Source organism: Anomaloglossus baeobatrachus, chromosome 1 (genome assembly GCF_048569485.1).
Source record: "Anomaloglossus baeobatrachus isolate aAnoBae1 chromosome 1, aAnoBae1.hap1, whole genome shotgun sequence".
NCBI lineage: Eukaryota > Metazoa > Chordata > Amphibia > Anura > Aromobatidae > Anomaloglossus > Anomaloglossus baeobatrachus.
The window spans coordinates 588,365,314-588,509,492 of record NC_134353.1 but is presented as its reverse complement, the minus strand read 5'-3'; the positions used below and the strand labels follow the sequence as shown (position 1 = coordinate 588,509,492).

Sequence of the window (144,179 nt, the reverse complement as noted above, 5' to 3'; positions counted from 1 at the left end):
TGCAGGCCCTACCTCAGTCAGTGTTTCACCCACACTCTACAGCTCCGGAATGTCATGCTCTTCAGCCTCCTCCTCCTCCTGCGCATCCTCATCCACTGTGCCCTCCACACCAGTCACAAGCTGGAAGCACTGCAGCACTGCCTCGGCGAAGCGGCAACAGGCTGTGCTGAAGCTAATCTGCATAGGTGACAAACCCCACAATGCAGAAGAGCTGTGGACAGCTCTGAAACAGCAGGCAGATCACTGGCTCACACCTCTGAACCTAAAGCCAGGAAAGGTCGTGTGTGACAATGGCCGGAACCTGGTGGCGGCTTTGAGGCGAGGCCAGCTGACACATGTTCCATGCGTGGCCCATGTGCTCAACCTCGTGGTTCAGCGTTTTATAAAGTGATACCCAGAGCTGTCTGATCTGCTGGTAAAAGTTCGCCGCCTGTCTGCACATTTTCGAAAGTCACCTACTGCTTCAGCCGGCCTTGCCGGCTTTCAGCGCCGTTTGCATCTTCCGGCTCACAGACTGGTGTGTGATGTCCCCACGCGTTGGAATTCAACTCTGCACATGTTGGTCAGGATATGTGAGCAGAAGAGGGCAGTTGTTGAGTACCTGCATCACCTAAGCCGTCGGGAAATGGGTCAAACTCCACACATAACACCTGAGGAGTGGAGATGGATGTCAGACCTATGTACCATCCTCCAAAACTTTGAGGACTCCACCAAGATGGTGAGTGGTGATGACGCCATTATTAGCGTCACCATACCGCTACTCTGCCTTCTAAAACGGTCTCTGCTGAAAAACAAACATGATGCATTGCAGGCGGAGCGCGATGAGTTGCAGCAAGAAACAGTAGTGGGTGTGGGTGATAACACACAGCCCAGCCTCGTCTCATCACAACGTGCAGTGGAGGACTATGACGAGGAGGAGGATGAAGACATGGAGCAACTCTCCGGCCAAATTGAGGATATGACATGCACACCAGTCATATCCTCGGTTCAGCGTGGCTGGCCAGAGGACAGGGTAGATGAGGAGGAGGAGGAGGAGGAGGAGGAGGAGGACAGCATGTTCAGTCATCTTGTTGGTCAGGCTACTGAAGTCCTGGCTGTTAAGAGTCTGGCGCACATGGCTGACTTTATGGTAAGCTGCCTGTCTCGTGACCCTCGCGTTAAGAACATCTTGGCCGACAATCATTACTGGTTGGTAACACTGTTAGACCCACGCTACAAGGAGAACTTTTTGTCTCTTATTCCCGTGGAGGAGAGGTCAACCAAAATGCAGCAGTTCCGGAAGGCCATACTCACGGAAGTAGGCAAAGCATTCCCCTCACAAAACGCTAGCGGCATAGGTCAGGAATCAGTGGACAACCGAGGCGTACAGCCGAGAGAGGCACAAGTCCAATCCGCCAGAGGTAGGGGAACAGTCTTTAAGATGTGGGACAGTTTTCTCAGCCCCTCACGTACCACAGCCCCTGAGGTGCGGGGTAGTGCAACAAGAAATCCTAAGTTTGCCCAGATGCTGAAGGAGTACCTTGCAGATCGAACAACTGTACTCCGACATTCCTCTGTGCCTTACGATTATTGGGTATCCAACCTGGACACGTGGCATGAATTGGCTCTCTACGCCTTGGAAGTCCTGGCCTGCCCTGCTGCTAGCGTTTTGTCAGAGCGTGTTTTTAGTGCCGCAGGTGGAATCATTACAGATAAACGCACCCGCCTGTCAACTGAAAATGCTGACAGGCTGACTCTGATCAAGATGAACAAGGGTTGGATTGGGACAGACTTCACCACACCACCAGCAAATGAGAGCGGAATTTAAAGTTTGCCATGTACCTCCACTCACCCATGGGTACACACTTCTGGACTTTGGATAATCGCTGGACTGCTCCTCCTTCTCCTCATGCGCCACCATGATGATGACCGTTACAAATTGCAATACTTAGGCCTTTGTTTCAGGTATACCCCCAGTGGTAAATTTTTTCGCCCATTCTTTGCAGAATGGACATTACAACGACAGGAGACCCGCTTCTTTGCAATGGGAACAATGTTTTGAGGCCCTCATGCACGTCTCTACCCAGGGACAACGTGGAGCCTCCCAATTTTTGGCTGCCCTGCCTAAGGGCTATACTATAATACACCCACTTCCTTAAAATGGACACTTAATGTTTTGAGGCCCTCATGCACGTCTCTATCCAGGGACAATGTGGAGCCTCCCAATTTTTGGCTGCCCTGGCAAAGGGCTATACTGAAATAGACCCACTTCCTTACAATGGGCACTTCAGGTTTACAGGCCCTCATGCACGTCTCTATCCAGGGACAATGTGGAGCCTCCCAATTTTTGGCTGCCCTGGCAAAGGGCTATACTGAAATAGACCCACTTCCTTACAATGGGCACTTCAGGTTTACAGGCCCTCATGCACGTCTCTATCCAGGGACAATGTGGAGCCTCCCAATTTTTGGCTGCCCTGGCAAAGGGCTATACTGAAATAGACCCACTTCCTTACAATGGGCACTTCAGGTTTACAGGCCATCATGCACGTCTCTATCCAGGGACAATGTGGAGCCTCCCAATTTTTGGCTGCCCTGGCAAAGGGCTATACTGAAATAGACCCACTTCCTTACAATGGGCACTTCAGGTTTACAGGCCATCATGCACGTCTCTATCCAGGGACAATGTGGAGCCTCCCAATTTTTGGCTGCCCTGGCAAAGGGCTATACTGAAATAGACCCACTTCCTTACAATGGGCACTTCAGGTTTACAGGCCATTATGCACGTCTCTATCCAGGGACAATGTGGAGCCTCCCAATTTTTGGCTGCCCTGGCAAAGGGCTATACTGAAATAGACCCACTTCCTTACAATGGGCACTTCAGGTTTACAGGCCATCATGCACGTCTCTATCCAGGGACAATGTGGAGCCTCCCAATTTTTGGCTGCCCTGGCAAAGGGCTATACTGAAATAGACCCACTTCCTTACAATGGGCACTTCAGGTTTACAGGCCATCATGCACGTCTCTATCCAGGGACAATGTGGAGCCTCCCAATTTTTGGCTGCCCTGGCAAAGTGCTATACTGAAATAGACCCACTTCCTTACAATGGGCACTTCAGGTTTACAGGCCATCATGCACGTCTCTATCCAGGGACAATGTGGAGCCTCCCAATTTTTGGCTGCCCTGGCAAAGGGCTATACTGAAATAGACCCACTTCATTACAATGGGCACTTCAGGTTTACAGGCCCTCATGCACGTCTCTATCCAGGGACAATGTGGAGCCTCCCAATTTTTGGCTGCCCTGGCAAAGGGCTATACTGAAATAGACCCACTTCCTTACAATGGGCACTTCAGGTTTACAGGCCATCATGCACGTCTCTATCCAGGGACAATGTGGAGCCTCCCAATTTTTGGCTGCCCTGGCAAAGGGCTATACTGAAATAGACCCACTTCCTTACAATGGGCACTTCAGGTTTACAGGCCATCATGCACATCTCTATCCAGGGACAATGTGGAGCCTCCCAATTTTTGGCTGCCCTGGCAAAGGGCTATACTGAAATAGACCCACTTCCTTACAATGGGCACTTCAGGTTTACAGGCCCTCATGCACATCTGTATGCAGGGGCATTGGTGAACCTCACAATTTTGGACTGCCCTGGCAAAGGAAAATACTACAAAGACTCACTTCCTCAAAATGGGCACATTAGACTCAAGAGGCCTTCATGTACGTCTCTTCTCAGGGACATCGGAGTGCCACACAATGTTTTCACGTAAAATCTTTCATGTATTAATCTCAAAAAGTAACATACACCAGCTCTATCTCACTATTGGGTATGTGCCCTTAACATTTCCGCCATGAAAAATCATTTTGGGGTCATTTTGGAAGGTTTTCTGGTGAGTCCGTAAAAATGGCGTAAAACGCGGACAAAATTGTTCACAGCTGTGACTTTTCAGTGATAAATGCCTCAAGGGGTCTTCCCCATGCTGTTGCCATGTCATTTGAGCACTCTTCTGAGACTTTTGTGCCATTTTTAGGGTTTCTCCATGCTGCCGGGGGGTCATTTCACAAAAATACTCGGGTCTCCCATAGGATAACATTGGGCTCGTTGCTCGGCCCGAGTACACGAGTATCTTGGGAGGCTCGGCCCGAGCTTCGAGCACCCGAGCTTTTTAGTACTCGCTCATCACTAATCCTATTGGTTCGAGTTCGGTTCGTCGAACGTTCGCCGAACTGAACTCGAACGAGACCTCCGTTCGACGAACCGAACTCGAGCCAAACCGCGGCTGGTTCGCTCATCTCTAATCAACACCCTATATATGGTGTGCTTAATTATTAGGCAACTTCCTTTCCTTTGGCAAAATGGGTCAGAAGAGAGATTTGACGGGCTCTGAAAAGTCCCAAATTGTGAGATGTCTTGCAGAGGGATGCAGCAGTCTTGAAATTGGCAAACATTTGAAGCGTGATTACCGAACAATCAAGCGTTTCATGGCAAAAAACCAACAGGGTCGCAAGAAGCGTGTTGGGTAAAAAAGGCACAAAATACCTGCCCATGAATTGAGGAAAATCAAGCGTGAAGTTGCCAAGATGCCATTTGCCACCAGTTTGGCATATTTCAGAGCTGCAACGTTACTAGAGTATCAAAATTTCAAAGGTTTTATGCACTAATGAACTGAGAGTGACTCTTGATGGGCCAGAAGGATGGGCCAGAGGCTGGATCAGTAAAGGGCAGAGAGCTCCACTCCGACTCAGACGCCAGCAAGGTGGAGGTGGGGTACTGGTATGGGCTGGTATCATCAAAGATGAACTTGTGGGACCTTTTCAGGTTGAGGATGGAGTGAAGCTCAACTCTCAGACCTACTGCCAATTTCTGGAAGACAACTTCTTCAAGCAGTGGTACAGGAAGAAGTCGGTGTCGTTCAAGAAAAACATGATTTTCATGCAGGACAATGCACCATCACATGCATCCAACTACTCCACATTGTGGCTGGCCAGTAAAGGTTTAAAAGATGAAAAAATAATGACATGGCCCCCTTGTTCACCTGATCTGAACCCCATAGAGAACCTGTGGTGCCTCATAAAATGTGAGACCTACAGGGAGGGAAAACAGTACACCTCTCAGAAAAGTGTCTGGTAGGCTGTGGTGGCTGCTGCACGCAATGTTGATCATAAACAGATCAAGCAACAGACAGAATCTATGGATTGTAGGCTATTGAGTGTTATCATAAAGAAAGGTGGCTATTTTGGTCACTAATTTTTTGGATTTTGTTTTTGCATGTCAGAAATGTTTATTTGTAAATTTTGTGCAGTTATATTGGTTTATCTGGTGAAAATAAACAAGTGAGATGGGAATATATTTGTTTTTTATTAAGTTGCCCAATAATTCTGCACAGTAATAGATACCTGCACAAACAGCTATCCTCCCAAGATAGCCAAATCTAAAAAAACACCATTTCAACTTCCAAAAATATTAAGCTTTGATCTTTATGAGACTTTTGGCTTGATTGAGAACATAGTTGTTGATCAATAATAAAAAAATCCTCTAAAATACAACTTGCCTAATAATTCTGCACACGGTGTATATATATATATATATATATATATATATATATATATATATACATATACAGTTAGGTCCAGAAATATTTGGACAGTGACACAAGTTTTGTTATTTTAGCTGTTTACAAAAACATGTTCAGAAATACAATTATATATATAATATGGGCTGAAAGTGCACACTCCCAGCTGCAATATGAGAGTTTTCACATACAAATCGGAGAAAGGGTTTAGGAATCATAGCTCTGTAATGCATAGCCTCCTCTTTTTAAAGGGACCAAAAGTAATTGGACAAGGGACTCTAAGGGCTGCAATTAACTCTGAAGGCGTCTCCCTCGTTAACCTGTAATCAATGAAGTAGTTAAAAGGTCTGGGGTTGATTACAGGTGTGTGGTTTTGCATTTGGAAGCTGTTGCTGTGACCAGACAACATGCGGTCTAAGGAACTCTCAATTGAGGTGAAGCAGAATATCCTGAGGCTGAAAAAAAAGAAAAAATCCATCAGAGAGATAGCAGACATGCTTGGAGTAGCAAAATCAACAGTCGGGTACATTCTGAGAAAAAAGGAATTGACTGTGAGCTTGGGAATTCAAAAAGGCCTGGGCGTCCACGGATGACAACAGTGTTGGATGATCGCCGCATACTTTCTTTGGTGAAGAAGAACCCGTTCACAACATCAACTGAAGTCCAGAACACTCTCAGTGAAGTAGGTGTATCTGTCTCTAAGTCAAAAGTAAAGAGAAGACTCTATGAAAGTAAATACAAAGGGTTCACATCTAGATGCAAACCATTCATCAATTTCAAAAATAGACAGGCCAGAGTTTAATTTGCTGAAAAACACCTCATGAAGCCAGCTCAGTTCTGGAAAAGTATTCTATGGACAGATGAGACAAAGATCAACCTGTACCAGAATGATGGGAAGAAAAAAGTTTGGAGAAGAAAGGGAACGGCACATGATCCAAGGCACACCACATCCTCTGTAAAACATGGTGGAGGCAACGTGATGGCATGGGCATGCATGGCTTTCAATGGCACTGGGTCACTTGTGTTTATTGATGACATAACAGCAGACAAGAGTAGCCGGATGAATTCTGAAGTGTACCGGGATATACTTTCAGCCCAGATTAAGCCAAATGCCGCAAAGTTGATCGGATGGCGCTTCATAGTACAGATGGACAATGACCCCAAGCATACAGCCAAAGCTACCCAGGAGTTCATGAGTGCAAAAAAGTGGAACATTCTGCAATGGCCAAGTCAATCACCAGATCTTAACCCAATTGAGCATGCATTTCACTTGCTCAAATCCAGACTTAAGACGGAAAGACCCACAAACAAGCAAGACCTGAAGGCTGCGGCTGTAAAGGCCTGGCAAAGCATTAAGAAGGCGGAAACCCAGCGTTTGGTGATGTCCATGGGTTCCAGACTTAAGGCAGTGATTGCCTCCAATGGATTCGCAACAAAATATTGAAAATAAAAATATTTTGCTTGGGTTTGGTTTATTTGTCCAATTACTTTTGACCTCCTAAAATGTGGAGTGTTTGTAAAGAAATGTGTACAATTCCTACAATTTCTATCAGATATTTTTGTTCAAACCTTCAAATTAAACATTACAATCTGCACTTGAATTCTGTTGTAGAGGTTTCATTTCAAATCCAATGTGGTGGCATGCAGAGCCCAACTCGCGAAAATTGTGTCACTGTCCAAATATTTCTGGACCTAACTGTATATATATAAAATGTACACAATATATAGTTGTACAAAAATGAATAAACATTTTTAAAAAAATGACGTACTGCTCAGCGGTATTTTTGATTCTCAGTACAGATAAAGTGGACGGCTATAGACTGCCACCCCCATCTGACTGGCTTTACCTTGGCTGGCAATCAAAATACAGGAATGATAAATAATTAAGTAATTAAAAACAATGCATGGGCTCCCGCTGCATTTTGATTGCCAGTCAGGTAAAACTAGGCAGCTGGGGGTTTGGATTCTCAGCAGCCAGCAGCCAACCCTGAAAATGGTGCATTGTTTCTTGGCACCATTTCCAGGCGCATTACCCAGCTCGTCCAGCGGCCATGGTGGCGGTGGCATGCTGGGTAACAAAGGAGTTAATATCAGCTTTGTATTTTCAGATGGTACTAAATTCAAAATGTATGGTGTCAAGCCAAATTAGACATGGCCACCATGAATTTCTAATAAAAAAGTAAAAAAACACAACACATAGATTTTTTTTTACTAGAAATAAAACAAAAAAAACATTTAGCGACTCCATCTTTATTATAAAAAAAACCTCCTTAGTCCAACATAGTCCACAGGTAGAGCAATTTCAGCACTGCTTCATCACTTTGTACAAAGCAAGAAGCAGGCTGACAGTGAGGGGACGATTCAGTTAACAGGACCTTCTATGACGTCATAGCCATGTGACCAGTCTGTAAGCCAATGTCTGTACAACATTCACACCAGACTGGTCACATGGCTATGATGTCATGGAAGGTCCTTATAACCCGGGGGCACAGCAATGATTGGATTTGGAAAGAGAAGCAGCCAGGAGACAGTCTGCAGGATGCGTCGCGGGACCTGTAAGTATAATGACAATGTTTATTATTAACTATATTCTTTATTTTATAGCCCCCCCACCCCACCATCCCGTAACTGTAAAGCCCGAGTTCGATGATCATACGCAAGTTTGCGTTATCTTGATCTCAATTTTTACAAAATGATCAGGTGAGGCTCCCAATCCCGACCATTGGGGTGAACGCCCATCACTAGTCTCAACCTTTAACAGTGGAGGTGGATGTGTCAGAAGTGTGGATTGGAGTTGTATTGTCTCAAGGTCTGTCTCTTAGTAAACTGTGTCCTTGCGCCTTATTTTCTAAGAAATTATATTCGGCGGAATGTAATTATGATATTGCTAACAGGGAACCACAGTCAGCATTTGCGGTATGGTGGCACTTTGCGGAGGGATCTATTCATCCAGTTACAGTAATTATGGATAATAAAAACCTTCTTTACCTTGAGTCGGTTAAGCGTCCTACACCAAGACAAGCTTGGTTTAATTTTTCTATTACCTATTGCCCTGGTTCTAAAAACATTAAAGCCAATGCTTTGGCCAGGAGTTTTCGATGGGGGAACCATGTGAGAAACCTGTCCCGATCCGATCCTTCAGAATAGAGTGGTGGTGTCGATGCTCAGCAATGATGTGGAATCTGAGATTCCGGTGACCAAGTTTTTTCTTCCCCTGAATCTTCATCTTAACGTTCTAGGAGCGCATTATGATTCTGCTCAGGGTGGTCACCCTTGGGTGAAAGATTCTCTGGATCTCATATTGCGTCACTTTTGGTGGCCCAGAATCCGGAGGGACGTGGTATCTTAAGTGTATGTGTGATGCCCTGGCAAAACCAGGTATTCACAGTTAGGCCCCTGCATAACACCTTCCCTCATTGGGAAACACACAGCCAACCTAGAAACCCTAGTCACCCCCCCTTCGGGAAAGATAGACACACCAGTGGGCGTGACCAGGCGGTCGGGACACACCCACCAAGAGGTCCAGACAGCCCGGGGTGGGAAAACAGTCAGAAAGTGTCTGAACTTCAGTTTGGAGAGGAGTGTGGGCTGGAGCTAGGGGTTGCTCCAGCGGTGAAGTCCAAGTTGAACGGTACCAGGTTAGGAGCCCTGGTGCCACTGGCTAGGAGGCAGACGGTGGTCTCCGTCAGCAGGAGATGGGAAGACGGCTCAGTGGAACCGAGCTGGACTGGGACAGGGTTGTAGCCCACCCGTATCGACACGGGGAACGGACCCGGAAACTATAGCACAAAGGGGGGTACTCGGACCCTGAAGCCAGGACCAGAACCAACTGGAGCTGGTTAATTAACTGATTGAGGCCAGGACTAGAGGTCCTGTCCCACCCAAAGTCCCTCATAGAAGACAACAGCCCACCGATTAGGGTTAAGAGGTCACTGCCAGGGCCATAGATCCCACAGGCCAGCATTTGCGGGCACGGCTCTTTAGGCCACATCCAGCCGGGAGTGGACTCCTAGGTTTCACAATAGGAAATTCCATCTTACATACAGCGGTGCAGCAAAAGGATAGAGACCACCAGCCGAGTGGGGGACCCGAACGCAACCGGCCGCGGCACCGGCCACCATCACCTTAGTTTACCAGAGACGTGTGTGTTTTTCTAACTGTGAGTAAACCAGCACCCTCTGTGGTCGCCATCCCCTGCACACGCCAACCGGGTCCTGGGGCCACCATCCCTGCCCATGGAGGGGTTAACAACTTGCTGCACGACATCTCCCCCGGGTGCCCCGTAACAGCAGCGGTGGTGTCCCACCTCACCACACAATGTGGGTGGCATCACGAACTTAATACGGCCCAGCCCGTACATATACGTCCCCCCATTTATTCGGCGTGTCCACGAGACCCCGGGTCCGGAGACCCTCGAGCCACCACCCCTGAAGGCTCGGATCCGAGCAGCGCCGGGAGCTGGCACGGGGGCGGCACATATGCATGTGACACTTGTGCACGCTCAAAGGCATCTTACGTTCGTCCCTCAGGAAGTCTTCAGCCTTTGAGTGTTCCTAGTCAACCTCGGAAAGACATTTCCATGGACTTTATTATGGATTTATATTCCTCTGCTGGTAATACGGTCATTTTTACACTGGTGGATAGATTTTCTAAAATGACACGTGCTTTATCTTCATTACTTAATGGTAAGACTTTAGCCCAGGTGTTTGTATGTGAGATTGTCAGACTCCATGGAGTCCATTCTAATATTGTTTCCGATAAAGGAGCTCAGTTTATTGCCACTTTTTGGAGGTCTTTCTGTTCTCAGTTAGGGATTAAACTAATTTATCGGCGTTCCATCCCCAGTCTATTTGACAACAGAATGTATAAATAAAAATTTGGAGCAGTATTTCCATTGCTTTTTTCAGATAATCAGCAGGAGTGGGCCTTGTTCCTCTCGTCGAATTTGCTATCAATAATCGTTGCCATCAATTCTCTGGTGTATCTCCTTTTTTGTGTATATGGTAATCATCCCCAGTCCTGTATGTTTCAGGAGGGTGGGAACTCATCACGGGTACCTGGGGAGGACCAATTTGTCTCAGCATTATCGCCTTCATGGGAGAAGGTTTAGCCGCATTTGCGTGACATGGGTTCTAATTATAAGCATATGGCTAAATGTGTCTGGTCTGAATCTGTGTGTGGATGACCTGGTGTGGTTGTCTACAAGAAACATTAAGCTTAAGGTGCCTTCACTTAAGTTACAAACTCGGTTTATTGGTCCATTCAGAACCACTGCTGTCGTTAATCCACTGGCTTTTCGCCTGGCATTATCGGCATCCTACAAGATTCAGAATTTTTTTCATAAATCCCTGTTAAAGTTATTTGTGGGTTCAGGAGACCCTCTTCACTTACCTCTGCCTTTGGTCCTAGTTGGTGTGTCATTAGAATTTCAGGTATCTAAGATCATTGAGTCTCGTTTCATTAACCGTGCATTACAGTACTTGATTCATTGGCAAGGTTATGGTCCTGAGGATAAGACTTGGGTACCAGCCTCAGATATCCATGCAGGCATGTGGTTAGGTCATTTTGTCGTCTTTATCCAGAGAGACGAGGTCTTGAGCGTTCAGAGGCACCTCTTAGAGGGAGGGGTACTGTCACACGGAGTTTACTACAATCTTTGCTGACTTTCATGGTGGTGTCAGGCTCTATTCACATTGCATATTCTGACACTCCGCCCAATGGCTTCTCTGGTGTGTCTGATCAACACAGGCAGACTCAGGCATCAACCTGCTGTGTACTCAGTCATAGTCAAGACAGCAAGAGTTAACTTTAACCTCTGCTAGCCTGCTTGTTAAGTTAATGTTAAGTAAAGTTAATTGTTATAACTGTTATATTGCTGTGTATACCGTATTACAAGCGATTGGCTGATCACATGTACAAGTCCGCTAAGGGGACTAACAACAAAATTGAAGAAAGAAAAACAAAATAATGTAAATGTTTGAATTATCCCCCTTTCACCCCATAAAAATTAAAATAATAATAGATATTTTAAAAAATACACTTATTTGATGTCTGCACATAAAAGTCTGAACTATTAAAATATTAATTTAATTAACCTGATTGGTAAACACTGTAAAGAAAAAATACAAAATGAAAACTCCGGAATTATGTTTTTTGTGCAGGAATAAAAAGTTATCAAAACATTGAATCTATCCTAAAAAAGTATCAATAAAATGATAACCTGAAACCGCAAAAACCAGCTCTGATGCAGCCCCATCGACTGAAAAATGTAAACATTACGGGTCTCGTAAAATGGAAACAATACAAGCCAAGCGAATTTCTCACCATATAAACAAAACTAAATATGTATGTTTGACATCTCTGTCATGATACAGAGAACCATATTGGCTGGTTAATTTTACTGATTAATGAAAGCTGTAAAAACAAAATTGTGGAATTGGAAGTTTTTTTACCATTTCTTTGCATTTAAATTATTTCCACATTATTCAGAACATTGTGTGGTAAAAGGAATGGTGTCATCTTTAAAGTGTAACCTGTCCAACATAAAACAAGCCTCCATACAGCTTTATTAAAGTTATGGCTCTTGAAAGAAAGGGAGGGAAAAACAAAAGAGCAAAGATAGAGAATGGCCATGTTGGAAAGGGGATACATTTTACTTACAATACTGTCTGTATTCATGAGGCCTAGAGTGCTATTTTTTACTAATCTTTAGAAATCTGGATAACATTTTGCCTTTACTCGTATTTTGACTCCTTCATTAACCTTACCTTCAATGTCTGACCTGAGTAATTGTTTTATGATATCTAATGTGTATATATAGCCACAGCAACATCTGCGAAAGTACAGAAAAGCATCCGGATATTAGCACTTTCAATAACTATGTCCTCTGTTGTAAAGTGAATGTTTGTGAGAGAATCACAAACCGGATCCTCTGTCTCAAAACATTGTTTAGTGCCCTAAAGCAACATTACCTCTACCAACCATATGCCATTTATAATATGTGTGTATTCTTATTAGGCAGAATGGTTTCATTAATGACATCCAGCTGTGACTATACCTTTACCCCATCAACACCCTGTGTTACTATTGCAGACTTGCAAAGAGCATTGACATAATTAGAATACAATGGGCCCCGATGCAAAATTTGGACCTGCCCCCCCCAACCTGCATTTTGGTTAGATGTATGGGCCCTTGTAGAGTTCTAAAAACTATACAGAGATGTGTTGCCCCCTGTTATGCACTAATATCCTCAATCCTGTAGTAATGTCCACCAGCCTGGTCCCCTTCCAGGTATAGATGTTCCCCATCCTGAGACCCTTCCTAGTATATATGTCCCCAGGCTGGACCCCTTCCTAGTTTATATGACCACCATCTCGGTATATATCCCCCATTCTGGGCCCCTTCCTGGTATATGTCCTCCAAATTGGGTGCCTTCCCCTTCCTGGTATATATGTCTTCCATCTTGGGCCCCTTACTTGTATTTATGTCCCTCATCATGTGCCCCTAACTGGTATATATGTACTCCATCCTGATATACATGTGCTTCTTCAAGGTATATATATCCCCGATCCTGGACCCTTTCATGATATATATGTTTACTATTCTGGGCCCTTTACAGGTATATATTCCCCCTCCCTGGTATATATGTTCTCCATCCTGGGCTCCTACCAAGTATATATTTCCCCTATCCTGGGCCACTGATATATACAGTTAGGTCCAGAAATATTTGACAGTGACACAAGTTTTGTTATTTTAGCTGTTTACAAAAACATGTTCAGAAATACAATTATATATATAATATGGGCTGAAAGTGCACACTCCCAGCTGCAATATGAGAGTTTTCACATCCAAATCGGAGAAAGGGTTTAGGAATCATAGCTCTGTAATGCATAGCCTCCTCTTTAGAGATGAGCGAACCGGTCGCGGTTCGGCTCGAGGTTGGTTCGCCGAACGGACCTCCCGTTCGAGTTCGGTTCGTCGAACGTTCGACGAACCGAACTCGAACTGCATAGGAAACAATGGCAGGCAATCACAAACACAGAAAAACACCTAGAAAACACCCTCAAAGGTGTCCTAAAGGTGACAAACAACTCAAACACATTGGAAAGTGACAAGGACATATACTCATGCGAAAACAAAACAGCTGGACAAGGAAAAAGAGGAGGACACACAGATATAGGCATGGCACGCCCTTCTAAAATCATGTAAAACACCGCAAGGTGACTCCAAGCGGAGTCTCCATTTTTTCCAAAAATTGGGCCACACACACACCCACCCCTTCAGTGGCAGCAGTTGTGCCCCAGTTGTACACTTCACAGCTACATTTGCATCAAGCACATTCAAAAATACGCCATTCTTATCCATCCCCAGGATGACACCGGGGTAGGTAGCAAAGTCTTTGCTGACCCATGACTTGTTCATCTTGGCTTCTTTTAAAAACAATGTAAGCAAGGGTTACTCCAAGCGGAGTCTCCCTTTTTTCCAAAAATTGGGCCACACAGACACCCACCCCATCAGTGGCAGCACTTGGGCCCTAGTTGCAAACAGGATGTTTTGATTTGCATCAAGCACATTCAAAAATACGCCATTCTTATCCGTCCCCAGGATGACACCGGGGTAGGTAGCAAAGTCTTTCCTGATCCCAGCTCTGTTCATCTTGGCTTCTTTTAAAAACACATCAAGCAAGGGTTACTCCAAGCGGAGTCTCCCTTTTTTTCCAAAAATTGGGCCACACAGACACCCACCCCATCAGTGGCAGCACTTGGGCCCTAGTTGCAAACAGGATGTTTTGATTTGCATCAAGCACATTCAAAAATACGCCATTCTTATCCGTCCCCAGGATGACACCGGGGTAGGTAGCAAAGTCTTTGCTGATCCCAGCTCTGTTCATCTTGGCTTCTTTTAAAAACACATCAAGCAAGGGTTACTCCAAGCGGAGTCTCCCTTTTTTTCCAAAAATTGGGCCACACAGACACCCACCCCATCAGTGGCAGCACTTGGGCCCTAGTTGCAAACAGGATGTTTTGATTTGCATCAAGCACATTCAAAAATACGCCATTCTTATCCGTCCCCAGGATGACACCGGGGTAGGTAGCAAAGTCTTTCCTGATCCCAGCTCTGTTCATCTTGGCTTCTTTTAAAAACACATCAAGCAAGGGTTACTCCAAGCGGAGTCTCCCTTTTTTTCCAAAAATTGGGCCACACAGACACCCACCCCATCAGTGGCAGCACTTGGGCCCTAGTTGCAAACAGGATGTTTTGATTTGCATCAAGCACATTCAAAAATACGCCATTCTTATCCGTCCCCAGGATGACACCGGGGTAGGTAGCAAAGTCTTTCCTGATCCCAGCTCTGTTCATCTTGGCTTCTTTTAAAAACACATCAAGCAAGGGTTACTCCAAGCGGAGTCTCCCTTTTTTTCAAAAAATTGGGCCACACAGACACCCACCCCATCAGTGGCAGCACTTGGGCCCTAGTTGCAAACAGGATGTTTTGATTTGCATCAATCACATTCAAAAATACCCCATAATTAACCGTCCCCAGGATGACACCGGGGTAGGTAGCAAAGTCTTTGCTGACCCATGACTTGTTCATCTTGGCTTCTTTTAAAAACAATGTAAGCAAGGGTTACTCCAAGCGGAGTCTCCCTTTTTTCCAAAAATTGGGCCACACAGACACCCACCCCATCAGTGGCAGCACTTGGGCCCTAGTTGCAAACAGGATGTTTTGATTTGCATCAAGCACATTCAAAAATACGCCATTCTTATCCGTCCCCAGGATGACACCGGGGTAGGTAGCAAAGTCTTTGCTGATCCCAGCTCTGTTCATCTTGGCTTCTTTTAAAAACACATCAAGCAAGGGTTACTCCAAGCGGAGTCTCCCTTTTTTTCCAAAAATTGGGCTACACAGACACCCACCCCATCAGTGGCAGCACTTGGGCCCTAGTTGCAAACAGGATGTTTTGATTTGCATCAAGCACATTCAAAAATACGCCATTCTTATCCGTCCCCAGGATGACACCGGGGTAGGTAGCAAAGTCTTTCCTTATCCCAGCTCTGTTCATCTTGGCTTCTTTTAAAAACACATCAAGCAAGGGTTACTCCAAGCGGAGTCTCCCTTTTTTTCCAAAAATTGGGCCACACAGACACCCACCCCATCAGTGGCAGCACTTGGGCCCTAGTTGCAAACAGGATGTTTTGATTTGCATCAATCACATTCAAAAATACCCCATAATTAACCGTCCCCAGGATGACACCGGGGTAGGTAGCAAAGTCTTTGCTGACCCATGACTTGTTCATCTTGGCTTCTTTTAAAAACAATGTAAGCAAGGGTTACTCCAAGCGGAGTCTCCCTTTTTTCCAAAAATTGGGCCACACAGACACCCACCCCATCAGTGGCAGCACTTGGGCCCTAGTTGCAAACAGGATGTTTTGATTTGCATCAAGCACATTCAAAAATACGCCATTCTTATCCGTCCCCAGGATGACACCGGGGTAGGTAGCAAAGTCTTTGCTGATCCCAGCTCTGTTCATCTTGGCTTCTTTTAAAAACACATCAAGCAAGGGTTACTCCAAGCGGAGTCTCCCTTTTTTTCCAAAAATTGGGCCACACAGACACCCACCCCATCAGTGGCAGCACTTGGGCCCTAGTTGCAAACAGGATGTTTTGATTTGCATCAAGCACATTCAAAAATACGCCATTCTTATCCGTCCCCAGGATGACACCGGGGTAGGTAGCAAAGTCTTTGCTGATCCCAGCTCTGTTCATCTTGGCTTCTTTTAAAAACACATCAAGCAAGGGTTACTCCAAGCGGAGTCTCCCTTTTTTTCCAAAAATTGGGCCACACAGACACCCACCCCATCAGTGGCAGCACTTGGGCCCTAGTTGCAAACAGGATGTTTTGATTTGCATCAATCACATTCAAAAATACCCCATAATTAACCGTCCCCAGGATGACACCGGGGTAGGTAGCAAAGTCTTTGCTGACCCATGACTTGTTCATCTTGGCTTCTTTTAAAAACAATGTAAGCAAGGGTTACTCCAAGCGGAGTCTCCCTTTTTTCCAAAAATTGGGCCACACAGACACCCACCCCATCAGTGGCAGCACTTGGGCCCTAGTTGCAAACAGGATGTTTTGATTTGCATCAAGCACATTCAAAAATACGCCATTCTTATCCGTCCCCAGGATGACACCGGGGTAGGTAGCAAAGTCTTTGCTGATCCCAGCTCTGTTCATCTTGGCTTCTTTTAAAAACACATCAAGCAAGGGTTACTCCAAGCGGAGTCTCCCTTTTTTTCCAAAAATTGGGCCACACAGACACCCCCCCCATCAGTGGCAGCACTTGGGCCCTAGTTGCAAACAGGATGTTTTGATTTGCATCAAGCACATTCAAAAATACGCCATTCTTATCCGTCCCCAGGATGACACCGGGGTAGGTAGCAAAGTCTTTCCTGATCCCAGCTCTGTTCATCTTGGCTTCTTTTAAAAACACATCAAGCAAGGGTTACTCCAAGCGGAGTCTCCCTTTTTTTCCAAAAATTGGGCCACACAGACACCCACCCCATCAGTGGCAGCACTTGGGCCCTAGTTGCAAACAGGATGTTTTGATTTGCATCAATCACATTCAAAAATACCCCATAATTAACCGTCCCCAGGATGACACCGGGGTAGGTAGCAAAGTCTTTGCTGACCCATGACTTGTTCATCTTGGCTTCTTTTAAAAACAATGTAAGCAAGGGTTACTCCAAGCGGAGTCTCCCTTTTTTCCAAAAATTGGGCCACACAGACACCCACCCCATCAGTGGCAGCACTTGGGCCCTAGTTGCAAACAGGATGTTTTGATTTGCATCAAGCACATTCAAAAATACGCCATTCTTATCCGTCCCCAGGATGACACCGGGGTAGGTAGCAAAGTCTTTGCTGATCCCAGCTCTGTTCATCTTGGCTTCTTTTAAAAACACATCAAGCAAGGGTTACTCCAAGCGGAGTCTCCCTTTTTTTCCAAAAATTGGGCCACACAGACACCCACCCCATCAGTGGCAGCACTTGGGCCCTAGTTGCAAACAGGATGTTTTGATTTGCATCAAGCACATTCAAAAATACGCCATTCTTATCCGTCCCCAGGATGACACCGGGGTAGGTAGCAAAGTCTTTGCTGATCCCAGCTCTGTTCATCTTGGCTTCTTTTAAAAACACATCAAGCAAGGGTTACTCCAAGCGGAGTCTCCCTTTTTTTCCAAAAATTGGGCCACACAGACACCCACCCCATCAGTGGCAGCACTTGGGCCCTAGTTGCAAACAGGATGTTTTGATTTGCATCAAGCACATTCAAAAATACGCCATTCTTATCCGTCCCCAGGATGACACCGGGGTAGGTAGCAAAGTCTTTCCTGATCCCAGCTCTGTTCATCTTGGCTTCTTTTAAAAACACATCAAGCAAGGGTTACTCCAAGCGGAGTCTCCCTTTTTTTCCAAAAATTGGGCCACACAGACACCCACCCCATCAGTGGCAGCACTTGGGCCCTAGTTGCAAACAGGATGTTTTGATTTGCATCAATCACATTCAAAAATACCCCATAATTAACCGTCCCCAGGATGACACCGGGGTAGGTAGCAAAGTCTTTGCTGACCCATGACTTGTTCATCTTGGCTTCTTTTAAAAACAATGTAAGCAAGGGTTACTCCAAGCGGAGTCTCCCTTTTTTCCAAAAATTGGGCCACACAGACACCCACCCCATCAGTGGCAGCACTTGGGCCCTAGTTGCAAACAGGATGTTTTGATTTGCATCAAGCACATTCAAAAATACGCCATTCTTATCCGTCCCCAGGATGACACCGGGGTAGGTAGCAAAGTCTTTGCTGATCCCAGCTCTGTTCATCTTGGCTTCTTTTAAAAACACATCAAGCAAGGGTTACTCCAAGCGGAGTCTCCCTTTTTTTCCAAAAATTGGGCCACACAGACACCTACCCCATCAGTGGCAGCACTTGGGCCCTAGTTGCAAACAGGATGTTTTGATTTGCATCAAGCACATTCAAAAATACGCCATTCTTATCCGTCCCCAGGATGACACCGGGGTAGGTAGCAAAGTCTTTCCTGATCCCAGCTCTGTTCATCTTGGCTTCTTTTAAAAACACATCAAGCAAGGGTTACTCCAAGCGGAGTCTCCCTTTTTTTCCAAAAATTGGGCCACACAGACACCCACCCCATCAGTGGCAGCACTTGGGCCCTAGTTGCAAACAGGATGTTTTGATTTGCATCAATCACATTCAAAAATACCCCATAATTAACCGTCCCCAGGATGACACCGGGGTAGGTAGCAAAGTCTTTGCTGACCCATGACTTGTTCATCTTGGCTTCTTTTAAAAACAATGTAAGCAAGGGTTACTCCAAGCGGAGTCTCCCTTTTTTCCAAAAATTGGGCCACACAGACACCCACCCCATCAGTGGCAGCACTTGGGCCCTAGTTGCAAACAGGATGTTTTGATTTGCATCAAGCACATTCAAAAATACGCCATTCTTATCCGTCCCCAGGATGACACCGGGGTAGGTAGCAAAGTCTTTGCTGATCCCAGCTCTGTTCATCTTGGCTTCTTTTAAAAACACATCAAGCAAGGGTTACTCCAAGCGGAGTCTCCCTTTTTTTCCAAAAATTGGGCCACACAGACACCCACCCCATCAGTGGCAGCACTTGGGCCCTAGTTGCAAACAGGATGTTTTGATTTGCATCAAGCACATTCAAAAATACGCCATTCTTATCCGTCCCCAGGATGACACCGGGGTAGGTAGCAAAGTCTTTGCTGATCCCAGCTCTGTTCATCTTGGCTTCTTTTAAAAACACATCAAGCAAGGGTTACTCCAAGCGGAGTCTCCCTTTTTTTCCAAAAATTGGGCCACACAGACACCCACCCCATCAGTGGCAGCACTTGGGCCCTAGTTGCAAACAGGATGTTTTGATTTGCATCAAGCACATTCAAAAATACGCCATTCTTATCCGTCCCCAGGATGACACCGGGGTAGGTAGCAAAGTCTTTCCTGATCCCAGCTCTGTTCATCTTGGCTTCTTTTAAAAACACATCAAGCAAGGGTTACTCCAAGCGGAGTCTCCCTTTTTTTCCAAAAATTGGGCCACACAGACACCCACCCCATCAGTGGCAGCACTTGGGCCCTAGTTGCAAACAGGATGTTTTGATTTGCATCAAGCACATTCAAAAATACGCCATTCTTATCCGTCCCCAGGATGACACCGGGGTAGGTAGCAAAGTCTTTGCTGATCCCAGCTCTGTTCATCTTGGCTTCTTTTAAAAACACATCAAGCAAGGGTTACTCCAAGCGGAGTCTCCCTTTTTTTCCAAAAATTGGGCCACACAGACACCCACCCCATCAGTGGCAGCACTTGGGCCCTAGTTGCAAACAGGATGTTTTGATTTGCATCAAGCACATTCAAAAATACGCCATTCTTATCCGTCCCCAGGATGACACCGGGGTAGGTAGCAAAGTCTTTCCTGATCCCAGCTCTGTTCATCTTGGCTTCTTTTAAAAACACATCAAGCAAGGGTTACTCCAAGCGGAGTCTCCCTTTTTTTCCAAAAATTGGGCCACACAGACACCCACCCCATCAGTGGCAGCACTTGGGCCCTAGTTGCAAACAGGATGTTTTGATTTGCATCAATCACATTCAAAAATACCCCATAATTAACCGTCCCCAGGATGACACCGGGGTAGGTAGCAAAGTCTTTGCTGACCCATGACTTGTTCATCTTGGCTTCTTTTAAAAACAATGTAAGCAAGGGTTACTCCAAGCGGAGTCTCCCTTTTTTCCAAAAATTGGGCCACACAGACACCCACCCCATCAGTGGCAGCACTTGGGCCCTAGTTGCAAACAGGATGTTTTGATTTGCATCAAGCACATTCCAAATCCACAAGCATTTACTCTCCCCAGGATGACACAGGGGTAGTAAATTCCTTCTGGATCCATGACTTGTTCATTTTGATGAACGTCAGTCTGTCCACATTGTCACTGGACAGACGCGTGCGCTTATCTGTCAGCACACACCCAGCAGCACTGAAGACACGTTCAGAGACAACGCTGGCAGCTGGACACGACAAAATCTCCAAGGCGTAACTGCAGAGCTCTGGCCATTTTTCTATGTTTGAAGCCCAAAAGGAGCAAGGCTCCAGTTGCACAGTCATGGCATCGATGTTCATTTGGAGATACTCCTGTATCATCCTCTCCAGCCGTTGAGTATGTGTCAGACTTGTTGTCTCTGGTGGCCTTGCAAAAGAGGGTCTAAAAAAATTATGAAAAGATTCCATAAAATTGCTGTTACCGGCACCAGATACGGTCCTACTGGTACGGGTAGACTGGTGAAGATGACGAGACCGTCCCATGTTTGTCAAGTTACAACTGGGAGATTCCCTCCCTGCACCTGCACGGTTGTTTGGTGGAAAAGCCGAGCTAAGATCGAGTAACAGCTTCTGCTGATACTCCTGCATACGTGCGTCCCTTTCTATGGCTGGAATTATGTCACAAAATTTGGACTTGTACCGGGGATCTAATAGTGTGGCAATCCAGTAGTCATCATCACTTCTAATTTTGACAATACGACTGTCATGTTGGAGGTAGTGCAACAAAAAGGCACTCATGTGTCTTGCGCAGCCATGCGGACCAAGTCCACGCTGTGTTTGTGGCATAGAGGTGCTACCCGTTCTTTCTTCCTCTGACATCTCCCCCCAACCTCTTTCAACTGAAATTTGACCAAGGTCTCCCTCATCCGCTGAGTCTTCCATGTCCATGGACAGTTCGTCCTCCATTTCTTCATGTTCTCCTGCACCTTGCTCAACATTTCGCCTGCTACTATGCGCCCTTGTCGATCCCTGTTCCCCATGGTCCCATGCCTGCTGCGTTGGTGATGATGAACGTCTGGACCTTGGTGATGTTGTTGTCCCTTGCACATATGAATCCTCCTGTAGTTCCTCCCCTTCATGTTGTCCCACCCCCTGACTCCGAATAGTGTTTAGCGTGTGCTCCAGCATGTAAATGACTGGAATCGTCATGCTGATAATGGCATTGTCAGAGCTAAACATATTCGTCGCCATGTCGAAACTGTGCAGAAGGGTGCATAGGTCCTTGATCTGAGACCACTCCATCAGGGTGATCTGCCCCACCTCTGCATCTCGTTGGCCCAGGCTATACGTCATGACGTATTGCACCAGGGCTCTGCGGTGCTGCCACAGTCGCTGTAACATGTGGAGAGTTGAATTCCAGCGTGTCGCCACATCGCATTTCAGGCGATGAACCGGCAGGCCGAAAGACTTCTGTAGCGATGCAAGTCGCTCAGCTGCGGCGCTTGAACGCCGGAAGTGAGCAGACAGTTTTCGTGCCCTGTTCAGAAGGCCATCTAGGCCGGGATAGTGTGTTAAAAATTGCTGCACGACAAGGTTCAACACGTGAGCCATACAAGGTACGTGTGTCACCTTGCCCAGGCGAAGGGCCGCACCCAGGTTTGCAGCATTGTCGCACACGGCCTTACCAGGCTGCAGGTTGAGTGGAGACAACCATTTATTAAACTCGGACCGCAGAGCTGACCACAACTCCTCAGCTGTGTGACTCTTATTACCAAGACATGTCAAGCTAAAGACCGCCTGATGCCGTTGCGCTCGGCTGCCAGCATAGTAATGAGGCGTGCGTGATTCCTTCTGCGCAGTGATAACGCTGGTGGCCTGACCAGGCAGGCTTGGGGCGGAGGTGGAGGACCCAGATGAGGTGGAGGATGCAGAAGCTGTGGCGGAACTTGGACAGACAGAGGATTGACACACAAGTCGTGGGGACGGCAAGACTTGTGCAGCAGACCCTTCACCATCTATCACCATAGTTACCCAGTGCCCAGTCAGCGACATGTAACGTCCCTGTCCATGCTTACTGGTCCAAGTATCGGTGGTGAAATGCACCCGTTCACACACAGAGTTTCTCAAGGAAGCGGTGATGTTGTGTGCGACATGCTGGTGTAGCGCGGGCACACCTTTCTTAGAGAAGTAGTGGCGACTAGGCATCTGGTACTGGGGCACAGCGACAGACATAAGGTCTCTAAAATCCTGTGTGTCCACTAGGCGGAAAGGCAGCATTTCGGTAGCCAACAGCTTACAGAGGGATAGAGTCAACCTCTTAGCTTTGTCATGGGTCGGAGGAAGTGGCCTTTTATTTGACCACATCTGAGGGACAGAGATCTGGCTGCTGTGTGTAGACGGTGTTGAGTAGGGTGTCCCTGGAAAAATGCAGGTTTGTGAGGAAAGTGCAGGCGGAGACATGATGTTGCCTTCATCCAACGTTGGTGCTATCGATGTCTGAGAGAGCTGTACACACTCACTTGTTTCCCCTTCCAAACCAACTGACGACCTTACAAGCAAACTGCCTGTTGCGGTTACAGTGGTGGAAGTTTTGCGTGGAAAAACAGGTGTGACAGCTGTCCCCACAGTCCTAGAAGATGAAGAGCGCGCGGATGCACTGGAAGGGGCGGGCGGTGGATGGTTCGCTCCGCTAGCCGGCATTGCAGCACGGTGAGCTTCCCACCGGGACTTATGATATTTATTCATGTGACGATTCATGGAAGAAGTTGTCAAACTGCTGAGGTTTTGACCTCTACTAACAGAATCATGACAAATGTTACATATCACATGAGTTGGGCGATCTTTTTCGATGTGAAAAAAGGCCCAGGCTAGGCAAGGCTTAGAGGCCATGCGACCTGTTGATCCACCCCGAATAATGCTCATAGGCAGAGTGGTGGCTGAGGATGCAGTTGTAGACGTGCTACCAGTGCTCCGACTCTGTCCAGGAAGGCGCAAGGTAACTTCGTCGTCGGTTGCATCCTCCTCCACCGCCTCTGTTGACCTCCTCGAGTGCCTGACTGGGGGTTGACAGTAGGTGGGATCTAGAACGTCATCATCAATTGTTGTGTTCGCACTCCCCTCCCCCTCAGACCGAGCCTCTTCTTGCCCTGACCGAATATTTAAGTTGTCATCCCAATCGGGTATCTGCGTCTCATCTTCATCAGTATGTTCCTCATTGTCTATAACCACAGGTGTTACAGTTTGTGACAAAGGGTCAACATTATGCTCAGAAACTTGGTCCTCACGGCCTGAATCTGAGTCACAAAGGTTCTGGGCATCACTGCAGACCATTTCCTGTTCTGTACTCACTGTAGCTTGGGAGCAGACCTCTGATTCCCAGGCTATAGTGTGACTGAACAGCTCTGCAGACTCAGCCATCTCAGTTCCACCATACTGTGCAGGGCTGATGGAGACTTCAGAGCTGGGAGAAATCAAGTGTGATTGGGATGACAACTCAGAGGAATGGTGTTTTTTGGATGCGGTACTTGAAGTGGCTGAGAGGGCACTTGTTGGACCACTTGAGATCCATTCAAGCATTTTCCTTTTTTGCCCATCATCTACCTTTGTTCCTCTTGTTCGTGTCCGTAAAAAAGGGAGCACATCGGATTGTCCACAATAAGTAGTAGACATCTTACTTTTGCTAGTAGATGGTCTATCTTCAGCAGATGATAATGGAGCTTTGGCACCTTCCCCACTGACAAAACCTTTTTTGCCTTTTCCACCACGCCTCTTCCCCTTTCCACCAGCATCTGTCATTTTGCCACTCATGTTGATTGCGACAAGATTGTGGACTGAAAATGTGGTAGTAAAAATTGAGAGGTGGTGAAGATTGCAGTGGTGGTCTAGCTTTATTAACAGCAGAATAATAAAGAATAAATATCCCTGACAATGTAACTTAGTTATAATTCGTTGGAGTGTGCAACGCAGGCAGACGTGCTGCAAATGTCTTGGCACTAGTGGGACTATAGCAAAGTCCAATAGCCACGTATAGGATGCCACTAGGTACACTGAGTGTGTGCTAGTATAATGGCTTAGTTATAATTAGTTGGAGTGTGCAACGCAGGCAGATGCGCTCTGCAAATGTCTTGGCACTAGTAGGACTATAGCAAAGTCCAATAGCCACGTATAGGATGCCACTAGGTACACTGAGTGTGTGCTAGTATAATGGCTTAGTTATAATTAGTTGGAGTGTGCAACGCAGGCAGACGTGCTGCAAATGTCTTGGCACTAGTGGGACTATAGCAAAGTCCAATAGCCACGTATAGGATGCCACTAGGTACACTGAGTGTGTGCTGCTAGTATAATGGCTTAGTTATAATTAGTTGGAGTGTGCAACGCAGGCAGACGTGCTGCAAATGTCTTGGCACTAGTGGGACTATAGCAAAGTCCAATAGCCACGTATAGGATGCCACTAGGTACACTGAGTGTGTGCTAGTATAATGGCTTAGTTATAATTAGTTGGAGTGTGCAACGCAGGCAGACGTGCTGCAAATGTCTTGGCACTAGTGGGACTATAGCAAAGTCCAATAGCCACGTATAGGATGCCACTAGGTACACTGAGTGTGTGCTAGTATAATGGCTTAGTTATAATTAGTTGGAGTGTGCAACGCAGGCAGACGTGCTGCAAATGTCTTGGCACTAGTGGGACTATAGCAAAGTCCAATAGCCACGTATAGGATGCCACTAGGTACACTGAGTGTGTGCTAGTATAATGGCTTAGTTATAATTAGTTGGAGTGTGCAACGCAGGCAGACGTGCTGCAAATGTCTTGGCACTAGTGGGACTATAGCAAAGTCCAATAGCCACGTATAGGATGCCACTAGGTACACTGAGTGTGTGCTAGTATAATGGCTTAGTTATAATTAGTTGGAGTGTGCAACGCAGGCAGACGTGCTGCAAATGTCTTGGCACTAGTGGGACTATAGCAAAGTCCAATAGCCACGTATAGGATGCCACTAGGTACACTGAGTGTGTGCTAGTATAATGGCTTAGTTATAATTAGTTGGAGTGTGCAACGCAGGCAGACGTGCTGCAAATGTCTTGGCACTAGTGGGACTATAGCAAAGTCCAATAGCCACGTATAGGATGCCACTAGGTACACTGAGTGTGTGCTAGTATAATGGCTTAGTTATAATTAGTTGGAGTGTGCAACGCAGGCAGACGTGCTGCAAATGTCTTGGCACTAGTGGGACTATAGCAAAGTCCAATAGCCACGTATAGGATGCCACTAGGTACACTGAGTGTGTGCTAGTATAATGGCTTAGTTATAATTAGTTGGAGTGTGCAACGCAGGCAGACGTGCTGCAAATGTCTTGGCACTAGTGGGACTATAGCAAAGTCCAATAGCCACGTATAGGATGCCACTAGGTACACTGAGTGTGTGCTAGTATAATGGCTTAGTTATAATTAGTTGGAGTGTGCAACGCAGGCAGACGTGCTGCAAATGTCTTGGCACTAGTGGGACTATAGCAAAGTCCAATAGCCACGTATAGGATGCCACTAGGTACACTGAGTGTGTGCTAGTATAATGGCTTAGTTATAATTAGTTGGAGTGTGCAACGCAGGCAGACGTGCTGCAAATGTCTTGGCACTAGTGGGACTATAGCAAAGTCCAATATCCACGTATAGGATGCCACTAGGTTCACTGAGTGTGTGCTAGTATAATGGCTTAGTTATAATTAGTTGGAGTGTGCAACGCAGGCAGATGCGCTCTGCAAATGTCTTGGCACTAGTAGGACTATAGCAAAGTCCAATAGCCACGTATAGGATGCCACTAGGTACACTGAGTGTGTGCTAGTATAATGGCTTAGTTATAATTAGTTGGAGTGTGCAACGCAGGCAGACGTGCTGCAAATGTCTTGGCACTAGTGGGACTATAGCAAAGTCCAATAGCCACGTATAGGATGCCACTAGGTACACTGAGTGTGTGCTAGTATAATGGCTTAGTTATAATTAGTTGGAGTGTGCAACGCAGGCAGACGTGCTGCAAATGTCTTGGCACTAGTGGGACTATAGCAAAGTCCAATAGCCACGTATAGGATGCCACTAGGTACACTGAGTGTGTGCTAGTATAATGGCTTAGTTATAATTAGTTGGAGTGTGCAACGCAGGCAGACGTGCTGCAAATGTCTTGGCACTAGTGGGACTATAGCAAAGTCCAATATCCACGTATAGGATGCCACTAGGTTCACTGAGTGTGTGCTAGTATAATGGCTTAGTTATAATTAGTTGGAGTGTGCAACGCAGGCAGATGCGCTCTGCAAATGTCTTGGCACTAGTAGGACTATAGCAAAGTCCAATAGCCACGTATAGGATGCCACTAGGTACACTGAGTGTTTGCTAGTATAATGGCTTAGTTATAATTAGTTGGAGTGTGCAACGCAGGCAGACGTGCTGCAAATGTCTTGGCACTAGTGGGACTATAGCAAAGTCCAATAGCCACGTATAGGATGCCACTAGGTACACTGAGTGTGTGCTAGTATAATGGCTTAGTTATAATTAGTTGGAGTGTGCAACGCAGGCAGACGTGCTGCAAATGTCTTGGCACTAGTGGGACTATAGCAAAGTCCAATAGCCACGTATAGGATGCCACTAGGTACACTGAGTGTGTGCTAGTATAATGGCTTAGTTATAATTAGTTGGAGTGTGCAACGCAGGCAGACGTGCTGCAAATGTCTTGGCACTAGTGGGACTATAGCAAAGTCCAATAGCCACGTATAGGATGCCACTAGGTACACTGAGTGTGTGCTAGTATAATGGCTTAGTTATAATTAGTTGGAGTGTGCAACGCAGGCAGACGTGCTGCAAATGTCTTGGCACTAGTGGGACTATAGCAAAGTCCAATAGCCACGTATAGGATGCCACTAGGTACACTGAGTGTGTGCTAGTATAATGGCTTAGTTATAATTAGTTGGAGTGTGCAACGCAGGCAGACGTGCTGCAAATGTCTTGGCACTAGTGGGACTATAGCAAAGTCCAATAGCCACGTATAGGATACCACTAGGTACACTGAGTGTGTGCTAGTATAATGGCTTAGTTATAATTAGTTGGAGTGTGCAACGCAGGCAGACGTGCTGCAAATGTCTTGGCACTAGTGGGACTATAGCAAAGTCCAATAGCCACGTATAGGATGCCACTAGGTACACTGAGTGTGTGCTAGTATAATGGCTTAGTTATAATTAGTTGGAGTGTGCAACGCAGGCAGACGTGCTGCAAATGTCTTGGCACTAGTGGGACTATAGCAAAGTCCAATAGCCACGTATAGGATGCCACTAGGTACACTGAGTGTGTGCTAGTATAATGGCTTAGTTATAATTAGTTGGAGTGTGCAACGCAGGCAGACGTGCTGCAAATGTCTTGGCACTAGTGGGACTATAGCAAAGTCCAATAGCCACGTATAGGATGCCACTAGGTACACTGAGTGTGTGCTAGTATAATGGCTTAGTTATAATTAGTTGGAGTGTGCAACGCAGGCAGACGTGCTGCAAATGTCTTGGCACTAGTGGGACTATAGCAAAGTCCAATAGCCACGTATAGGATGCCACTAGGTACACTGAGTGTGTGCTAGTATAATGGCTTAGTTATAATTAGTTGGAGTGTGCAACGCAGGCAGACGTGCTGCAAATGTCTTGGCACTAGTGGGACTATAGCAAAGTCCAATAGCCACGTATAGGATGCCACTAGGTACACTGAGTGTGTGCTAGTATAATGGCTTAGTTATAATTAGTTGGAGTGTGCAACGCAGGCAGACGTGCTGCAAATGTCTTGACACTAGTGGGACTATAGCAAAGTCCAATAGCCACGTATAGGATGCCACTAGGTTCACTGAGTGTGTGCTAGTATAATGGCTTAGTTATAATTAGTTGGAGTGTGCAACGCAGGCAGATGCGCTCTGCAAATGTCTTGGCACTAGTAGGACTATAGCAAAGTCCAATAGCCACGTATAGGATGCCACTAAAAAACACTTAGTGTGTGCAAGTATAATGGCTTAGTTATAATTAGTTGGAGTGTGCAACGCAGGCAGATGCGCTCTGCAAATGTCTTGGCACTAGTGGGACTATAGCAAAGTCCAATAGCCACGTATAGGATGCCACTAGGTACACTGAGTGTTTGCTAGTAAAATTGCTTAGTTTAAAAAAGTTGTAGTGTGCAATGCAGGCAGACGTGCTCTGCAAATGTCTTTGCACTAGTGGGACTATAGCAAAGTCCAATAGCCACGTATAGGATGCCACTAGGTACACTGAATGTTTGCTAGTATAATGGCTTACTTAGAATGAGTTGGAGTGTGCAGAGGACAAGAGGGTACAGTGGCAGGATTGTGGTGCTCTGGGTAGAGGAATGGAAGCCTGCCTTTCTATTCCCTCCTAATGGTGAAATGCAGGGAGGAAATCCCTGACCTGGGCTACACAGACGCTGTTGCTGTTTGCAGGACCTGTCACTTATGGCTCTCTGACCCTGCCGCTTTGAGCCCTTAAAAGGACTGCTAGAATGTGCTCTCCCTAAGCTGTCTAACGCTGTGTATGCAGCGCATACAGCTGTATCGGCTATAGGACTCAGGAGGACGGAGCTGCGACACTGATGTCTGACACCAAAGACGCAGAAGGCAGATAATGGCGTTCGTGAAGAAAATGTCCGGTTTTATAATGCAGGGACATGTGACATGCAGATCCTATCACACATGCCGTTGCTTCTCTGGCTCAAAGTCCACTTAGGTGTGTGTGTGTCTGTGATTGGCTGACATGCTGGCCCGCCCCACAAGACGCGCGCGCTTAGGGAAGGAAGACAAGAAAAAAAAAAAATGGCGATCGCCATTATAGAAACAGCAGTGATCTGAAGGCGCTGTTCACGCACACTATACACTGAAATGTGATAATAGTTTGATTCACAGAGTGACTTACACTATTACAGCAGAAACCAAGCTAGGATTTAGCTGTTTTTTGGCTGCTAGAACCGTTCTCGAACATTTCTAGAACTATCGAGCTTTTGCAAAAAGCTCGAGTTCTAGTTCGATCTAGAACATGCCCCAAAATCACTCGAGCCGCGAACTGGAGAACCACGAACCACGAACCGCGCTCAACTCTACTCCTCTTTTTCAAGGGACCAAAAGTAATTGGACAAGGGACTCTAAGGGCTGCAATTAACTCTGAAGGCGTCTCCCTCGTTAACCTGTAATCAATGAAGTAGTTAAAAGGTCTGGGGTTGATTACAGGTGTGTGGTTTTGCATTTAGAAGCTGTTGCTGTGACCAGACAACATGCGGTCTAAGGAACTCTCAATTGAGGTGAAGCAGAATATCCTGAGGCTGAAAAAAAAGAAAAAATCCATCAGAGAGATAGCAGACATGCTTGGAGTAGCAAAATCAACAGTCGGGTACATTCTGAGAAAAAAGGAATTGACTGGTGAGCTTGGGAACTCAAAAAGGCCGGGGCGTCCACGGATGACAACAGTGGTGGATGATCGCCGCATACTTTCTTTGGTGAAGAAGAACCCGTTCACAACATCAACTGAAGTCCAGAACACTCTCAGTGAAGTAGGTGTATCTGTCTCTAAGTCAACAGTAAAGAGAAGACTCCATGAAAGTAAATACAAAGGCTTCACATCTAGATGCAAACCATTCATCAATTCCAAAAATAAACAGGCCAGAGTTAAATTTGCTGAAAAACACCTGATGAAGCCAGCTCAGTTCTGGAAAAGTATTCTATGGACAGATGAGACAAAGATCAACCTGTACCAGAATGATGGGAAGAAAAAAGTTTGGAAAAGAAAGGGAACGGCACATGATCCAAGGCACACCACATCCTCTGTAAAACATGGTGGAGGCAACGTGATGGCATGGGCATGCATGGCTTTCAATGGCACTGGGTCACTTGTGTTTATTGATGACATAACAGCAGACAAGAGTAGCCGGATGAATTCTGAAGTGTACCGGGATATACTTTCAGCCCAGATTCAGCCAAATGCCGCAAAGTTGATCGGACGGCGCTTCATAGTACAGATGGACAATGACCCCAAGCATACAGCCAAAGCTACCCAGGAGTTCATGAGTGCAAAAAAGTGGAACCTTCTGCAATGGCCAAGTCAATCACCAGTTCTTAACCCAATTGAGCATGCATTTCACTTGCTCAAATCCAGACTTAAGACGGAAAGACCCACAAACAAGCAAGACCTGAAGGCTGCGGCTGTAAAGGCCTGGCAAAGCATTAAGAAGGCGGAAACCCAGCGTTTGGTGATGTCCATGGGTTCCAGACTTAAGGCAGTGATTGCCTCCAATGGATTCGCAACAAAATATTGAAAATAAAAATATTTTGCTTGGGTTTGGTTTATTTGTCCAATTACTTTTGACCTCCTAAAATGTGGAGTGTTTGTAAAGAAATGTGTACAATTCCTACAATTTCTATCAGATATTTTTGTTCAAACCTTCAAATTAAACGTTACAATCTGCACTTGAATTCTGTTGTAGAGGTTTCATTTCAAATCCAATGTGGTGGCATGCAGAGCCCAACTCGCGAAAATTGTGTCACTGTCCAAATATTTCTGAACCTAACTGTATACTTCTCTCAGATGGGGGAGCAAAAACCTGGTGACAGATTCCCTTTAAAAAAATCACAGTGGCCTGAGTTCTGTAAATCCCATCCGCCTTTGCTGGAAGATGCTGCAATATTTGCACAGCGAAAATATGCAAAGTCAAAAACTCACCAAAAACTCATTGTGGGATCTTAACTTAGGAAAGTAAAATCTGATTATTCTGCTTTGAAGTTGAAGTCTACATATACTGTCTCTTATCATCATCTCATACCTTCCAACATGCTCTCATCAAAAGTAGGCACTCAAATACACAATTTATAGAGCACGAAAACAAGCAATATTATAATAAATATTTATTTTTTATTATATCCGTATATTCTTCATATTCATTAAGGCTGATTGATCATTTCATTTTATAATTTAAAAAATTAAATATTTAAAAATATTCCAAACACTTTCAACAATATCAGTTTAAGTCAAAGAAGACAACGGGCAAAAGATCTATGTGTGTATACAGAAATTGAATGAACCGAGGGAATAAAGGCCGAAGAATAACTTGCCAAATGAATGTCCCCATAACCATCTTACTGAAAGTATTTCATCTTTACAGAGATGACGTACATGGGGGAAAGAATGTGATTTCCTGGGGCGCGCTATTAAGGTTACAAGCATATACCATAGAAGGTACGTTACAGAAAGTGTGTGGACAAACGTAAAACAAATGAATCACTAAAGAAATGGCGTAAACTATTGTAGAAATTATCATTATGAATAACATACAGCATATTACCATGAATTAGCATGGTTTCTATGAGCTTTAATATAGAATGTAATATTGGTAATTATCCAAAGAGATGTCCTTGTAGAATGAGTATTTATGTAGTTAATTACTTATCTAGTGTGACAGCACTAGTTTTTTATAGTGTTTTTTTTATAGTGTTTCGCATGTTATGGTGTTTTATTAAAAAAAAATTTTCTTCATTGCCTTTTTTTAGGTCAAAAACAAATCGCATATAATATTTTGGTTTATGGCATTTTGGGGTCTACGGTGTTTTGACAAAGTCTGTTTTGACTTAGAACAATGCCAGAAAAAAAGATATTTGAAAATGTAACGATATAAACATCTTTTTAACAAGCGGATAATAATAAGAAAAAAATATGGCTACTAAATTCCAGACATAAAGTAGACAGGCCATAAACAAGGATTGTCCGGCTTCTCGAATGAATACCATTAACACCATCAGCTCTACACTATCTACTTAAGCAGTCATGGTTCTTTTTTTTCCTCACTCTCAAAAAAAAAAAACTAATATTGCAATCCTAATATGTTCATTCTAAAGTTAAAGTACTCTTCAATATTAAAAATATATTTCTATAATTTCAAAAAATAATAAAATACTATATATAATAATACTTAATATTTATTACCTAAAAATACATAAAACTATGATCTCTGACTAGCTCATTTGAAAAATATTTCATAAATTACTATATTTAGACCACTAAGTATTTTAACTCATTAAAAAGAAATGACAGTCCATTCTAGTATTTATTTATGGGTATGCTCTATGTATTTTTAGGAAATGGAACCACGCATCTTCCAGCGACATACACAGCTTTGATGTTCCTATCATCACCTGAGGAAAATTAAAGACAGAGAAATGGGAGATTATTTCAGTCAATGCATATAAAACTAGGAATAATAACAATACTATAGTAGACCATGTTCATATGAAAATATCAATTTCCGGAAAACACGGTGTAACAGCACACAGGAATAAGCGAAGGTAGACACTCTCTTCACCATGGTTGGCTTGAAGACACACAGCTTGCTCTGGTCGCTCTTGATTGCCTCTTTCTATCTTGTGTCCAGTGTTTTCTGACACTTGCGACACTAATAAACAGTTGCTTTAGATCCTAGCTGATGCAGTGCTACTTTCTCATACTGCTGAAATAATGCTGACTCGTTCAAATTGTTCTTTTATGCCATTTACCACCCAAGGGAGCTGATGCAATAGTTGTAGAATTTCTCAACAGTGAAGCTAAAATTTTTACAATTCTGTTACTCCCCATGGGGTCATCTTTTATACAATTTACACAGAACACATGTAAGCTTTAATTTTAGAGCAAGATACAAGGTCTCCAAAACAGTTTTGGTGGCCCCTCCACATGTTCCAAAATCTGGAGAAGTCCTCTACACATTAGAAAAGGACAACATCAGTCATTTTGGAACAAAATGAGTGTCTCTTGGAAATTGCATGGAAAACTAACATGTTATCTTCATATTATACTACTTGTTCACACCTGCATTGTTATTTCCATCAATGCTGGATCGGTCACATAGCAGTCACCTATGGCACCCAAGAGAATCTACTTATAAGGTGGCGTGTTGTGTCTCCATCCATGTGTCTGTCATTTAACCAGGCAAATTAGTTAATCATTACTGGAGGAATCTGGAATGAAGGCTCCTAATGGGACCTTCATTGTAGATGTGAACACAACCTTAAATACAATATTATAGATAGTAGCAAACTACTTTTAAGGGATTTTCATATTTAACAATTACTAAGGAATCGTTAGAGAAACAAAAGGGGGATTATCTATGAGGAGATATGGAAAAACAATAGAGCCGTCATGCTGTTCTTGTATAGGGTCCATTTATTGTCTTTCTCCACCCTTGCCAGGACTGATATGTAGGTCCTGCCACCCATCATTGTCATCACTGGCTGGGCTATAGTCAGACATGGTAGAACTGCCTTGGATTTGTGGTATGAATGGCATACCACACATCTGCAACAATTTCAGTAAATTACCTCTGGATAAGGTTTTTAAACTCTCATCACATAATAGTGAAAAATATGAGCGAGCTGTTAGTATTAGATTTCACCATTTTAAATGCACATGTTGTAATCTGTAGCAAATTCATTCACAGTACAATCCATGGCAAAGTACAGATTATACTGTGGAATCACTGAAAACCTGTATAGGAAAAAGTGCACCACATGGTTGAATATATTGGTACAGCATATTCCCACTACTGAGGTATAACATTATGTTCACACTGGTACTCTGGTTTTCACTCATAACAGTTGCCACAACACTGCTGGTCCTCTCATATAAAGCCCACTTTACACGCTTCAATATATCTCACAATCCGTCGTTGGGGTCAAGTTGTAAGTGACGCACATCTGGCATCGTTTGTGACGTATTTGCGTGTGACACCTACGTGCGATCAAGATTGAACGCAAATACAGTGATCACATACACGTCGTTTATTCCTCATACATTGGACGTTTTGTTGTACGAACCTAGTCAATTGAAACGTGTGACATCCCTCATACGATTTTGATGTTTGAGGCTATGTGCGCAGGTGTGCGCTCTGCACCGCAGCTTAAAAAAGGTCCGCTTCAGAGCGCAGCTGAAAAGCTGCGTTCTGAAGCACCTCACAATGTCTGTCATTCACTAATCTCTGTCAGTTGGTCACTATCTCTGTCCCGCTCTCTCTGTCCATGTCAGTCTATCCCTCTTACCCCCTCTCTCATACTCACCGATCACCGGCGCGGCGCTGCACGGCATTCACACTGCTCCGGTGGCTTTTACTATTTTGAAAAAGCCGGCTGCTCATTAAACAATCTCGTATTCCCTGCTTTCCACGCCCACCGACACCTATGATTGGTTGCAGTGAGACACGCCCCCACGCTGAGTGACAGGTGTCTCACTGCACCCAATCACAGCAGCCGGTGGGCGTGTCTATACTGTGCAGTGAAATAAATAATTAAATAATTTAAAAAAACGGCGTGCGGTCCCCCCCCAATTTTAAAACCAGCCAGATAAAGCCATACGTCTGAAGGCTGGTATTCTCAGGATGAGGAGCTCCACGTTATGGGGAGCCCCCAAGCCTAACAATATCAGTTAGCAGACGCCCAGAATTGCCGCATACATTACATGCGACAGTTCTGGAAGTGTACCCGGCTCTTCCCGATTTGCCCTGGTGCGTTGGCAATCGGGGTAATAAGGAGTTATTGGCAGCCCATAGCTGCCAATAACTCCTACATTAATCATGTCAGGCGTCTCCCCGAGATACCATCCATGATTAACCTGTAAGTGACAGTAAATAAACACACACACCCGAAAAAATCCTGTATTAGAAATAAAGAACACAAACATATACCCTCGTTCACCACTTTAATAAGCCCGAAAAAGCCCTCCATGTCCAGCGTAATCCAGGATGGTCCAGCGTCGCTTCCAGCTCTGCTGCATGAAGGTGACCGAAGCTGCAGAATACACCGCCGCTCCTGTCAGCTCCACGCAGCTAATGAAGGGAATAGCGAGATCAGCTGAGCTGTCACTGAGGTTACCCGCTGTCACTGGATACAGCGGTGGCCGCGGGTAACCTCAGTGACAGCTCAGCTGATCGCGCAGCTGTCTTCAGTTTTTGTGTGGAGCTGACAGGAGCGACTGTGTCTTCTGCAGCTCCGGTCACCTTCATGCAGCAGAGCTGGAAGCGACGCTGGACCATCCTGGATTACGCTGGACATGGAGGGCTTTTTCGGTCTTATTAAAGTGGTGAACGAGGGTATATGTTTGTGTTTTTTATTTCTAATAAAGGATTTTTTCGGGTGTGTGTGTTTATTTACTGACACTTACAGATTAATCATGGAAGGTATCTCGGGGAGACGCCTGACATGATTAATCTAGGAGTTATTGGCAGCTATGGGCTGCCAATAATTCCTTATTACCCCGATTGCCAACGCACCAGGGCAAATCAGGAAGAGCCGGGTACACTTCCAGAACTGTCGCATCTAATGTATGCGGCAATTCTGGGCGGCTGCTGGCTGATATTGTAAGGCTGGGGGGCTCCCCATAACGTGGAGCTCCCCATCCTGAGAATACTAGCCTTCAGCCGTATGGCTTTATCTGGCTGGTTTTAAAATTGGGGGGGACCGCACGCCGTTTTTTTAAATTATTTAATTATTTATTTCACTGCACAGTATAGACACGCCCACCGGCTGCTGTGATTGGGTGCAGTGAGATACCTGTCACTCAGCGTGGGGGCGTGTCTCACTGCAACCAATCATAGGCGTCGGTGGGCGGGGAAAGCAGGGAATACGAGATTGTTTAATGAGCGGCCGGCTTTTTCAAAATAGTAAAAGCCACTGGAGCAGTGTGAATGCCATGCAGCGCTGCGCCGGAGATCGGGGATCGGTAAGTATATGAGAGAGGGCTGCTCAATTCAGTTACTCAGGAGTTTAGCGGTCACCGGTGAGTCCTTCACGGGTGACCGCTAATCAGGATGCGACACAGACAGAGCCGCAGCATGACAATGAAGTCGGGTGAAGTTAACCCGAGTTCATTCTGATCGTGCGGCTCTTTCTTTGTCTGCTGTCATCTGCCATTCAGCGCTGCTACATGGCTGTCTGTGTCTGCTGTTAGCGGCCATGTAGCAGAGCTGAATGGCAGATGACATAGTAAAAACGCATCCCTACACATTACACACGCTTGGCAAGTGAACAAATAAAAAAAAAAGGGTGCCCAATGCATACGTCACAGAACACATGATCTAAAGGATCGCACACAAAATTGATCAATTTAACATAGACTACTAACGCACGTGTGACAGCAAATGAACGACCTACGTGTGATCTCATTAGATCACATATGCGATCTGGGCGTGTCACATCACAAACGTGATTGCACAACAAATTGCAACGTGTAAAGCAGGCTTTAGAGAGTCCTCTAGCTCCCAATAGAAAAAATTAAATTAAAGAGAATCTTTCAGCAGGTTTTTGCTACCTCATCTGAGAGCAGCAAAATGTAGGCAAAGAGATCCTGAATCCAAAGATGCATCACTTAGTTTACTGAATGCAGCAGTTGTGACACTATCAGAGCTTTTAGATTTAGCAATACAGCACAGCTGAGAAAATTCAACCGTCCACACCAGGTTCTGTATGTACAAAGTCTAAAGACAGTGCTGCTAATCAGAAAGGGAGGGGCATAGTCAGACTAGTGTAGTCCAGCAATGATTTGTTATATTCATCAATGAAATTTCCTTAATTATTTTTAGGAAACAAAAATAATATTTAGTATAAAGTATTCTAATGAGATTTTTTTAACTTAGGTTAAATAAATATTTTGCATACATACCAAGATAAAGGAATCTCTGCAGCAAATCCTAATTTAAAAAAAAAAAATATTTACAGTAAAATTTCATTTTTCCAATTTTATATGTACATCAAATATTTGACATTCAGTATACTTCTTAGTTCACATATAAAGTAAATGTAGAATGCTACTGCTTCTTTTATCTAAGAATGAAGCATTGCAGAAATTTAGCTAAAATCCGGAGAAGTATGAGGCTAGTCGCAACCTGAGTGCAAAAAGCAATATTTATAAAATTGAAGAACATCCCATAACCTAAAATTGGAGATGAATGAAGACTGACCATGAAGGTGTTGGGAAGACCATATGAACATTTAGTGTGTACAGGGGAAAGTCTGGTATGTTGTTTTTCCTAAACATAACTCATATGGTCCAGCAGATTACTGTGGCCATTGACAGTATACACAAACCTGCAATAGCTGGTTATAGGTTCGGGGAGAGGATCAGAAGGAAGAGCTGTCATCCAAACCAATCTAACATTCAGCTTTAAAATCAAATGGACAATATTATATACATTTTACACATTTTAATACTACCTCTCTGGAAGTGTGAGAAAAGTTGTCAAAAGGGCTGTCTTGGGCCTCAGGGTTGATTAGCAGTGCATCAAATTCCTTCCCAACTTTAAAGTTTCCAGTTATGTGGTCGATGCTTAAAGCTATGAAGAAAGTCATGGATAAATTGATAAACTGATTTTACTTCTGTGATGCAGTTAGTAACAATTTGCTTTTGTTAAATGGTGAACTTACCCTCACTACCTCCCAAAGTTGCTAGCCGAAATGCTTCCTTGTAACTTAAAACCTTAAAATTGTTTTCAGTTTCCATTGAGCCAATTTGAGCATCTCCATTTATTCCATTTGGCTTCTTCTCATTTCCTATTTCATTATTATCACGACCATTTTTTGATCTTTCCATGAAAATAATTTTTGAAGTTTCTATTGCTTTCCGGATAGCATCAAGTAATGATATGGAATATCCACCAGCAACATCTAATAGAGATTTAATATTTACATTTTTAAGTATTCTTTCATCAGTTATTTCAAAACACTAAAAAGATATAGATCAATGATATATGACCATATGAAAAAAACATTTCTAGAAACCAATGGGACACAAATTACATATGGCTGAAAAACAGTTAACTTGTAAAATTTTACACCACTAACCCCAACCAGCCAACCTCCCCAAGGATTTGTAATAAATACCTTACCAGTCCCAAGCCCTATTTTAACTCTGTGGCTTAGAGCATTTCGAACGTCAAGGTGACCACTGCACAATCTGAAATGAACAGAATGGATGGATGCATGAGTTAAATTTTAAAAATGTATATATATATATATATATATATATATATATATATATATATAATAGTTGAAACCAGAAGTTTACATACACTACTGTATCTCAAAAGACAAATTTGCAGGCTTTTCTCACTATCTGGCATGAAATCAGAATGAACCTTTCCTGTTTTAGGTCAATTAGGATTACCAAAATTATTTATATTTGCCAAATGCCAGATAATGAGAGAGAGAGAGAGAAAGAGAGAGAGAGAGAATGAGAATGTTTTAACACTAGAAGTCCCAGAAATTTCGAGCTCCCCCCTGAAGTCCCGAAAGAGGGTCAAATGACCCTTAGTCCAAACTGAATAGAACTAACTAGAAACTAAATGGCTAAACTCAGTGGAAAACAACAACCTCCTGTGGTGCGACAGTAATGGCCTTAATTACAGAACAAAAGACGGTGATTATAGGATGTTAGCTTAAATCCTTCAGGTCATTCGACCCGTCTCTGGGTTCCAAAGTTAGAAATGGTAAATGCCCCCTCTCTGGGACTTTTAGTGTTAAGGCATTTTTATTACTTTCTGCAAATTCAAAAGTTTACATCCAGTACAATAAGAGTACTATGCCATTAAACAATATGGGACAGCCCACATGATGTTATCATGTCTTTGGAAGCATCTGATAGGTTTATTGGCAACATTTGAGTTAATTAAAGAAACAGCTGTGGACATATTTTAATCCACCCCTGAAACACACTGCTTTTCTGTGTAGCATCATGGGAAGGTCAAAAGAAATCAGCCAAGATCTCAGGAAGAGAATTGTGGATTTGCAAAAGTCTGCTAAATCCTTGGGTGCAATTTCTAGATACCTAAAGGTGGCTTGTTCATCTGTGCAAACAAATATATGCAAGTACAAACAACATGGGAATGTCCAGCCATTATACCGCTCAGGAAGGAGGAGTCTGGTTCTGTGTACCAGAGATGAACGTGCTTTGGTCAGACATGTGCATATCAATCCAAGAACAAAAGCAAAAGACCTTGTGAAGATGCTGGCAGAAGCTGGTAAGATTGTGTCATTATCCTCAGTGAAACGAGTAGTGGATTAACATGGGCTGAAAGGCCACTCTGTCAGGAAGAAGCCATGACTCCAAAAGAAACATAAAAAAAAACAGATTAATGTTTGCAAATGCACACAGGAACAAAGACCTTAATATTTGGAGACATATCCTGTGGTCTGATGAATCTAAAATTGAACTGTTTAGCCATAATGACCATTGTTACATTTGGAGGAAAAGAAGGGAATTTTGTTTACTTACCGTAAATTCCTTTTCTTCTAGCTCCAATTGGGAGACCCAGCCAATTGTCTGGGTCTCCCAATGGAGCGACAAAGAAGAAGGGAATTTTGTTTACTTACCGTAAATTCCTTTTCTTCTAGCTCCAATTGGGAGACCCAGACAATTGGCTGGGTCTCCCAATGGAGCGACAAAGAAAGGGAGAAGCTTTGAAGTCTAACAACACCATCCCAACTGTGAAACACGGGTTGGAATCGTCATGTTGTGGGGTTGTTTTGTTGCAGGAGGGACTGGGGCACTTCACAAAATAGATGGGATTATGACGAAAGAAGATGATGTGGCAACATCTTAAGATATCAGCCAGGAACTTAAAGCTTAGGTGGAAATGGACTTTCCAAATGGACAATGACCTGTCGCATACTGCCAAACTGGTTACACAGTGACTTAACCTCTTCACGACACATGACGTACTGGGAACGTCATGGATCGTGTCAGAGTAATCCCTGCCTGCTGCCGCGGGCAGTCAGCAGCGATCGCTGCACATGTCAGCTGATTTGAACAGATGATATGTGCGGCTATCAAGCATGAGTGGATTCGCTACCCACTCGTGCCTGTTAGGCCCTTACAGCGCGCTGTGAAAATGTCACAGCATGATGTAACAGTGGGCCATAATAAACATTCACTTACCCAGCTCCATGGGAAGTCACATGATGTGAACACGTGGATTCGATGGTTGCCATGGTACCACAGGGTCATGTGATGACTCCGGTAGCTATCATGAGTCAGTTCCTCTTACAGCCGGCAGAGGGCCATGTGTCAGAGGAGAGCTGCTTTTGTGCAGATCAGAGCAATACTGCTCTGATCTACAAGAAAGAATTAGTGATCAGACTGCTGATCATTATAGTCCCCTAAGGACGCTAGTAAAATAAAAAAAAGTTACAAAGAAATTTTAAAAAATTTAAAAAAAATTAATAATACCGAAAAGTTCAAATCACCTTCATTCGCCCTATTGAAAATTAAAGGGTTAAAAAAATAAAAAATATACACACATTTGGTATCACCGTGGTCATAAATGTCCAATCTATTGTGACGCCCTGGGCAAGCCAGGGATCACAGGTCATTACACCACCACACCCTACATCCCAGTTAGGAACACCAAGGCTACTAAAATCCTTGTTGCCTTCCTCCAGGGGCTGATGTTCACACCAGGGGGTGGGCCAGGCGGTTGGCTCCGCCCACTGAGGAGTTCACAGCCCTGGAGGCGGGAGGAACCAGGCAGTCAAGTGAGGGAAGTGAATGTGAGAGGAAGCAAGATAGAGAAAGGAGGAGGAAGTGGAAAGAACAGAGTCAGCAAGGTCAGCAGCGGCGGTGACAGTCTGAAGGGGGACTGCTCGGAGGTTGCTGGAAGGACCGCAGACGGGTAGTGGCCCGGCGGTCTGGAGCAGTATACAAAGACCAGTCAGCACCAGGGCAGGGGCCTCTCGGACCCCGGCAAGGCTAGGAGTCGCCGTAAATTTGCCAAATCCATCAGTGAAGGGGATGTCTGTCTCCAAACAACCAAGTCCCGATTGAAGGCAACAGTCCAACCATTGAGTAGAGACACCGCCACCGCCAGGGCACCAGTTTCTCAGGGCCAGCGCCTGCGGGCAAAAGTAGGGCTCCTCCAGCCCATATCCAAGCCGGGGAGCGGGTTACCGGTGGGAACCCATCGCTACCAACATAGGAATATTAGGTGCAGGACAAAGGGACATCACCGTCACCTACTGGGAGAGCAAGTGCAGCCGTCCGTGGGAACCGTCTTTCCAGCCGTGTGTTTTACCGAGAACTGTGTCATCGTCTCAGGCTGAGTGAGTACCACAGTGCCGCAAGGCACAGCGCTGCCGCCCCCCGCGTCCCTGCGCCCACCAAGCCCTGCATCTCCCAACTCATCACTGGGCCCCGGGATCACCAACCCCTACCCACGGAGGGGCAACCCAACAACTGGTGCTCCATACCATCCTTCCCGGGATCCCCACACAAGAGCAGCGGTGGTGTTAATAAATCACCACAACCGTGGGTGGCGTCACGGACAATAACCAATCCCCACACCCAAAACCCCCTTTCACTCACGGGCAAGGAGCGCCACTAGAGTCCCCGGGATCCGGCCCATCGCTCGAGCCACCGAGCAGCAGCAGGCCGCAGCAGCCGCGGCAGCCGGACCCGAGCAGCAGTGGGAGAGCGCGGCGTCCCCTCCTCCGCCCGCGACACTATCATAATATAAAATCAATTAATCTGATCGGTAAACGTCGTAGCAGCAAAAAAATTCCAAACGCCAAAATTATGTTTTTTTGGTCAGCGCAAATTTTGCGTAAAATGCAATAACAGGCGATCAAAACGGCGCTTCTGTGCAAAAATGGCCCCATTAAAAACGTCAGCTCAAGATGCAAAAAATAAGCCATCATTGAGCCATAGATCCCAAAAAATGAGAACACGGAAAATGGTGCAAAAAGTGCGCCTTTTTTGGACAAACTTGTTTGGTATCTACGAACTCATACCGACCTGAGGAATCATTATTAATGACACATCAGTTTTACCATATAGTGAACACAGTGAATAAACTATCCCAAAAACAATCATGCAATCTCCCTTTTTTTGCAATTTTTTTGCATTTGGAATTTTTTTTGCCGTTTTCCAGTACAGTGTATAGCAAAACTTATGGTTTCATTTAAAAGTAGAACTCGTCCCGCAAAAAATAAGCACTTATATGGCAAGATTGACAGAAAACGAAAAATCGCCCGGGGGTGAAGGGTAACAAAGTCAACGTGTTGGAGTGGTCATCACAAAACCCTGATCTCAATCCTATTGAAAATTTATGGGCAAAGCTGAAAAGGCAAGTGCGAGCAAGGTGACCTACACACATGGCTCAGTTACACTAGTCTTATCAGGAGGAATTCCTACTAACTATTGTGAGAAGCTTGTGGAAGGATATCCAAAATGTTTGACCCAAGTCATACAGTTTAAGGACAATCGTACCAAATACTAATGAAATGTATGTAACTTTTGACCTTGCACAAAGTAATAAAGAGAATGCCTTAAAACATTCTCTCACATTATCCTAGCATTTGGCAAAAGATAAATAATTTTGGCTCCTAACTGACCTAAAACGGGAGAGAATTATTCTGATTTCATGTCAGATAGTGAGGAAAACATGCAGATGTGTCTTTTTAGATAGTGTATGTAAACTTCTGGTTTTAACTGTATATACAGTGGGTACGTAAAGTATTCAGACCCCTTTTAATTTTTCACTCTTTGTTTCATTGCAGCCATTTGGTAAATTCAGAAAAGTTATTTTTTTCTCATTAATGTACACTCTGCACCCCATCTTGACAGAAAGAAAACAGAAATGTAGAAATTTTTGCAAATTTATTAAACAAGAAAAACTGAAATATCACATGGTCATAAGTATTCAGACCCTTTGCTCAATATTGAGTAGAAGCAGCCTTTTGAGCTAGTACAGCCATGAGTCTTCATGGGAATGTTACAACAAGTTTTTCACTCTAGGATTTGGGGATCCTCTGCCATTCTGCCTTGTAGACCCTCTCCAATTCCTTCATGTTGGATGGTGAACGTTGGTAGACAGCCATTTTCAGGTCTCTCCAGAAATGATCAATTGGGTTTAGGTCAGGGCTCTTGCTGGGCCAGTTAAGAATGGTCACAGAGTTGTTCTGAAGCCACTCCTTTGTTATTTTAGCTGTGTGCTTAGGGTCATTGTCTTGTTGGAAGCTAAAGGTACCGTCACACATAACGAGATCGCAGCTGAGTCACGGTTTCTGTGATGCAATAGCGATCCCGTTAGCGATCTTGTTATGTGTGACACCTACCAGCGATCAGGCCCCTGCTGTGAAATCTCTGGTCGTTGCCAAATGGTCCAGGCCATTTTCTTCAAAGGCGATGTCCTGCTGGGCAGGACACATCGTTGTGTTTGACACTGTGTGACAGGGTCACAGTGACTGCTGAGATCGTTATACAGGTCGCTACTGCAACCTGTATCGTTCCTGCATCGCTGGTAAGATCTGACTGTGTGACATCTCACCTGCGACCTCCCAGCGACTTACCAGCGATCCCTATCAGGTCGCATCGTTTTCGGGATCGCTGGTAAGTCGTTGTGTGTGACTGGGCCTTAAACCTTTGGCCAAGTCTGAGGTAAAGAGCACTCTGGAAGAGGTTTTCTTCCAGGATATATCTGTACTTGGCCGCATTCATCTTTCCTTTAATTGCAATAAGTCATCCTGTCCCTGCAGCTGAAACACATGCCATAGCATGATGCTGCCTCCACCATGTTTTACTGTTGGGATTGTATTGGGAATGTGATGAGCAGTCCCTGGTTTTCTCCACACATACCACTTAGAATTATCACCAAAAAGTTCTATCTTCGTCTCATCAGACCAGAGAATCTTATTTCTCATAGCTTCGGAGTCCTTCATGTGTGTTTTTTCAAATTCTATGCAAAATCAACGCTTTCTTATGTATTGCACAGAGTGGCTTCTGTCGGGCCACTCTGCCATAAAGGCCTGACTGGTGGAGGGCTGCAATGATAGTTGTCTTTGTGGAACTTTCTCCCATCTCCCTACTGCATCTCTGGAGCTCAGCCACAGTGATCTTGGGGGTTCTTCTTTATCTCTCTCACTAAGGCTCTTCTCCTACGATTGTTTAGTTTGGCTGGCTGGCCAGGTCTAGGAAGAGTTCTGGTGGTCCCAAACTTCTTCCATTTAAAGATTATGAAGGCCACTGTGCTCTTAAGGCCACTTCACACATAACGGGATCGTGAACGAGATCGTTACTACGTCACAGTTTCTGTGACGCAAGAACGACTTTAATAGCGATCTCGTCACGTTTGACACGTACCAACGATTCACCCCCTGCTGCGAAATCGCTGATCGATGCCGAACAGCTTGGGCCATTTTTGGCTCGTTGGAGTCCTGCTGGGCTGCATGAATCTGTATGTTTGACACCCTACTAACGATTTCGTTGACGACCTAGATGAGATGCAAGAAGGCGTGTTGTTGCGTCCCCGTTTCCACGCCCCTTCTGCACCGATTGGTTGGCGCTGAGAACAATAGCGTGTAGTTATGTCACCATAACTTCAGTTTTTCTTGTTTAATAAATTTGCAAAAAATTCTACATTTCTGGTTTCTTTTTGTCAAGATGGGGTGCAGACTGTACATTAATGAGAAAAAAAAATGAACTTTTTTGAATTTACCAAATGGCTGCAATGAAGCAAAGAGTGGAAAATTTAAAGGGGTCTGAATACTTTCAGTACCAACTGTATATATATATATATATATATATATAATACAAATATTACGTATAATACCATTATAAATCACAAACTGTAGTTTTGATACTGCGAAGAGCTGCCACATAATTCCATGACATGTTAGAAGTTCTGTAGTGTTAACATTTTTGGGGTTAGTAATTTTTATTAATTGGTTATTTATTATCTTTTTATTTAAAATAAAGTGTACAATCTGTGGGGTAGATTCATCAACATGCTGGAGCTACTAATAGAAGGAGCCAAATTCAATAAGAAATGTGCACCACTTAATGACTATCGGTCATCTTGTGATTAAAATTGGCGTGAAAATGCCATGCGTCACAACATTTTTGCAGAACTCCACAAAGCTTTTATACCAGTTTTCAGCCATTATGACTTTTTATCTTATAATGTTTTCCAAAAGTTATTACATTTTAAGTCACAATGTGGACTTCATCAGTGCAGTTTAGTCCTTTTTAACCCCTTCATCCCAGTGTAATATTTTGTTTTTGTTTCTTCCTTCCCTTCTTCCAAGAGCCATGACATTTTTATTTTTCTATCAATAAATCCATATAAGGGCTTTTTTTTGGGACGAGTTGTACTTTTGAATTACACCATCCTGCCACATTACGTACTGGAGCATAGTAAAAAAAAAAAAATATAAGGGCAGTGAAATTGCAAAAAAAAGTGCAACTCAATGTTTTGTTTTTTTTTTTTATATTTTGCGTGTTCAATATATGGTAAAACTGACCTTGCAATATGATAATAAGATTGCCAAGGTCAGTACGATTACTCAGATACCTACCGTGTATAGTTTTTTTTTGTTTTTTTTCAAGTGGTGAAAAAAAAAATTTTATAAAAAAAAAAAAACACTTTTATTGCCATTTTTCGAAATACATACTGTTCTCCTTTTTTGGAATCTGGGGCTAATTATATAATTTTTAATTATAACATTTTGAGATGGATGCAATGTTTTAATCGACTTTTAGTACACTTTATTGCAACTTTGCAGGGACCAAAAAAATGTAATTCTGTCATTTTGTTTTTTTTCTTGTTACGCTGTTTTCCAATCAGAATAATTTATTTTATATTTTTAAAGAGCGAACATTTCTGAATGCGGCAATACTAAATATGTGTATTTTTTATTTTTTTGTTTTATTTTTGATGGGTCAAAGGTGGGTGATTTGAACTTTTGTGTTTCTTTTTTTTTAACCTTTTTTTAAAAACTTTTCATTGTATTTAATAGTTCCCTTAATAAACTTGAAGTTGTGATCAACCAATCACTTGTGCAATACAAACCAGTGCATTAGAACTACTATGTATAGCAAAAATCAAGATCTCCTATGATCAGCATCTAATTGGTTTATAGCTGCGGGTGGATCTTGGATCCAGCCATGGCTGTTAGAGGTACTTTATGGCTGATTAACTCAGCCCTCAGGTGCGGGGCAAGTTACGGGTTCAGCGTGTGAATCCACATCAAAGGTAGGGATACAGTCGTAAAGGTTTTTTTTTTTAAAAAAATTCTGTCATTATTTTCTCATGATTAAGTTAACTTTACGTTCACAGTCTAAGGCCTCGGTTCCACTTGCGCATAGTTTCTGATCCGAGAGCATCGGAACAATATGCAAATGACCCTGTGCTGCGAGTGTGAGCCGATATGGCATGAGAAATCAATCGCAGATGGACACTGCCCTATAGTTTTGCACTCGTGTGAGTGCAATCCAATGTTTTATTGGATTGCAATCATCTGTGCAAAATGCGAGTGGAACCGAGGCCTTAGAATGACAACATTTTCTAGATTGTCCCCAGGTCTTTTGGCCAAAACACACATGAGGCGGTAGAGGTCAGGTATGAGGACATGCCACCCGTCCAAACTTTGTGGTCTGTTCTTGGACTGGGAAAATTCGATGTGTGAAACTGCCCTTATTGGTGTTTCAGTTGACATTTTTGTAGTCTGAAAATTCCTGACAGGTCGCTGAATGTTTGAACTTTCTCTAAATACACATTGCAAACTTTATAGCTTATGGTGTTGCATGTAATTGCAAATAACTTACGAAATATTGGAATTAGGGCAATGTGATATTGAAGCACCACGTTCTCTAAATATTTTTAGCTCCTCACTGGTCAGGTAGCAGCCGTGGGCCATTACTGTCTAAAAAGACAAATTAAAAAAGAAAAAACATAGTGAATTAATAATATTTTGACTACTAATACCTTAATTCAGTAATACACAATGGCTCGAATCAAAAGATTTAAACATCAAACATCGCACACCTTTTCTTCTTCATGTCATAGAAGAACTCAGACTATTTTGTACAAGGAAAAGTACAATTGCTCTCATTTACTCAGACCTTTTGAACTGAAAACAGGCAGAAAATCAAATCTTAAGCTTGTCATGCACATTAGTTAGCTGACAGCCAAATGATGTTTCGGTCATCGGCCATCTCAGCCTATTCTTCCATATACAGGAGCGCTTGCTCACCCAAGGGACCATGGGTTCTCTAGGAAAAAGTCATCGGTAACACATCAGCCAGTGGCATATTTGAAGGAGAGCTAATGGTGTGCACTGTAGTGTACACCTGCTAGCATTCTTTTGTACCCTATTGTATATATTTGGTGGGCACAAGCTCATGTTATGTGGGTGGGACAAACTGAATACTATAAAGGGGCTATGTATATAACCATTTATGAAATATGAAAATTGACTCTTCAGAGAGAAAGAGGACTTGAACTCTAGTGCCACCTACTGGATGTAGCAATCCTAAAAGTCAATATCAACCAGCACTAGAATTCAGTAGAGGCAATTTGCATATTTAATTTCCCAGAGGGGCATTGCATGGCTCATAAGCCTGCTCCCAAAGGCATGCTATGCATATCACTCCCAAGGAAAAACGTTCCACCTTAAGTCCCAGCCTTTATGAAACCTAAAGCACAATGGTGGTGGTCTTGTCTTCTACCATGAGCTACTTTGGTAAGAAGACCTATTACACTTTTGCTTCTACACAAAATGTGGGTGTCTTCTTTCAGTAAATACATTTTCGTGATGTTATTGAACTTATTCTTCTTTATTAGCAAGGTCTACTGATTTTATGCCATGAATGACTATTTGTTCATACTGAATGAGAATTACCAAATCTCTTATTGTGTTAAGACCACATCTACACCCATCACATCTTTTACACTCTTTGAATAAAAAGTGTTATCATTTATCATCACTGAATAGATTTCACTCCTGGTGCCCCTGCAATATATTAGTGTTGCTGAATTTTCACTTGTGTAAAAGGGCAATAGTTCTCTGGTGAAGTGAAGAGGGGGAAATTGTGGATTTGGATGCTTTCTCTCAGATCCATTCTTGAGGTAAAAGGGGCACCAAAATATTTAATACCGGCTCTGTGTCTATAAAAGCAGAAGTGCCCATTCATAGCCATCTCACCCAAAGAAGTTAATGGAGTGGTAGTCACGCGTGTGTCTTTAGGGTATCTAGTTCTCTTAATTATGAAGGGGTTCTAGTGTCCAAACCCTCAGCGATCATACATTTATTATCCAATCTGTATTTAGTGGGATGAACCTTTAGTAAGAAGTTGTATATAAAAAAATGTGTCTCACCTTGTTCGTTAGAAGCTTATTTCTATTATATACGTCAGTGTAATTTTTGTAACCATGAAATAATTTTGAAACCTCTTTGATTTCTGCAGGAGACTCACTGATGTGGCTCTAAACGAAGATTTAGAATTTTAGAAACAATACTAAACAATTAATTTAAATGAAATGATTAAAATAATAAATAAAATGATTAAACTAAACAAAAAAAATATAAATTTTGCAGTTTTCTGTGCTGGCATTATGTAAGTCTCTTAATCACTCTGATTTTTTCGTGATTGTTCCTTTGACAAAGATTGATGCATCCTGCCAAGATAAAAAGTTGGTGGAACCAATGTGTGAAAAATGTAAAAACTGTGGCACGCAAAGTTTAGTTACCTGAATTGGAACCTGTAAAAAAATGTATCTTTTTATTCTGTGATCTAGAGGTAGCAATTCTTGTACAGGAAAATACTATGATGTATTGAGGTGCTAGGCAGCCTTTAGGTCCATAATAGACAATTCTAGGGAACAAAGGTCGTAATAATTTGTCACCTCACCTTCCCCCCAAAAAAATTAAATAAAAAGTTATCTATATGAATCCCATACAGCTTGGCATTTACAAAAAATATACTGTCAAATAACTCCATCAAGGGAAAAATAAAACTATAGGAGATGCAAAAGTTTTGGTTTTTTTTTTTAGAAAGTTTAGATTTTTTTTTTTATTTCTAAAATGGAAAATAAAGCTGTACAAGTTTAGTATTGCCACAATTGTACTGAGCTGAAGAATCATACTCTCAGGTCATTTTACTGCACTCTGTAAAAAAAAACTAATAAAAAAAAACAATGGCAGGATCACAATTTTTTTCACAATTTCACCTTATTTGGATTTTTTTCCCCATTTTTCAGTACATGACATGGCGAAATGAATTGTGTCATTCAAAAGAACAACTCGTCTTACATAAACAAGCCTTACTATGGCTACATAGATGGAAAAATAAAAAGTTATGGCTCATGGAAGAAGGGGAGGAAAATGAAAATAAATCAAAATGAAAAATTGGCAGATACCACATGGGTTAATTATAGAGTATATAGCTGCAGGGGAACCTGGCAGCAGGTGTTCCATTATTAACACGCAATGGTATCCAAAAGTGAATAGACTCTCCATGTACGGCCTGTTTCACACATCAGTGAAAAACACAGATGTTTTTCACTGACATGTTAAAAATGCATATGTTCCTCCGTATGTCACGATTCACAGCACACGTGTGTTCTCCATGTACTATCCGTAATCCGTGTTCAATGATAGTACATGGAGATAAACTGACCCGTCCCTGCTCCTGCTGCCCGTGGTGCTAAAGTCTCCTGGCCGCTGTGTCTCTCACCTTTGCAGCTACTTCCGAGTTGGCTGTGAAGTGCATAAATACATATTCATGAGGATAATTAGCCGGCTTGGAAGCAGAGGTAGAAGTGGCAGAAAACAGCGTCGCTGTAGACGGGTGAGTTTGAAAAGCTTTTTATTTTCAATGTACATGTTTTTTCTGGTATGTGGATCCCAGGGGGGAAGGGGGTTCAGGTCCAGTCTGGTACCTGTTATTCGTCACCGGGCCGGTGTGGAGGTCTGGGATGTCACGGTGGCCTGCCCGGTGTCGTGCCCCGAGGTGTGCACAATAAAAGGGGGAATATAGGAGGTGAGGATGGGGGTTGTTGTCATGAAGCAAACGGTGGTACGCGGCCAGGGATTAGCCGCCGCTGCTGTCGCTGTCCTCCGGGGTGGATGGTAATAGCAGCAATGATGGTTTTGCTCCCCACAGGTGGAGCGGGCCCCGGGAAGGATGATGAGGGCTGTAGTAGTGGTGGCTTGGGCCGTTGGTGTCTGAGGCGGCTGCTGCGGTTCCAGGTTGTTTTACTCACTGTTATGCCGCACGCTGTTATCACCTGCTGTGATGGGCCCTGTCGACCTCAAATAAGTTGGAAGAAGCCACCGGTGTTTGGAAAATTGTATTTCTAAGGGTTGCCCCTCCAGTAGTGAGGAACCCAGGCTGAGCGCTACGCTCCAAGCCACAGGCCCCGTGAAAGAAGAAAAAGGAAGAAGGTGGTGGTGTCGTGTCGCCAGAACTGAAGTCCCGGGTAAACTGTCTGAAGATTGTGTGAGTTGCTCCTACTTCTACCCCAAGTAGAACCTATCCCCCAGGTGGCTGGCTTCAGTGACCAGGAAAGTACCATGCTTCGTGATGGCCACCCCCCCATCTATACTGGGCCATCCCCCCAGTGGGAAGGCACCTGACTGTATGTAAAGTGTGAATGTGGAACACCGGTGATTAACCCCCTCCTTACCCGAGGCAAATTAATTAAGGTGCAGTACTCTGTGGTAACTGGAGCCACAGGGGTGCCACAGGTATGTGTTTCACGGATTACACTATAGTGTGGTCCATGGGACATCAGTGATGCCAGAAAAAAACGGACATGTCTTCGTGCGGAAATCATGGACATGCATGTATGCCGCATTGAGAAATGGTCAGTGAAAAATCACTGATGTGTGAGGAGACCCATTGATTATAATGGCTCTGCGTATGTACATGATCCTGGTACATATAAAAACTGTCACATACTTACTAGACTCACTGATGTGTGAAGGAGGCCTAATGCAAAGATATGTGGGTCCTTCAGAAAGAGATACCTTCTTTGTTGCTACACTGTTTGAAGCTTCAGCTAATAGATGGAGGTCTTGAATGATTTATTATCAGCAAGACCACTCAACAAAATAAGTAATGAAGTTTAACAAAATCAGACACTGCCTTTTATATACTTTCTAATTGGAATACTTGGATGCATGCAAAACATTTCTTATACCTGTATATGAAGGTCATATTTATAAGCACATTCGCCAAGCTCAGTCAGCAACCCTTCACTGCAGGATATTGCAAATCGAGGTGTTATTATGGGCTTTACTCTGTCATACTAAGAAAGGTAAAAGGGTTCATTATTAAAATTATTACATGTAATAGGTTTATCGGAAATTCTGCAATGTATGACTAACATACACAGGAAAATGCACAATCACGTTATAAAGGTGTCTTCACTCCTACACTCCTACAATTGTTCTTCTTACAAAAAAACTTAGTCATGGACAAAGTGTTTGCATATATTGAAAAATATAATTACATTGCAATTTCTAACAATACTGCCATATACTTTGTCACTACTAATGTCATCCCCTTTCATTTGTCCTAGCTCTTCCTAACTTACGCTTTCTTCACATACTTCTTCTCACTACCCTGCTTCACTAAGCTGATCCATGTGACTCCGATATTTCTCCCTTGATGTTCTAGCTGTGCTACTTCTGATCTGGGACCAGAATTTGACAAACTGAGCAGAGCACATCACTAGTGGTGGAGGGGCTCCCTCTCTGTGAGTGACAGCAGTCTAGACAGGTATGCTCAAATTTCACTTTCCTCTCAGCCTGCTTTTACAGTGCTGTGCTTTAATCTTACAAAAGCTATGTTGTGCCGATTATTAGATAGTAAATCACAGGCTCTGTGATATACTATCTAATGATCGACACAGGGTCTGTTACGGTACCGTCACACTTTAGCGACTCACCACCGATCCCACCAGCGATCTGATCTGGTCAGGATCGCTGGTGCGTCGCTACATGGTCGCTGGTGAGCTGTCAATCAGGCAGATCTCACCAGCGACCAGTGACCAGCCCCCAGCCAGCAGCGACGCGTGGAAGCGACGCTGCACTTGGTAACTAAGGTAAATATCGGGTAACCAAGGGCTTGGTTACCCGATATTTACGTTGGTTACCAGCACACACCGCTTAGCGCTGGCTCCCTGCACTCCTAGCCACAGTACACATCGGGTTAATAAGCAAACATTTGCTTATTTACCTGATGTGTAACTCCGGCTACATGTACAGGGAGCAGGGAGCCAGCACTGACAGCGTGAGAGTGGCAGATGCTAGTAACGAAGGTAAATATTGGGTAATAAAGGAAAGGGCTTCCCTTGGTTACCCGATATTTACGTTGGTTACAGCTTACCGCAGGCTGCTGCCAGAGGCCGGCTCCCTGCTCCCTGCACGTTCAGATTGTTGCTCTCTCGCTGTCACACACAGCGATGTGTGCTTCACAGCGGGAGAGCAACGTCCAAAAAATGAACCAGAGCTGTGTGTAATGAGCAGCGATCTCACAGCAGGGGTCAGATCGCTGCTCAGTGTCACACAGAGCGAGATCGCTAATGAGGTCACTGCTGCGTCACAAAAACCGTGACTCAGCAGCGATTTCGATAGCGATCTCGCTATGTGTGAAGCACCCCTTACATACTACCTAATGATCGACAAAGGGCTTGCGATATACTGATTGGCACAGTCCATGTGCTTTACTTTCTAATGATGGCCACTTCACAGCGCATGTCACATAAAAACACCGCATTGTCAACTAGACTGAGAAAAAAGTGAAGTCTGATCTGGTTATGAGTCCTCAGACTGTTGTCATTCACAAAGAGGTAGTTCCACCTACACCAGTGACATGTCCTACTGAGTTTGTCCAATTCCGGTCTCTAGAGCATCAACAAAGGACTATAGGAGCTGCAGAGAGCTCAGACTACAGGAGTAGGGTGTAATGCAAGGGTAGTGATGGTATGATCGCACTGCAGGTCAGCAAACGCAGTATGCCAGACACACTTTTCTCTAGCTGTCATGCAACTGTATACCTTAAAGGGCAGTAGTACTTATCACCTGTCTTCTGGTCCTGGAGGGGGGACTTAGGCAGCGCCCTTCCAAGGTGACAATACCGGAGTGGCTGGTGGCTGGGCACACAGACCACAGTCAGATCAAATGCACCAATACAAACAAGAGGAGCAGTGTAAAACTAAACAAGTATCAGGTAAGGCTAGGGACAAAACCAAGACCAAAAAAACAGAGCAAGAGAACAAACCAGAGGAAATACATTAACTACTAACCTTACTACCCAAGCACAACTGAAATTAATCAGCATTGACCCAGAGGATGCAGTGCATTTAAATATCCCTCTTATGGATCAGCTGACATTACTGAGGTATCGCTCACTTTCCGCCCTTAACTCAGAGTGGCAAAGCAGGGGGTGAAGAAGGTTGGGTGAAAGGAACCTCCCTCCACATTGCTGAGCCAGAAGACTTAGTGTCTCATATCCCCTAGCAACAGCTGATGCTAGAGGACCCCTGCAATGCATAATCGTGGAGCGACAGTGCCCACCTCCCAGCACTACCACAACCTGAAGTGAGTATCTTAGAGCGCAAACCATGGCCACAGAATGGACCTGCACTGGCTCTGCACATTGGAGCTGACACCCCACCCATCATGGCCTGTGAGGGGCAATAGGTGACCTGACAGAGAGCTGAAGTACAGTTAGGTCCAGAAATATTTGGACAGTGACACAATTTTCGCGAGTTGGGCTCTGCATGCCACCACATTGGATTTGAAATTAAATCTCTACAACAGAATTCAAGTGCAGATTGTAACGTTTAATTTGAAGGTTTGTACAAAAATATCTGATAGAAATTGTAGGAATTGTACACATTTCTTTACAAACACTCCACATTTAAGGAGGTCAAAAGTAATTGGACAAATAAACCAAACCCAAACAAAATATTTTTATTTTCAATATTTTGTTGCGAATCCTTTGGAGGCAATCACTGCCTTAAGTCTGGAACCCATGGACATCACCAAACGCTGGGTTTCCTCCTTCTTAATGCTTTGCCAGGCCTTTACAGCCGCAACCTTCAGGTCTTGCTTGTTTGTGGGTCTTTCCGTCTTAAGTCTGGATTTGAGCAAGTGAAATACATGCTCAATTGGGTTAAGATCTGGTGATTGACTTGGCCATTGTAGAATGTTCCACTTTTTTGCACTCATGAACTCCTGGGTAGCTTTGGCTGTATGCTTGGGGTCATTGTCCATCTGCACTATGAAGCGCCGTCCGATCAACTTTGCGGCATTTGGCTGAATCTGGGCTGAAAGTATATCCCGGTACACTTCAGAATTCATCCGGCTACTCTTGTCTGCTGTTATGTCATCAATAAACACAAGTGACCCAGTGCCATTGAAAGCCATGCATTCCCATGCCATCACGTTGCCTCCACCATGTTTTACAGAGGATGTGGTGTGCCTTGGATCATGTGCCATTCCCTTTCTTCTCCAAACTTTTTTCTTCCCATCATTCTGGTACAGGTTGATCTTTGTCTCATCTGTCCATAGAATACTTTTCCAGAACTGAGCTGGCTTCATGAGGTGTTTTTCAGCAAATTTAACTCTGGCCTGTCTATTTTTGGAATTGATGAATGGTTTGCATCTAGATGTGAACCCTTTGTATTTACTTTCATGGAGTCTTCTCTTTACTGTTGACTTAGAGACAGATACACCTACTTCACTGAGAGTGTTCTGGACTTCAGTTGATGTTGTGAACGGGTTCTTCTTCACCAAAGAAAGTATGCAGCGATCATCCACCACTGTTGTCATCCGTGGACGCCCAGGCCTTTTTGAGTTCCCAAGCTTACCAGTCAATTCCTTTTTTCTCAGAATGTACCCGACTGTTGATTTTGCTACTCCAAGCATGTCTGCTATCTCTCTGATGGATTTTTCTTTTTTTCAGCCTCAGGATGTTCTGCTTCACCTCAATTGAGAGTTCCTTAGACCGCATGTTGTCTGGTCACAGCAACAACTTCCAAATGCAAAACCACACACCTGTAATCAACCCCAGACCTTTTAACTACTTCATTGATTACAGGTTAATGAGGGAGACGCCTTCAGAGTTAATTGCAGGCCTTAGAGTCCCTTGTCCAATTACTTTTGGTCCCTTGAAAAAGAGGTGGCTATTAGTGATGAGCGAGCATGCTTGTAACTACTCGGTACTCGCACGAGTATCACTGTACTCGGGCTACTCGGCGGGTACCGAGTAATTTTGCAATACTCGTGCTTTACTCGTGGTCGTCATCCCTGCATGTTGGCGCTCTTTTGAGAGCCAGCCCTCATGCAGGGATTGGCTGGCAGACCACTGCAATGCCACAGCCCTGTTAGTTGTGGAATTGCAGTGATTGGCCGGCCCGCACAGCGTGACCGAGCCTTTATACCGGCCGGCGCGCTGTGCTCTGTACACAGCCATCTCATATTCCCTGCTTTCCACGCCCACAGGCGCCTATGATTGGTTGCAGTGAGACACGCCCCCACGCTGAGTGACAGGTGTCACACTGCACCCAATCACAGCAGCCGGTGGGCGTGTCTATACTGTGCAGTAAAATAAATAAATAAATAATTAAAAAAACCGGCGTGCGGTCCCCCCAATTTTAATACCAGCCAGATAAAGCCATACAGCTGAAGGCTGGTATTCTCAGGATGGGGAGCCCCACGTTATGGGGAGCCCCCCACCCTAACAATATCAGTCAGCAGCTGGCCAGAATTGCCGCATACATTATATGCGACAGTTCTGGGACTGTACCCGGCTCTTCCCGATTTACCCTAGTGCGTTGGCAAATCGGGGTAATAAGGAGTTAATGGCAGCCCATAGCTGCCACTAAATCCTAGATTAATCATGTCAGGCGTCTCCCCGAGATTCCTTCCATGATTAATCTGTAAATTACAGTTAAAAAACACACACACCCGAAAAATCATTTATTAGAAATAAAAAACACTAACAAAGTCCCTCATTACCAATTTATTAACCCCGACAAACCCTCCATGTCCGGCGTACTCCACAGTCCTCCAGCGTCGTGTCCAGCTCTGCTGCATGGAGGTGACAAGAGCTGCAGAATACACCGCCGCTCCGGTCACCTCCACGCAGCTAATGAAGGGAATAGCGTGATCAGCTGCTGTCAGTCAGGTAACTCCCGGCCACCGCTGGATCCAGCGGTGGCCGCGATTAACCTCAGTGACAGCAGCTGATCGCTATACTCACCTCAGTTGGTGCATGGAGCTGACTGGAGCGGCGGTGAGTAGCGCGATCAGCTGAGCTGTCACTGAGGTTACCCCGCGGCCACCGCTGCATCCACCGCTGGATCCAGGTAACCTCAGTGACAGCTCAACTGATCGCGCTACTCATCTCATTAGCTGCGTGGAGGTGACCGGAGCGGCGGTGTATTCTGCAGCTCCTGTCACCTGCATGCAGCAGAGCTGGATGCGACGCTGGAGGACTGTGGAGTACGCCGGACATGGAGGGTTTGTCGGGGTTAATAAATTGGTAATGAGGGACTTTGTTAGTGTTTTTTATTTCTAATAAAGGATTTTTCGGGTGTGTGTGTTTTTTAACTGTAATTTACAGATTAATCATGGAAGGAATCTTGGGGAGACGCCTGACATGATTAATCTAGGATTTAGTGGCAGCTATGGGCTGCCATTAACTCCTTATTACCCCGATTTGCCAACGCACTAGGGTAAATCGGGAAGAGCCGGGTACAGTCCCAGAACTGTCGCATATAATGTATGCGGCAATTCTGGGCAGCTGCTGACTGATATTGTTAGGGTGGGGGGCTCCCCATAACGTGGGGCTCCCCATCCTGAGAATACCAGCCTTCAGCTGTATGGCTTTATCTGGCTGGTATTAAAATTGGGGGGACCGCACGCCGGTTTTTTTAATTATTTATTTATTTATTTTACTGCACAGTATACACACGCCCACCGGCTGCTGTGATTGGGTGCAGTGTGACACCTGTCACTCAGCGCGGGGGCGTGTCTCACTGCAACCAATCATAGGCGCCGAAAAGCAGGAAAGAAGGGAATACGAGATTGATTAATGAGCGGCCGGCTTTTTCAAAAGAGGAAAAGCCGCCGGAACAGTGTGAACAGCCGTGCAGCGCCGCGCCGGAGATCGGGGAACGGTAAGTAAGAGAGAGGGGGGAGAATGACCGACAGACTGTCAGAGGGGGACAGACAAGACAGAGAGAGACAGACAGAGCGAGACCGACCGACGGGAGATAGAATGAAAAAAAAAAATGACCGACATCGTTAGTAAAAAGCACAAAACGTGCGTTTTGGACATCGGAGTGCCACACAATGTTTTACGTAAAATCTTTCATGTATTAATCTCAAAAAGTAACATACACCAGCTCTATCCCACTATTGGGTATGTGCCCTTAACATTTCCGCCATGAAAATTCATTTTGGTGTCATTTTGGAAGGTTTTCTGGTGAGTCCGTAAAAATGGCGTAAAACGCGGACAAAATTGTTCACAGCTGTGACTTTTGAGTGATAAATGCTTCAAGGGGTCTTCCCCATGCTGTTGCCATGTCATTTGAGCACTCTTCTGAGACTTTTGTGACATTTTTAGGGTTTCTACATGCTGCCGGGGGGTCATTTCACAAAAATACTCGGGTCTCCCATAGGATAACATTGGGCTCGTTGCTTGGGCCGAGTACACGAGTATCTTGGGAGGCTCGGCCCGAGCTTCGAGCACCCGAGCTTTTTAGTACTCGCTCATCACTAGAGATGAGCGAACCGGTCCCGGTTCGGCTCGAGGCGGTTCGCCGAACGGGGGGTCTGGCTCGAGTTCGGCTCGTCGAACGTTCGACGAACCGAACTCGAGCCCATAGGAAACAATGGCAGGCAATCACAAACACAGTAAAACACCTAGAAAACACCCTCAAAGGTGTCCAAAAGGTGACAAACAACTCACAACACAACACAAACACATGGGAAAGTGACAAGGACATGTACTCATGCGAAAACAAAACAGCTGGACAAGGAAAAAGAGGAGGACACACAGATATAGGCATGGCACGCCCTTCTAAAGTCATGTAAAACACCGCAAGGTGACTCCAAGCGGAGTCTCCCTTTTTTCCAAAAATTGGGCCCCACACACCCACCCCTTCAGTGGCAGCAGTTGTGCCCCAGTTGTACACTTCACAGCTAGATTTGCATCAAGCACATTCAAAAATACGCCATTCTTATCCGTCCCCAGGATGACACCGGGGTAGGTAGCAAAGTCTTTCCTGATCCCAGCTCTGTTCATCTTGGCTTCTTTTAAAAACACAGCAAGCAAGGGTTACTCCAAGCGGAGTCTCCCTTTTTTCCAAAAATTGGGCCCCACACACACCCACCCCTTCAGTGGCAGCACTTGGGCCCCAGTTGTACACTTCACAGCTAGATTTGCATCAAGCACATTCAAAAATACGCTATTCTTAACCGTCCCCAGGATGACACCGGGGTAGGTAGCAAAGTCTTTCCTGATCCCAGCTCTGTTCATCTTGGCTTCTTTTAAAAACACAGCAAGCAAGGGTTACTCCAAGCGGAGTCTCCCTTTTTTCCAAAAATTGGGCCACACAGACACCCACCCCATCAGTGGCAGCACTTGGGCCCTAGTTGCAAACAGGATGTTTTGATTTGCATCAAGCACATTCAAAAATACGCTATTCTTAGCCGTCCACAGGATGACACCGGGGTAGGTAGCAAAGTCTTTCCTGATCCCAGCTCTGTTCATCTTGGCTTCTTTTAAAAACACAGCAAGCAAGGGTTACTCCAAGCGGAGTCTCCCTTTTTTCCAAAAATTGGGCCACACAGACACCCACCCCATCAGTGGCAGCACTTGGGCCCTAGTTGCAAACAGGATGTTTTGATTTGCATCAAGCACATTCAAAAATACGCTATTCTTAGCCGTCCCCAGGATGACACCGGGGTAGGTAGCAAAGTCTTTGCTGACCCATGACTTGTTCATCTTGGCTTCTTTTAAAAACAATGTAAGCAAGGGTTACTCCAAGCGGAGTCTCCCTTTTTTCCAAAAATTGGGCCACACAGACACCCACCCCATCAGTGGCAGCACTTGGGCCCTAGTTGCAAACAGGATGTTTTGATTTGCATCAAGCACATTCAAAAATACGCTATTCTTAGCCGTCCCCAGGATGACACCGGGGTAGGTAGCAAAGTCTTTGCTGACCCATGACTTGTTCATCTTGGCTTCTTTTAAAAACAATGTAAGCAAGGGTTACTCCAAGCGGAGTCTCCCTTTTTTCCAAAAATTGGGCCACACAGACACCCACCCCATCAGTGGCAGCACTTGGGCCCTAGTTGCAAACAGGATGTTTTGATTTGCATCAAGCACATTCAAAAATACGCTATTCTTAGCCGTCCACAGGATGACACCGGGGTAGGTAGCAAAGTCTTTCCTGATCCCAGCTCTGTTCATCTTGGCTTCTTTTAAAAACACAGCAAGCAAGGGTTACTCCAAGCGGAGTCTCCCTTTTTTCCAAAAATTGGGCCACACAGACACCCACCCCATCAGTGGCAGCACTTGGGCCCTAGTTGCAAACAGGATGTTTTGATTTGCATCAAGCACATTCAAAAATACGCTATTCTTAGCCGTCCCCAGGATGACACCGGGGTAGGTAGCAAAGTCTTTGCTGACCCATGACTTGTTCATCTTGGCTTCTTTTAAAAACAATGTAAGCAAGGGTTACTCCAAGCGGAGTCTCCCTTTTTTCCAAAAATTGGGCCACACAGACACCCACCCCATCAGTGGCAGCACTTGGGCCCTAGTTGCAAACAGGATGTTTTGATTTGCATCAAGCACATTCAAAAATACGCTATTCTTAGCCGTCCACAGGATGACACCGGGGTAGGTAGCAAAGTCTTTCCTGATCCCAGCTCTGTTCATCTTGGCTTCTTTTAAAAACACAGCAAGCAAGGGTTACTCCAAGCGGAGTCTCCCTTTTTTCCAAAAATTGGGCCACACAGACACCCACCCCATCAGTGGCAGCACTTGGGCCCTAGTTGCAAACAGGATGTTTTGATTTGCATCAAGCACATTCAAAAATACGCTATTCTTAGCCGTCCACAGGATGACACCGGGGTAGGTAGCAAAGTCTTTGCTGACCCATGACTTGTTCATCTTGGCTTCTTTTAAAAACAATGTAAGCAAGGGTTACTCCAAGCGGAGTCTCCCTTTTTTCCAAAAATTGGGCCACACAGACACCCACCCCATCAGTGGCAGCACTTGGGCCCTAGTTGCAAACAGGATGTTTTGATTTGCATCAAGCACATTCAAAAATACGCTATTCTTAGCCGTCCCCAGGATGACACCGGGGTAGGTAGCAAAGTCTTTCCTGATCCCAGCTCTGTTCATCTTGGCTTCTTTTAAAAACACAGCAAGCAAGGGTTACTCCAAGCGGAGTCTCCCTTTTTTCCAAAAATTGGGCCACACAGACACCCACCCCATCAGTGGCAGCACTTGGGCCCTAGTTGCAAACAGGATGTTTTGATTTGCATCAAGCACATTCCAAATCCACAAGCATTTACTCTCCCCAGGATGACACAGGGGTAGTAAATTCCTTCTGGATCCATGACTTGTTCATTTTGATGAACGTCAGTCTGTCCACATTGTCACTGGACAGACGCGTGCGCTTATCTGTCAGCACACACCCAGCAGCACTGAATACACGTTCAGAGACAACGCTGGCAGCTGGACACGACAAAATCTCCAAGGCGTAAGTTGCGAGCTCTGGCCATTTTTGTAGGTTTGAAGCCCAAAAGGAGCAAGGCTCCAGTTGCACAGTCATGGCATCGATGTTCATTTGGAGATACTCCTGTATCATCCTCTCCAGCCGTTGACTATGTGTCAGACTTGTTGTCTCTGGTGGCCTTGCAAAAGAGGGTCTAAAAAAATTATGAAAAGATTCCATAAAATTGCTGTTACCGGCACCAGAAAAGGTCCTACTGGTACGGGTAGACTGTTGAAGATGACGAGACCGTCCCATGTTTGTCAAGTTACAACTGGGAGATTCACTCCCTGCACCTGCACGGTTGTTTGGTGGAAAAGCCGAGCTAAGATCTAGTAACAGCTTCTGCTGATACTCCTGCATACGTGCGTCCCTTTCTATGGCTGGAATTATGTCACAAAATTTGGACTTGTACCGGGGATCTAATAGTGTGGCAATCCAGTAGTCATCATCACTTCTAATTTTGACAATACGACTGTCATGTTGGAGGTAGTGCAACAAAAAGGCACTCATGTGTCTTGCGCAGCCATGCGGACCAAGTCCATGCTGTGTTTGTGGCATAGAGGTGCTACCCGTTCTTTCTTCCTCTGACATCTGACCCCAACCTCTTTCAACTGAAATTTGACCAAGGTCTCCCTCATCCGCTGAGTCTTCCATGTCCATGGACAGTTCGTCCTCCATTTCTTCATGTTCTCCTGCACCTTGCTCAACATTTCGCCTGCTACTATGCGCCCTTGTCGATCCCTGTCCCCCATGGTCCCATGCCTGCTGCGTTGGTGATGATGAACGTCTGGACCTTGGTGATGTTGTTGTCCCTTGCGCATATGAATCCTCCTGTAGTTCCTCCCCTTCATGTTGTCCCACCCCCTGACTCCGAATAGTGTTTAGCGTGTGCTCCAGCATGTAAATGACTGGAATCGTCATGCTGATAATGGCATTGTCAGCGCTAAACATATTCGTCGCCATGTCGAAACTGTGCAGAAGGGTGCATAGGTCCTTGATCTGAGACCACTCCATCAGGGTGATCTGCCCCACCTCTGCATCTCGTTGGCCCAGGCTATACGTCATGACGTATTGCACCAGGGCTCTGCGGTGCTGCCACAGTCGCTGTAACATGTGGAGAGTTGAATTCCAGCGTGTCGCCACATCGCATTTCAGGCGATGAACCGGCAGGCCGAAAGACTTCTGGAGCGATGCAAGTCGCTCTGCTGCGGCGCTTGAACGGCGGAAGTGAGCTGACAGTTTTCGTGCCCTGTTCAGAAGGCCATCTAGGCCGGGATAGTGTGTTAAAAATTGCTGCACGACAAGGTTCAACACGTGAGCCATACAAGGTACGTGTGTCACCTTGCCCAGGCGAAGTGCCGCACCCAGGTTTGCAGCATTGTCGCACACGGCCTTACCAGGCTGCAGTTTGAGTGGAGACAACCATTTATTAAACTCGGACCGCAAAGCTGACCACAACTCCTCAGCTGTGTGACTCTTATTACCAAGACATGTCAAGCTAAAGACCGCCTGATGCCGTTGCGCTCTGCTGCCAGCATAGTAATGAGGGGTGCGTGATTCCTTCTGCGCAGTGAGAACGCTGGTGGCCTGACCAGGCAGGCTTGGGGCGGAGGTGGAGGACCCAGATGAGGTGGAGGATGCAGAAGCAGTGGCGGAACTTGGACAGACAGAGGATTGACACACAAGTCGTGGGGACGGCAAGACTTGTGCAGCAGACCCTTCACCATCTATCACCATAGTTACCCAGTGCCCAGTCAGCGACATGTAACGTCCCTGTCCATGCTTACTGGTCCAAGTATCGGTGGTGAAATGCACCCGTTCACACACAGAGTTTCTCAAGGAAGCGGTGATGTTGTGTGCGACATGCTGGTGTAGCGCGGGCACACCTTTCTTAGAGAAGTAGTGGCGACTAGGCATCTGGTACTGGGGCACAGCGACAGACATAAGGTCTCTAAAATCCTGTGTGTCCACTAGGCGGAAAGGCAGCATTTCGGTAGCCAACAGCTTACAGAGGGATAGAGTCAACCTCTTAGCTTTGTCATGGGTCGGAGGAAGTGGCCTTTTATTTGACCACATCTGAGGGACAGAGATCTGGCTGCTGTGTGTAGACGGTGTTGAGTAGGGTGTCCCTGGAAAAATGCAGGTTTGTGAGGAAAGTGCAGGCGGAGACATGATGTTGCCTTCATCCAACGTTGGTGCTATCGATGTCTGAGAGAGCTGTACACACTCACTTGTTTCCCCTTCCAAACCAACTGACGACCTTACAAGCAAACTGCCTGTTGCGGTTACAGTGGTGGAAGTTTTGCGTGGAAAAACAGGTGTGACAGCTGTCCCCACAGTCCTAGAAGATGAAGAGCGCGCGGATGCACTGGAAGGGGCGGGCGGTGGATGGTTCGCTCCGCTAGGCCGCATTGCAGCACGGTGAGCTTCCCACCGGGACTTATGATATTTAGTCATGTGACGATTCATGGAAGAAGTTGTCAAACTGCTGAGGTTTTGACCTCTACTAACAGAATCATGACAAATGTTACATATCACATGAGTTGGGCGATCTTTTTCGATGTGAAAAAAGGACCAGGCTAGGCAAGGCTTAGAGGCCATGCGACCTGTTGATCCACCCCGAATAATGCTCATAGGCAGAGTGGTGGCTGAGGATGCAGTTGTAGACGTGCTACCAGTGCTCCGACTCTGTCCAGGAAGGCGCAAGGTAACTTCGTCGTCGGTTGCATCCTCCTCCACCGCCTCTGTTGACCTCCTCGAGTGCCTGACTGGGGGTTGACAGTAGGTGGGATCTAGAACGTCATCATCAATTGTTGTGTTTGCACTCCCCTCCCCCTCAGACCGAGCCTCTTCTTGCCCTGACGGAATATTTAAGTTGTCATCCCAATCGGGTATCTGCGTCTCATCTTCATCAGTATGTTCCTCATTGTCTATAACCACAGGTGTTACAGTTTGTGACAAAGGGTCAACATTATGCTCAGAAACTTGGTCCTCACGGCCTGAATCTGAGTCACAAAGGTTCTGGGCATCACTGCAGACCATTTCCTGTTCTGTACTCACTGTAGCTTGGGAGCAGACCTCTGATTCCCAGGCTATAGTGTGACTGAACAGCTCTGCAGACTCAGCCATCTCAGTTCCACCATACTGTGCAGGGCTGATGGAGACTTCAGAGCTGGGAGAAATCAAGTGTGATTGGGATGACAACTCAGAGGACTGGTGTTTTTTGGATGCGGTACTTGAAGTGGCTGAGAGGGCACTTGTTGGACCACTTGAGATCCATTCAAGCATTTTCCTTTTTTGCCCATCATCTACCTTTCTTCCTGTTGTTCGTGTCCGTAAAAAAGGGAGCACATCGGATTGTCCACGGTAAGTAGTAGACATCTTACTTTTGCTGGTAGATGGTCTATCTTCAGCAGATGATAATGGAGCTTTGCCACCTTCCCCACGGACAAAACCTTTTTTGCCTTTTCCACCACGCCTCTTCCCCTTTCCACCAGCATCTGTCATTTTGCCACTCATGTTGATTGCGACAAGATTGTGGACTGAAAATGTGGTAGTAAAAATTGAGAGGTGGTGAAGATTGCAGTGGTGGTCTAGCTTTATTAACAGCAGAATAATAAAGAATAAATATCCCTGACAATGCAACTTAGTTATAATTAGTTGGAGTGTGCAACGCAGGCAGACGTGCTGCAAATGTCTTTGCACTAGTGGGACTATAGCAAAGTCCAATAGCCACGTATAGGATGCCACTAGGTACACTGAGTGTTTGCTAGTATAATGGCTTGGTTAGAATGAGTTGTAGTGTGCAACGCAGGCAGACGCGCTCTGCAAATGTCTTTGCACTAGTGGGACTATAGCAAAGTCCAATAGCCACGTATAGGATGCCACTAGGTACACTGAGTGTTTGCTAGTATAATGGCTTGGTTAGAATGAGTTGTAGTGTGCAACGCAGGCAGACGCGCTCTGCAAATGTCTTTGCACTAGTGGGACTATAGCAAAGTCCAATAGCCACGTATAGGATGCCACTAGGTACACTGAGTGTTTGCTAGTATAATGGCTTGGTTAGAATGAGTTGTAGTGTGCAACGCAGGCAGACGCGCTCTGCAAATGTCTTTGCACTAGTGGGACTATAGCAAAGTCCAATAGCCACGTATAGGATGCCACTAGGTACACTGAGTGTTTGCTAGTATAATGGCTTGGTTAGAATGAGTTGTAGTGTGCAACGCAGGCAGACGCGCTCTGCAAATGTCTTTGCACTAGTGGGACTATAGCAAAGTCCAATAGCCACGTATAGGATGCCACTAGGTACACTGAGTGTTTGCTAGTATAATGGCTTGGTTAGAATGAGTTGTAGTGTGCAACGCAGGCAGACGCGCTCTGCAAATGTCTTTGCACTAGTGGGACTATAGCAAAGTCCAATAGCCACGTATAGGATGCCACTAGGTACACTGAGTGTTTGCTAGTATAATGGCTTGGTTAGAATGAGTTGTAGTGTGCAACGCAGGCAGACGCGCTCTGCAAATGTCTTTGCACTAGTGGGACTATAGCAAAGTCCAATAGCCACGTATAGGATGCCACTAGGTACACTGAGTGTTTGCTAGTATAATGGCTTGGTTAGGATGAGTTGTAGTGTGCAACGCAGGCAGACGCGCTCTGCAAATGTCTTTGCACTAGTGGGACTATAGCAAAGTCCAATAGCCACGTATAGGATGCCACTAGGTACACTGAGTGTTTGCTAGTATAATGGCTTGGTTAGAATGAGTTGTAGTGTGCAACGCAGGCAGACGCGCTCTGCAAATGTCTTTGCACTAGTGGGACTATAGCAAAGTCCAATAGCCACGTATAGGATGCCACTAGGTACACTGAGTGTTTGCTAGTATAATGGCTTGGTTAGAATGAGTTGTAGTGTGCAACGCAGGCAGACGCGCTCTGCAAATGTCTTTGCACTAGTGGGACTATAGCAAAGTCCAATAGCCACGTATAGGATGCCACTAGGTACACTGAGTGTTTGCTAGTATAATGGCTTGGTTAGAATGAGTTGTAGTGTGCAACGCAGGCAGACGCGCTCTGCAAATGTCTTTGCACTAGTGGGACTATAGCAAAGTCCAATAGCCACGTATAGGATGCCACTAGGTACACTGAGTGTTTGCTAGTATAATGGCTTGGTTAGAATGAGTTGTAGTGTGCAACGCAGGCAGACGCGCTCTGCAAATGTCTTTGCACTAGTGGGACTATAGCAAAGTCCAATAATAGCCACGTATAGGATGCCACTAGGTACACTGAGTGTTTGCTAGTATAATGGCTTGGTTAGAATGAGTTGTAGTGTGCAACGCAGGCAGACGCGCTCTGCAAATGTCTTTGCACTAGTGGGACTATAGCAAAGTCCAATAGCCACGTATAGGATGCCACTAGGTACACTGAGTGTTTGCTAGTATAATGGCTTGGTTAGAATGAGTTGTAGTGTGCAACGCAGGCAGACGCGCTCTGCAAATGTCTTTGCACTAGTGGGACTATAGCAAAGTCCAATAGCCACGTATAGGATGCCACTAGGTACACTGAGTGTTTGCTAGTATAATGGCTTGGTTAGAATGAGTTGTAGTGTGCAACGCAGGCAGACGCGCTCTGCAAATGTCTTTGCACTAGTGGGACTATAGCAAAGTCCAATAGCCACGTATAGGATGCCACTAGGTACACTGAGTGTTTGCTAGTATAATGGCTTGGTTAGAATGAGTTGTAGTGTGCAACGCAGGCAGACGCGCTCTGCAAATGTCTTTGCACTAGTGGGACTATAGCAAAGTCCAATAGCCACGTATAGGATGCCACTAGGTACACTGAGTGTTTGCTAGTATAATGGCTTGGTTAGAATGAGTTGTAGTGTGCAACGCAGGCAGACGCGCTCTGCAAATGTCTTTGCACTAGTGGGACTATAGCAAAGTCCAATAGCCACGTATAGGATGCCACTAGGTACACTGAGTGTTTGCTAGTATAATGGCTTGGTTAGAATGAGTTGTAGTGTGCAACGCAGGCAGACGCGCTCTGCAAATGTCTTTGCACTAGTGGGACTATAGCAAAGTCCAATAGCCACGTATAGGATGCCACTAGGTACACTGAGTGTTTGCTAGTATAATGGCTTGGTTAGAATGAGTTGTAGTGTGCAACGCAGGCAGACGCGCTCTGCAAATGTCTTTGCACTAGTGGGACTATAGCAAAGTCCAATAGCCACGTATAGGATGCCACTAGGTACACTGAGTGTTTGCTAGTATAATGGCTTGGTTAGAATGAGTTGTAGTGTGCAACGCAGGCAGACGCGCTCTGCAAATGTCTTTGCACTAGTGGGACTATAGCAAAGTCCAATAGCCACGTATAGGATGCCACTAGGTACACTGAGTGTTTGCTAGTATAATGGCTTGGTTAGAATGAGTTGTAGTGTGCAACGCAGGCAGACGCGCTCTGCAAATGTCTTTGCACTAGTGGGACTATAGCAAAGTCCAATAGCCACGTATAGGATGCCACTAGGTACACTGAGTGTTTGCTAGTATAATGGCTTGGTTAGAATGAGTTGTAGTGTGCAACGCAGGCAGACGCGCTCTGCAAATGTCTTTGCACTAGTGGGACTATAGCAAAGTCCAATAGCCACGTATAGGATGCCACTAGGTACACTGAGTGTTTGCTAGTATAATGGCTTGGTTAGAATGAGTTGTAGTGTGCAATGCAGGCAGACGCGCTCTGCAAATGTCTTTGCACTAGTGGGACTATAGCAAAGTCCAATAGCCACGTATAGGATGCCACTAGGTACACTGAGTGTTTGCTAGTATAATGGCTTAGTTATCAGTTGGAGTGTGCAGAGGACAAGAGGGTACAGTGGCAGGATTGTGGTGCTCTGGGTAGAGGAATGGAAGCCTGCCTTTCTATTCCCTCCTAATGGTGAAATGCAGGTAGGAAATCCCTGACCTGGGCTACACAGACGCTGTTGCTGTTTGCAGGACCTGTCACCTATGGCTCTCTGACCCTGCCGGTTGGAGCCCTTAAAAGGACTGCTATAAAGTGCTCTCCCTAAGCTGTCTAACGCTGTGTATGCAGCGCATACAGCTGTATCGGCTATAGGACTCAGGAAGACGGAGCTGCGACAGTGATGTCTGACACCAAAGACGCAGAAGGCAGATAATGGCGTCCGTGAAGAAAATGTCCGGTTTTATAATGCAGGGACATGTGACATGCAGATCCTATCACACATGCCGTTGCTTCTCTGGCTCAAAGTCCACTTAGCTGTGTGTGTGTCTGGGATTGGCTGACATGCTGGCCCGCCCCACAAGACGCGCGCGCTTAGGGAAGGAAGACAAGAAAAAAAAAAAAAAAAAATGGCGATCGCCATTATAGAAACAGCAGTGATCTGAAGGCGCTGTTCACGCACACTATACACTGAAATGTGATAATAGTTTGATTCACAGAGTGACTTACACTATTACAGCAGAAACCAAGCTATGATTTAGCTGTTTTTTGGCTGCTAGAACCGTTCTCGAACGTTTCTAGAACTACCGAGCTTTTGCAAAAAGCTCGAGTTCTAGTTCGATCTAGAACATGCCCCAAAATCACTCGAGCCGCGAACTGGAGAACCACGAACCACGAACCGCGCTCAACTCTACTCATCACTAGTGGCTATGCATTACAGAGCTATGATTCCTAAACCCTTTCTCCGATTTGGATGTGAAAACTCTCATATTGCAGCTGGGAGTGTGCACTTTCAGCCCATATTATATATATAATTGTATTTCTGAACATGTTTTTGTAAACAGCTAAAATAACAAAACTTGTGTCACTGTCCAATATTTCTGGACCTAACTGTATGCCCAGGAGTGTGAGGGACCCACTTGGGTGCAGAGGTACGAGAAGGAATTATCCCCCTGACCCCTGTAGAGCCACCCATGATGCCCACCAACATGTAAACCGCCCGACATGACACAGGGTAGTGTCCTGAGTGTGTCGCGCTATGGGAAGACCTCTGGCGAGTCTGGAACCAGAAGGTCACAATGCCTAATTGTTCACAGGTTTACAACTTATATTTGAGTAAATATACTTTTTTTCAGTGCTGTAGGTGTTAAGAACTCATTCCTATCTGGCTGTCCTTTGTAACCTTAATGTTAGGTGCAGCTCTTTTGTGACCAAACTGCTTCGCAATAAAAAGTCAGGCGTTTTCCTTGTTGTGTCTATTTTCCTTTTGTCTGTCTCCCCTACCTTGTATTATATTATTACAGTGGTGAGATTAGTGTTGTCACCGACCTTCTCACAAGCCAGGGTGAGTTCAGGGCGAGCAAGGGTTTAGGCATGTGATGGCGATAAGAGGAAGGACTACTATAGGGATGTTAGGGAGCATAGGGAACAGACTCAGGTGAGGTTAGGAGGTGTCCCCTCTCCCTATGGTCAGAGTCTTCCTTCTATACCATTCCCATTGTTTCCCTTGTATTGTGCTGCACGCTGAATGTCTGTATGCTCTGAAGTGACAGGTAGGTAGCAGAAGTATATTAGGAAAGTGTAATTTAGTAAGAGTTATGACATATGAAAGGGGGAGACATTAATAGTGGAATACCTCTTTAATGCAGAAGGAACATAGGTTATTGCAATGTGCTGATGATTAGTGATGAGTGGGCAATACCATGCTCGGGTGCTCGGTACCCATAATAAGCATTTGAATGCATGGATGGGCGTGACTCGAGTACCTGAGTATAATGGAAGTCAATGGGAAACTCAAGCATTTTTTCTGGAAGATTTCCAGGAAAAATGCTATAGTTCTCCATTGACTTCCATTATACTAGGGCATTCGAGTCATGACCATCCAAATGCTTGTTACAAGTACTGAGCACCAGAGCATGGCACTGCCCGCTCATCACCACTAACAGTGTCATTGCCCCCTCCACTGACAGAATGAATACAGTTAGGTCCAGAAATATTTGGACAGTGACACAATTTTCGCGAGTTGGGCTCTGCATGCCACCACATTGGATTTGAAATGAAACCTCTACAACAGAATTCAAGTGCAGATTGTAACGTTTAATTTGAAGGTTTGAACAAAAATATCTGATAGAAATTGTAGGAATTGTACACATTTCTTTACAAACACTCCACATTTTAGGAGGTCAAAAGTAATTGGACAAATAAACCAAACCCAAACAAAATATTTTTATTTTCAATATTTTGTTGCGAATCCTTTGGAGGCAATCACTGCCTTAAGTCTGGAACCCATGGACATCACCAAACGCTGGGTTTCCTCCTTCTTAATGCTTTGCCAGGTCTTTACAGCCACAGCCTTCAGGTCTTGCTTGTTTGTGGGTCTTTCCGTCTTAAGTCTGGATTTGAGCAAGTGAAATGCATGCTCAATTGGGTTAAGATCTGGTGATTGACTTGGCCATTGCAGAATGTTCCACTTTTTTGCACTCATGAACTCCTGGGTAGCTTTGGCTGTATGCTTGGGGTCATTGTCCATCTGTACTATGAAGCGCCGTCCGATCAACTTTGCGGCATTTGGCTGAATCTGGGCTGAAAGTATATCCCGGTACACTTCAGAATTCATCCGGCCACTCTTGTCTGCTGTTATGTCATCAATAAACACAAGTGACCCAGTGCCATTGAAAGCCATGCATGCCCATGCCATCACGTTGCCTCCACCATGTTTTACAGAGGATGTGGTGTGCCTTGGATCATGTGCCGTTCCCTTTCTTCTCCAAACTTTTTTCTTCCCATCATTCTGGTACAGGTTGATCTTTGTCTCATCTGTCCATAGAATACTTTTCCAGAACTGAGCTGGCTTCATGAGGTGTTTTTCAGCAAATTTAACTCTGGCCTGTCTATTTTTGGAATTGATGAATGGTTTGCATCTAGATGTGAACCCTTTGTATTTACTTTCATGGAGTCTTCTTTTTACTGTTGACTTAGGGACAGATACACCTACTTCACTGAGAGTGTTCTGGACTTCAGTTGATGTTGTGAACGGGTTCTTCTTCACCAAAGAAAGTATGCAGCGATCATCCACCACTGTTGTCATCCGTGGACGCCCAGGCCTTTTTGAGTTCCCAAGCTCACCAGTCAATTCCTTTTATCTCAGAATGTACCCAACTGTTGATTTTGCTACTCCAAGCATGTCTGCTATCTCTCTGATGGATTTTTTCTTTTTTTTCAGCCTCAGGATGTTCTGCTTCACCTCAATTGAGAGTTCCTTAGACCGCATGTTGTCTGGTCACAGCAACAGCTTCCAAATGCAAAACCACACACCTGTAATCAACCCCAGACCTTTTAACTACTTCATTGATTACAGGTTAATGAGGGAGACACCTTCAGAGTTAATTGCAGCCCTTAGAGTCCCTTGTCCAATTACTTTTGGTCCCTTGAAAAAGAGGAGGCTATGCATTACAGAGCTATGGTTCCTAAACCCTTTCTCCGATTTGGATGTGAAAACTCTCATATTGCAGCTGGGAGTGTGCACTTTCAGCCCATATTATATATATAATTGTATTTCTGAACATGTTTTTGTAAACAGCTAAAATAACAAAACTTGTGTCACTGTCCAAATATTTCTGGACCTAACTGTACATGGTGTAGAATTACATCATGAAGGAAGTTTGTGAAGTTAAGTTTTCTTTGTGAATATGTTGTCCTTAGGTGTGTCAAATTTTCAAAGTGTTCCAAAATGTTTGAGAAATAAGGCACATTTTTAGATACAGCTCAATCAAGAGGTGTTTCTTCATTTTAATCCTCACTAGCAGTGTGAGAGCTCAGTTTAAGTAGGACTGTGAAGAAGGCGCATAGCGCTGAAACATGGAGTCCATTGCTGGATTGCATATTAGTTGTTTGGAGTTCCTCACATATTTGTCATAATATTTTAAATGTATTAATAAAGAAGATTTGTTCAATTATTTGGTGAAAATTCATCCTTTCGCTGGATCACATCTCTCCAAATCTTACATATATATATATATGTATATATACATATATATATATATATATATATATATATACCGTATTTTTCTCTTTATAAGACGCACTTTTGTGTGGGTACGGAAGGAGTGCTATATGAATTTTGGAGAGCCATTGTGGCTGGAATAGATTGCAGATGTTATGTTACATTTGACAAACCCCTGACATGCCAAAATAGCATAAACCTCCACAAAAGGGACCCCATTTTAAAAACTGTACCCCTAAATAAATGTATCTATGGTTGCAGTAGGCATGTTGACACCACGTGTGTGACACAAAATGTTATACTATTGGGCGATGAAGAAAAAATAATTACCGTATTTTTCGCTTCATAAGACGCACTTTTGTTCCCCCAAATTTTGGGGGAAAGTAGGGGGTGCGTCTTATAGACCGAATATACGGGGGGTGTACATATATATATGTATATATATATATATATATATATATACATATATATATATATATATATATATATATATATGTATATATATATATACATATATATATACATATATATATATATATATATATATATATATATACATATATATATATATACTGCAGGGTCCGCTCTGGAGCAGTGCTGGGGCAGGTGACAGCTGCGAGCGGCAGCGTTTGATCTGCTGCTCCCGCTCATATAATATGCACAGCCGCTGTCCATCAGCAGCGTGGTGCTGAAACTGCATCACGCTGAGAGGCTGGGGCAGCGGGGCATATTATATCTGCCTGCGCCTTCCTTTGATCGCACATGATCCCCCCTGTGTTAGATATGACCCCCGTGCTGCTGCCTATAGTAATATAAAAAAAAGCTTTACTTACCTCCAGCGCTGATCTCCGGTCTCCTGCTGCTGCTGTCTGTGATAAGGCACGCAGAGATGATATCACTCTGCTGTACAGATCACATGACCGGCTGCAAGAACCAGGAAGTAAGGAAGCCGGAGCTCAATTGCGAGGTGGGAGACACTGAAGGACAGCGCTGAGAAGGTAAGGAAAGAGTGTTTTATTTTATTATGGGCAGCAGCATGGGGGCATATCTAACACAGGGGAGATGTGCCATCTATAGGGGCCATGGGCAGCTGTATGGGGGCCATATCTAACAGGGGAGATGTGCCATCTATAGTGGCCATGGGCAGCAGTATGGGGGCCAAATCAAACACAGGGGAGATGTGCCATCTATAGGGGCAATGGGCAGCACACATGGGGGGCATATCAAACACAGGGGAGATGTGCCATCTATAGGGGCCATGGGCAGCACACATGGGGGGCATATCTAACACAGGGGAGATGTGCCATCTATAGAGGCCATGGGCAGCACACATGGGGGGCATATCTAACACAGGGGAGATGTGCCATCTATAGTGGCCATGGGTAGCACACATGGGGGCCATATCTAACAGGGGAGGTGTGCCATCTATAGTGGCCATGGGCAGCACACATGGGGGCCATATCAAACACAGGGGAGATGTGCCATCTATAGTGGCCATGGGCAGCACACATGGGAGCCATATCTAACACAGGGGAGATGTGCCATCTATAGTGGCCATGGGCAGCACACTTGGGGGCATATCTAACACAGGGGAGATGTGCCTTCTATAGTGGCCATGGGCAGCACACATGGGGGCCATATCTAACACAGGGGAGATGTGCCATCTATAGGGGCCATGGGCAGCACAGGGGGACGTGTCCCAGCACAAGGGGGCTATATTCAATATAAGGGGGCCATATCCAGATTAAGGGGGGCTAATTTTAGGATGGGGGGCTATGAGGGACATATACCCTGTATGATTTGTTAGACGGACACTAGCATTATAAAATGGAGCCCATTTAACATTAAGAAAACAAAAATTCTCTTTTCCTTCACCAAATTTGAGGGTGCGTCTTATAATCAGGTGCATCTTATAAAGCGAAAAATACGGTGTATATATATATATATATATATATATATATTATATAATTGCTGGTAACTATGATTTATGCTGTATACTCACGTTTTTCCCTTTTAGAATCTCAACAAACCTGTGAAAACATAATATACAGACCAAGAATTTTCTTTCCAAGTAGTAAATATTTATAAGAACTTTTACATGCTGCAGTTATGATAAAGGATTGCTGTTGCTAATTCTATAGAAAACATTTAAAATGTTCAGCTCACTTATTTAAGGTATTTAAGGCTAATTCTAATAGGTAAGACATAGTCTGCCATACTAGGATCTTCAATTATACTTGTACGAGATTTGACTTAAGGCTTTGATTTTTTTAAGAGTCGGCGCTAACCATCTCTATGGGCAGTGTTTAGTATTAGCTCCGCCTCATTCAAGGGAACATGGCTGAGCTCTAAACATACTCTTCTATTCAAATATAAGAATCGAGATTTATGACATTAACTCTGTAAGCACATAATAACTGTTCAAACCAAGTACAATCGGTCAGTGCACCCTTGGTGTGGCCAAATGCGTGTCTCTCCAGATCCCAAAGCATAATAAATGTGGGATTTAAAGAAATAAAATATTCCCCTCGCTGCCAACCTGCCTGGCCCCCAATATTGCTTACTGCCCATCATCTGATCCTCCATGACTCTTTTTTTAGCTTTCACGTGCAGCATCTCCGGTGTCTTTACACTACCCTGGGATTTCTGGCCAGGCCTTGAACATTCCTGTATGATGTACCGTCATGGGGCACATTATTACATCACAACATCATGACGTACACTGGTAACCTTACAGTGTGCAGCTACCTCCAAGGCCAAAGTGGCCATAAGTCCAGAGAGATGACACCAGAGATGCGGCAAACTATGGCAGAAAGAAAAGGCGCAGATGGCAGGCTATGAGCAGCCTAGATGGTTAGATGAGCTAGGTGAGCAGTGAAGGGAGAACTATTTTATTTTTTATTTTAACCTTTTGCTGACCATTTACAGTTCTTACTTATCTTTATCCCATCTCTCTTCAACCATATTATATTGTGGATAAAAAAAAAAGGAAAAGAAAAAAAAAACAGAATACTCAGTGGAGCAATGATAATAAAATAAGTCCAACAATTTGTCACTTTTGACCTAGTGACAGGTGCTCTTTAATATAGCACTCTATGGGCCTGATTCATGAAAGTTTTTACACTAGGTTTCTGGTATAAAAAGCTTTGAAAGGTCAGATAAATTTGGTGCATCTTGAGCCTGTGCTAGAATTATGTGACTTTCAGCATTCTCACACTGTTTTCGGTCACCTCTGACATAGTGGGCATAGCTGGAGTGGGAAGCGGGCATGACAACCACCCCTCATCAAATCATGATATTTGGTGGCATTCGCTACTCCACAAATCTTACACCAGCAGGGACAGGAGTAAGATTACTGGTGAAGTGAACATGGAAGTGGGTGCCACTTCTCCAACAGTCTTGATTTATGAAGAGGTTGACTCCTCTCTATGAATAAGAATGTCTGACTCAAGCACGACCCCTCATCAACAGAGGCGTGAACAACCCTGGTCTTGATCAATTAGGCCCAATGTGATCAGCTTTAGATGTCCTAATGTTAGATGTTGCCGCTCTTACGACTTTCTTTTGTAAAGCAGCTCCCCTAAATCGTGAGGCAGTACTGTAAGTAATTGTAAAAGAAGAACTTTTATAGTACCTTTCTGTTTCCTTAATAGAGTCTTCAGTAGTTTCACAATATTTTTCATATGCATCATTACGATCCATGCAGACTTTTCCAATAAATGCTCTTTGACCATACCGACCTGTAGAAACATAGAGACACAATTATCAGCTATTACTAGACACATTGTTTCTTATAAAGAACTTGTGATTTTGTTGAGGTAAATGTGGCTAAGAGAAGGACCTCCCTATACTTGCATAGCTTTTTGCATGATGATGGGGTCAGTTATTGCAGAATGCCACAGCGAGCCTCTAAGGATTATTAGAAACTTTTTTTAACTAGTGACCACCTCAATTCTAATACTGAATATTTCAATATTCTGGAGTATAATAAGGATGAGTGCAATGCGAGAAAACATTGCATTGCACTCTGACCAATGTTATGCAATGTTACAGAGAAGATATGCGATCTTTTTCTCAACATCGGACATCGGACTGCGCTGATGAAATCTGAGATTAATCTCTCCCTCTTCTCCATATCTCTGATACGATTCTCGCATGCAAGAGAATCAGATCATAATGAGTAACACTCGGATCACGCTTACAGCAGAGCTTGAACCAAGTGTTAATCGCATATCACATCTGATGCTGTTGCATCAGATGTTATACGATAATGTGACCCCAGCCTAACCGTGATTAAGGTCCCCTTCATTTTCACACATCCGTGTTTTCACACGTACCATGTAAACATGTAAACTATAGAGAAATGTCTGTTTTTTAGCATCATCACAGTTGACAAGGGTCAATAGAAGTCTATGGGTCTGTGAAAAACATATACAGCATATGGATGACATCCTTGTGACATCTGTCTGCCGTCTGAGTGACACAGACTAGAATTAAATGCATTCAAATAATTACTGACTTTTTAGTGTTAATTTGCAAAGATGATAGAGATAGATACATAAATTTTATAGCTATTAACCAAATAAATAATAAAAAGAAAAAGATGATGTGGGCGTCCCCCCAATTTTGATAACCAGCAAAGGTAAAGCAGACAGCTAGGAACTGATGTCATCAGGCTGGGAAGGTCCATGGTTATTGGTCCCTTCCCAGCCTAAAAATAACAGCCTGCAGCCTCCAAAGAAGTGGCACATAACATTAGATGCAACAATTCTGGTGCTTTTCCTTGGCTCTTCCTGATTGCTTTGGTACATTGGCAATTGGGATAATGGTAGTTGGGGTTGATGTCAGCTGTGTAGTGTCAGCTGGCATCAAACTCTGGTGTTAGTAATGAAGAGGTGTCTATCAAAAACCCCCAATACTAACCCAGTAATCCAAAAAAAGATACATGCAAAAAATAATTTGTTTAAATAAACATTCTCCAAAACTTTCCCTCGTTTACCATTTTATAAAAAAAAAAACAAAAACATGTAGTCCAGGGAATCCACCGTAGACCACAAAATCCGTCTTAGCCAAAAAAGGATATCTAAAAAATACAAACGTTTGAATACAGAAAAATAAATCAAGATTCTTACCCTTGTTTACCACTTTATTCAAAAGAAAAAAATAATTCCAAGCTGGTCTGACATAGTCAAGAGATTCCGATGAAGAAAATCTATGGACCATCATTTTGACACTCCATAGAATTTGCCAATAGTCTATTCCAATGGGACCCAGTGTGGCTGATGAGCAGTGACATTGGTAATGTTATTACTCATCAGGTTTGCCGGGTCACCATGTCCCTCCGGGTCACGCTGCCCTGCATGAGACCCGGGGCTTTGACACTATGTCTCATCATGCCCTTATGTGTACGAGAAAAGTCACTGACATCTGAATGAGGCCATAAATAAATTGCATTTCCACTGTCTCACAGTGCTTTTGTATTGTTGGGACAGAACACAGGACGCAAACTGTGCCATCATAAATTACCTTTAAGGCCTCTTTCACACGTATCTGCCTCCGGTACGTGTTTGGCAGTTTTCTCACGAACCGGAGACACGTACGCACGTAGACCTATGTATTCCTATGGCTTTGGATACACGTAAGTATTTGCGCACGGAACGTGTGTCCATTCCGTACTGTCACGCTCCCCGGGTCCCCTGCTCTGCTCCCCGGCTCACCTGCCACGCTCCCCGCTCTCCAGCCTCCATTGCCCGCGCTTCCCAGGCCTCCTGGTCCCCGCTCCCGGCGCCCGTCGGCTTCCCAGCCCCAGCCCGGCTCTGCTGCTTCCTCCTCACAGCTTCCTGCTCTGGCTTCTGGCACCCGGGCCGCGCGCATGCGCATTAGGGCGCGCGCGCGGTCATTGACCCTTTCTTAAAGGGCCAGCGTCCACTGACAGGAAATGAAGCACACAGGTACAGGGTATAAAGGGGTTTAGTGTCCAAGTGGGCGGGGCCTGTTCTTCGTGTTTCCCAAGCTAGGAGTCAGGTCTCCTTGTGTTCCTGTGAGATACTCACCTCTCTCTCTTCTAGAGCCGATCCTGCCTTGCCATCCGGTCCTGCCGAATCCCGAACCCCGAACGCTGTCTATCTGCCATCCTGACAGTCCGTACCATCTCTGATCCCTACGGTGACCCGTCATCTCGCTCCAACGGTTCCGGACTCCGCCTGACATCATCTCGGCTTCCGAACCTGAGCTCCGTCACCCGGACTACCATCAGTGATTCCGTGGTCCCAGGGACTTCTCCATTATACTCGTGTGCACGGACTGTCCTGCTACCTGTAGTGCTCCAGCTACCGGACCCCTTACCATCATCAAGGAGTTCGGCCTAGTGGATCCACCTCCTGGGTCTGTCCGTCCACCTGGCCCTAACAGTAAGAACAGGCCATGGATCCCGCTGCAGCACTAGCAGCTTTACAGGAGGAACTCTCACGCCAGCGTGAGACTCAGACCCGCATGCTGCAATTCATGTCTTCTGTGGACGCCCGCCTGAACACGCTACAAGCGTCAGTTACATCTTCAGCATCTCGGGCTTCCACTAGTCAATCCATGGCTCCAGCTCCCGTGGCAGCCTCTTCGGATGCTTCCAGACTTCGTTTGGCCTCACCACCCCGGTACGCCGGAGATCCCAAGACCTGCAGGGGATTCATAAACCAATGTTCCCTCCATTTCACGCAGCTGCCGCATTTGTTTGTCTCCGACCAAGCCAAGGTCGCCTTCATCATGTCCCATCTAGAAGGTGAGGCACTGGCGTGGATGAACCCCTTGTGGGAAAGGGAGGATCCGGTGACCAAGAACATCCAGGAGTTCCTGCAGGCTTTTCGTGGCACCTTTGACGAGCCCGGACGCGCCTCCGCGTCTGCCTCATCTCTTCTCCGGTTACGTCAGGGGACTCTGACGGTGGGTCAATACGCCATCCGTTTTCGCACCTTGGCTTCGGAACTCGGGTGGAACAACGAGGCCCTAACCGCCGCCTTCTGGGAAGGACTCTCGGGTCGAATCAAAGATGAGCTGGCTGGTCGTGACGTACCGTCCACCCTGGATGCCCTGATTACCCTAGCGACTCGAGTGGACATTCGCTTTCAGGAGCGATCCAAAGAGGTGTCCCGTGAGAGACGTCCGGTACGGCATTCCTCTCCTCCGCAGAAGCCCGCTGTACTCCAGTCAGCGGCATCTGGTGTCTCCGTCCACGAGCCCATGCAGATCGACCGTGTGCGGCAGTCTGAACAACGTCGAGCAGAGCGGCTCACCAAGGGCCTCTGCTTCTACTGCGGAGAGGGCACACACCTGCTACGCTCCTGTCCAGAGAGGCCGGGAAACTCCAAAGCCTAGGGTTGGTAGGAGAGGCCACCCTAGGTGCTGGGACTCTCTCAGACCCGGTTACATGGACTGTGCAAGTGACAACGGGAGAGACGCGGTTCACGGCTGAGGCGTACCTCGATTCTGGGGCAGCAGGCAATTTCATCCAGCAGGCCACGGTGGACAAGTACCAGGTGCCTGTTACTCCACTCGACAAACCCCTCGTGATAGCCTCTGTGGATGGGAGACCCCTCTCTGACACCATCTCCTGGATCACCAGGCCGGTCGAACTGCGTATCGGTGACCTGCACACCGAGAACATCGCTCTCTACGTCCTCCCACACATGTCCCATCAAATCCTGCTGGGACTTCCCTGGTTACGGACACACGAACCATCAGTCAGCTGGGGCGCTGGTGAAATCACCCGATGGGGCTCTTCTTGCCATGAGAACTGTCTGAAGACCATACAACCCATCCGGCGACCTCCGGTTCCAGAGTCCCTACCGGGACTGCCCTCGGCCTATTGGTCCTTCGCGGACGTCTTTGATAAAAAGGAGTCAGAGGTACTTCCGCCACATCGTCCTTATGATTGTGCCATCGACCTGCTCCCGGGAACTACACCACCTCGAGGACGGATATATCCACTGTCTCCAGCTGAAACAAGGGCCATGTCTACTTACATCACAGAGAGCCTGGCAAGGGGATTCATTCGGAGATCCTCCTCTCCTGCTGGAGCAGGTTTTTTCTTCGTTAAGAAGAAAGAAGGCGACTTACGCCCATGCATAGACTACCGGGGATTGAACCAAATCACCGTGAAAAACAAGTACCCCCTGCCGCTCATCCCCGAATTGTTTGATCGGCTTAGAGGAGCTCGTGTGTTCACCAAGTTGGATCTTTGAGGTGCCTACAACCTGGTCCGCATCCGCTCTGGGGACGAATGGAAGACCGCGTTCAATACTCGCGATGGGCACTATGAATACTGCGTGATGCCCTTCGGCCTGTGTAACGCACCAGCAGTCTTTCAAGAATTGGTGAACGACGTTTTCCGGGACCTTCTCTACATCTGTGTGGTGGTGTATCTGGATGATATCCTTGTCTTCTCTCCGGACCTCCAGACCCACAGAGAGAACGTGCAGCTGGTTCTACAAAGACTGAGAGAGAATCGTCTGTACGCCAAGTACGAGAAGTGTGTCTTTGAGCAGTCTTCTCTCCCCTTCCTGGGGTACCTCATCTCCGATACCGGACTGCAGATGGATCCAAAAAAGGTCTCCTCCATTCTCAACTGGCCTCCTCCTTCTGGACTGAAGGCAATCCAACGCTTTCTGGGATTCGCCAACTATTACCGCCAGTTCATCCCTCACTTCTCTGCTCTGACTGCTCCTCTCTCCGCCTTGACCAAGAAGGGGGCTAATCCAAAGGACTGGTCACCTGCGGCCGACGCCGCGTTTGGCTCTCTGAAGCAGGCATTTGCCTCCTCTCCTCTACTCCACCGTCCGGAGTTAAACCGCCAGTTCACCTTGGAGGTGGATGCCTCCTCCTCGGGAGCCGGAGCAGTGCTCATGCAGAAGTCCTCCTCCGGGAAGATGGTGACTTGCGGTTTCTTCTCCAAGAGCTTCTCAGCGCCTGAACGCAACTACACCATCGGAGACCGAGAGCTATTAGCAGTCAAACTGGCTCTGGAGGAATGGCGCTATCTACTGGAAGGAGCAGTGTACCCCGTTATTATTTACACGGACCACAAGAACCTGGAATACCTGCGATCTGCTCAGCGACTGAACCCACGGCAAGCCAGGTGGTCCTTGTTCTTTGCCAGATTCGATTTCCAGCTCCATTTCCGACCCGCGGACAAGAATGTACGCGCTGATGCCTTGTCCAGGTCTTTCATGCCCAAGGAGCAGGAGGAGGAGACATCCCAACCAATCATCTGTCCTAGTAAAATCATTCCAGTGGCTCCTTTCACCCTGGCCCAGATACCGCCCGGGAAGACCTATGTCTCTGAGACTGACAGGAGAAAAGTGTTACACTGGGGCCATGCCTCGAAAACAGCCGGTCATGCTGGTCAGAAGAGAACTTGGAGTGCGATTGTACGTCATTACTGGTGGCCATCCCTTCGCACGGACGTTGCCTCTTTTGTCTCTGCCTGCTCCTCTTGTGCCAGGAACAAGACGCCCAAACATCTGCCATATGGCCGTCTTCTGCCTCTGCTTATACCCTCAGTTCCGTGGCAACACAATGCGATGGACTTTATTACGGACTTGCCATTGTCCTCCGGACACACAGTCATATGGGTCGTGGTGGATCGGTTCTCTAAAATGGCTCATTTCGTCCCTATGGCTGGACTGCCCTCTGCCCAGGAACTCACGGACGCCTATATACATCACATCTTCCGCTTGCATGGCTTTCCATCACACATTGTGTCCGACAGAGGAACTCAGTTCACCTCCCGCTTCTGGAGGGTTCTCTGCAAACATCTGGGAGTGACTCTGGACTTTTCTTCAGCCTACCATCCTCAGTCGAACGGCCAAGTGGAACGGGTCAATCAGATATTGACCTCCTTCTTGCGTCACTACGTCAACGCCCATCATGACGACTGGTCCACGCTTCTTCCTTGGGCTGAATTCTCCCATAATCACCATGTCAGTGAGTCCTCCTCCAGCTCTCCCTTCCATGTCGTTTACGGACTTCAGCCTACCGTCCCATTGCCTGTATCCTCTTCCTCGGATGTCCCTGCTGCTGATGCTGTAGCCCGTGACTTCACAACCATTTGGGACTCGGTTAAGGCGTCCCTTGCACGTGCCTCCCTGCGGATGAAGAGACACGCAGACAAGAGACGTCTGGACCCTCCGTGTTTCTCTCCAGGAGATCTCGTCTGGCTTGCTTCCAAGTACGTCCGATTGAAGCTACCATCCTACAAGCTGGGACCTCGCTACATCGGGCCGTTTATAGTTCTCAGCAAGATCAATGAGGTCTCCTACAAGCTACAGCTCCCGGTCACGATGAGGATACCCAACTCCTTCCACGTCTCCCTGCTCAAGCCGGTTGTCCTTGGTCCCTTCTCCGCTGCTGCCAGTTCGGCTCCTCCTCCTATTGCCGATGACGACATCTATGCGGTAAGGGATATCGTGGCCATGAAGACCGTACGGGGTCGACAGTTCTTCCTGGTGGACTGGGCAGGGTATGGTCCTGAGGATAGGTCCTGGGAGCCACGGGAGAATGTGGGCACTCCTCTGATCCGTGCCTTCCTGTCCCGGTTGCGGGGTGGGGGGCGTGGGGGGGGGTACTGTCACGCTCCCCGGGTCCCCTGCTCTGCTCCCCGGCTCACCTGCCACGCTCCCCGCTCTCCAGCCTCCATTGCCCGCGCTTCCCAGGCCTCCTGGTCCCCGCTCCCGGCGCCCGTCGGCTTCCCAGCCCCAGCCCGGCTCTGCTGCTTCCTCCTCACAGCTTCCTGCTCTGGCTTCTGGCACCCGGGCCGCGCGCATGCGCATTTGGGCGCGCGCGCGGTCATTGACCCTTTCTTAAAGGGCCAGCGTCCACTGACAGGAAATGAAGCACACAGGTACAGGGTATAAAGGGGTTTAGTGTCCAAGTGGGCGGGGCCTGTTCTTCGTGTTTCCCAAGCTAGGAGTCAGGTCTCCTTGTGTTCCTGTGAGATACTCACCTCTCTCTCTTCTAGAGCCGATCCTGCCTTGCCATCCGGTCCTGCCGAATCCCGAACCCCGAACGCTGTCTATCTGCCATCCTGACAGTCTGTACCATCTCTGATCCCTACGGTGACCCGTCATCTCGCTCCAACGGTTCCGGACTCCGCCTGACATCATCTCGGCTTCCGAACCTGAGCTCCGTCACCCGGACTACCATCAGTGATTCCGTGGTCCCAGGGACTTCTCCATTATACTCGTGTGCACGGACTGTCCTGCTACCTGTAGTGCTCCAGCTACCGGACCCCTTACCATCATCAAGGAGTTCGGCCCAGTGGATCCACCTCCTGGGTCTGTCCGTCCACCTGGCCCTAACACGTACTTACGTGTGTCCGTGTGTTTCTCACGCCGACATGTCCGTTTTCTCTCTGGCATCACGGGTGTCACATGGAACGCAAACGTGTCCCATGTAACACACACGGACCACACAGATGTGTTCTGTGTCACACGCACCGGAGAGAAGACATGTGCCTGTGAGAAAAAAAAACAAAACTTTACTCACCTTCTCCAGCCCTCCTGTCTCTGCCGCTGCTGTCACTTGCTGCCGACTGCTGCTAATTATGCTAATTGAATATTCACTTCACCGCGGCCGGAAGCAGCAGCAGCGGGGAGTCAGCAGGACCGGAGACCGAAGTACAGCACCACGGACAGCGACGCCAGGGACAGGTGAGTAGAAAGTTCCCGTTCTCCGTGTGTTATTACGGATAACACACGGAGAACACACGTAGGCCATAAACACGTCTCACGGAGGGCAAAATGCACTTCTGACACGTCCGTGAAAAACGTGCGTGGTTTTTCACGAACGTGTGAAAGAGGCCTAAAGATCATCATTTATCCATGGATTAAGAAGTGTAAGCTTATTGTAGAGAATGTGAAAAAATTATTCAGGCAAAGACGTGAGTTTAAATGGAAATTCAGATCTAGTTATGGGATCCTTACTTGTGATATCAGCCAGCACAATGGAAGCATCAGTATGTATTGTAGCAAAGTAACAAGCTGTTGTTGTACCGTTTTTCAATGTTCTTCTCTTTAAAAAGTAAAAATCAAAACCATAATTAATACACAAATTAAGTACTTTTACTAGTGGTGTTTCCAGCTTTAAATAATAAAGTGTACCACATTAATTTCTTTATAGATTTTAGTATTTTCAGTATTTTTGTAATATCATTTTTAAGTTAGATCTATATGAGATTCTCCTCAAAAGAGCTGCAAAAATGTATCCATGAAAACAATTAGAAACAGACCTGACAACTGAGATAACGAACAGAAAAAAAATGTATAAATTATGTAGACCTACCACGACTGAGTCATATATGTTCCTGGCAATTTCTACATCTGAGTATGTGTCTTCTGTTGGGAATGTAGTATGTGCCAACCATTCCAAAAGAGGCCTTTCCATTCCTGTTCCAATAAAGGCATACTGAGGTGCATGGATATGAGTGTCAATCATCCCTGGCATAAAGAACTCACTAAAAACATAAAGCATGATACATTATTAAAACAAGATACCATCCTATTTAATATGAAGAGCGGTCCATAAACTTACATAGACTGCTTAATATGAATGAGTACACCCCTTTGATAGTAACGTTTTAATCTACATCTCACTGAATACTAGATCATGTTCCAAAATTTTTGTCAAGCTGAGTTTCCTTGAATAGTGTTTTAACCCAGAAAATGGAAGTAATGTTAATAATATAACTTTCATTAAAAAATTCTTCAGTTTTATTCAAATTAATTGATGCAAAAGTTAATACACCCCACATCAATACCTACTACATCTAGTATTTTGTATGGCTTCCATGATCTTTAAGAACAGCACCAGGTTTTCTAGGCATGGAATGGACAAGTTGTGCAACATATTGCAACATTGTGCTAGTTTGTGTTGGTATATCCCATAAAATTCCAATAAAACACATTCAAATTTTGGTTTAAAGTGAATGTAACATGAAAAATGTGGAAAAGTTCATGGGGTGTGAATACTTTTCAAGGCACTTTATATAATATATGTGTTTTGAAAAGGAAGTAGGCTTCGAGTATTTGTGAAACAACACCTCCATTGTAATCACCATTGCAAACCTGTCACAAAATTAAAAAGGTATTTATAATTGATACCTACTTCTTGCCAAGTTCTTGAATGCTGCTTTCATCAAAACCCCATTTCTGAGCCAATATTGATTGTTTCTGGGCATCTTCAAAGAATAAAATCTAAAAGAAAAAACAAGGTGCACATTTGAACTTGTGGCATCAGTTTTACAGAATTTTTAGATTATTACTTTTGCTTGCATACTCTGTACATATAAATTCTATAACATACACACAACATGCTGAATATAAAGTATGTTATTGAAGACTATATAAGCATAGTACAGTTCATTGAGTATGTCAGACATTGGTGCAAACTATAGGACAGAGTCAACTTTCTATAATGGCAATGTACAGTATATGCAGGATGAGTTGTATTTTCATAAATCTTAGCTATCAGACCACTACGTCCAAAAGTGAAATGTCTAACATAGATAGAAATCAGCAAGAGCTGTGGAGCAGATTGATGTATAGATCTTGGAACTGCTTAAAGGGAACCTGTCAAAGAGATGTACCCCAATAATACTGTATAATATAATATAATATAGTAGGGGTGCTTTATCAGGCTCCCAAAAAAGTTTTTACTCATGCATTTATTACAAGTAATTGTTAACGTAGTTAGGAAAAAACAATGTTTAAAGGGAACCTGTCACCTACTTACCTGCAGTAGCATACATCTATCTATGTAAGAGAATAATAGAGGTAGGTCTCATAGACATCCTCTCAAAATTAGGTAGGAGGGCATCATACACGACCTGGAAATATTAAGAGCGAGGGTCACATGATGACCCTGTTGATATGGTGAAGGAAGAGGAGAAAGAGGACAAGAGAAAGAAGAAACTATGAACTATATACCCTTGTTTTCGTGGGAAGAGGTGCATGGGAATGCACAAGAAAAAAATAACATTTTAATTGGCTTTACATTCTGCTGCTGTCATCTGGTGGTGTGGAGAAGTTTGGGCCAATCTGGGGCTTGTTCATTTTGTAAGAGTCAGCCTACTAGCATTTTCAGTGGACAGGCAAATGCATCTATCAGTTATTATACCCCTGGCAGCACTAAATACACACACTGACAAAACGCTAGCAGCAGGGCAGGCCAGCACCTCTAATGCTTAGAGGGACAGTTCATGCCATGTGTCCAGCTTGGATATCCAATAGTTGTACGGCATAGAGGAATCACGAAGGATGCTAGAACAGTCGGCTAGGTACTCCTTCACCATCTGACAAAACGTTTCCCTGTTTGTCAGATTATTCCACGCATCAGAACCTGGGCTTTTGGAAAGTCTAATGAAACTATCCCAGATTTTTGATAGCATTCCCCTGCCTCTGTTGGACCTGGTGTGTGTCAGCCTCATCTCTCTTCCTTGGTTGTCCAAGGAATTATGACCTCTGCCGACAGCATTGTAAGATGGAAAAATGTTCTCCTAAATTTTCTAATAGGGCCTTCAAGTATTGCATTTTACTAGCTCACTCTGCAGCGGGAAGGAAAGATGGAAAGTTCTCTTTGTAGTGTGGGTCAAGAAGGGTGAACAGCAAGTAATCGGTGATGGCCAAAATGTGTTTAACGCAAGGGTGACTACAAAGGCAGCGAGATATATAGTCAGTCATTCATGCCAGACTTCTGACAGGCAAGACTTCCCTGTCCCCCACCAAGAGGACAACTCTCCATCTCCTCTTCCTACCTCTCCTTCTTTTCAGGCCATCCACCCTGAACAGACAAGAAGCTAGTGTTGGTAGTACCCTCTGTAATGCAGGCAACTTTTTCCTGTTCCTCATTATCACTCAATCTCAGCTGAAAAGATGAGATGAGGCTGGCGTGAGCAGTATTTCCCTGTGTACTTTCTTCCTTCATGTTCACCTGATCCGCATACAAAGCTTTCTCTTTAAATTTGAGCAGTGAGCATGTGAGTGGACACAAAAAGGATGATTACGTTGATTATGGCATCATCACCGTACATCATCATCTAGGTTGATTCCTCAAAGTTTCTGAGAACCTCCAGAGGCTGACCAGAATACCAATGCGTCTATTGTGGCTGGTAATCAACTACTGCCCTCTGCTGTTCCCAAAGCCTTGCCAACATATGTAATGATGAGTTCCAGCACATTGTCATGTCACAAGCCAGTTGGTGAGGTGGCACTTGCAAGCACTGCTGCAGCACTGCCAGACTCATGGCAGCTGTGGCTGACTTGCAAACATTTGTGCGCACACACAGCCCAAGTAGCTTAGACAAATCTGGGTAGGTTCTCAGTATCCGCTGAACCACTAAGCTGAGGATGTGAGCCGGACATGGTACTTGAGCCAGTTTACCAAGTTTCAGAGCCACCACCAGCTTACAGTCATTATCACACATGACCTTGCCAGGTTGTAGATTCAGCGGTGACAGATCTGTCTGTTCTGTTAGATCTTTCAAGAACTCTGTGGAAATGTTCTGTTTGTCACCTAAAGAAATGAATTTCAGCAGAGCCTGTTGCCGCTTCACTGAGGCAGTGCTCCAGTGCTTCCAGATGTGACTAATAAGGACGAAACTTCGGAGATGGAGGAGGAGAAGGTGCAGGGACTGGTATAGGAGCTGCAGGAAACTCGGAAGAAATTAACACCCTCAATTCTAGGCGTCGGTAGTACATGTTCCGTCCCAGGGTTTGACTCAGTGCCGGCCTCTACAGGGTTCACACAGTGTGTCGTCAGGGAAATGTAGCACCCCTGGCTACAAGTAAGTGCCCGGGTGTCAGTGATTAAGTGGACCATCCCTGTAACTGCATTAGTCAGGGCACAGGTGATGTAATGGGACATGTGCTTGTGTAAGGCAAGGATGACACAATGGAGAAATAGTGGCGGCTAGGGCCAGAGTACCGAGGATGGCTGCAGCGATGAGGTTGCGGAACTTCTCAATGACCACAAGCCTACACAGCAATATTTCCAGGGCAAGCACTCTGGAAATGTGGCCATTTACCATTTTGACCTGTGCATGGGTGGCTGCATATTTCTGCTTCCATTCCAAGGCCTGGGGTAGTGAAAGCTAAATGATCCACTGGGAAATGGAAGTGAATGTGGTTGCTGATAGGTTTTGCAAATGTGCAACAACAGGTGCAGGACAGAAACAGTCAGCCCCAGCATTCTGGACAGGGGATTGGCAAGTATGTAACACAGGGGACGAGGCAGTGGTTTCACCAACAGACAGTGATTGTGGACCCAGGTGTTTGGCCAACCTAGTTGGATGCTTTGGTGACATGTGGCTGAGCATGATGCTGGTGGTCAGGCTGGTAGTGGTCAGGCCCCTGATGATCTGTGTATGGCACAAGTTGCAAATCATCGTCTTCTTATCAGCTGCACTTTCTGTAAAAAAGTGCCAGACTGGGGAGCATCAAACCCTTGACCTGGGATTTTGCCAAGTGTGGTTATTCTGGGGAACAGTTGCCTACCTTCTCCTTCTGGCCACCTCACTGCCTCTTCCTACCTTTCATGGTGCTGCAGATCTCTCCTCCTCTGTGCAGCTATACTCGCTCTGCATGTCACCTTGCCAGGTTGGGTCAGTGACTTCATTGTCCACCATCTCGTCTTCCACTTCTGCACTCTGGTCCTCCTCCTGACTTGTTGACTTAACAACATGACTTGTTGGCAATGTATCTCATCATCATGAAAAATAAAATAAATAGATCCAGATCTTCACATCCAAGGTGCAATTTATTCATCCATTTTAGTGCACATTATGGCAGTTATATTATGCCGTGAAAACACTTTTCAATGCATTTCAATTGCCAGAGCAATCTTAGTCATGATAATTAAGCACACCTTATATAGTTTGTTGATGTCATTACACCACACCCCTTCTCATTACAGAGATTCATATCACCTGATTTAGTTAATTGGTAGTTGGCTCTCAAGCCTATACAGCTTGGAGTAGGACAACATGTATAAAAATTATCATGTGATCAAAATACTCATTTGCCTAATAATTCTGCAAACAGTGTAGCTGTTTCCTTTTGATTCTGCCTCACAAAAAGTGGAATAGAAAGTGATCAAAAAAAATTATATGGTCCAAAAGGGTGCCAATAAAAACTCCAACTTATCCCGTCAAAAAAAAAAAATCCTCCCCTGACTCTGTCGACATAAAAATAAAAAAAAACTATAGCATTCAAAATTTGGTGATGTAAAAAATTTTATTTTGGGAAAAATAGTGTGAAATTAGCACTACAAGGACTTATTTGCAATTTTTAGTTCTGCAAAAATTCATTGCGTTTAACTTTATGGGTGTTTTCCAAAGATAAAATGGTTACTATACTCGTAAATAAATTCCCCGAGAGGAGTCCGCAAACTATTCTAGAATAATCTCTGCTGTGGTGTAGCTAAATAATACTGTACAGTCGGGTTATTACCACATTTAGGAAACACATTATGGGACCTTTTTTACCTATTCCCCTTGTGAACATCTGAAATCTGAGTTTAAAACAACATTTTAGTGATAAAAATATACTGGATTTTTAACTTTATAAGACGCACCTGATTATAAGACGCACCCCCAAATTTGGTGAAGGAAAAGAGAATTTTTTTTTTTAATGTTCAATAGGGTCCATCTTATAATGCCAGTGTCCATCTAACAAATCATATAGGGTATATGTCCCTCATAGCCCCCCATCCTAAAATTAGCCCCCCTTAATCTGGATATGGCCCCCTTATATTGAATATAGCCCCCTTGTGCTGGGACACGTCCCCCTGTGCTGCCCATGGCCCCTATAGATGGCACACCTCCCCTGTGTTTGATATGGCCCCCATGTGTGCTGCCCATCGCCCCTATAGATGACACACCTCCCCTGTTTTAGATATGGCCCCCATGTGTGCTGCCCATGGCCACTATAGATGGCACATCTCCCCTGTGTTAGATATGCCCCCCATGTGTGCTGCCCATGGCCACTATAGATGGCACATCTCCCCTGTGTTAGATATGCCCCTCATGTGTGCTGCCCATGGCCACTATAGATGGCACATCTCCCCTGTGTTAGATATGCCCCCCATGTGTGCTGCCCATGGCCACTATAGATGGCACATCTCCCCTGTGTTAGATATGCCCCCCATGCTGCTGCCCATAATAAAATAAAACACTTTCCTTACCTTCTCAGCGCTGTAATCCCTGTGTCTCCCTCCTTGCAGTTGAGCTCCGAGTACTCCCTCCTCCACTTCCTGGTTCTTCCTGCCGGTCATGTGATCGGCACGGCAGAGTGATATCATTTCTGCGTGCCTTATCACGGACAACAGCAGCAGGAGACCGGAGATCAGCACTGGAGGTAAGTAAAGCTTTTTTTATTTTACTATGGGCAGCAGCACGGGGGCCATATCTAACACAGTGGAGATCATGTGCGATCAAAGGAGGGCGCAGGCAGATATAATATGCCCCGATGCCCCAGCCTCTCAGCGTGATGCAGTTTCAGCACCACGCTGCTGATGAACAGCGGCTGTGCATATTATATGAGCGGGAGCAGATCAAACGCTGCCGCTCGCAGCTGTCACCTGACCCAGCACTGCTCCAGAGCGGACCCTGCAGTATACATATATATATATATATATATATTTATATATATATAAATATATATATATATATATATATATATATATGTACACACCCCGTATATTCGGTCTATAAGACGCACCCCCTACTTTCCCCCAAAATTTGGGGGAACAAAAGTGCGTCTTATAAAGCGAAAAATACGGTAATTATTTTTTCTTCATCGCCCAATAGTATAACATTTTGTGTCACACACGTGGTGTCAACATGCCTACTGCAACCATAGATACATTTATTTAGGGGTACAGTTTTTAAAATGGGGTCCCTTTTGTGGAGGTTTATGCTATTTTGGCATGTCAGGGGTTTGTCAAATGTAACATAACATCTGCAATCTATTCCAGCCACAATGGCTCTCCAAAATTCATATAGCACTCCTTCCAAACCTTGCCGTGCACCCAAACAGTAGTTTTCCACCAAATATGGGGTTTTGGTGTACTCAAGAAAATTGCCCAACAAATTGTATGGTGCATTTTCTCCTGTTATACATGTGAAACTACAAAATTTGCGTCTGAAACAACATTTTTGTGGGAAAAATGGGATTTTTTATTTTCATAGCTCAATGTTGTAAAATTCGGTGAATCACCTGAGAGTTCAAGCTGCTCATCACATGTCCAGATATGTTCCCTGAGGGGCTAATTTCCAAAATGGGGTGACTTGGGGGTGTTACGGGAGGACCAGCAGATTAGGACCAGGGGGTATATATCCTAATCGCCAGTCGGGGCCCACCGTGCTCCAGATGACAAAGGAGCTGCTGGCACCTGAGGGTTAGGCGGAGAATATAGAGCTGGATGGCTCTGAGATAACCCAGGAACTCTGGGAACCGGTCACGTGTGTTGGGACACGTCACACCGGACGACAACCCGATTAGCGTTTTGGTGCACCTAGCGCTACACCAACCACGTGTGCAGGAAACACGTCAGGCCGGGTGGTAACCAGGTAGCGTTGACCGGAAGACCGCCACGAAAGCGCCCTGTCGGCCACGTGTGTAGGACACGTCAGGCCGAGCGGTCCTCTGATTAGCGTTTCTGGCCACCTCTCGACTGGCCACGTGTGTGTAGGACACGTCAGGCCAGATGGGTACACCAGTAGCGTTGACCGGGAAGCCGAGGAGGATAAAGAACACCCTGTTAACTCCACAGGGGTCCTGGGGTACGCTGTCCGTGCGCGTAGGGGAACCGGACAGGTGGCGCAGCAAATGCGTTGTCCGTGTGCGTAGGGGGCACAATCGGACAGGTGGCGCAGCAGGTGCGTTGTCCGTGTGCGTAGGGGGCACAATCGGACAGGTAGCACAGCAGTCGCAGCCCAGTTAACGCCACTGGGCTGCTATAGCAAGACTGGAACGGCAGGAGGGAAGCACGGCGCCTGACCCTGATGTGCCGCGCCACGAATCTTGGCGTGACAGGCACCGTTCGCCTAACCCTACCTACTGCTTCCCAACATAGGCTTATGCCGCAATGAGGCTCTAACATGGAGGTGTGCTCTGACTGAGCAAAAGTGAAGACTGCGCACCTCCATGTTGTCTCCAGCCCCTTTTATAACCTGGGTCCGCCCCAAACCTAGGGTGGAACCACCAAGGTCCAATAGCAGAGTGCCGTGTCATCAGTGACGTCACATGCGACCTATCCGGAACCGCCACGTCATTGATGACCTCATGGCAGCCACGCCCCAAACACTTCACCAGTCATCGTCTGACGACCAATACTGAGGTGCCAGATCATAGGGGCGGGCCTCTGCGAGCCAGTCCGGAGTTGCCACGTCATCAGGACACCTGACACCCTCTGCCCTATCAGGGCTTGCCACCTCACGGACATGCTCAGTGAGGTCCTTAGCGGACCTAGCCTCTGATGCACTATGTGCCTGAGCATGCCCAGTTGCCTGAGCAACAGGCTCAGAAAGCAGACTATCAGTTTGAGCATGCTCAGTAGGCACATCCCAGAACTTAGACACAGCACGAAGTCCAAGTACCTGTGCAAAGAGGCTGTTAGGGTTAATTGTGGGAGCATGCTCAGTAGCCTGAACTGAGGACTTAGTCTCAGACATAACACAATCAGGCTGAGCATGCTCACTAGGCAAAACACCGGGCTTAAACTCTGGCTGGGGTAAATCGGCGCACGCATACGCACTAGCCGCCTCTCCACACTTAGACGTGGTGGAAGGAACAGCCAACTGGACGACCCGAGGCACGGCCAAGAACGGCAGCCGGCGCCTGGGCGCAACAGGAACCCCAGCAGGCTGCTTGCGGCTATGGCGGCGCCGGTTCGTAACAGTACCCCCCCTCTAGCGGCCCTCCCACTCGAATGGTCTATAGTCGCCACAGATACCACTGAGCGACGGGCGGAAGATGGAGACATGCAGTGGGAGCTACAAGACTCACTCCACCGTGTAATCACCCCAGACGACCAGTCGATATGTGGGGAATGTTTCTTCAACCAAGGAATACCCAGCAGAATATCATCTGCACCCTTAGGGAGAACCAGAAATGAAATGGTCTCCCTATGCCCAGATGACATGGCAAGGGTAATGGGCACTGTCCGCTGGTGAATTACCTTGGGCAACAAGGACCCATCCAATACACGGACTTTCACTGGCCTTGGCATTTGCACCAGTGGGATGGCATGCCGCCGGGCAAAAGAGGAGATGAAACTATCCCCAGCACCTGTGTCCACACTTGCCCTTGTGGACCATGTTAACCCCTTAAAGGAAATGGACGCGGGAAACGTCACCCTAATGGATGACGCAGAGTCCAGTCTACCTCCAGCTATGGTCACCAATCGTGGTCGCTTATCCTGACGCTTTGGGCAACGGTTGGCATAATGACCATACTGCCCACAAGCGAAACAGGAAATGCCCTTGCGACTCGAAGACCTAGCAACACCAACCCTAGAGATGTCCATAGGGACAGAGATGTCCTCTAAGGGAGGTGCAGTAGGAGAGACCACTACAGTGGCTGAACGACCCTCTGACCTGCGCTCCAGCTGACATTCGGAGGTCCGCAGGTCAATGCGGGTAGCCAGAGTCATGAGGCCCTCAAGGGTAGTTGGTACCTCACGCGACGCTAATGCGTCCTTCACGTGCGAGGCTAATCCCCTCCAGAACAGTGGAATGAGAGTCCTCTCTGACCACCCCAGTTCTGCAGCAAGTGTCCTGAAACTCACAGCATATTGACTTGAGGAGGTACGCCCCTGCTCCAAAGTCAGTAGCTGTAGGGCCGAGTCGTGAGTGACCTGAGGCCCCTGGAACACTTGTCGCAAGGACTCCAAAAACTCCTTAGAGTCCTGTACTACGGGGTCATTCCTCTCCCACAATGGGGTAGCCCACTCCAGTGCTCTATCAGAGAGCAAGGAGATGATAAACTCCACCTTCGACCTCTCTGTAGGAAACCGTGCAGCCAACAGCTCTAGATGGACTGAGCACTGGTTCACGAATCCCCTACATGCCTTGCTGTTCCCCGTAAACTTGTTGGGCAGCGAGAGGTGAGGGAGGGTTGGAGTAGGCTTGGTGACTGACACCATTGCAGCCGCTTGAGCCACCACATCATCCATATCAGCAGCAAGAGCAGACTTCTCCAGAGACCTCACTCTGGCATCAAGCTGCAGCATGAACTGACGTAGCTGCTCCATCTCCGACATGCCAGCCAGACCCTGGCGCAGTCTTACTGTTACGGGAGGACCGGCAGATTAGGACCAGGGGGTATATATCCTAATCGCCAGTCGGGGCCCACCGTGCTCCAGATGACAAAGGAGCTGCTGGCACCTGAGGGTTAGGCGGAGAATATAGAGCTGGATGGCTCTGAGATAACCCAGGAACTCTGGGAACCGGTCACGTGTGTTGAGACACGTCACACCGGACGACAACCCGATTAGCGTTTTGGTGCACCTAGCGCTACACCAACCACGTGTGCAGGAAACACGTCAGTCCGGGTGGTAACCAGGTAGCATTGACCGGAAGACCGCCACGAAAGCGCCCTGTCGGCCACGTGTGTAGGACACGTCAGGCCGAGCAGTCCACTGATTAGCGTTTCTGGCCACCTCTCGACTGGCCACGTGTGTGTAGGACACGTCAGGCCAGATGGGTACACCAGTAGCATTGACCGGGAAGCCGAGGAGGATAAGGAACACCCTGTTAACTCCACAGGGGTCCTGGGGTACGCTGTCCGTGCGCGTAGGGTGCACAATCGGACAGGTGGCGCAGCAGGTGCGTTGTCCGTGTGCGTAGGGGGCACAATCGGACAGGTAGCACAGCAGCCGCAGCCCAGTTAATGCCACTGGGCTGCTATAGCAAGACTGGAACGGCAGGAGGGAAGCACGGCGCCTGACCCTGATGTGCCGAGCCACGAATCTTGGCGTGACAGGCACCGTTCGCCTAACCCTACCTACTGCTTCCCAACGTAGGCTTATGCCGCAATGAGGCTCTAACATGGAGGTGTGCTCTGACTGAGCAAAAGTGAAGACTGCGCACCTCCATGTTGTCTCCAGCCCCTTTTATAACCTGGGTCCGCCCCAAACCCAGGGTGGAACCACCAAGGTCCAATAGCAGAGTGCCGTGTCATCAGTGACGTCACATGCGACCTATCAGGAACCGCCACGTCATTGATGACCTCATGGCAGCCACGCCCCAAACACTTCACCAGTCATCGTCTGACGACCAATACTGAGGTGCCAGATCATAGGGGCGGGCCTCTGCGAGCCAGTCCGGAGTTGCCACGTCATCAGGACACCTGACACCCTCTGCCCTATCAGGGCCTGCCACCTCACGGACATGCTCAGTGAGGTCCTTACCGGACCTAGCCTCTGATGCACTATGTGCCTGAGCATGCCCAGTAGCCTGAGCAACAGGCTCAGAAAGCAGACTATCAGTTTGAGCATGCTCAGTAGGCACATCCCAGAACTTAGACACAGCACGAAGTCCAAGTACCTGTGCAAAGAGGCTGTTAGGGTTAATTGTGGGAGCATGCTCAGTAGCCTGAACTGAGGACTTAGTCTCAGACATAACACAATCAGGCTGAGCATGCTCACTAGGCAAAACACCGGGCTTAAACTCTGGCTGGGGTAAATCGGCGCACGCATGCGCACTAGCCGCCTCTCCACACTTAGACGTGGTGGAAGGAACAGCCAACTGGACGACCCGAGGCACGGCCAAGAACGGTAGCCGGCGCCTGGGCGCAACAGGAACCGCAGCAGGCTGCTTGCGGCTATGGCGGCGCCGGTTCGTAACAGGGGGGCTGTTCCACTGTTTAGACACATCGGGGTTTTTCGAAATGTGACATAGCGTCTGCTAATGATTTCCGCTAAGTTCCAAAAGTCAAATGCTACTCCTTCCTACCAAGCCCTGCCGTGTGCCCAAACAGTAGTTTTCCAACAAATATGAGGTATCGGCGTACCCAGGAGAAATTGCACAACAGATTATATGGTGCATTTTCATCTGTTAACCTTGTGAAAATTTAAAATTTGAAGATATACGTCTATAAGAACCCAAACTTATGTTCTGTAAAATGGCTACAGGGCTGCAAAATAGGAGAATTATACTTATCGATTCACTGCTCGGCTGTCACACCACCTACGGGTCTGCTGTTTAGCTCTTATGCATATTCCCTGATTCCCCCACCCAACCTCTCTGACAGCACCTATGGTTGGTTGGCAGTAAGACTGCCGGCAGTAAGACTGCCGGCATCCCAGCATCTGTGATTGGTTGTGGAGTGTAAAAATAGATAAATAATTGGAAAAAAAATGGCATAATATCAAGAACAGATAGAGAAGGAAGCTATAGGCTGCAGCCCCCAGCTTTGTGAGTTATCTTGGCTGTGTATCAAAATACAAGGGACCCCATGCAGCTTTTTTAAAATGATTGAAATAAATCATTTTAAAGAATGGTGTGCGGTCCCCACAATTTTGATATCCAGCCAAGGTAAAGCAGACAGCTGAGGGCTGGTATTTTCAGGCTGGGGAGGCTCTTGGTTATTACAGCCTGAAAAAAACACCCTCTCTAGGTAGAACAGGGAGACATGGTTAAAGGCCTGCTCAAGATTTTTTGTCGACCTGTGCTGAATGCCTAACTATGCCTCTGTTTACACGGTAAACATACACTGACATTACAGTGAAAAAAAAAAAAAAGCCAAAAAGGAGTTCTACAGTGAAAACAAATTATTGCCTATCCACAGGATACCTGATAACTGAATAATCAATAAGATCCACACTGATCAGCAGAACAGTGCATTTTTATTAGAATGAGCGACAGTGCACATGCTTCAATGCTGATTCATCATTTTCAAAGGTAAGAAAGATTTTAGTTATTTGGAAAAGATTTTCCTTTAAATTGTAAGGAAACAGATTCACTAGTAATTCTTAAAGTTGTTGCCTGGGACTTTTACATTGATGGATTATATTATTATTAGGAGGCTAGCTCATCAATATCTGATCAGTAGCGGTGCAACACCTAGCAATCAGCAGTTCTCAGTGCTCTCAATGTGCACAGTTGTGGAGGAATCACAGTGACTCATCAGGACAGCAGGCCACCCCAGCAGGCCACCCCAGCACACCGGTGTACCGTGAGTGCAGGGCGAGAATGGCAATAGCCAGCTACGGAGGAGAAAGGGAGATAAATCCCTACCCTCCTCAGCGCCAGCCCACCCCTCTGCAGAACCGGCCCGCTCCTCGCAGCTGAGGTCCGCTCACACAATCGGACCTCAGTCGCAGGGACACTCTCATGACACTCGGCTCTGCTGTACTGCCAGCGTGATCCAAGTATCATGCGAGGGGATCGCAGTAATCCCCGTGTGGCCCCAGTCTAAGACGGCAGCCAGGAAGAGTTGCAAGGTGCAGAAAGATACTGTGTGAGGAGATTAGGAATCCAGCTCCAGGGTCTTCCCCATAAAGAGCAGATGTGAAAACCGCACTGCAAGACAAAAGGAGATGAACCACAACGGCCATAGCAGCAAGATCCGGAGCCCTGGGATTCATAAACTGTGACTACAAGTATTCAGATATTGATTTATTTATTTCCAAAGTAGTCTGCTGCCCCTATTCAGAAACTTTCTGGTTTTAGAGACTTCAAACCTTACACTTGCAATTTCCCTTATTGCCGATGTTTACTGCAATTTCATTGTTGAAAATAATCCAGTCTCAGTGTCATTGTCACCTATCCACCTGCATCTTACACGCTGCCGACACCAGGATCAGTTGATCTGCCGGGTGCTGAGTGTCATATCCCCGTCAATTAGATTTTATTGGCCTATCCAAGAATAGACCACTAACGTAAAAATCCCTTTAAGAATAATATTACATATAAACAGAACTCAGAGTCTTATTGCAGGTTTAACTGGAAAACTTCCCATTGTTGATGAAATCACCAAGGATAATATTTCAAGGAACAAGTACACTGACAAAGAAACTGAAGAGAAACTACATCACATTATGTTCTACATTGGTGCAGCCTGCACTAGTAGTATTGATTTCCTTTTCTCACATTTTCATGCCTTAGATTATATTATTTCATGACCCTTGCTTAATTTTATCACAAATCATGTTCTTGTTCTTTAAGGTGAACTGTTATATAAGGGTTTGTTTGTACATAGCAGATTGCTGTTGTTTCTTAACGTGGCTCTTCACCTTCCATTAAAAAGTGAATATACATTTGTTATGTACCCTGAAGCCTCCAGTTTGTCTCTAACTGCCTCATATATTGAGATTGTTGTTGGTCATCTTGCATCCAAGATGGTGGTCACAGCAGCATAGGGAAACCAGTGGTCATACTCAGGCCAGGACTGGCCATTGGGCAATTCTTGCAAATGTCAAAAGGGCAGGTCCTTGTAGTGAGCCGCTCAAGCTACAGTAACCACCGCTCTCCTCAGCAGTATGTACGCCGGACAGCATTAGGTTGCCATGTGCACACGATCGCACTGCACAGCTGAAACAGCAGGCCCAGGAGGTAAGTTGTGGTCACAGTAGAAGGAGGACCGTGGAAACCTTTCTGCTGAGTGACCTGAGGGACGTCATTACTGATCGCAGCTCAGTCTCTGCCTGCAGTTACAGCATGCAGACATGTTCCATGATTGCGCGTTGTAATGTCCGATGTAGCAGAGCTGAATCGTCATGTGACCTTGTTTGGATTAAGTCGGACCTGCAGGGGGGTTGTGAAAGAGGGTGTGTTTTTTATATTTTATTCCAAATAAAGTATTTTTTCAGTGTTTGTGTTTACTTATTTTCACTTACAGATTAGTGATGGGGGTCTCATTGACCCTCCCAATTACTAATCTAGGGCTTAGTGGCAGCTATGGGCTGCTATTAACCCATTAAATTACCCCGATTGCAGCCGCACCAGGGCAATCTGGAAGAGCTGGGTTTAAACGTCGGCCTTATCGCATCTAATGAATGCAACAATTCCGGGCGACTTTAGGCTTAGGGGCAGCCTAATAACCATAAGCCTCCCCAATCTGAAAATACTAGCCAATAGCTGCCGTGCTTTGTCTTGGCTGGGTATCAAAATTGGGCCCGCACGCCATTTTTTAAAATTATTTATGTAAATAATTGTTTTTTAAAAAGCCACATGCAGTTCCTCTTATTTTGATACACAGCGATGATAATCGCATGGCTGGAGGCTTTAGAATGTAGCCGTGGGCTTTGTCTGTGCTGGGTATCATAATATGAGGGAACCCTAGCGAAATTGTTTTATTTATTTTTATACCACGATACTGACCCGCAGAAAGTGCTTGCGATTGGTTGCAGGCAGATGCTGTCGCATAGGCTGGGGGCGCATCTGACTACAACCAATCACAGATGCCAAAACTGCCAGTAAGCAGGGAAAGCAGTGCATATGGATGAGCCTAATGAGTGGCCCAGGAAGTGAAGGAGAGGCCGCGAGAGCAGTTACAGCCGTGAGAGAGCCTCAGTAAGTTGAAGAGCTTGCTTCATTCTTATTTTCTGTATTTTTCCTTTTCTTTTTTATTTCCCAAGTGCCAGATCTGGCCCAGCACTCGGGTAAGTTTCAAACCGCGCAGATCCGGACTTCTACAGTCTGGGTTCACCCATCACTAAACAGCTTTTCAGGAATGGTTTTCTTTTGTTCTATTTTATGCTGTTTACCGTATCGTAAAAGGGATAAGACAGCTTTATTCTTCAGGGTCAGTACGATTACAGGGACACCACCTTTATATAGTTTTTTTATGGTTTGCAGCTTTTACACCATAAAAACATTTACAAAGAAAAAAATTGTTTTTGTATTGCTGTATTGTGAGAGCTACAGCTTTTTTATTTCTCTGCAAAGCTGCATGGTGGCTTGTTTTGGCAGGACAAGATGATGGTTTCAGCAATATCATTTTTATTTATATATGACTTTTTGATTACGTCTTATTCCACTTTTCCATAGGTTTTAGTTGCAGCATTTTTTATTTATTTATTTTGTGGTGTTCACTGAAGGGGTAAATATTGTGACAGTTTTATAGATTTTTTATTTATTTATTTACATAAATATATAGTATGTATTTAATGCTATTTTTTTTTTTGCTTTTTATTTTTTTATTTTTGAAAATATTTTTACAATTTTCTTTGTTACATTTTTACCTAGTCCCTATATAGGAGATTAACTTTTATTTCTCTGATCGCTCGTATAATCCATTACAATGTTCCAGCATTGCAATGGATTATACCTGCCAGTAAAAGACTGACAGAAGCGTCTTGCAACATGCTCCTAGCATGGTCTAAAAGGCTTTACGTAGCTGAGTGACCCAGATGACCTCAAGTTACCATGGCAACGATCAGGCCCCTGTGATCATCACCTGATCACTTGGGAGAGGAGCACACTCCTTGCAGACTCCTAAATGCTGTGTACGCTATTGGTATCAAAATTCAGGAGGTTAATGCATCAGCACAATGTGGTTTTGATACAAATTTTTTTGTTTGCCAGGATATGCAGATTTGGTACAGGAATATGGTGTATAAATTTCAGCACCAAATCTGAATAATTTGCCAAAAAAATGCACAAAACAGTTTTGGCGCTGTTTTGGTGCAATTTTCTACCAGGAGATGCAGATTTGGTTCAGAAATCTGATGAAGATATTTCAGCCCCAAAATTGAATCTGCTGGCAGAAAACAGCACTGAAACAGTGTCAAATAAGTTTTTTGGGAGGTTTTTTTTGCCAAGAGATGCAGATTTGGCGCTGATATTTATACACCATATTCGTGCACCAAATTTGCATCTCCTGGCAAAAAAACTGCATCAATTTCAGATCAAAACCACATCTTGTCTTGATGCGTTTTTTTGCCAGAAGATGTAGATTTGGTGCAAAAATATGGTGTATAAATTTCAGCACCAAATCTGCATCTCTTGGCAAAAAACCCGCAATTTTCTGACAAGAGACGCAAGTCTGTGAACTCAGCTCACCTGAGGTCAATGAGGTCACCTAAGGCCAGTTTACCTGTGGTCACAGGTAGGGTACTGTCGAAACCTCCAGCTGTGCCACAGATAAACTGAGTGACATCACCGCTCACAGCTGCAGCTCAGTAAGTCTCTGCCTGAAGCCACAGTGTGTGGACACATTCTGTGCCCATGCACTGTGACTTCAGTAGCAGAACTGGAATCATTGTGGGACCTTATGTGGATGATGTTGGAACTGGGTGTTTGGGGTTAATAAATTGGTGAAAGAGGGAGAGGTTTTTTGTATTTTATTTCAAATAAAGGATTTGGTGTTTCTGTTTTGTTTCTTTTCACTTACAGATTAGTTATATGGGGGGTCTCATAGATGTCTTCCATTAATAATCTAGGGCTTAGTGGCAGTTGTGAGCTGTCATTAACCCCTTATATTACCCTGATTGCCACTACACGAGGGCAATCAGGTTGAGCATGGTAAAGGTCCGGGATTGTCACGTCTAATGGATACAACAATTCTAGATAGCTGCAGGCTGATATTTTTAGGTTGAGGGGAGCCCAATAACCATGGGTCTCCCCAGCCTGATAATACCAGCCCCCAGATTTATCATGGCTGGGAATGAAAACTGGCTGGACCACATGCCATTTTTAAAAAGCTGCAGGCAGGACATCCTTCTTATTTTGAAACAGCCAAGGTAACCAAAGAGCTGGGGGCTGCAGCCTGTAGCTGTATGCTTTATCTCTGCTGGATATTATAATATGGGGGGACCCTACACGAATTGTGTTATTTATTTTTATACCACTATAGAGATGCAGAAAGCATGTGTGATTCAAAGCAATCAAACATGCCATTAAAGAGGCTGGGGGTGCGGTATGACTGCAACCAGTCACAGATGTCGGGACTGCCGGTGGGTGGGGAAAGCAGGGAATATGTATGAGGGTAATGAGTGGCCCCGGAAGTAGTGTTACAGCCGCACGGGAGACTTGGTAAGTATAACACTCATGCTTATCCCTCTTTTCTATCTTTTTCCTTTTTTTTTTTAAATTTTCCGGGTGGCTAAATACAGACAGCTACATGGAGTTCCCTGAGAATGGGTCGGTGAAGGGATACTAGGAATCCGGTACGGATCCCGGTTTTACAGTCCAGGTTCGCCTACCATTATAAACAACCCCTTCTAAACAGAAACCAAAAGAACTTTGGTAAAGGAGCTTAATTTTTTTTATCCACTTTACAAACCGACCTGTATATCAACAATGTATTGCTTATTGAAAGACTGTGTACATAATGCAAATTAAAGCTGAAGCCAAAGTTCATGTGATTTACAATTGATGAGGATGAATTTAGCAATTCCCTAATATAAATGTATTACCATAATTTCTGAGTCAGAAATTCTGACACATTGTAATTATGCCTATTACCTTCAGATTCCTTGGCACACCGATGGACATGTGATTTCTCTGGCCAGTCACCTCCAGAAATTGCAGACATGAAGACTCTTCCGCATAGCGGAAACATACAGGCAATAAGTGCTATTGAAACTAGCAATGACTCTAGTGGTTTTGCGTCAATATTCATATTAGAGTATTCAAATAGTATTTCAGATTTTCACATAGACTGACTGATCTTACATACCTAACACCACTATTATCTAGGTATAAATAAATATATATATATATATATATATATATATATATATATATATATATATATAGTCATTGTTCCCCATTAAAAGGTATTCAAGTGATTTGAAGGGGCTGTCAAGAAGTTACAACTTATTCATAGGATAAGGGCTAACTTTTAGATCAGTGGGGTCCAATTGCAGATCAGGGCAATTTTATCCCTGCGAGGCCTCTTTTACACGTCCATGCAAAACACACACTTTTTGCATGGTACGTGGTGTAGGTGGGTATGTGTGTGCGTGTGTCCATGTGTGTGTTCAGCATGTGCTGTTCCTGTGCTATCTGTGTCACATCCGGATAGCACACTGACAACATGATCTTCTATACTCACCAGTCCCAGCCGCTGCTGTCTCCGGCGCTGCTTTTACTTCCAGGTCCTCGGTGCAGTGAATATTCAATGAGCATAATGAACGGGGGTCAAAGGCAAGTGACAGCAGCGCCAAAGATAGCAGAGCTGGTGACAGGTGAGTATAGATATTCATTTTATTTCAAAGACACGAGTTTTCTCCGGCATGTGTCACTGTAGCGCCCCTGAAGCCATCAGGAGCTACAGGGAACTGCATCCTATCAAGGAGGCGGGGCCTACCTCCAGGGACCCAGAAGACCAGTGGCGGTAACACCAAAACACATTATAATCCCTGTTTTTCCCTTCCTCAAGGACTGTTAACAGACTAGGGTTGGAACCAAAGGATGGCCACCTAGGGGTGGAACCGATCCAGTCCACTAGACAACAACTAGGGAGGAGGGGTCAGACAGTCAGTAAGTGCAAGTAAGAGGAGACGGACGTAATCATACTGATGGGAGAGTGTAGCGGTGACCGGTGGACCCAGGCGTGTGGTTGCTCGTGGAGTACGGTGGAGTACTCCCGGAACCATAGCACCGATGGGGTACAGAGCCCTAGGTTAGGAAAACTCTCCAGGCAGACCTGATAAAATCTGCACAGTATGGGGACCATCCAGGACCTCACTGACCGTAAAGTCCGGGAGCATCAGCAGTGATGGGAGAACCAGGGACCGGAATGGAACACTGACCCTACAGGGTTCAAACTGCCTGCCATACGGACCAGAGACTGAAAGACTACCAGGAGGGTACCCCAGACGCTCCATGACAAGGGAACCCACCAACCAGAGAACAGGTGCAGGGGAAAGAAGCCACCAGGTCACCACACCGGCACTGGGACTAAGGGGACCATTGGTCAGGACCAGCCTTCTTCGGGTTGCTAGCCATAACAACGCTGTGAGTAAAGAAACCAGTTACACTGCAATCCCTTGTGTGGCCTACCTTCTTTCCACGCCTAACTCCATCACCTAACCCCCTGGGGCCTGGCCCTACTTGCGGAGGGCCCAACATCCAGGCTGCCATTAACACCAGCCCCAGAGTGACTGTGCAGCGGCGGCTCCATCCATATAGCCACAACCCGCAAGTGGCCTCACGACAAAAACTTTATTATCATTCCCATGTACATAACCCCTTTCAAGCGACCCCCAGGGTCACGGAACCGGGCAATGGCCACCCAGTGAACTGTTCCCCGTAAATATACAGCCCGGGGCCGAGTACCCCATAGCCCTGGGGTGAATCTTGACAACTTCTCTTCACCCGACAACCCCTTTAAGACTGTTTAAATGTAGATGTAACAATTTGGGGTTCTTTTATTTAGAGAAATAAACTAAACATTCCATGGACTTTAGCCGGGATTCACATTCATTAACTTTCAGAATCTTGACTTGTGACATACCTGACGTCAAAGAATTTTGCTGTATAAAACTTGTTATGTTGTACTTTGAACCAAATGCGAATTAAGAGGAATTGAAAATCTTTACAGGTCAAGAGAAAAGGTGGATCTTAAACTAACAGTTATGTGTCCGGCACTATGAGGAGGTGTTTCCATATTTTACATACAGGGCATAGTTAATGTGAGTAGCTCATGCTATTATTGTGTCTCTATTGGGAATGTCATTGTTTGCCTGCTCAATGTCAGGTGTCTATTTAATCTATAACAGCTTCCTGGTATGGAAATAAGTACAATGTTATTGATGTTTACCATAGTCACCTTGTGTTGGCAGTTATTTTACCGCTTGATGCCCATAGCTATTATTGTTCTTACACTGGATTTACAAGAAGCATTTTGTTGCATTCCTCATGAAGTATAAAGCTGAATATTGAAAACTTTTTCTTAGATTCTAAATGACTTTATAAAAGGCAAAAAAACCACCAAAAACACATGCAAAAAAACACAAGGTTTGGCAATTTTTTGAAAGTCTAAAAGATACCAAAGTTTATTTTTTTTTCTAAATAATTTAGGTCTATTTGATTAATTACAATTATTCAAATAGACCTAAATTATTTGTAAAAAAAAAAAAAAGATATTGAAGAGATTTTCTGCCCCTTTTAAAAATTTTAAAAAAAATAGAAAAAAAATGTATTACTACAGTCATATGAAAAAGTTTGGGCACCCCTATTAATGTTAACCTTTTTTCTTTATAACAATTTGGCTTTTTGCAACAGCTATTTCAGTTTCATATATCTAATAACTGATGGACTGAGTAATATCTCTGGATTGAAATGAGGTTTATTGCACTAACAGAAAATGTGCAATCCGCATCTAAACAAAATTTGACCGCTGCAAAAGTATGGGCACCCTTATCAATTTCTTGATTTGAACACTCCTAACTACTTTTTACTGACGTACTAAAGCACTAAATTGGTTTTGTCACCTCATTGAGCTTTGAACTTCATAGGCAGGTGTATCCAATCATGAGAAAAAGTATTTAAGGTGGCCACTTGCAAGTTGTTCTCCTATTTGAATCTCCTATGAAGAGTGGCATCATGGGCTCCTCAAAACAACTCTCAAATGATCTGAAAACAAAGATTATTCAACATAGTTGTTCAGGGGAAGGATACAAAAAGTTGTCTCAGAGATTTAAACTGTCAGTTTCCACTGTGAGGAACATAGTAAGGAAATGGAAGAACACAGGTACAGTTCTTGTTAAGCCCAGAAGTGGCAGGCCAAGAAAAATATCAGAAAGGCAGAGAAGAAGAATGGTGAGAACAGTCAAGGACAATCCACAGACCACCTCCAAAGACCTGCAGCTTCATCTTGCTGCAGATGGTGTCAATGTGCATCGGTCAACAATACAGCGCACTGTTGTGAATGTTAGTTATGTTTTGGCTGCTGGGAGGCTCCCTCCGGTGGCCAGGAATGGTTTGGACTTGGACCAGGTGTGTTGTGCAGTGGGTATTTCCTTTGCTAACTCTCTGCTTATTTAAATCCTGGTCTGATTGCAGGCTGTTGCCGGATGTCAGTTGTTCATTGTATCTCCAGCCTGCTTCATCCTGCTCTACACCACATCTTCCCCAGATAAGTGCTTGCTCTTTATTTATTGTCTGTTTTTTTTTGTTTATCTGGGTTTGTCATTTGCTGTGGTTGGTTTCAGTTTATTTGCTTGCAGGGATTTTCCCCCTCATGGATTGTTGAGGAACTCCCTGCAGTTCTGTGTGGAGTATAGCTCCTTTGGGTCCATGTGTTTGTGGCTTGTTGACTGTGTTATGATTCTTGTTTTCTGTTCATTGGTATGACAAGGGCACCTGGTATAGGACGGAGTTCAGATCGTGTGATCTGAGGGCCTTTTTGTACTATCAGGAAGTTGGTATTTTGCAGGGTTTTTCTCTGGCCACCATCAGTCCCTTTCCTGTCCTTTCCTATTTTAGTCCGTGGGGGCCTCACCTTTTGCTAATCCTGTTATCTACCTATGTATTGTGTTTTTCCTATATCACCGCAGTCTTTGAATGTGGGGGGCTTGCTATTCTTGTCTATTTTCTGAGGCAGAGAGTTATTCATCTTTCCTACCTTTAGGATAGTTAGTTCTCCGGCTGGGTTCGCGGTGCACAGGATGTTAGTTCACCCCTCGGCTACTTCTAGTTGTGATGGTTAGTAAGGGGATGGCGGCCAGATTAGTTGCCAATGCTCTTGTCACCTCTTGCCAATGATTTGTGGTGATCTTCCATGGTTCCGGATCATAACAGCGCACGTTGCACAAGGAGAAGCTGTATGGGAGAGTGATGCGAAAAGCCGTTTCTGCAAGTACGCCACAAACAAAGTCACCTGAGTTATGCAAAAACACATTTGGACAAGCCAGTTACATTTTAGAAGAAGGTCCTGTGGACTGATGAAACAAAGATTGAGTTGTTTGGTCATACAAAAAGGCGTTATGCATGGAGGCAAAAAAACACGGCATTCCAAGAAAAGCACTTGCTACCCACAGTAAAATTTGGTGGAGGTTCCATCATGCTTTGGGGCTGTGTGGCCAATGCCAGCACCGGGAATCTTGTTGAAGTTGAGGGTCGCATGGATTCAACTCAGTATCAGCAGATTCTTGACAATAATGTGCAAGAATCAGTGATAAAGTTGAAGTTACACAAGGGATGGATATTTCAGCAAGACAATCATCCAAAACACTGCTCCAAATCTACTCAGGCAATCATGCAGAGGAACAATTACAATATTCTGAAATGGCCATCCCAGTCCCCAGACCTGAATATCATAGAAAATCTGTGGGATGATGGGAAGCGTGCTGTCCATGCTCGGCAACCATCAAACTTAACTGAACTGGAATTGTTTTGTAAACAGGAATGGTCAAATATACCTTCATGCAGGATCCAGGAACTCATTAAAAGCTACAGGAAGCGACTAGAGGCTGTTATTTTTGCAAAAGGAGGATCTACAAAATATTAATGTCACTTTTATGTTGAGGTGCCCATACTTTTGCAGCGGTCAAATTTTGTTTAGATGCGGATTGCACATTTTCTGTTAGTACAATAAACCTCATTTCAATCCAGAAATATTACTCAGTCCATCAGTTATTAGATATATGAAACTGAAATAGCTGTTGCAAAAACTCAAATTGTTATAAAGAAAAAAGGTTAACAATAATAGGGGTGCCCAAACTTTTCATATGACTGTATAATAAGCTCCGAACCAAATATGGAGGAATTGTATCTATACAGTTGACTGCTGGGGCCATTGACTTGCTGTAGAGTCAGGTAACTTATGGGTGGGACATGATCACTTCCGGAAATCTCCATATGGGGAAAATAAATCTGATACATTTGATGCAGGGATGTTTAATCTTATAGAATTCTTTTTTATTGTACTTTTATTTAAATTTTACTTTTTCCCAAGCGTAATAGTTCCTGAAAGCCCCATTCCATTTTTTTCCCTGCTGGAGTAGTGCTTTAAATCAAAGGGGTACTTTGCACACTACGACATCGCAGGTGCGATGTCGGTGGGGTCAAATTGAAAGTGACGCACATCCGGTGTTGCTGTCGACATCGCAGTATGTGAATCCTTTTACATACGATTAACGAGCGCAAAAGCGTTGTTATCGTATGATCGGTGTAGGGTCCGACATTTCCATAATTTTGCAGCAGCGATGGTACGATGTTGTTCCTCGTTCCTGCGGTAGCACACATCGCTGTGTGTGAAGCCATAGGAGCGAGGAACATCACCTTACCTGCATCCCGGCTGCAATGCGGAAGAAAGAAGGTGGGCGGGATGTTTACGTCCCGTTCATCTCCGCCCCTCCGCTCCTATTGGCCGCCTGCCGTGTGACGTCGCTGTGACGCCGCACGACCCGCCGCCATAGGAAGGAGGCAGTTCTCCGGCCAGAGCAACGTCGCAGGGCAGGTAAGTGCATGTGAAGCTGCCATAGCGATAATGTTCGCTACGGCAGCAATCACAAGATATCGCTGCTGCGATGGGGGCGGGGTCTATCGCGCTCGGCATCGCAGCATCGGCTTGTGATGTCGTAGTGTGCAAAGTACCCCTAAGTCCTCTGCCCCGGATCTTATACTCACCCTCCAGCATCTTCACCTTTTTATGGCATTGCTTCGGTCCCGCAGCATCATCTTATGATCTTAACTTCTGACTGTCTGGAGGTCAGAAGTTACAGCACAAGCTTTCAATACAAGTCTATGAAAGCCAGAACAAGGTGCTCATAGACTTGTATTGAGTTGTGACCACTGGCATGAAACACTGGAGCTGCTGGTAGGTCAGAAACTATAGAAGACCAAACGGGGCGACGCTAAAAACAGATGAAGACACCAGAGGGTGAGTATAAGAATAGGGGCAGGAAACATATTTAAAGCACCACTTGAGAGCTGAAATAAAAATAAAAAAAATGCTGGAGTGCTGCTTTAAGAGATTCTTTTCTACCACAGGAAATAGATCACTAATGGAGATGCGCAAAATCAATTGATGCAAACTGAATTCTATGAAAGTCGCAAGTCACTGGCCAAAAATGCCCATTGCCATTTTAGACATTGCAGAGTATTGTATCAGCCACAGAAGTATCATAAGGCTTCAGGTATGACAACATGTGCTTCCTTATAATGCCTTGCAGGTATTACATTACATGGTATAGCTTAGTCAATCAAGATCAATTATCATAGCTTGTATAAAAGCTTAGGCAGGGAAAGCAGCAGCCATTTTAGGGTAATTTAGCATAATGAGAGGACATCATAGAACTCAATACGGTTGTTTAAAAGCTTAGGTAGGGAATGCAGCAGCCTTTTTAGGGTAAGTTAGCATAATGAGAGGATATTATAGAAATCAATAGGGTTGTTTAAAAGCTTAGGTAGGGAATGCAGCAGCCATTTTCGGGTAATTTAGCATAATAAGAGGGTATCATAGAACTCAATATACTGGGGAGAGCTGATTGGAATGTTAAGAGTAAAGGTCCAGTCACACTGAACAACTTACCAGCGATCCCAACAACGATAGGGATCGCTGGTAAGTTGCTAGGATGTTGCTGGTGAGATGTCACACTGCGACGCTCCAGCGATCCCACCAGCAACCTGACCTGGCAGGGATCGCTGGAGCGTCGCTACACGAGTTGCTGGTGAGCTCACCAGCAACTAGTGACCAGCCCCCAGCGCCGCATGGAAGATGCTGCGCTTGGTAACTAAGGTAAATATCGGGTAACCAACCCGATATTTACCTTGGTTACCAGCGCATGCAGCTACACGTGCAGAGAGCAGGGAGCAGCGCACACTGAGCGCTGGCTCCCTGCTCTCCTAGTTACAGCACACATCGGGTTAATTACCCGATGTGTGCTGCAGCTAAATGTGCACAGAGCAGGGAGTAGCGCACACCGGGTGCAGCTGCACAGGGTACATATATAGGGTATAGAGTACAGGGTGCAGCTGCACAGAGCAGGGAGCAGCGCACACCGCTTAGCGCTGGCTCCTTGCTCTCCTAGTTACAGCACACATCGGGTTAATTACCCGATGTGTACTGCAGCTAAATGTGCACAGAGCAGGGAGCAGCGCACAATGCTTAGCGCTGGCTCCCTGCTCTCCTAGTTACAGCACACATCGGGTTAATTACCCGATGTGTCCTGCAGCTACATGTGCACAGAGCAGGAGCCGGCACTGACAGTGAGAGCGGCGGAGGCTGGTAACAAAGGTAAATATCGGGTAACCAAGGACAGGGCTTCTTGGTTACCCGATGTTTACTGTGGTTACCAGCCTCCGCAGAAGCCGGCTCCTGCTGCCTGCACATTTAGTTGTTGCTGTCTCGCTGTCACACACAGCGATCTGTGCTTCACAGCGGGACAGCAACAACTAAAAAATGGCCCAGGACATTCAGCAACAACCAACGACCTCACAGCAGGGGCCAGGTTGTTGCTGGATGTCACACACAGCAACATCGCTAGCAACGTCACAAAAGTTGGTCGTTAGCAGCGATGTTGCTAGCGATGTTGCTTAGTGTGACAGGGCCTTTAACTCTGCTCCCTGACTGTAATTACTGCACAAACTTGGTTGGACACTATTGGTCAAAGTCCATTGACATAAGCTGTGTAAGATAACAGCTCGCACAGCCGGAGAATGATAGCAAATAGAGAAATAAAATCAATTGCAAACTTGCTGTCTACTTAAAGCAATTTAAAATTAGAATATACAGTATATGCACATGATGTCTTTTTCTGGCAGGCAAACCCGACAAGTTTTTCATGAAGACACCAGAAAACAGCATTTTTTATCTTCAAGCATTTTTTAGCAGTATTTTGGTAACTACCTTGAGTCCTTTTACTGGTATTTTCTGGATTATTTTAACTCTATTCAACAATATAGACACCGCTAGTGTTTTTGAAAGCAAAAAAAAAACACTAGTAAAATGGTCAAAAAGACATCTGAGCTTCTTCCGGTTGTCTTTTGAGCCTTCTTTGTGACTCAATATACATAAAGTGTCTTCAGATTGTAAAATTCCTGAAGAATGGTTAGCTCATGTCTTTTGAGCACTTAAGACTAGAGAAGTGTGAACCCAAGATTTGGGTTTCGGTGTTATACCAAACACAGACTTTTCAAAAAAAAAAAACAACAAAAAAACAACAACATAGTTTGGGTTCAGAGTTTGGATGCTTTACATATGCGAACCCCTCGCACGAGCATCGCTGTGCTCGGGTACAGTCGGTACTTGGCTTAGTATGAGCCACTTGCAGTGTTTCATTGGCTCCCCAGGGGGTAACAACAGCATGATCAGATGTAATGTGTACAAAAAAAATTGGAACCCTCATCCACCCTTCCCCGGAAGTGATCTGTTATGGCTGACTGCATGTGATTGGAGATCCAAAGTGCCCAATTTGTGACTATTGGGCTCAGGTCAAGTCCGGGTCCCAAACCGAGTTTAATCTAAAGTCTAGCTGAACCTGCCAAACCCAAACTTCCACGAGTCCACTTATTTCTATTTAAAAGTCTTTTGATGCAGTTAAAAGATGCTCAAAAGACAGAACATAATTTGTTTTATACATAGAAATGCATAAGTTAATGTATTTAAATGTTTTCTGGTAATTTTTTCACCTAGATTTTGGAGTGGACCCACCTGGAAAAAACGGCGTGTGTACGTAGCCTAATGTACTTGAGATCTGAAACCCGTGTCAGTAAGAGGCGCTTTCTTCTCTCAAGTGATTGTAATGAGTTTTTTTTATTTCTTATGTTATTCTTGTGAAAGGAGAATAAATGATTTTCAAAAGATGCAAAAGAAAATACCCCAAAATCCAGACATTTTAATGCCACTGTCTACCTCATAAAGTACAATTTATTTATTTTTTTTAACTCTTGTTTTACTAGTCAAATTTTACATCCTATACGCCACACCAATATAGCACCTTGTTGCAGGTGCTGGCTTTTTGGATGTGTACCTACTTTGCATTTCTTAAGCTATTTTCACGTGTCCAGTAATCAACCCTAAAGGGCCATTTACACGCTGCGACATCGATAACGATATATCGCCTGGGTCACGGTGTTTGTGACGCACATCCGGCCTCGTTAGCGACGTTGTAGCATGTAACACCTATAAGCGACCTAAAACGATCGCTAAAGAGGCAAAAATCGTTGGTCTGTGTTACGTCGTTCATTTACCAAAAATTGTTGTCTGGTCAGTAGCGAGGTTGTTTGTCGTTGCTGCGGCATCACACATCGCTATGTGTGACACCGCAGGAGCGACAAACATCTCCTTACCTGCGTCCACCGGCAATGAGGAATGAAGGAGGTGGGCGGCATTTTCCGGCCGCTCATCTCCGCCCCTCCTCTTTTATTGGACGACCGTTTTGTGACGTCGCTGTGACGCTGAATGCACCTCCCCCTTGAAGGAGGGATTGTTCGTCATCAACAGCGACGTCGCAGAACTGGTATGTGCGTGTGACGCTGCCATAGCGATAATGTTCGCTACGGCAGCGATCCCCACATATCACACCAACGACGGGGGCTGGTGCTGTCGCTCGCAAGATCGCTAGCAATCGCTAGCGATGTCGCAGCGTGTAAAGCACCCTTTAGAACGGATCCAGCGGAAATCTGTTGGCAAACACAACTTTCTTGTATGTTTTGAAAAAATTGATTTTTGCAGGATACGTTTTTTTAACATGTGGGTCTATGGAGGATGGATGCGTAAACAGATCTATTTATCTTTTATTTGAAACAGATCCAGTAAGCAAAGAAAATGGATCCTTTACAAATGAAAGAAAAATAGATTGCTAAATAGCAATCAGTAAACGGATCTGTTTTCCACAGACTCCAATGTTAAAAAAATGGATCCTGCAAAAATCAATTTTTTCAAAACTGCCAAAAAGGTTGTGTTGCACAATGTTTTTGCCAACAGATTGCTGCGGGATTTGGTCTAATAGATGATTATTGGACATGTGAACTCCTCCATCACTGAGAAGCAAACAAATGCTGGAGTGGTGCTTTCAGTCTCTACTTCGGTGTTGTATTCTGAGCTAGTAATGAAAGACAGTCCTAATCAGTGACTGACAGTTACTGATAAAGTCCTGACCCAGATCCATACTATATATGTTATAAATTATGTTACCTCTTCCCTTAATTACACATTCCTGCCTACATTTATAAATCATAATATCTTCTGCCAAGTGCCAACCTTGCTATTGCCAATAATTTGTTGACAGTGTATTTATTTGGCACTCTACATACGGCAAATCACTACGCTTTATTCCTAGAACCTGCAAATCGGGATATGTAGAATACATATGTTCAGAACTTGAAGCTGCATCTTCTTTCAATGACAGACCAAAAAACCTAATAGTTCCAGGCTATCAGATATTCCAACTACAGACTAATATCAGAGTGAAAATACACAAAAAATTCAGAAACATTCATCTTCTTCATTACATGAATGGTCCAGTGTTAGCATTCCTTTTGCAGCACTCAGTAGTAATTTCCTCCCACAAATTGAAAGAAGGTGAACTTGTCATGATCCAGGACCGGTATTCTCCGCTCCAGAGTTTCTCAGACCAGGCCTTGTCATGTCAGGGGTTAACTCCCATCAGCTTCGTTCTGGTTTCAGGAGACACTATATATGGTCTCTGAACCTGCATTACTGTGCTGGTTATAGTTTTTCTCTGCAGCCTGTGACTGGCTCTGGTGAGAATTCCTGTTTAATCTGAATCCTTTTTACCGTGCCCTGACCTGTACCCTCCCCTGTTCGTCCATCTGTCCCAGTCCCTGACTTCCTGATCCTGTCTATTGTTTGTGTTTCCCTCTGCAATCCTGATCTCTCGGCTTCTGACTCGGTTATGTTTTTTGGTTTCATTTTAATCCTCCCTTTGCAGTGACTTGACTTCCCGGCTAGACCCTGACTGTTTGACTACTCTATTGCCCCCTAGTGGTTGGCCTGTTAGCTGCCTGCTGGAGTTACTCTGCTGTACTTCATCTGCCTTTCTGTCACAGTGTAACTTTGACTCTCCTTCACTACTGTGCTACCACCTAGTGGGGAATACGCTGTACTACGTCTTACTAGCCCTTTGTACAGCGCGACAGAACTACTATAAATTAATTACAATTACCCACACACTGCTCTCTCATAATGGCTGTGTTCTCAAGATTTTCTACCATCTGAGAGAATTACCTTGAGAAAATGCAACAATCAAAGTTTGGTTTTATTTGTTCATTTATTTACTAAATAAATGTTTAATATTTGTAACTACAATATGAATAATTTGAACAAAAATCTCTTTATAGGGAACCTGTCACCAGATTTCTGAGATATAAACCAAACTAGCACCTTAAGCAGTGCCTGTGCTGCATTCCATAAAGGTGCGTGTTATCCCCTAACTCCCACTGTACACCCCACAAGTACCTTTTGAAAATCTCCTGAGCTGTATGTAAGCTTTTGAATCTGCTCCGATGGGTGTCCTTGGTTGTCGCACTTTAGACGTTTATGAAAAAAGGGATACCAGCGAATGACCATAAATCCAGGATACAATAAAAAATAACTTTTATTCCATTAGGTATAAAAATACAGAAAATAGTACACTAACATTTTTATCAAGCTGTCAAAGAAATGTCCAAAAAATTAGTACTAATGGTGTCAAAGCTACTAGTGAATTTAAGATTAAAGTAATTCATATTCATGTATGGGGTGGGCCATAAGTATGCATACACCCTGGGTGGGCCATAAGTATGGATACACCCTGATTAAAAAAAAGAGTAAAGTTGAATTCAAAATGACGGCTTTGCAGATGGCCGTCATGGGCATCACCCGACCTCAAATGTTTTGCCCCTCCCATGTATTAATATGCCACAAACGATAAGATGATATCAGCAACCACTTCCATTTTATCAGAGTGTATCCATACTTATGGCCCACCCAGGGTGTAACAGCTTCTTCAGGTGATCCCCCCAGACCATGAGGAGGTCATCAATAAATCTCACCAGCCAGATAATATTAGCATGAAAGGGATTAGCAGGATTATAAAGATATAATTCCTCCTATCGAGCCATAACTGCTAAAAATTAGGAATTTTTGCCCCCCATGCTTACTTGATTTTGTTGGAGAAAGAAATCTGGTATCAAAACTAAAATAGTTGTGGTTGAGCGAATATTCAACTGACATTATTAGAAAATCTTTTTCTGCTGTAGTATAGTTACTATAAGAATCCAAATAATATGTCAGGCTTGTATGGCAATATTGTGGGGATTTGAGGAATACAATACTACCGCATCGCATGACAGTCAAAAGAAGCTGTCATGCCATGTGAATTTATCATATATGGAAACTACAGCTTTTGTGTCTCTGATACAACTAGGGATAGTCCCAACCAGAGGCTGTAGATAATGATCAACCCACTCCCAATGTCCCAAAGCACCTATACCAGCAACAATAGGTCTAAGCGGAGGTAGAAAAAATATTTTTGTGTACCTTGGGGAGAGAATGGTAGATCAGGACAGTAGGGTGTTCATTATAACACTAACACTGACCTACAAAGCTGTCCATAATGTGTCTCCTCCGTATATCTCCAAATTAATCTCCCACTACTCTTCAACATGTTCGGTCCTCCCAAGATCTCCTTCTCTCCTCCACACTCATTTGCTCATCATCCAACTGCCTGCAAGACTTCTCCCGAGCATCCCATGTCTTCTGGAATTCGATGTCTTAACACGTCAAATTATCTGATACACTTGCAAGCTTCAAATGGAACTTGAAAACCCATCTGTTCAGAAATGCCTATAGTCCCCAATGACCTCACCGCCTCACCACCAGCAGAGCTGATGACTTACCACTGCCAGAGCTGTCACCTCACAACCGCCCCACCTATTGTCTCCTCTCCAATATCCTATAGCATGTAAGCACACAAGGGCATGGCCCTCTTCCCACTGTACCAGTCTGTCTATTGTACCTTGTATATGTAACCTTTTCACATGTACAGCACCATGAAATCAATGGTACTCAATAAATATATAATAATAATATTAATAATAATATTAAAAAAAATATTCCATAGTTTTTCATTTAATGTACCAATATGTAAGCCTTCTCCCAATAAGCGGTACAGTTTTTTATTGAGCGGCATTGTCAGATCTTTAAACAGTTGCTTGGGATTTACTCATTTTCCAATACCATCAAATTTAGTTTCCGCCATAGTCCTGCATTAAGAATAGCAATTGCTCCCCCTTTGTCAGCCTGATGTATTATATGGTCTTTATTGTCACACAGTTCCTTTAATGCTCTACAGTGCCTTGCAAAAGTATTCGGCTTCCTTGAATTTTTCCACCTTTTCCCACATTTCAGGCTTCAAACATAAAGTTAAAAATGTTAATGTTATGATGTAGAATCAACAACAAGTGGGACACAATTGTGAAATTGAACGAAATTTATTGCTTATTTTAAACGTTTTTAAAAAATAAATAACTGAAAAGTGGGGTGTGCAATATTATTCATCCCCTTTACTTTCAGTGCAGCAAACTCACTCCAGAAGTTCATTGTGGATCTCTTAATGATCCAATGTTGTCCTAAATGACTGATGATGATAAATATAATCCAGCTGTGTGTAATCAAGTCTCCGTATAAATACACCTGCTCTGTGATAGTCTCGGTGTTCTGTTTTAAGCACAGATAGCATCATGAAGACCAAGGAACACAACAGGCAGGTCCGTGATACCGTTGTGGAGCAGTTTAAAGCCAGATTTGGTTGCAAAAAGATTTCCAAAACTTTAAGCATCCCAAGGAGCACTATGCAAGCGATCATATTGAAATGCAAGGAGTAGCATACCACTGCAAATTTACCAAGACCCGGCCGTCCCTCAAAAATGTCATCTCAAACAAGGAAAAGACTGATCAGAGTTGCAGCCAAGAGGCCCATGGTCCCTCTGGATGAACTGCAGAAATCTACAGCTGAGGTGGGAGAGTCTGTCCATAGGACAACAATCAGTCGTAAATTGCACAAATCTGGACTTTATGGAAGAATTGCAAGGAGAAAGCCATTTCTCAAAGATATCCATAAAAAGTGTTGTTTAAAGTTTGCCACAATCCACCTTGGAGACACACCAAACATGAGGAAGAAGGTGCTCTGGTCAGATGAAACCAAAATCGAACTATTTAGGCACAATGCCAAATGATATGTTTGGCATAAAAGTAACACAACTCATCACACTGAACACACCATCCCCACTGTCAAACATGGTGGTGTCAGCATCATGGTTTGGGCCTGTTTTTCTTCAACAGGGACAGAGAAGATGGTTAAAATTGATGGGAAGATGGATGGTGCCAAATACAGGACCATTCTTGAAGAAAATCTGTTGGAGTCTGCAAAAGACCTGAGACTGGAACAGAGATTTGTCTTCCAACAAGACAATGATCCCAAACATAAAGCAAAATCTACAATGGAATGGTTCACAAATAAACTTATCCAGGTGTTAGAATGGCCAAGTCAAAGTCCAGACCTGAATCCAATCGAGAATCTATGGAAAGACCTGAAAACTGCTGTTCACAAACACTGTCTATCCAACCTCACTGAACTCGAGATGTTTGCAAAGGAAGAATGGGCAAGAATTTCAGTCTCTCAGTGTGCAAAACTGAGACACATGCCCCGAGTGACTTGCAGCTGTAATCGCAGCAAAAGGTGGCGCTACAAAGTATTAACTTAAAGGGGACGAATAATATTGCACGCCCCACTTTTCAGTTATTTATTTTTTTAAAAAAAGATTAAAATAAGCAATACATTTCAGTCAAATTCACAATTATGTCCCATTTGTTGTTGATCCTTCACCATAACATTAAAATTTGACGTTTAATAGTTAGGTTACATGTGAATTTATTCATATATAGGATTATTCTAAATATGTTGAATCTATTCATTGGAGAAAAGACCATGCTTTTTGACAAAAGGGAAATTTGTGTGGACGTAAGTAACTAGAGAGATTCCAAATTGGAATGTATAGTATTTCCGTTGTTTGTTGCACGTGGGATATTTTCTTCTTTCCATGTTTTCTGCCACCATGTCTTCCCCATTTTTTGCGGGCTTGTCCTGATTATAGAAAGTTCTATTATAGGTCCTGGATTTACTCATAGCGGAGCGAGATGTGAAAATTGGTGAAGAATCTGAGAGTTCATCCGATGTATTAGAAGATGATGTTTCCATAGTGAAATTCAGATCTTTAAAAGTTACTGTTAGTACTTTGGAAATGTTGTCGTCTTTTTCAGGATTGACTTTGTTTTTCTGCTCCAGTTGTAGACTTTTAGTTTTGGTATAATCATCCATATCTCATTGGAATTTATGCTTTTTTGACTCTGTTATTGTAGCCTCCAATTTTTAAAAAATATTTATTCATCCTGTCCTGCCATTTCTGCTATCCCTCTAGATGTACAAAATAATATTCTGACGTTTGTAAAATGTTTATATCTTTCTTGTTCTTTTTCCTCTTCTTTAATAATTAATTGTATCACTCATGATACTGTTCTGTTTATTTTGAAGTTCTTCATCATAAAGTACGGTAGCTCTCTTTTTTTATCCACAATCCACAAAGAACTATTTTCTTCTCCAAATCTGATTATGATCCCACCAGATCCTGAGTTCTTTTTTATTTTATATTCCAATTCTCCCATCAATGCTACCAGTTCATCAGGTGGTTTTATAACATGGTCTGATTTATTCCGAAGAATCATTGCCAACTTATCCAGTCTAGCTGTATAGTCATCAATGTCCATGAATCCCTAATTAGGCTAATCTATCATTTTCAGATAATATATTCAAGCACTGACAGCATATACACTGGAGATCTAAATTAGCGATCAATGTATGATCACTTATTTTTTTCAGAAATAATTTAATTTGCACTGATCAACATTTAAAGGTTTTTGTAAGGGGTACACCATGCCACTAGAACAGTGTTTTACAAAACATCCAATGTTTATCAACCTTTATTTTACCCAAAAAGTGATCATCATTAATAGAGAACAATGTATAATCCCTTGTTTTTTTCAGTGATGATCATAATTAGAGAACAGCAATGACTGTAGTACAGAGAAAGATTATAAGTAAATTTTCTGAAGGTAACAACAGTCACCAATCAGTAGGAAGTGTACAGGCCTTTGCTGTGAATGACTTCAGCACATCTGTGGCCACAAGACATCACTAGTCTCACACACTGCTCTGGTGTTATTTTGATCCACTCGTCTTCCAGTCTGTTACACAGTTTTTGACTGTTATGGGTTTTTTGGCCATAACTTTGTCACTAGAGATTTTCCAGAGGTTTTCTATTGGGATTAGATCCGGACTCTGAGCTGGCCATCTCATTGTTTCAATGCTTTCTGTTTTAAGGAACTGCTTTACCGTTTTGCTGTGTGACAGGGAGCATTGTCCTGCATGAAAATTGCTGGCTGATTGAGTGATTAACGCAAGTAAGGAACCACATGTTGTTGAAGAAGGTTCTGATACACACTTGCATTCACTCTGCCATCTAGCTGTATAAGAGGTCCAACTCCTTCTACAGAAAGCATTTCCCCTAACCATGACACTTCCTCCACCACCTTTCACTGACTTCTTAACACACTTTGGGTTCAGTTTTCTCTAGTTTGTTGACAAGCATAATGTTTCCCATCCCAAATTAATTAAAATTGCTTTCATCATTAAAATGAACTATGGACCACTTATCCTCTGTCCTCACAACATGCTCGTCACCAAAAGTTTTGATTCTTTTTGCTGAAAGGTTTGGTCACTGCAGAATGGGCATGCAGTCCAAATCCTCTTAAACGTTGTGACACTGTATGACGAGACATATCCTTACCCTGTGCTGAACTGGAAAGCAATTCCTCTCTCACATTTGTCTTTCAAGAGCGACCAGTCTTCGTGGTGGACTTGAAAGAGTTTGTGATGTTGTAAAGATATGCAATATTCTCGAAATCATAGACTTGGAAGGACCAACTTCTCTTTCTATAGCTGATAGGGTCACCCCTTTGGCCTTCATCTGGACAACCTGCTGCCGGAGGGTTTCAGTCACTTTGGAACAGCACACCATTTTTAAAAGTCAGTGCAAACTGGAAAGTTAGGCTGCCAGTTAAATAGGGTTTGTCAGATAGTTAAATAAATTAGCACCAGGTGCCAGATTCACACCAATAGCTTGCCGGTATCTGAAAGTGTTCTCTAATTTTGATCAGTGTTCATTTTCATTTATCTCATTTATATTTTTATTATGTGCTTTACAATAAATTCAGTTTATGAAATAAGCTTAAAATACTGTTAGTTTACTAATAGTTGGATATAATCACATAGGACTGCACAACGACCTTAACATTTAGGAAATTATATGTTGTTCTCTAATTTTGATCTCCAGTGTATATTATATCATGAACAAGACCAATAAACACTCAAATATAAGCACAAAAAATAAACGATTTAATCAGCTCACTGATCTGTTGGTTTCTGGATTAACTTCACAGAGTGCCTGGAGGTACACGCACAGAAAAGGTGGGAGCTCACTCGCACTTTAGACGTATATGAAGAAAAGAGATATCCAACGAAGAACCATAAATCCAGGATACATTAAAATATAACTTTTATTTCATTATTTCATTTCATTTCATTCAAAATTCAGAACATTGTAAAACTGGCAGTGATATGAAGTAGTCATAGGCTAGACAACATATTTCAATTTATTAAGCCTTCATCATAATCTGTTAGTTTGCCGAGTTGGCTGCCATATATATAAAAACCGTACTATGATGGCATCATAGGGAGTTCACTCAATTAAAACAGGGAGTAGGTCCCTTAAATTTACAAAGAGTCCCCTTGCCAACCAAAGAGAAGATTCCATGTAAAAAGACTGCATATAAATTGGTAAAATATCTTTGTATCATGTTAGCCAGTAGATAGAAGAAAAATTAGTATAAATATAAATAGTTTAAGGCTATGTGCCCACACTGCGGAAAATGCGCGGATTTTGCCGCGGATTTCTCGCGGAAAAGCCGCGGATTTTCCAGAAATCTGCAGCACAGCTACTCCCCAGCCATTTCTATGGCATTTGGGAAATGCTGTGCCCACGCTGCGGATTTTTTCACAGCGGAAACCGTGCGGATTTTCGTGCGGAAAAATCTGCAGCATGTCAATTATTGTTGCGGATTTTCGTGTGGATTTTGCCTATTCAATTGAATTAAAAAAAAAAAAAAAATATCGCAAAATCCGCAACAAAATTCGCGTCAAATCCGCGTCAAATCCGCACTAAATCCGCACCTATGAAAAGGTGCGGATTCCGGGGGAAAGCTGCGGATTTTCATGCAGAAAAATCCGCAGATACAGAGTCCCGTGGGCACATAGCCTTATATTTCAATAATGGGATCATTAGCATAATCTAATATATAAAGCTGAATGTATGTATGTATGTATGTGTGTGTGTGTGTGTGTGTGTGTGTGTGTGTGTGTGTGTGTGTGTGTGTGTGTGTGTGTATGTCCGGGATTGGCTTCTGTACCATCGCAGCTACAGCTACAAAATTTTGCACACTCACACATCTGGACCCCGAGAGCGTCATAGGCTATGTTGTGAGGTGAAATTTTAACCCCGCGCGTTCCAATTTACCAATCAATTTTGCCCCTATCTACATAATGGGGAAAAAGTGAAACGAAAAGTGTATCCGCACCGTCACATTTACAATCACGAAATTTTGCACAGACACCTCATGTGACCCAGGGAATGTCGTAGACTATGATTTGACAGGAAAATTTAACCCCACGCTTTACAGTTACTCTCCAAAAAACATGCCTCCATTAAAGTAAATGGAGCCTGGAACTACAGGTTATTAGTAAGAGCTGTGATTGGTTGCTATAGGAACAAAAGACATTCATAGTATAAGAAGCTTATATGTGAGGTAATAAGATGTCGGTGGGGTGATGGATAGAGAGAGACAGACAGAGACAGACAGTGCACAGAAAAGTCGCGCTGTTGCCAAACGTACATTTTTTTAGGTTTCATGGTTAGAAACTTTTTTCTCCTGCCAAAGCTCCCCTGATGAATATGGGATATAGGAAACGCGTCAGGAGGAGGAGAATCTGGAACAGGCAGTGAGCTCAGCTTTTGGTGTCCCGGATCCAGATCTAAAGGAACTGTGGAGACGCTTAATGAGCAACTGTCAAAAGAGGATATGAGCACACCAGAGTGGGTGAGATCATTCCTCTATATCTAATAATGAGTGTGCCTAAACAGAGATGTTAATCTAGAATTTAAGTGAAATATCTCTGAGCACTATCTGCTTTATATCTGAATCTGTCCCAAACTAAATGTATACTACTGATTCAAGTTGATTTATTATGGTACATCATTGCCATCCATGAATTACTGAGGCGCCAGCAGATAGGATGCACTGGTCCCTTTGAATTCACAAGGGACAGACGACTAGAGAGCTGTACCTGGCGTTTTATTTTGGAAAAATTTTAATAGAGGCAAGATGATTCTTGCTTCTTTTTAAGGAATAACAATAAAAGTTATATTTTAGGTATTTTTGCTGTATATTTGATCTATAATTCTAAATACCATATCAGTGGCTGATTTATATAAATATTAGTACCAATAGTATAAATACTAGTAATATTATGTACCCACCGGGGAGGGAAATAATTTTTCAGTGAACTAATTATTTTGTTGTATAACATTGAAAATAATGATCATTTTGGAACTAAAAAAAGAAAAGTAAGGTATAATATCACTATATATTGAAATTTTAATTACTGTTATATTTTTGCTCTATATAGGACATGGTAGACACACATATGACCATGTACATATTTATTATTATTAATAAAGACTATACTTACTTTGCCAGCATGGTCTGTACCTAGGATGTGGTTTTCTATGATCTCACAATCACAGCTAGTAGTTGAATGAATAAAAGTGCCCTTGAAGACATGTTGCACTGCATCCATAGCAGCTCAGTAGAAGCAGCAGATGTCTAGAAGCAGGGTGGATCCAGGCTCTGCAGTATGGTGTGCTCTGATGCCTCCTAATAGCCTGACTGTATCAGCATTCATTCAAGGAGGAGACTGAGCTCACAGTCTGCACCAATCACTTCTCCAGCTTCCAATGTTATATCGTCGTTTACTTAGAACTGTCTAATAATCACCTGGAAACATTATTCTTCTCAGTGGTTACTCAGCAAATAGTTTCACAATAAGATCCCGCTGCATGAATATAATTCTGCCATCCTTCTCCAAGCAAGGTGCGCAACGTCTTACCTGTCACGCCATTTCAGGCATGCACTGTTGTCATGTATACTTATCTGCACAGCCAACATAAAGGAAAAGGTTGTGTAAAATAGTTGTAATGAAACACAATAAAAATCAACTGCCTCTGAAGTTCAAAGAGCAGAACGTCCATATATTTGCTGAGTTATTAGATTACTGTAAATTACTTCACTTTTATACTGCATACAGAAGCAAAACTATAGAAATATTATATAACTGGCATTTTACATGGAGGCCCATGCTACAGGTTTTGCATTGGCAGCAAAAGAGATTTAAAATTTAATTTAAAGAAGCACTACAGTAAAATAAATAAAAGTGCTTGGGTGTATATACATATACTGTATATATCGATATATAGATAGACAGATAGATAGAAAAATAGATTTTATATACGATATATATATATATATATATATATATATATATATATATATGTATATACAGGGGCGTAACTAGAGTTTGATGGGCCCCGGTGCAAAGTTCAGACCTGGGCCCCCCCTCCACGTACATCGACATTTAGGGTACAGGATAATGACACTGACACTCGGGGTACAAGATAATGATGCTGACACTTGGCTCTTACCCTCAGCACCCAGATTTCCCATGATCTGAAATCCCTCTATCAGCACCCAGCTTTCCTATTTTCTGATATCCATCTTGTCCTCGGCACACTACTTCCCCATGCTCTGCTATACATCTTTCCCTCAGCACCCAGCTTTCCCATATCAGAGCATGGGAAAGCTGGGTGCTGAGACATGATGTATAGCAGAGCATGGGAAAGCTGGGTGCTGAGAGAAGATGTATAGCAGAGCATGGGAAAGCTGGGTGCTGAGGGAAAAGAGCCTTTTTCCCTCAGCACAAAACATTCCGATCCCCTGCTTGTATCTTTGTCCCCCCTTGTATATAGTTCTCCAAATACAATAATGGCACCCACATAGCCTTCCAAATAGTATAAAGGGTCCCACATAACCCTTCATATATTAGAATACACTTCCATAGTCCTCCATGTATTATAATGCATTTCCCATAGTTCTCCATGCATTATAATTCACCCCATAGTACTCAATATATAATACTGCACCACATAGTCCTCCATATATTATAATGCACCCCCATAATCCTCCATGTATAAAGTAGCCGTTCAATTATTATCTTGAATTTCTCATAGTTCTCTATGTATTATATTTCACCCTATAGTTCTCCATGTATTATACTGCACCACATAGGCCTCCATATATTATAATGCAGCCCTATAGTCCTCCTTGTATAAAGTAGCCCTCCAATTATTATAATGAATTTCTCATAGTTCTCCATATATTATAATTCACCCCATAGTTCTCCATATATTACACTGCACCACATAGTCCCCAATGTTTTATAATGCACCCCCATAGTCCATGTATAAGATAGCCTCCATAGTCCTCCATATATTATAATGTAGCCCCCATAGTCCTATATGTATTATAACGCAACCCCATAAAACTTCATATTGCATTATGCAGCCCCATACTCCTCCATGCATAAGGCACCCCTATATTCCATGTATAAGGTGTCCTTCATTTTGTATTATGCAGCCCTCCCAGACCTCCATATATAATAATGCAGCCAGCCTCTCCAGGCCTTCATGTATTATAATGCAGCCAGCCTCCTCAGGCCTCCATGTAAAATGTAGCAACCAGCTTCTCCAGGCCTCCATGTATAACAATGCACCCAGCCTCCTCAGGCCTCCATGTATAATATAGCACCCAGTCTCTCCAGACCACCTCCATGTATAACAATGCACCCAGCCTCCTCAGGCCTCCATGTATAATATAGCAGCCAGCCTCTCCAGGCCTCCATGTATAACAATGCACCCAGCCTCCTCAGGCCCCCATGTATAATGCAGTATCCCCAGGCCTCCATGTATAATGCAGTATCTCCAGGCCTCCATGTATAATAATGCAGCTTCCCCAGACCTCCATGTATAAAGCAGCCTCTCCAGGCCTCCATATATAATGCAGCCTCCTCAGACCTCCATGTATAAAGCAGCCTCTCCAGGCCTCCATGTATAATAATGCAGCCACACAGACCTCCATATATAATGCAGCCTCCTCAGCAGACCTCCATGTATAAAGCAGCCTCTACAGGCCGCCATGTATAAAGCAGCCTCTCCAGGCCTCCATATATAATGCAGCCTCCTCAGACCTCCATGTATAAAGCAGCCTCTCCAGGCCTCCATGTATAATAATGCAGCTACCCCAGACCTCCACATATAATGCAGCCTCCTCAGACCTCCATGTATAAAGCAGCCTCTCCAGGCTTCCATGTACAATAATGCAGCTTCCCCAGAACTGCCTTCCCAAGCCTCTGGCCACCGTTTACTCACTTATATTAAAAAAAAAACCAAGTACTCACCTTCTCTCTTCCTTCCACCGCTGCTGTCCTCCCCGCTGCTCGTTTTCCCGGTGCTGCGGTCGGCATCCTCCTGTCCTGCACTCTGTGCACTCAGCACAGCAGTCGCTCAGGAATGACGTCATCGCACAGGGGGAGAATGGTGATGCATAGCGCGGCACCGGCCGCGCTATGCTTCATCATTACTGTGCGCGGTGACGGGGGAGACGCCGCAGCCGCTGACACCAGGTAGGGGGCCCCGGTGCCGCCGCTGACATCAGGCAGCGGGGCCCGGTGTCGGCGGCGGCAGTGGGTCAAATAGCAGCCGCGAGGTCTGTGACAGATCAGCACAGCTCCTCTCACACTGACAGGAGCTGACTGCTGATCTGCCTGGCGGCCGCCGGGCCCCTATCCTCCCGGGCCCGGTCGCGATCGCGACCGCTGTGACCGCGGTAGTTACGCCACTGTATATATATATATATATATACAAACATATACACAGTGAGGAAAATAAGTATTTGATACACTGTTGATTTTTCAAGTATTTCCACCTACAAAGAATGGGAAGGTCTGCAATTTTTATTGTAGGTACACTTCACTGTAACAGATTCAATAAAAAAAAATCCAGAAAATCACATTTTATGATGTTTAAATAATTAATTTGCATTTTATTGCATGAAATAAGTATTTTATAGAATAGAAAAATAGAACTTAATATTTGGTACAGAAATGTTTGTTTGCAATTACAAAGGTCAGATATTTCCTGTAGTTCTTGACCAAGTTGAAGCAGGGATTTTGGCCAACTCGTCCATATAGAGCCTCTCCAAATCTTTCAGATTTCAGGGTTGTCACTGGGCAACTCCCTCCAAAGATTTTTCTATTGGGTTCAGGTCTGAAGACTGGCTAGGCCACTTCAAGACCTTGAAATGCTTCTTACAAAGCCACTCTTTATGTGCCCTGGCTGCGTGTTTCGGGTTATTGTCATGCTGGAAAAAGCAGCCACGATCCATTTTCAATGCTGTTACTGAGAGAACGATCTTGTTGGCCAAAATCTAGCGATAAATGACCCCATCCATTCTCCCTTCAATATGATGCAGTCATCCTATCCCCTTCGTAGAAAAACACCCAGAAAGTATGAGGTTTCCATCCCCATGCTTCATGGTTGGGACAGTGTTCTTTAGGTTGTACTCATCCGTCTTCTTTCTCCAAATACAGAGAGTGGAGTTGATACCAAAATGTTCTATTTTGGTCTCATCTGACCACCACATGGCTCGTCTGGATTATTCAGATGGTCATTGGTGAACTTCAAATGGGCCTGGTATTTGCTTGCGGGAGCAGGGAAACCTTGCGTGCCCTGCAGGATTTTAGAGCATGACGGTGTAGTGTATTACTAACTGTAATCTTTGAGACTGTGGTCCCAGCTCTATTCAGGTCATTCACCAGGTCCTCCCATTTAGTTCTGGGCTGATTCCTGACGTCTCTTAGAATCATTGTTACCTAACAAGGTGAGATTGTGCATGTAGCCCCAGACTAGCTAAAATTGGCAGTCATCTTGTGTTTCTTCCATTTTCTACAGTTGTTGCCTTCTCACCAAGCTGCTTGCCTATTGTTCTGTAGCCCATCCCAGCTTGTGCAGGTTTACAATTTTATCCCTGGTGTCATTAGACAGCTCTTTGGTCTTGGCTATGGTGGAGAGGTTTGAGTGTGATTAATTGAGTGTGTGGACAGGTGTCTTTTATACAGGTAACTAGTTCAAACAGATGCAATTAATACATATAATAAGTGCAGAGTAGGAGGGTTTCTTAAAGAAAAAAATACCAGGTTTGTGAGAGCCAGAAGTCTTGCTGGTTGGTAGGTGATCAAATACTTATTTCATGCAATACAATGCAAATAATTTAAAATTCATGCAATGTGATTTTCTGGATTTTTAGGGGGATTCTGTTTGTCAGAGTTGAAGTGTACCTACGATAAAAATGACAGATCCATCCATTCTTTGTAGTTGGGAAATTTTTTAAAATCGGCAGCGTATCAAATACTTATTTTCTCTGATGTGTATATTTATATGTACACACACATATATATTTATATATATATACCGTTTCCCCGAAAATAAGACCTATCCCAAAAATAAGCACACTTTGATTTTGTGTGTTTTTCATTGTGTTTAAAATATAAACCCTACTCCAAAAATTAGCCCTAGTTGGGGTTCCATAAGAAAGTGTCCAAGCAGCTACAACAGTTAAAGAATATAGCAGGACTCTTCATCAAAAAAATCAGACATCTCTAAAAGGAAGTAGATACCTCCAAAAGAAAACAGACACCCCCCAAAAAAAAACCAATCACACTCACTATAACCCAAATGAGTACAGTTGATAAGTGACGATGGTGGATGGGCTCTCAAACAGAGATCTGTGTCGCTGTCAGGTCCCTCGCCATTCCAGCTGCATTGCACTGTAGCTCTCACAAACAGATTGGGTACCAGTCAAGAGGGGCAGCCAACCACTGTAGATTGGAGGAGGATCTGACAGTGACACAGATTTGTATGTGAGAGGCCATTCACTTGACAAGTCTAATTGTTTGGGGTCTGATAAAAGTGATTCTTTTAGAGAATGTCTGGTTTCATTTGAGGGTAACTTAGCAGTACATAGAGAATAATAAATTTAAGAAGGTAAGCTTGGTATGTACCCACCACTATAGGACTGGTTGTGCACCATGAAAATAGAAGATGAGATAATAAAATGTGCATCTAAACTAGTAATACTATTGACACAAAATGTTGATGTTTCAGAATGTGATGACATGATTATATTTGAATAATTCATTTATTTTTCAAGAATAAATGTGGATTGTTGTTCATAGGAAAATATAAGACATCCCCTGAAAATAAGCCCTAGCACATCTTTCAGAGCAAAAAAGAATATAAAACCCTGACTTAATTTCAGGGAAACACTGTGTGTATATATACTGTTAAAAGTCCGGGAAGCAAGAACAAGAACATGAAGTGCCATGGCAAGACAGATAATGTGCCATGTACCATAGACAGAAAATGGAGGTGGCTGACATGAAGAAATCCTACCAATGGCTGGAGAAAGCTGGACTCCAGGACAGCACAGAGGTACTAATCATAGCAACACAAGAGCAGGCTCTACGTACCAGATCCATAGAAGCAGGGATCTACCACACAAGACAAGACCCAAGGTGTAGACTATGTAAAGAAACCACGGAAACAATCCAACATATAGTGGCAGGATGCAAAATGCAAGCAGGAACAGCGTACACCGAATGCCACAACCAAGTAGCGGGAATTGTATACAGGAATATCTGTACAGCGTATTGGCTAAGTTCCCCTACGTCCAGGTGGGAGACGCCAGAAAAAGTGGTGGAGAATGAAAGGGCTAAAATCCTGTGGGACTTCAAGATCCAGACGGATAAGCAAGTGGTAGCTAACCAACCAGATATCGTGACAGTAGGCAATGATAATAGACGCTCCTCAAAAAGCCTTTGCGAACCACGTGTCGGAGTGTGAGGATCACGGCAGGACACTGTCTTCAGGTGATGTAGTCTTAAAGAAGTTGTCCAGTTACCAAAACTGATTTTTTTTCTGATAAATCTTGCTATTATGTGCCTCTCCACACATTTATCACGTTATTTTACCAATATTACCTTTTATCATGCTCTAGCATAACATCTTCATTTCTGGCTCCAGCTCTGATGGAGTTAATCACTCTCTTGACTTCCTGGGTTCAGTTACTACAACTTCCATAATCCTTTGCAGTAACTAGCAATCTATCTCACACCCACTCTGAGCTCCACCCAAACTGTTCCCTCCCCTCAGATCTCCACCACAACAGTTCCCTCCCCTCCTTCCTGTGTGCACTGCCTAATCATGGTAATCATGGTGTATACAGTTGGTACTATGCAGCAGAAGTCACAGAGTGGAGCAAGTTAGTGACATGTATCATCCGGTCACCTGCACAACAAGTCCCAGAGTGGAGACAGTGACATGTAGCATCCGGTCACCTGCACAACAAGTCCCATAGTGGAGACAGTGACATGTAGCATCCGGTCACCTGCACAACAAGTCCCAGAGTGGAGACAGTGACATGTAGCATCCGGTCACCTGCACAACAAGTCCCAGAGTGGAGCAAGTTAGTGACATGTATCATCCGGTCACCTGCACAACAAGTCCCAGAGTGGAGACAGTTAGTGACATATAGCACACTATGTGTCAGAGCAGAGCATGTCACTGTCTCCACTCTGGGACTTGTTGTGCAGGTGACCGGATGCTACATGTCACTTACTGTCTTCACTCTGGGACTTGTTGTGCAGGTGACAGAGTGGAGAAGATTGGTCCCATGCAGCATCCGGTCACCTGTGCTGCAGGTAGGATTATATGATCACACTGCCGACACTGCCCGCTCTCCTGACAGCTGAACACAGCAGGCGGGTGGACAGTGTGATCACATACTTGCGTGACAGGGGGATTTCAGTGGAGGAAACCCCCCTGTACTCCACACTGGAGCCCGTACCTCCCACAGCTGACCGATGGTAAGCGGCGCGCTCTGCCTTCACCGCTCCACACTGGTGTCCTCCGGATCCTCCCCTCGATGCTGGGCTGTGACATGCGGTAGTCACCGCCCACAGCCCAGTCAATCAGTGTGAGTGGCGCCGGCATCCTCTGACGTAAGCGTCAAGTTTGAGAGCCCGGAAATGCCGGGACGTCAGAGGATACTGGCGGCCACAGCTCCAGGGGGTCATGTGACAGGCACTGAGCGTGCAGGATAGCGCCGCTCAGTGCCAGAACTGGAAATACAAGCCAATGGAGAAGATGCATATAATGGTAAGTGACACTCATTGGGAAAAAAAAAAAAACTGGGTGAACCACGCCTTTAATTAGTGTTATTTTTCACTTCTACTTGCCCGCTTGTAACTCTAATCATAATGTGCTCCCTTCTGTGCTCTGATTGAGCGGTGTATGCTCTCTTATGCATTGTGCTGCAGACTGCAAAAGTTTATCTGTTTGTGATTTCAATGACATGTGCATCCTGTCTGCGCTCTGACTGAGCTTTTCATGCTTTCCAGATATTGTGCTCAGCACATATGAGTTTATTATACCTGTTCACTGCCTGAGGATTCCCACATCTTTATACTGATTCTTGTCCACTAGACGGCAATTTATTTAGCTTGGGATCCACATGAGTGAAAGTTAATTATTCATAGTGTGCATGATTTTAAGCACTTTCAGGACTGCAGAGATGCACTTGTGGCACCCTGGACTAGCCAGGTCATCACAGGTACTGCAACACACACCCCCACCCCGAGACAGGCACATCAGCCAGACACAAAATCCTTTTTGTCTCCCTCCAGGGGCTGATGTCCACACCAGGTGGGGTGGAGCCAGGCGGTTGGCCCCACCCACTGAGGAGTTCACAGTCCTGGAGGCAGGAAAAGGAAGGGAGATCAGTTAGGGAGGTGGAAGTGAAAGGAGTGAAGTAGTAGTGGAGGAGTAAACTGACCATGTCCGGGTGTGTGGCCCGGGCACCAAGAGCAAGGTTAGCAGACGGTGGTGGCCGTCTGCAGGAGAGGCAGATCAGCGCGGAACCGTAGGACCGGGGTCGGGCGGTGGCCCGCCGGTACCGAACCGGGGAGCGAAGTGAAGCCAGCACACACTGGCAGGGCCTGCGGACCCCGACCAGGCTTGGAGTCACCGTTAAGAGGTCAAATCCGTCAGTGACCGGAATCCCAGGGGTTTCCTAACATCCAAGACCCGATAGAAGGCAACCGTCCGACTAGTAGAAGGAAATACAGCTACCACCACAGCTAGAGTTCCAAGGGCCAGAGCCTGCGGGCAAAAGGGCTCCTCCGGCACATATACACGCTGGGGAGCGGGTTACCGTTGAGAAGCCATCGGGACCGAACATACACAAAGGTGCAGGGAAAGGCAGCCACCACCAACCGTCCGGGAGAAACCACAGCAGCCGGCTGCGGGACCCGTCCATCCAGCCGTTTGGTTTACCAGAGACTTTGCGTACATTTGTGGCTGAGTGAGTACAACCGTGCCATCCGGCACCGCGCTGCGCAGAACAGGCGACCCTACACCTTGCCAGCCCTGCCTCCCCCGTCACCTCACCGGGCCCCGGGACCACCAACCCCTACCCACGGAGGGGGGAAAACAACATGCCAGCTGCTCCCTACCATCGCTCCCGGGATCCCCGTCACCAGCAGCGGTGGTGCCCAACCTCACCACAACCCGTGGGTGGCGTCACGGACTACAATCCCCCAAACCAATCACCCCTTTCACTCACGGGCGAGGAGCGCCGCTCGAGTCCCCGGATCCGGCCCACCGCTCCAACCACCGAGCAGCCATCGCAGCAGCGCCGGACCCGAGCGTTAGCGAGCGCAGCGCAGTGGCTTTCTCCCCGCCCGCGACACACTGGGCTCTACTTCAATGAGATTATCAATGTTGGCATAGTATTTTATATACTTAACCTGAAATTTAGTGCTTTTTGTCCCAGTTATAATTCTGACACTTTTTGGGACTGCATAGAATTTCCTGTCTGTGTTCCTCTATTTATTCGGTGCCTTTTGCCTAGTTTTTAAACCTTTTAAAGAATACTAATAAAGATTGTTTTTTATTGTGATTTTTGTCACTCTTCTGATTTGGTCATCTACAGATGTCCATTGTTATGTTTAAGAATATCTGTACAGCGTATGGGCTAAAGGTACCATCACACTAAGCGACGCTCCAGCGATCCCACCAGCAACCTGACCTTGCAGGGATCGCTGCAGCATCGCTACATGGGTTGCTGGTGAGCTGTCACACAGGCAGATCTCACCAGCAACCAGTGACCAGCCCCCAGCCAGCAGGGACACGTGGAAGCGATGCTGCGCTTGGTAACTAAGGTAAATATCGGGTAACCAACCCGATATTTACCTTGGTTACCAGCGCACACCGCTTAGCGCTGGCTCCCTGCACTCCTAGCCAAAGTACACATCGGGTTAATTACCCGATGTGTAGTCTGGCTATGTGTGCAGGGAGCAGGGAGCCGGCACTGACAGTGTGAGAGCGGCGGACGCTGGTAACGAAGGTAAATATCGGGTAACCAAGGAAAGGGCTTCTTGGTTACCCGATATTTACATTGGTTACCAGCGTCCGCAGAAGCCGGCTCCTTGCTCACTGCACATTCAGTTGTTGCTCTCTCGCTGTCACACACAGCGATGTGTCCTTCACAGCAGGAGAGCAACAACTAAAAAATGGTCCAGGACATTCAGCAACAACCAGCGACCTCACAGCAGGGGCCAGGTCGTTGCTGGATGTCACACACAGCAACATCGCTAGCAAGATCGCTGTTGCGTCACAAAAGTCGTGCCTCAGCAGCGATGTTGCTAGCGATGTTGCTTAGTGAGACGTGGCCTTTAGTCCCCCTACGTCCAGGTGGGAGACCCCAGAAAAAGTGGTCGAGAATGAAAGGGCTAAAATCCCCTGGGACTTCAAGATCCAGATGGATAAGCAAGTGGTAGCTAACCAACCAGATATCGTGATAGTAGACAAGGATCAGAAGACAGCAATGATAATAGATGTGGCAGTGCCTAATGACAGTAACATCAGAAAAAAGGAATATGAGAAACTGGAGAAATACAAGAGCCTTAAAGATCAACTGGAGAAGATGTGGAAGGTGAAGGTAACAGTGATTCTAGTGGTGATAGGAGCACTTGGAGTAGTGACCCCAAGTTGGAAAAATGGCTGCAACAGATTCCAGGAGCAACATCTGAACTCTATGGGGTGCTTTACATGCTGCGATATCGGTATCGATATCGCTAGCGAGCGTACCCGGCCCCGTCGGTTGTGCGTCACAGGCAAATCGCTGCCCGTGTCACACAACCTCGCTTACACCTGTCACACACACTTACCTGCCTAGCGATGTCGCTGTGACAGGCGAACCGCCTCCTTTCTAAGGGGGCAGTTCGTTCTGCGTCATAGCGACGTCACTAAACGGCCGCCCAATAGCAGAAGAGGGGCGGAGATGAGCGGGCCGAACATCCCGCCCACCTCCTTCCTTCCTCATTGCCGGCAGGACGGAGGTAAGGAGATGTTCGTCGCTCCTGCGGTGTCACACATAGCGATGTGTGATGCCGCAGGAACGAGGAACAACATCGCTACTTACCTGACAACGATTTTTTGTAATTAAACGACCTCTCCAAAACAAACGATTTTTGTCTTTTTTGCGATCGTTTTAGGTCACTTCAGCCTGTCACATGCTGCGACGTCGCTAACGACGCCGGATGTGCGTCACAAACACCGTGACCCCGACTATATATCGTTAGCGATGCCGCAGCGTGTAAAGCACCCCTAAGTCCAGAAAAGTGCAGAGCTGGGAACGACTAAGATCCTGCGCAGAACCCTCAAACGTCCAGGCCTCTGGTAGAGGACCCGACAATGAGGAAGGACAAATAACCACCCACAGGGGGGAGAAGGTAATTTATTTTTTTTAAGGGTTTTAAAGCTATAACGCCATTAAGCACCACTCCAGTGTTTTGGGGCTCTTTTCAGCTATGGAGTGGTGCTCTAAACCAAGTCCCCTGCTTCTGGACTTATACTTATCCTCCTGTGTTTTTACATTTTTAGGCATCACTCTGGTCCAGCGACACCATCTTGTGATTGTAAAGGGGGCTTTACACGCTACGATATCGTTAATGTTTTATCGTCGGGGTCACATTGTTAGTGACGCACATCCGGCGTCATTAACAATATCGCAGCATGTAATACTTACCAGCGACCTTAGGCGACCTCAAAAATGGTGAAAATCGTTCACCATGGAGAGGTCGTCCCAAACTCAAAAATCGGTAAGGGTTGTTTAGCGTTGTGGTTCATCGCTCACGCGGCAGCACACATCGCTATGTGTGATACCGCATGAGCGAGGACCGTCTCCTTACCTGCCGCCGGCCGCAATGCAGAAGGAAGAGGTGGGCGGGATGTTTACATCATGCTCAGCTCCGCCCCTCCGCTTTCATTGGCCGGCCGCTTAGTGACGTTGCGGTGACGTTGCTGTGATGCGGAACGTCCCTCCCCCTTGAAGGAGGGATTGTTCGGCAGTCACAGCGACGTTGACGACCAGGTAAGTATGTGTGACGCTGCGTAGCGATAATGTTCGCTACGGCAGCGATAACAAACAATCGCATGCGCGACGGGGGCAGGTACTTACACGCTCGCTATCGCTAGAAATTGCTAGCGATATCGCTACCGTGTAAAGCCCCCTTAAGTTGTGACTGCAAGACAGAAGTTGTATCACAAGCACTCAGTGCAAGTCTATGAGAGTCAGAACGAGGCTTTCATAGACTTGAATTGATTTGTGACCTCTGGATCGCTCCATGAAACACTGGAGCTGCCACAGGTCACAAATCGCAGGAGATCGACCGGAGTAATCCTGGATACAGATGAAAATATCGGAGGGCGAGTATAAGACAGATGACTTAGATTTAAAGCAGTGCTCCTGTGGTGAAATGAAAAAAAACAAAACAAAACAACAACATAACGCTGGAGTGGTGCTTTAAAGAATAATGTAGAAGTTGTTGTATATGCCTTCTGTGTTCCTGTTGTCAATGATGTGTGAAGTCTGAATTCCTGCTCCACTCCATCTGTTCCCTAATGTACATTACATTCGCCATTATGTCAAGGTCTCATTATTGTGCTCTTGCTCCTATCTAATGGTTGCCAGTGATAGATAAGTGACAGAGATGCTGTTCCCTGATGTATAAGGTCTCAGTGTATCATACGTGATGGAGCTTCACCCTGTCTCACCTACTATATCACAGCACTCTTACAGTATATAAAGCAAAAATAATAGGCCAGGTTTATGAAACTGTCTAACATAAAATGCAGCCAATCACAGCAAAGCTTTCATTTCTCAAGAGCAGTTTATAAAATGAAAGTTGGGCTATCATTGGTTGCTATGAGCAATAAAGAGAGTCTTAAAGGGAAACTGTCATAAATCAAACATTTATATAATAGGTCACTATAATGCCGACTAAATCGATACCCTCTTTTTTTTTTTTGTAAATCTTGCTTCTGTTCCAAGTAATCCAGCTAGGAGGCAGGTCACTCAGACAAGAGGGACCTGATAGTCAGCAAGCTTCAGATGGCGGTTGGCGGGTAAAGATACCAAGAAGATGAAGAGCTTTAAAGGAGTAGTCCCAGCTCCAAGGTCCTATCCCAATACATACTATATGTAACAATAATATTAACAAATACCTCCAATTAGAAATGTAGTATAGTTTTCCTGAAAAGCTATGTCCCTTACCTTATGTGCAGAGTGTAGCGCCCTGGACTAGCCAGGTAGCCACAGACAAAACACACACACACCCCCACCCCCCAGACAGTTACATTAGTCAGACAAAAACCCTTGTTGCCTCCCTCCAGGGTCTGATGTCCACACCAGGTGGGGCGGAGCCAGGCAGTTGGTCCCACCCACCGAGGAGTTCACAGGCCTGGAGGCGGGAAAGCAGACAGTTGAGTCTAGGAGGTGAAAGTGAGAGGCCACGTACTGCGAGTGTCTGGGTTGGAGCCCAGACACTGAGAGCAAGGTTGGCAGACAGTGGTGGCCGTCTGCAGGAGTTGGTGGAACTCCGCAGAGCCGTAAGGACCGGGGCTGGCCCACCGGTACCGGACCGGGGAATGGAGTGAAGCTAAGCACACAGGCAGGGCCATCGGACCCCAACCAGGCTTGGAGCCGCCATCAATAGTCAAATCCGAATGTGACAGGAACCCCCGGGGTTCCCTAACAACCAAGTCCCGATTGAAGGCAACCGCTCACACCGTGAGGATACACAGCCACTGCCACCGGCTAGAAATCCAAGGGACAGCGCCTGCAGGCAAAACGGGCTCCTCCGGTATCTATACACCGGGGAGCGGACTACTGTTGGGAAGCCATTGGAGTCAACACCGTACACAAAGGTGCAGGGAGAGACAGCCACCATCACCTGTCCGGGGAGAGACACTGCAGCCAACTGCGGGACCCGTCCATCCAGCCGTTTGGCTTACCAGAGACTTTGTGCATCTTTTGCTGAGTGAGTACACCCGTGCCATCCGGCACTGCGCCGCGCTGTCCCTGCAACCCTGCACCTCAGTGACCCGGCCTCCCCGTCACACCACCGGGCCCCGGGACCACCAACCCCTACCCACGGAGAGGGAAAAACAACATCCCATCTGCTCCCTACCATCGCTCCCGGGATCCCCGTCACCAGCAGTGGTGGTGCCCATCTTCACCACAACCCGTGGGTGGCATCACGGACTAAATCCCCAAACAAACCACCCCATTTTCACTCACGGGCGAGGAGCGCCACTCGAGTCCCCGTATCCGGCCCACCGCTTGAGCCACCGAGCAGCAGCAGCAGCGCCGGACCCAAGCGTTAGCGAGTACAGCGCCCCGCCGCCCGCGACAACTTGGCGTCACTAACAGGATAGAACCGATCTACTTACCAGTAGAAGTGCACCTTGTGGTCTCCGCCGGCGGCGTCCGGCCGAAAAATTTGAAGTGCCGCCATCTTTGGCGCGAAAATCTCCCGCTCGAGCGTCTTCCCCGAGCAGGGAAGGCGCGAAAAGCGAAGCCCCGCCCCCAAAGCGGAAGTGCTAGAAAGAACCAAGGGGGGGGGGTGAAAGCCTACCTAATGTAACCATGGCCATAAAAGCGGGGACGCCAGGACTCTGCAAGCCATTTGGTTCCTGGAACACTGCTGCGCAAGATGTCCCGTCCGTCCGGCACCACTAAAACCCCAGAGCCCACGCCAGGAAAAGCGACGTGGGTGGAGGTCCGGACCACACAAATGTGCAGCCGCCTGCAGGCCCAAGTGCAGTCCCTTTTGGAAGGATGGATGTCCGACATGGCGGAAGTGGCGACGGCCGTGCGGAGACGCGAGGTGGAGACAGAGTTGGAGGAGCAGGTAAACGACCCACGCCCCGGTCGCTGTGGCTGAGGGGCCCGGTCTGCACCCGCTCACCCTGCTGCCTCCCCCGCTATCCGTATCAGCTGCTGCTGCCCCGCCACTAGGCCCACTACCCCCACCACCGGTAGCAGAGCTCCGGCCGTCCGCCCTGGAGGACCAGCCTGCAAACGATGTCCGCAGACGACCCGCACCGCTGCCATGGAAGATCCAGCGGGAGGTGCCCGTCCGCGAAGAAGAGCCGTCGGCACTGGAAGTGGCCGCACCTAAGTCCGTCCCGGCTCCGGTAGTCCGTCCGGTCCAGAAGGAGGCGGAGGTCCAGCCGGTGAGGATCCCTGTTCCCAAACCCCAAACCTCGGCTGAGGCTGCGCCGGGTCGCCGTTGCGAGGCAGCACCCCAGGCCATGTCACCACGGGACCTTCCAAAAAGGGCGCCAGTTGTGGGCAGTGTTAAGGAAGTCCCGCTGGGCCCGACCCGTGCGCGGGGGCAGGCAGAAGCCCCTTACTGGGACAGGGAGCCGAACCCGCTGGGCCGTAAAATCGCCGAGAGAGAGCGCCAGAGGGCCGAGATGGTGGCCTGTACCATCCGTGAGAAGGACCACCTCTGAAATGCCACCATCCGGGTACGGGGCCCGGTGTACGAGGGGCAGGTCCGGATATTTGACCCTCACCGGGGGTACGGCTTTATATACGAACCGGGCCTGGAGGCCGAAGTGTTTGTAGCCCGCCGGGATGTACATGCCCATCTGTCGACGGGCCACCCGGGTCGTGACCTGCTGCTGGGAGACCTAGTGGTCTACACTCGACACGGCAGGGAGAGGGGCTGGTATGCCCTCGATGTGAAGGTGAGGGAAAGCCGCAGTTTCCAGGCGCAGTCCCAGTCCCCTCCCCCACCTTGCTGTTAGGATGTCGAGGTGGAGCAGGTCTACGAAGAGGTAGACCTAAAGGGAAGGCAGCGGTCCGCTGTTGCACCCTGTTGTCCCCCGTTGGGACCCTCAGCACTTTGTTCTTTCCGTTAAATGAAAACTAATCAATCCGAAAAATCACCAGATTACCGTCTGAAGAGAACCACCCCCGTTGGGACTGGAGTTGCCCCTTTTATCAAGTTCACTCCCCATACCCACATGAGAAACTCCTCATAGACATGGCCGAGAACTTGCAAGCCACCCACGAACTTGTGGGCTGGTAAATAATGTTGTGGGATGGATACTGTTGCCGCCTCCGGAGAGGCAGATTGGAGGAAGGGCCCGCAGCAGAGCAGGCTGGGGCCCGGCTACCACCAGGACCGGTGGCCATCCTCCGGGGGTCAGGGGTTACCCCTTGGACGTGGGGTCCCCTGAAGTGACAGTCAGGTGCGAGTTACTGTACCCGTTCCCCCTCGGGCAGCCTGAACCTGGACTGGGGTAAAGGGGTGCTGCCCACTTCTTAGGGGCAGCATCAGGGCTAGGTTGCTTGGGTGGGAGAGCGGAAGACATCCGTCCGTCCGTTATTAAAAATGTATGTGTGTTGTAACGTTTAAGAGGACCTAAAGTATGCTTATGTTTCATGTTTTACCATTTTTCCAATGTTATTTATCTTTTTCAGTTTGAAAAATAAAACCGGTGATGGACGGGCAGCCCGCGGACGGTCTGCATTTTACCAAGGGGGGAATGTGGCGCCCTGGACTAGCCAGGTAGCCACAGACAAAACACACACACACCCCCACCCCCCAGACAGTTACATTAGTCAGACAAAAACCCTTGTTGCCTCCCTCCAGGGTCTGATTTCCACACCAGGTGGGGCGGAGCCAGGCGGTTGGCCCCACCCACCGAGGAGTTCACAGGTCTGGAGGCGGGAAAGCAGACAGTTGAGTCTAGTAGGTGAAAGTGAGAGGCCACGTACTGCGAGAGTCTGGGTTGGAGCCCAGACACTGAGAGCAAGGTTGGCAGACGGTGGTGGCCGTCTGCAGGAGTTGGTGGAACTCCGCAGAGCCGTAAGGACCAGGGCTGGGCGGTGGCCCACCGGTACCGGACCGGGGAACGGAGTGAAGCTAAGCACACAGGCAGGGCCATCGGACCCCGACCAGGCTTGGAGCCGTCGTCAATAGTCAAATCCGAATGTGACAGGAACCCCTGGGGTTCCCTAACAACCAAGTCCCGATTGAAAGCAACCGCTCACACCGTGAGGATACACAGCCACCGCCACCGGCTAGAAATCCAAGGGCCAGTGCCAGCGGGCAAAACGGGCTCCTCCGGTATCTATACACCGGGGAGCGGACTACTGTTGGGAAGCCATTGGAGTCAACACAGTACACAAAGGTGCAGGGAAAGACAGCCACCATCACCTGTCCGGGGAGAGACACTGCAGCCGGCTGCGGGACCCGTCCATCCAGCCGTTTGGTTTACCAGAGACTTTGTGCATCTTTTGCTGAGTGAGTACACCCGTGCCATCTGGCACCACGCCGCGCTGTCCCTGCAACCCTGCAGCTCACCGACCCTGCCTCCCCGTCACACTACCGGGCCCCGGGACCACCAACCCCTACCCACGGAGGGGGAAAACAACATCCCAGCTGCTCCCTACCATCGCTCCCGGGATCCCCGTCACCAGCAGCGGTGGTGCCCATCTTCACCACAACCCATGGGTGGCGTCACGGACTAAATCCCCAAACAAACCACCCCCTTTTCACTCACGGGCAAGGAGCGCCGCTCGAGTACCCGGATCCGGCCCACCGCTCGAGCCACCGAGCAGCAGCGCCAGACCCGAGCGTTAGCGAGCGAAGCGCCCCGCCGCCTGCGACACAGAGCATTACAGTACCTTATGTATCCATGGTTACGGCTTCGCATATTGTAAAATGATTAAAATTAATACATCTAGTTATCAAATATTTCATAGTAAGACATATACGTTCATAGTTCTGTTCATGTTGGAGGGCATAGGTTATTAATAAAGTTTATAAGGGATAAATATGCCCATATGGAATATACTTGAGTGATGAGCATGGAGGGATATATTTGAATCCTTCCCGAAGCTTCTCGAAGCTTCTAGAAGCTTACGTAATATGGAACTATATTCAACTGTGTTACACTAGAATGCCCTATATGGTTTGAACAGCTGGTATATAATACACGATGGAGGGGGCTACTGGGCGCTCTCCACACTGCCTGCGGTGAGAAGACTCCAGTGCTGCAAGATATGACACGTTGTCCAGGCTAAGAGATGACATCCCCAGCATTGCCGTTCAGGAGCCAAAGAGAGATGGGTAAAGACTTCCCATTGTTCAATATGGACTAAATGAACTCTTTTTACATAAGCTATCAAAGTATATTATTTTTTTCCTTTCTGTAACTGAACCTTGGCAACCATTTTTAAATAGATAAAATACATTTATTTTTTACATTTTTGAGGTCTTTTCTTTCATGCGGCTTTACGTATTTGAAGAAAAATATATTTAAGAGTATATTTTTTAACATTTGGCGAGTCAGCTATTCGTGATTTTTTATATATATATTTTTTTGTTGTTCCTTCACTTTGCATAAGGGGGGTCGAAGTTATCAAAGTCATAAGTATTTTAAGTATCTCCTGCAAAGGATCAGGAATCAACAATTTATAAAAATCACGTAGAACCTAGGAAATACGTATAAGTCAAGTTGCATGAATGTTTTTTTTTTTTTAAATGAACTTTAAAGTCTTTACAAAGTTACAGGAGTTAACTTTCGACGTATTTTTGAGCAAGAAAGATAAAGTCAGTCCATAAGAAGTATTGGACGTGTTGAATAAGGTGGATCAAGTCTTACAGGATCATCCATCAGATCATCTGATCATTTCAGGTAAGAAAATGGATTTTATCTCTTCATATGTGAAGCAAAGTAAACTTCAGTTCACTTATCCAGATATTTCTAATGTAGAAGAGATTTGGTTACGCTTTTATGAGGAGTGTGAACTTGAGAATTCACGTATAGAATGTGCAAGGTCTTTTAATAGAGAGAAACAGAAAATCAGAAATGTCTGTCATTTAGTCTATGATTTTCACAAGTTAATCGTAGAAAAGTGTAAAAATGGTGGAAATAGACAACCTGAATTGTCAGGAGAGTCAGTGACAGAGAGATCCAAAGACTGCTTAGAACCTGGAATGTCAGTCAGTGATATTGTGAATTCTGACTGTAATGTTGGCTGTAATTTTGTAAATCAGAATTTTGATAATGGCGGCAGACATGTGCTACGTAATCAAGGTGCCTTTCAAGATACTGAGAAAGAAGCAGGAAATGACGTAGTGAAGCCAGAAGGGGGAGGAGCCAGAATGGGACACGTGCAGAAAAGACACGTGGAGAGAGAAAATGGCGACGATCAGTTTCTAAAAATAGAACAGGCTAAGTTAGGGATTACACTTAGAAAAAATTTATTGGACATATGCAAATTAATTCCCGCATATAATCCTAAAATACATGTTTGCAGAAATTCAGAGGTTTTTGAAGGTTCCATCGAGAAGTTAAATTTAACCAATAGTGAGACGAATCAGTTATTCTGTATGTGGTTACCTCAGCATTTTTTTAGACAATTGGCATTAAAAAAGTCTTCTGACAATGAGACATTTGATTGTTCAAATGATAACGACATCATAAGGCTGAAAAATCTCATATTCTGTACAAGGAATGAATCTGATCCAAACTATGAGATGTTGAAGGAATTACAAATTGAACAGAATGAGAGTACGTTCTCATTTATGTCCGTTTTTGAACGTTTATATAGGGCGGTTATTCCAAATGTCAGATTGGATGGAATGATACGTTTATTCATCAAGAAATTTAATTTCCTTGACAATGCAGCCTGTGCGGTGGCATTAAATAAAAAGTCCCTATTCGAATGTACGACATTTATCGATTTTGTTAGAAATCGCCAAAGTCAATCAAAACAGAAATTAATTAATTCTGAAAAACCAACACAAAAAAGGGTGAGTTTTTGTGAAAAACCAACAGTGTCTCCCAGATCCAAATATTTTTGTGACAAAATTTATGAAATTCGCAGGAAATTTCATGTGAATTATAAGTCATACACCCCCCCTCTTTCCTTGTCACCTTCAATGAAAGAGAAAATTGTCACAAAATCTGATACCGATTATCTCAGACAAGCGATTTTTAAAAGCCCTGAAAGACAGAAACAGGTGTCTTGTGCGGATTCTCTCCCCTGGTCACTAGTGAAAGAAAAAAAGTCGTCCAGAGAATTTGATAGGCAGCGACAGCTGGGTGGTTTTCCAGAGAAAGATATTTTTCCTCATTTAAGGAAAAAAATTGAGTTACAAAATAACTTCAATTCCAATTTTCTGGAAATTACTGTAATAAATCGAATCTTGCAAAAATTGAGGTTTGGTTTTTAGCTGGATAAAAGGGGATTTCTGGATAAATTAATTTTGCTATTTGATAATCATAATTTTTCATATACAGTGAATATATTTATATATTAGAAGTAGTGATAGTAAATCAAGGTCATATTTTCATTTAGTCAAATGATAGTTTAATGTTATAAATTTAATAATTTGATCTCTGTATATGAATAATAATATTTAAAATAAAATAATAAGAGAAAGTAACGGATTTTAAGTGTTTCATTTTTATCATAAATATGATAATAATTTTATTCTTTTATTTCCCTCAGAATTTATCAGTAAAACAGATTGATGAAGTATTAACTTTTTATTTTTACATATGTTCTTGTCTTCAATCAGGTAACATATATTTTCTTGTGTAAGGTTAATTCGCGAAAGCATGATTGAATAATAATTATTATTTTCTCAGGTACCAATGGTCAGAGAAGTATACTTGAACATTTTTTTATGAATATATATATCTCCTTTAGAGTTATTAGAAATGTAATCTGAGCTTTGGAATGTAGTAAAACTGCTTGCTGTCTTGGAATGGTGTTCCTTGCACGTGACCAGAGCATGACTTGATACTAAAAGCTAAAAATAAATGTTTGTTCCATGGTCATATGTACAGTGTGTAATACATTGGAATTTGTTTTTTTCGAGAAGTACTTCAAATTAGTAACATAATCTTTGAAATGCGCATAGAATAATTGGGAATACAGGGATTTGAGTCCGTCAATGTTTTTATGTGAAAGTATGTTACAGTCTTGTGTGCATAGATGTGTCAATGAATGATTGATTGTTTGAGCAGCTGCTAAAGTCAAAGTATTTGGATCCAGAGAGAAAAAAAAAAAAGAGAATTTTTGTTTTAACTTAGAAGTTATATGATATGTATGTATACTATATAGAATAAATAAGTTATAGTACATAAGGAATTTATACAAGATATATATTTTAATTCTTAGACATAGTTCTTTAGTATAGAGATATTAGGATTTTTTATTAAGGGTTTATTCTGAATAGTTACATTCTAGAATAAGGTTATAACGTTTTGATTTTTTATATCTTTTTGTGTTAGTCACTTCTTTTACTGATACACAGATTGGTAATCATTTTTTCTTTTCAAATATGGAAGTGATATTGATAATATGGTCTTGAAGATATACCACACAAATTTTAATTTAATTTAATCTAAACATATTAATTTTTATAATATCATATTTCATGATATTGAAAGGGGGAGGTTTGGTCTCAATCACACACATTTATATTTGATAAATATATGTGTTTACAGGATACTTTAATAATTAATATTTCAAGTACAAAGGAAGAAT

The 144,179-nt window shown here is 45.0% G+C and overlaps 1 protein-coding gene across 1 annotated transcript; it reads right to left on the bottom strand.

Annotated features, from left to right (window-relative positions):
• Nucleotides 1–31,316: 31,316 nt before the first annotated feature.
• On the bottom strand, nucleotides 31,317–122,957 carry GDA (guanine deaminase). Its single transcript, XM_075317962.1, has 14 exons — nucleotides 122,776–122,957; nucleotides 85,123–85,211; nucleotides 84,301–84,472; nucleotides 83,943–84,030; nucleotides 75,605–75,710; nucleotides 73,973–74,000; nucleotides 51,417–51,524; nucleotides 48,591–48,698; nucleotides 47,039–47,136; nucleotides 38,331–38,398; nucleotides 37,870–38,109; nucleotides 37,660–37,778; nucleotides 37,109–37,136; nucleotides 31,317–32,601 (listed from the first exon to the last, which is right to left on the bottom strand). Exons 1-14 carry the CDS (start codon nucleotides 122,881–122,883, stop codon nucleotides 32,531–32,533), a joined length of 1,431 nt encoding a protein of 476 aa, XP_075174077.1. The 5' UTR covers nucleotides 122,884–122,957; the 3' UTR covers nucleotides 31,317–32,530.
• Nucleotides 122,958–144,179: the final 21,222 nt, after the last annotated feature.

What these genes read in the sequence shown, in the direction of transcription:
- GDA (XM_075317962.1), bottom strand. Translation starts at nt 122,883, where the DNA reads ATGGATGCAGTGCAACATGTCTTCAAGGGCACTTTTATTCATTCAACT. An exon ending in ATTCAAGAACTTGGCAAGAA is followed by an intron (nt 84,473 to 85,122) that starts GTAGGTATCAAT and finishes TTATGTTTTTAG; the next exon opens with TGAGTTCTTTATGCCAGGGA. An exon ending in AGATTCTAAAAGGGAAAAAC is followed by an intron (nt 51,525 to 73,972) that starts GTGAGTATACAG and finishes TACCTTTCTTAG; the next exon opens with TATGACAGAGTAAAGCCCAT.